This window comes from Zonotrichia leucophrys, chromosome 2, assembly GCF_028769735.1.
Source record: "Zonotrichia leucophrys gambelii isolate GWCS_2022_RI chromosome 2, RI_Zleu_2.0, whole genome shotgun sequence".
NCBI lineage: Eukaryota > Metazoa > Chordata > Aves > Passeriformes > Passerellidae > Zonotrichia > Zonotrichia leucophrys.
In genome coordinates this window covers 66682213-66826391 of record NC_088171.1, presented here as the reverse complement: position 1 = coordinate 66826391, position 144179 = coordinate 66682213, and positions in this window count along the sequence as shown.

Below are 144179 nucleotides of genomic sequence, written 5' to 3'. Positions count from 1 at the left end.
GAATTCTTTCTGGTATAAAGCGCCAACATTAATATGAGATTTTTCTAAACAGGTGCTTCCTCTTCCTCCAGAAGAGGTTGTAAACCACACTGTTGACTTTTGAGACCAGCACCTACTAGCATGTTTCGGATATGTACTTTTATTATGGGGAGTTATTAAAATGTAGGATTATAAATTGCTATGCTAGACATTATTATCTATATTAAATGATATCTTTGTACTTTAGAAAGAAAATTTATGCACAATTGCCGCTGCTCTCTCTTGAGCAAACCCTCAGCTACAGCAAATAACTCTGTTTTACTACAGAATTATGTATTTCAGTGGATGGTTAAAGTTCATTCATTGTAACGTGCTTATGATATAAATATACAGAATAACTGAAATGGAGGGAAGAGCATTCTGGGTTGCTTGGGTTCTTTTTCTTTATTTATGCTCACACTATATTTTTTAGTATATTTAGTTGCAGAAACAGTAACCTAGTTTTAAAATAAACTTTGCCTGGCACTAGGAGCAAAGGGCAGAAGAATTTTACAAGCCATTTACATTTCTTTTCCAAAAATGACTCAATAGTTTTCATTCTTAGGAAGAAATTGGTTTTTTCCCCTAAATAAGCCATCACATTCAAAGTTGATTTGTTCCAAGGAAAGGAGCTGAAATTAGTTACTGACATGCAATAACTCATTTTTTATTTTACCAACAGTAATTAAATTGCCTGGAACTGTTGTCATTTAACAGCTTATTAATTGACTAATGTGCATTACTTGCACGCAGGCTATAGGTAAAATCCAAGGATTAGGAAAGGAAAAAAGAAGGAGAAAAAAAACCTCACTGCTTTTTGTGGCCATCATAGATGAATGATTAATTTATTTCTTAACAGAGTGTCATTTTTGCAAACACTAATAGGTTAGATTTTAAAGATGCAGTTTTGTCAGCGATAGTCCTAAAGAAGGAAATGGTAGTCAACTAGTAATTCTTTGGAGAGGAGAAAAATGAATAACCTTTATGAAGGTTGTATAACACTTTCTTATAAGTGTTATACATATTTTATATATATATACATATATACATTATACATATGTTATACATATACATGAAATATATATATTTCATATATAAAAAGTGTTATACACCTTTGCATGCATCAGGGAGCCTCAGCCTAATAGAACTACACACAAAAGTGGTTTTAGGCAAGTTCAGCAGCTTTGATTGTGCCCAGTCAAATATGATACATTCCAGTGCTACATTAGTGGCCTATGTGGGGGAAAAAAAATCAATGAGGTCAACATCTAGGTCCCAGCTGAGAATAATCCATTTCATAAAAATAAACTGAAAAGTTCTCAGTCATCCCAGTAAACTCTAATTTATAGTTGGAGCCTCCTAACAGAGTCAATGACTGTGTGAATAGACAGGGAAACATAGGTCAAGTTTTTAAAGGAAGAAATGTGAGATGGGCTTTTCTGAATTACCCAACCATCAAGAGACTTATAACAATAGTGTCCTTCTAGGAAACTGGAAATAATCAATTAGAAGATTTGGGAAGAGAAGTGAATTAGTTATGTGAGCTGCCTAAATGAGAGAGCAGCATGGAAATTCAGTCCAATGAAGTAGCAGTTGAGACGCTGATGAAAAAAGCCCCAAAAATATGGAAGTCATTGTATAGGGCTACTCAGAGGATGAAGGGGAATGGAATAGCTCCAGGACACAAGGCTGAAGAGACAATCCATATTGCTCAGTTTATACACCATGGCTGGGGGTTGTTTGCCCAAATGCAGGAATCAATAGTGCCCATATCTCCATCTGCTTGGCTTTGCAGGTCTGTGATAAAAATCAGGCAATTCTTAGTACTGTTTTTCCTCTTTCAAGGCACAGCAGGTGACCTGTAAGCACTCTGCCAGTGCTTCCTTTTCTGCATAGAGTAGGAAGGGAGTCTGTACCAGCAGGTGGGATGTAGGGACTTCCACTCTGGATCTGTGAAGTGGGAGAAGATTAATCCCATGTGTAAGTACTTGCCTTTCATATCTGGGGACTTGGCCACGTGCTTGGTTCTTAATTGTCACTGAACCTGCACCAGACCCAAAATATGGTGGTGCTTTTGGGGTCACCATCATTCCTGCTGTTCAAAAGCAGGCCAGGAGTAAAGTGAAGGCTTTGCATTTCTGTGATCATGGTGCAGAGAGAAGGAAAAAACACTGAGCGTGCAGTCAGACCCCCTGGAATTCGTTAGGCTGTCTTTCAAAGTGTAACTTCATGTAAGTCCATAACGTGCTTGTTTTTATTTCAATAAAACAGTAATTTTGACAATAACTAAGTATGTCTGGCAGAATAGATGGGAAGGCTATGAAACTATTAATAACATTTGGACACCTCCTGCACTGTTTTAATGCATCACAAGTTAGCACAGTATTGATTCAGTATCAAAGTTCTGAGAAACAAGCCTCTTACCAATATCTAGGATCCGATGTTGTAATTGAACTAGAAAATGTTAGATTTCCAGCATTACTGCTGAGAATTCTTCCCAATAAATGTGTGTTTTCCACTGGGGCTGAAATCACTGCAAGTGTTAGTTTTAATTTTTTTCCTTTTTGTATTTTTTCTCATCATACAGGTTCCCTTTCTCCCCCCTGTGTGTAAAATAAACATAATGGGGCCAACTCTTGCATTTTACTACCTTGACTTGTGGGAACATCCTTTCACATACTTAGGCTAGGTAATTAAATCTTTTGTGGAAGGATTAAACTTTGTAGAAAGGAAAATGGATGGAATTAGAAAATACTATGTAGAGAAAAAGACCCAGTAGGAATCATGGGCAAAAGAAACCTTTGTCACTGTGTGAAGAAAGAGGAGGAAAGAAAAAGAGAGCTATTGTTATGACACTGAAGCACAAGGAAGAATCAAGACTTATTACTTAAAGGAGAAATGAAATAGTGTGAAGGAGGGAAGCGAGAAGAATGTCTGTCTGTAATGTCTGTAATGAGTGGGTGCTGCTATATCAGAAATGGATGGTACACCAGTTTCCATTATATGTGCCTCCTTATTTCAGCATGTCCCTCAGATTTGCATATTGCTTTTATCCAGCATCTTACATCTACCTTCAGAGTTTGTCAGTAAAACTGAAGAAATGCAGAATACACCTTTTCTATTTCCAAAGCTCATTTTGATTTTTCTTCTTAGGTCTAGGATCACATTGGTCTAGTTTCTTTCAGGATCATAAACGTAAGACAAAATGTTGAATTTTTGTTTACTATCCTTGTCCTTGTTAGATGGCAGTGGTTGTTAATTTATGCAGTGTACCTGCACCTACAGAAGAGTGTCATTCTTTCTTTCCTGGTAAGTGGCCTCAAGTACAACATCCTGCAAGGTAAAAAGCCTACTTTTGTTGGACAGCAGAAGATAAAGCTATGTAGAAGGGGTAAGAGGAAGGAAATAGAGAGTTTGGAATGTCACTGCCACTGCAGTAACACCTCTTGTTAAGTTACATCAGTTAATTTATCCAAAGGATCTCAAAACTACATTTTTTTCTTCTAGTCTGTGAATTACCAATGCTGAGCATGGAATAGAGGCATTTGCCTCCCTGGTGGCTTTTCAAAGTGCCTGGATTTTCCTTATCAGAAGCTATGCTGCTTTTGTTGAGAGTATGTTCTGTGTGAAAAGATATGCTGAGTGCAGAAAATCTTTTTTCTGGTAGCAAGCCAACAGTTTTTCTTATCCCTATGTGGTTCATGACATAGTTAATGCCAAGTGGCTGAAAAGCCACAACTATAAATAACTTGCTGGTTACATGTATTTTGTTCTTCGATCATTTTTCCATAGCTAATTATGTATAACAAAAATAACATGTCAAGTGTGGATGGCCTAGAAGTTATTTATCCTTTTTCTTATTCATCCTAAATGGCTTCTTACCAAGAATAAAATATACCAGCAAACCACAAGTGGCAAAATCTGAACCTGTAAGTACCTGTGCTCTACTTTAGAATACAAGTTTAGCATTTAAAATGGAAGTGACACTGGCTTCACATCATTGCACACATCAAGATTTCAAAATCTGAAGAATTTTTGAACCTCCTATGATTTCTAAACAAGTACAGTCCAAAAAACATTTAATCTTTCTGACTGATTGGGCTATAGAAGAAAAAAGCAATGTCAGTGGTTCAAGTCTGGTAAAATTTTGTTCTGGACCAAATGTATCAAAAAGATACAGAAATTATGAATTGTCTGGATCAAAAGTAGTTCCCAAGGCCATCTGGCATATCATCAGGCTCTGTGGTTCTCCATAATGCTGTAGAGTTAATCTACTGTCTCATTAGAGTAGCTGACAAATCTCATTGAAAAGTACTACAAATCTGTATATCTCTCAGCTCTAGGAGCACAAGGGCAAGTACAGACAAATCTTTCAAGAAGACACCTTAGAAAGGATGCCAACCTCCTGACAAAAATATTAAAATAAGATTTATGTTTTGGTGGTTATGGTTAATGTCACAGAAATTTATGCTAAAGCTAACTTCTCATGCTGGTGTATGCACTTTTGCACTGTCACACCAGTCAGCTTGAGTGTCTGTGCATTCCATTCCAGACTGAAACAGGTTTTAGATAAATGGAGAAACATAACCTGGAATTTTCTAGTCACAGATCAGAATGTCTTGCTCTTTCAACTGCAGAAAATCTATTCTAAAATACTTTTGCAATTTTACATTAAATTTGGCCAAACAGCAGTAATTACTTGACTTTACCTACGTTTGCTTCTCGTTTCCCATCTCTTTGTGAGACGTAATGCCAGTCCAGTTGCAGTATCCTGGTAGAAGTACCTGTGAATGAGAATTTATGCTTGTAGCTGTTGTTCCTGTGGTGACATAGTTCTATGTGTCCAAATCATCATTATTATCCCATAATGCCAGACATTTGTCTGCATGTGCCATTGTTGCTGGGACAGGGTTCCTGTCATTTCAGGAATGGTCTGATGTGTCGTTGTTTCAATTCAAAATGAGGGGCTGTAGATTATTTAGCGCACAAGTTTTAGTTGCCAGCGTGTGAAACTCACATGTTCACAAACCAACAAAGGGAAGAAAAGAGAGCACATAACATGGGATTCAGAAATAATTCATGATGATTTAGTTTAATTTGAGTTACTATAACCCTAAAGCTTCATTAAAACCTAAAATGAGTGCTATTTCCTCCTGAGAGCAGAAAACGATCTGCTAACTTTTGCCAAGATGAGAGCTATTATGGTGTACAGCATGAATGCATATAAATGACAAAGTTTATATTTGCTGTTTTTCCTAATGTTAACTTTGACTGGCATGTCAAATTAAAAGCAAGAGGGAAAGAAAAGGAAAAACTTGGATCAGATTAAGAAACATGTAAAGAAGTGTAATTTCTAGCTACAAAACACAAGACCTTCACACTTCAAACAACCCAAACAGGTTTTCTTTTAATGATTAGGTTTCACTTTTTTCCCCTTTTTACTAAGGATTCATAGAGAACTACAGTAGTATTTGGAAGCAATTCAGTAAGCTGGGTATCTCCCTTTTTCACAATTCTAGTAACACTGGGGATGTTTTAGTTTCCTACTGTTATTGTTTGGTGCAAGGAATACAGGAAAATTAAAAGTAGGTTGAGAATTCTTGATTGAAACCAATGTAAAACATCAAAGAAAATTTTATATCAGAGGACATGGCACTGAAACTGTCATGAACACTCTTGTAATGGCACTTGCAGTCTTTTGCAGGTAAACAAATAGGAAGTTGCTTTCCATTAAGGAAGACAGATGCTGCAGAGAGTCTGCATCTCCCCCGAGCAGCTGCTTTATCTAAGATCCAAATAGGTCATTTAAGCCCTGATCCCAGAATGAGAGGTATTGGGTCAAAATGTGTCTATCCAGGGACTAAGTCATGACCTGATAAAAGTAAAAACTGGGATTTTTATATATACTTAAAGCATGTCTTCAGACCATGAATGTTTCAGAAGACTATTTTTCCTGCCTCGCTCTTTATATTTGATACAAAGGGCTTCAACTTTCGCTCATTTTAACTCAGCTGATTTTTGCTCCCATAGTTCAGTTCTTTTTTTCATTCAGATAGTTTAATTTACCCACTCTTTTATACACAGAGCTACTGTGTTTATGGATAGCAAAATGTTTTTCTATATGTCAAATGAGCTTTTAAAAAGTATTATACTCTGCAGGCATGCAGGGGATGATGTTTAAACATAGCTTTCTCTTGCCTAGGCTTCCAGACGATTGAATTTTGAATCTCCTATGCGGTCAAAAAATTGATTATGGACCATTTTGGATAGGGTTTGGAACATAACTCTATCGCTATCTATTGATGTGCATTACCAGAAGCATCATAAAGCAACTGGATCCAGGATGTCTTTTTAAGGAGATTATTGGATAGGGAATGGCCTAAAATTTCCGGCTTCCTGTTGAATATTTTGAGCAGGGAAGGATATTGCAGCACAAGTCTTCTGGAATATTACCTTCACCCTCTTACAGAAGCTGAACCCCTCACCGACATGCAGTGGTCTTGGGATCTTTTGGTGGTTGCTGTGACCCCAAGAAATGTTAAAAGTCTCTTTTCCCAGCCAGAGCGCTTGAAGAATGAGTCGAAGCTCTTCAGTTCTCAAGGTTGTTTATTGTATCTTATCTATAAAAAATTTTCTCCTGCCCTGCTGAGGTCCATCCAGCAGGTCAGTTCCAGGCACACTGCCTGCCCCTGGGGCGGTGTTATGTCTTTGTACTAAAAACTGCGTTTACAATTACTTTCCAATACCTATCACCCATGTTAGACAGTGAGCTTCTACTCTAAACCAATCTAAAAGTGCCACCATCACAGCAGAAGATGGAGGACAAGAAGAAGAAGGAGAAAGGCTGGACATGCCCAGATCCCTCCATCTTGCCTCCTGAACCCCATTCTAGAAACCCCAAAATCTGCTTTTCTACCCCGTGATAACTTCGCTATTATTTTCCTTAAACTGTTGTGACTTGCTAATATTATATAAGGTTGATAATTTGCTCCATGGGTCATAATCAAACCCACAGGTGTTTTGGGCTCCGTGTCAGGGCTTCTGAGCCCCCTGGCAGGAATCTTGGCCATCCTGGACAGCCAGAGGGATGTCCTGGGTTCCCACACAGTAGGAAAAGCAACAACTGCCCAAGAAGCAAGGGGCAGTCAGGGATGGATGGCAGGGACAGGCTGAAGGATCACCTCCCTGTGCTGGCAGGAAGCTGGGACAGCTGATGTGTGTAGTAAGGAGAGTGGAGAGACTGCCCATCCCACTGCTCTGTATTCCCCAATTCCTCATGCCTTCTCTGCCACTGAGACTTGCACCAAAACGTTTGGCTACAGTGGCCAACCCACAGTTAATGGCATCCCAGATGCCAGCAGGAATGAAAATATGCTTTCTCCACACAATGAGCTTTTCAAGATGTCTCAGAGTTGTTCAGTTGTGGAATTAAGAAAAGCCTAGATCAAAGTGGTAATTTTCTCTGTTTTCCTTCTCCTGCATTGTCCCTTGTATTTTAACCCTTTTCTTACTGAAGAAAATGTGATTTTATAGTCCTTACAGCTTTGGTCTTTCCCTTTTTGTACTTAAAAGAATCAACTTCTAATGTTCTCTGTGTGTCTAAAACATTTCCCAAGTCTGTTAATTTCCTTAGTGTTTTATTTACAGTTACAAAGTCATCAGTCTCAATTCTATCACTATTTTTGGCTTTCTCACTTTTCCTTTGTAGGTTCAAGTTCACTCTTTTATTGCTGAAAAATCCTAGTATTTTTATTCCTGTTCTAAATCTCACTGCTTCCAAATCCCTAGGGTTCCAAGCCAATATGTTTGGTAATGACTTCATATAAAGGAAAAGGAAACAAAGCCAATTTGTGTTTTCCATTGTTGTGATAAATGCATATCTGAACTTCAGCTGGTCCTGGCTTCAAAAAATGAAGTAACCAACTTTGCTGGGTGACGCTATAGTCTGAAGAACAAACATAGTTTCCTTTGCTTATTTTTTTGTGTTCAGGTGTCTTATCCTCCACTAATCCATTTGAAAGCAAAAGTAAGAGATGCAGCCATAAAATTGAAACAGAGGATTACTGTAATCATGAAATTAGAATAAGGTCCAGGCATTTGAACATAAGATTAATGTCATTTTATAGCAGGCACTGCATAAAATCCCACAAAGAAAAGCCATGCCCCTAAAGAGAGCACAGAGGTACAGATGACTAAATAGGCCTTGAAAATAACCATCACAAATTCAGGTTCTGAGGAAATCAACATTTTCTCTGGAAGACACCAAATATTATCAGGGTTTTCTGTCAAGGGATATTTTGTTCACATGGATTGTGGGGTAAACCCTCAGTAAAAGCTTCCAATATCCCTGAATTTTTGTGGGATATTTTTTTCTTTCCAGCTGTCTCTTGAAGTGACTGTATGCTTCATAAGAGGTGATTGCAAAGCCTTTCCCAGCTTCCCCTTTCTTCTTATCTTATCTTGGAGTTTAAAAAATGAGATCGAGTTTTGTTTTATTAAGAGTTCTTGTATATTCATACCCATGCTAAGGCAAACTGAAAAGAACACACATGTGTTACCATGAAACTGAAAAAACCCTCAAGCAAAACAGCTAAACTTCAGCACCACCACCACCCTTGCAGCACCTGCTCATGGCCAAGTTTTCTGTACTAGAATTCTCCCAACCCACTGTGAGTAAAACTCCTTATCTGGACGCATTGGTTTTGGGGCAGAGCTCCCAGTGACCCCTTTAAAATCAGGACAAATTAAGTGGTGAGTGTGTGCTGCTGTAGCCCCATGAGCAGTGGGAAATCTGGCTGACACAGAGCAGGGTTCTGTATCTCTGCCTTGCCATGCAGCCACGCAAAAGTGACATTAATACAGATGTGCTTAAGTAATAGTATAATACAAGTGTCCTCAGAGGATGAATTGTTCTGAGAACCAGTGCACTGATCCTAAATTGTGCACTAAATTGGAGGCTTAAAAATGAGGAAGCTAGTAAAAAAGATGTTAAGGTGAAAAGTGAGGAAATTAAAGTGTTGCAGCTCAGCATGGGGGCTACTTAAACGTCCCATAAAATGAGTAATAAATTACTACCCCTAGGAGGAAAAAAAAAAAAAAAGGAGCTACACAAAGAGTAGGAGTGCAAATTAACAGGTATAGGAAAAGGAAAAATTCTGGAAAATCGAAGCGTGTCTCTGTATCGGAAGATCTCAGCTTATGAAGAGGATTATAATTAATGGCAGGTAAATATGAGACAGAAATGTGGGGATACTAAAAGGCATTTTGCAAAGCAAACAGCCGAAAGCTTATAAGCAAATAACAAAGAATTTGTTTAAATCTACAAAGAGCAGGAAGCCTTCTAAAGCAGACAGAGCCAGAGTCAGCTAAAGGACAAAGCACTGGGAGAGGGGGCAGAGGAGGAAGCAGCTGTGTGGTAGCTCTCCTGGCTGCTTCTCCTGGCCATGCTCTTTCCTGACCTGGTGTCCCCTGCTCTGAATAGCTCCTTTTCTTGCCACAGGCCTTCTCAAGTGGTTTAGAATGTCTGTCTTTCCTATTTTTCTTTGGTCTATGGACTTCGCTCTATCACTGGGCCCAGTCTATGTCTTGTGTTTCCAACTGTGCCCTGGAGAAAGGGATATTTCCCCAGGATTATTTAAGTCTAGAAGCATTTTGAAAATGGGATGCCTGTAAAATCCCAGACCCAAAAGATCCTTAGGGAATTTAATCTCTATAAATGTTTTGTCACAATTTTCTTTTACCTCTTTTGTGGCTTATATCGCAATGATTGAAATGTGGGGCCATATGGTATAACATAAGATATTAAAATGATAAAGAATACACAAAGCATCCTTGCAACAGCTTTGTGCATCTGTTTCAGCATCTTGGCTAAATTCCAACATGGGTTATTAGATTCCTAAATTCCCTACTCTTTAATTGTCTCTGTGATGATGTTGAATTGTTTCTATTCTAGTGTCCTGTGCATCTGTGCCTCAGTTTCCCAGCTGTACTGGCCTCTGATTAAAGAGCTGATTTAGGATTAACCCTTGAGCCCAACTGCTAAATCTTGCTGTGCCAAAACAGTCCTTGAGAACAAATTAATGTTTTCAGCTACTCTTCTGGGTTGCTAGCATTCTGCTGGTGTCTTTGGAGGGCTGAAGTGGGTATTTCTCTCACGTTTTTGAAGTGTCCTGAACAGGGCACTTGAAGGGTAAGACGCTTTGACAGAGCCCCATGTCTTAAGTAATGTGCTGCTAGTACCTCATTCTTCACTAAGCACACTTTTATATGGTGAGCATCCACCAGATTCTAGTAATGGGAATAATCTGTGAAATGTAGAGGGGAAACAATTTTAAAATAATGTAATTTTATAGCATGCAGCCTAATATTGTTCTAAGTTGTTCTCTGAATATTTTGGGAGTGTTTTCTTTTTAATAAGTAGAATGCTGTCTTTAAGTACTTTCTTTGCCTTAAGCTCTTAAGATATTATTCAGGCACTGAGAGTAATGGAAAATCACTAGTTAACAAAGAAACCTGATTTTTAGATGATGTAACCACTTTATTTTGTAGGGTTTTATTCTATATTACACTATATTTAACAATAGACATAGATCTGGGAATGAATGAAGGGAAGTAGTTGGTTAGTAAAAATGATGATAGATTTCCTTGTGTAGTCATGAAAATGACATAAAGAACCTTTTCCTTTGTACAGGAGAAAAAATAAGCTGTGGTTTTGAAATGTAGCTTAAGGGAATGGCTGGTAAAAAAAGTGCTGAAAAAAGTTAGGAACATGTGCCAACAGTAACTGCCTGTGTTTGTTTTGGTTTTGGTTAAAAAGTCAGTTTAAATTGGAAAAGTGTAATTGAGGATTTTGATAGTGAATGAAACTGAACCTTCAGAATTTCCACAGGTTTTGAGAAAAGTGGATTTTTTTTATTATAAAGCATGTGTTTTAATGGTTTGAAATAATATTTCTAATAATGCCTATGTATATTTATGTGTGTGTCTGCATACATGGTATCCAAAGAAGGTGAGAGTAGGGGAAAAGAACTTCCAATAACTTGGTAGTCATATAAAAACAAACATTAATCAGAGTAGGTCAAAACTTCATAGCAGGAAATGTAGAGAGCCAAATCATATTCCCTGTGCACCATTCAAATCCGTAACTGCACTGTGCTGTGGGGAGTCCTGGGGGCAAAGGATCTTCCCACCCAGATGTTCCACAGCTGCAGCAGGGCAGGCAGAGTAGGCTGCTTCACTGAGGAAAGCACGGTCATCTGGGGAAAGCGTTTGACTGAGATCTGTAAAACTGTGGAAGGAAAACACTCAGGTTGGTTAACCAGCCTTCAAACCAAGGTGACCTGGAAATTTCCAGGCTTTTTATTTTTATTATTATTTTATTATAGTAATGTTTTTTGCTCTCTTGTGGGGAAAAGAAATCAGAGCTGTAAGAGGCTAGTCAGGAGATAAGGTCACTAAGCAGGATTTCAGCTCCTTCATTTTTCAGAGTTGGTAATATTATCCCAAATACTTTTACTTTTTTTTCCTAAAGAGACATGACTTACTATAGAACTGGAGGCCAGACATCACATTTTTATTTGTATCTGACCCATCCCTGAATCAGGAGTGCTTGGCATTAGGTCACTGTTCCATCAGACAATCATATCAGAGAAAACATTTAGTTGTGGATGCACTATGCACTTTTAATGGAAATGTTTACCTAATGCACACGATGTTGTGCTTCTGAATAGTTATGTCTTTTCTCTTATCTTCTGTGTTACTTCTAATGTAGACCAGGCACCAAACGTCCACGTTGGAAACATATCTTTTTAGTTTATACAAAGCACATTGGTGTAACAAAGCTTAAAATAACTGCTGTTAAAGGGGAAAAAAAATTACGGGGTGCATTTTATTTCCTTGGCTTCTATTTCTCATGCATTGATGATTATGACTGTTAAAAATCCACAGCAGTATTTCTTCTGTTTATTGAATTTATGGGCTTGAAATCCCCCATAGAGCTGATGAGCTCTGAGCTCTAGGAAACCTTGATGGAAGGGAGAAAAATAATAGTGAAAATATGAGTGACAGAGAAAATAGGTGACAAAAGAGTGTCATAGAGAAGAAAACAAATTCTATCAGAATTATGTTTCTGATGGGCATTGGACCTCGTATTTCATCTCTTGTGCTGCTTTTTTGACATGTCTGTGTTGCCCACATAGATGCAAATTTGTTATCTCCTACGCCCTGTGGATCACAGGGTGCTCAGCCTTGTGGAAGCATCTCAGCCAGCAATACTTGGGTCTGCTCCAACAGAAATTGTCAAATCAACTCTCTGTTCACAGCCTGAGTACATCCCACGCTCAGTGATGCCAGACTCTGGGAAAACAGTGTCTTGTCTCGGGCAGCCTGCAAGTCGGTGATGAATCAGTGAGGTTTCAGAAACCTTCAGCTATCTAAATTAGAATTTGACTCCACAAAATAGAAACCACCCTGCAGGTCATCATCCAATGGCTGTTATCCATCCTCAGTCCTGTTGGGCCAAAGATCCTCAGTGCCTTGAAAACTCACGCTGCTTCCACTCGAGTCAAGAGGGTTGGCTGTGAAATAAATTAAACACTTCAAATAATTTTTCATGCTTCTTATCACCTGCTACTTTGTTCACTAGCTCTTTCACACCATAGCAGCCAGTGAACTTTTCCAAATTATGACCTTCTTTCCTCTTTTCTGCCCCCTTCCCCTGTTATGCTTTTCATGATATGCTATGGCTAAGAACAGCCAGACCTATGTGAGGAAGAATGTGAATGAAACCCTGCAGAAGGAGATCCAGGTGATTGTGCACCTTGTTAGAAACAACCATCACTTTTGACGCTTTTTGCTGACATATTACATGATCCATATGGAACACACTGAAAATTGAAAGTTTATGATATTTACCTGCTCTTTCCAAGCTCACAATCTATGGGCACTCTTTAACTACAAAGTAGTAACTACAAACTACAAACTACAAGTATGAGGATCCTTGTGGGAAGCCAGAGTCAAATGGTCAAATATTCATAAATAAGCGGTTTTCTCAATGCTGCTAATGCTTTTGTGCTGATCTCAAAACCATTTTTCAGCCTTATACTGAGAAAAAAAAAAGAAGTTCTGATAATTTATGTTACCCAGATGTTTTAAAATTCAGCAGCTTTCACTACCCATAAATTTAATAGCATTAAACACCTGCTGGCTCAGAGAAGCAGTTCTTGCCAAAAAGAAAAGCAGGAGCAGAGAGATACACTACTAATGTGCTCTCTTTCTTACTGTTAGAGCTAAGGCTCTGAGCTGAAGCCCAGCACAGCATTACCCCATGCAGAGAAAGTTTTTCTGCCTCTGTGCTTCAGAGTAGAGGACTCATAACAATTCTAGCCTGCCAAATAATTAAAAAAATAGGGGAAAAGAAAAGTAAGTTTGGAAAGTTTTGTAAGGAGACTTGTGTTAGGCACTGGTTGAAACTCAAAAAAAGGCTGATTATTGAAAACTGTGGAGAAAACTATAATGAAACATTAAAGCCTGGGGGCTCTTGGGACTGGGAAAGGAGCACCGGTCTGTGACAGTCAATGGCACTTCCATCAGTCTGGGACCCACACCTGGAATGTCAGAGGAATGTGATGGGTCAGACTGCAACAAACTGGCATCGTGGTGGTGGATAAGCTTCAAAGGACAGGTTTTAAAATCTGTGGAGAAATTCATGAAGGGAAGGCTGAAAAGAAAAGGGTTGAACAATTGAATGAGGTGGGAAGTCATTTAAGAGTACAGTTTTGGAAGGAATGCCAATGCACTAAAAGCAGAGGAAAACAATGAGGAGAGAGAGCTTTAACAGGCTTGGCTGAATGTAGCACATAGAAGTTGTCAGTAATGTTCTTGCAAATATAATCTTTAGCATAGTATCACCAGGTTAACAAGCCTTGTATTTCTTTATTAACAAGCATTTGAATGGATTTTTTAGTTTTAGAATAGTTGCTGAAAGAGAAGAGCATAAACAATGATTCAGAGAGAAGTGAGTGTTACCAGATTGCTGTGGGTGAATTGCTAATAAAGTGGAGGAGAAGGACTCTGCTCTCCCTGATGGACTTTGGATGCTGGCAGCAGGGAAGTGGAGCATATCTTTGGAAAAAAAATTTCTAGGTGTTCCTCTAGTATTTTGGAAGAATTGCCTAGGAATCAGGCCATGTTTGCAAGATGGCATTAGTAAATAAATGGAATGGAAATGTCCAAAGTTGGAGCTCTGACAGAACAAGGAACTGTGTCCTGTTTGACTTCCATGAGACTGTACCAGTGAAAAACCTATGTGTTTCAGGCACTGTGAGCAGCTTGGAGTGTGGACTATGAGCACCACCTTCTCTCAGTGGAGAGCAGAGTACAGAGCCAAGTGACTGCTTGGCTCACACCTCAGTCCTTGCAGGAGGACTGAACTGAAGCAGCGCTGCTTTTAGGAGCAGCTGATTGACAAATCAGTGAGAACCACACACTTCAAAACAAGTAATTTGTGTGAATTAATTTTTCCAGTGTAGCTTATGATGGACGAGCACATGTGCTTGTATGTGGTATCATAGTTTGATTTTTGAGAAGGAATAGACTTGAGGCTTTTGTTCAAGAAATATCTCCAGGTGGAAGCTACAATAATAATGTTTCACAAATAGGAGGCCGTTTATGTTTCACTTTTGGAGCAAACCAATAATGTACCTCTGACTCCAAAGGGAAATATATTGTTAATGGAAAAATTGTCTTCATCCTCTCTTTCTATTTAAGGCAGTCTTTGCTGCCAGTTTATCATGAACACACAAAGGTCTAATGCAGTACGGATTAGACTGAATAAAACTGAGAGAGCAGCAACAACTCCAGATGTTCATTAGTGGAGTGGCTATTGTAAAAAGCCACAGAGGAACTTCATCTATTCTGTTCCCTCAAAGATTTCCAGCCATTAAATAATTTTCAAGGGACTCATATCAGAAGATTCTGTTGTGTTTTATAAAACCTTTCCTTTTGAACACTGCATGCTTAGTTCACCACTGGCATCAGATAAAGAGTTCCATTGCACGTGCCCCTACTCATGTTAGAGCTGAATTCAGCCCTCCCTACTTGTGCATACCTACTGCAAAGGGCACTCAGGTGCAATGACAGATGGGGTCTTAAAACTTTATTGCCCTGTGTCTAGAAGCATAAGCAATAGTCAGTTTTGCATTGCTCTAACATTTTTTTAAAGTAAATTGGATTTTTTGATTGTATTTCATTCTTGCCTTTTTAATAAAGTGTAGCAGGCATACTTACAGAGTTAGATTTTCAACTTATATAAAGAAAGATATTTTTTTACTCCAATCAAGATGCTTAATTCTGCTATTGCAGTGAGCTGCCTCCTACCGTTCACTGTTGTGCCCTATGCAATAGAGAAATGCCTTATCTACTAAGAGGGAAACCCAGTGTTGAGCTTGTTCTGAATTTCAGAATAGCTTTAGATATAGCTAAATAAGAGCTGAACACTTTTATTTAGTTTGTTTCCATTTTGTTTTTTTTTATTTGTGTGTGAATGGTGGGATGTTTAGAATGTTTTTACCACCTTAAAAAGAGGAATGGTCCTCTGAGTCACCTAAAGACCCCTACTTGTTCCCTTTTTCCAGGTCTGTTGCACTTTTTCTTTTCCTGCACCACTATCTGTTTTTTGCTTTAAAGTACTAACCTTGCCCTTATTTTTTGCATAATTTCTTACGTTTCATTTGTACAAAGAAAAGGTCTTTTTTTTTTACTGTAAGAAATTTAGACACAGTTTCTTACTGAGAACAAAGATGTGCTCTGTTGTCTTGATCATCAGAGCATTTAACTTTAAGGATACAAATAATAACGTTAACCTTAGTACCAAGCATATGAAGGTAGATTAGCTACTATGAAAGTTCACTCACTTTGGTTGTCATTTCCTTTCCATTTTCAAAATTGCCATTTTCTATTTAAAGTCAGTGAAGCTGTTAGTTGTAAAGCCATGACACAAAAAATTTTCTTACTAGTTGAATATACAGTCCTGAAATAATGTATCTTCTAGAAATGGAAAGAATTTGTGTTTTATTCTCATTCCTTTAAAGCAATAGCTTCTCAAAGCAGCCTTAAATATATATATATATATGTGTATATATATATACACACATATACATTTGGTAGAGAGAGAAATCCCTAGAAAAAAATACAGCATTTTCATAACTTTCCATGTCCAAATGAAATAATGCTCCTTATTGTTAGAACTGTTCCTAAATACTCTTTTCTAAAACAAAGACCAGTCAGGTAGTGAGAGAACAGAATGCTATTTTCAGCTTTTATGCCTTCATGAATCTATTGCCTCTTATTGGCTTAAAATTGAACTAAATGCCACAAAACCATCCCCTGCCTTTCCTTTTTAATCTGAAGACCCACAGTTTCTTGCCAGACCAGTTTTTAGGAACTATGCATGATGTTTTCTAATGTTTGATTCAGAAGGGCTTTTAAAACAGTCTAAAACTTGATCTTCTGTTACAAAACCCCCAACTGTTACTTTTTTTGTTCATTGTGTTAAAAATACATGGTACAGAGGGCACAACATTTCCTCAGTCTTTGTTGTCACAGGTGATGACAACAAATGATGATTTGGCCGTTTGAGGCCAAATTCAGTCCTTGATTACAATGAGAGATGGGAGAATGTGCCCTTAGGAAGAATAGTATTCTGGATCTCTCAAAAGTTTTTGATTAGGCTTCTCTTTCTTTGGGTGTATTAAAACCCAAAACTTTTTAGCTAAGATAGGAAGCCAGATAAAATACATTGAGCCGTATCCTTACATGATTTCACTCAAAGCAGTTGTACAGAAGCATATTTGTGTGGAAGACTGAGATGTACAAGTGCCATTCCTGAGAAGTTCCTGATCTGTCAGGGCAGATCAATTCCATACTTCCCACAGTGTAATGAATTAGAGTCCTCACAACAAAATATATACCTATGAATGTACAGACATGAAGCTCAATCAATAACTGCATTATTGTAAATAACTTCCTAATTAGGTATATACATTTAGGCCCACATGTAGGTGGGAACTTCATGGAGCTGATCCCTGGTTTCAAGACTTGTGGCTCCATAACATAATTTAATGCCAGGTAGAATTCTCAAACTAGTTGTTATTTTTATACTTTCACTTCCCTTGCTTTGCAACCTGAAAACCACAGATTATTTGCACTTAACCCAATGCTAAGCCCATTTAGTTCAAGGCCCATCGTTAATCTTTTGGGCAGCACCAGCTCCAAGTGGAATCCAAAGTCTCAGGTTAACTGTTTTCTCTGTACAGTTCCTGGCAAAAGGAGGGCTCATACAAAGGGCAGAATAATTGCAAAATGAGGGGGAAGTGCAGCTAACCAGGACAAAATTCTCAATGGAGAAGTAGCTTTAACTCCTATTACTTCTCAGAGCTGAGCTTTCAGCGTTGTCTCCACGGGACCCAGGGACTGGCACTCTTTCCTTAGGGCAGGGGCCTAAGGAAAAGAGTTTCTTTTAAAGGGCTGAGCCAGGTTAACTTTCATAAAGCATTCCCAGCAGGTGGAATGTGCCTTTTGTAAATTAGCCTTGTGATTAATGTTCTCATCCAGGTGCAAAGGCTCTTTAATCTGCTATTCTCAAAGGAGGTCTGAAAGCACATCTCCCATGTGGATACCTTAAATCCCAGGCTGTGAGGTAAAACCAGCTTGACCATTCAGGTGGAGGAGTGGCACACTGCAACTGGACAAAAATCAGGGGTCTGGCTCATGGGTAATATGCTATGAGACACGTGCTCATTTATCTTGCATCTTTGTTTGCCAGAATGTAGATGTGTGTCCTTGATATCTGCTCTCAGAGCTGCTTACATGTATTACATTAAACTATAACCAAATAAACAGTAAAAATCATTTTGAGAGTGACATATACCTTGTTTCAGTGACTCCACAGGAGAAAATCTGGTAGGTCTTTTCAGAGTTTGGGAATGCTGATAATCATGACTGACTTTAGAGGCAACTGTGGGCATGTTACACTTTCAGAACCAGAAAACTGTGTTTCATGTTGCCATAGTAAAGGTACAATACTGGCATATTTGCAAAAATACTTGATCCAAGGAGCTGATGTGTCCTTCCTGGTGGAAGGCAGGGTCTCTAAATAAAAGGATTTGGAATTAACAAGAGAAAGTTGGAGTATTTCCAGGCTTGGTACCCCTCAGTAAAGGTTCTTGCCTTTTGAGCTAAAGCCAAAACTCTAATGACAGAAATCTGGAGAAATCACATGCACTTTTGTCCAGTCCACAGGATTTGTGAAGCTGACTAAATGATTATTTAAAAAAGATTATTTTTCCCTTTTTTTGATCATCTTGTTTGTCTGGTTGATTTATCCTCCTGTCCTCCTTACACTGTCTACACTTTAATCTGTTTCTGGTTTATGGGAACTATAAAAAGTCTTTTACACTGAGAGATTTACTTTATTTGAATGCAAATTAAAACTATTATCTTTCAGTTACAGGCCAAAGATTGCAAAATAATGCTTGTTTATATCTTGAAAAACTAATCTACCCTCCTGTAATGCCATGTAAATTGTTCAGTTAAAGTAGAAATGTACAGTTAATTTTTGCCAATCATTTATATGTTTATATGCTAATTTGCTGAAGTAGATAACAAGATGTAGAGGAGTTAGATTAGAATGATATGAAACTACAATATGCTTTGCTGCTGCTGACTCTCTATAAATACAGTCTTAGGCTCAACCTCCTCATGGAGATTCCACTGAAACCAAAGAAACCATGAAAGTCTATGTCTGGTTCATATTTTTAAAGTTACTGGTTATGAAAATGTGAAATGAAATTCTCAGAAGGTCTACCAAGAGAGGGAGAAGAGGAAGAACACATTACCTTTAGACAAATATGATAATACAAATAATATTTTGAGGTTAGATAAAGAAATAAATGCATTTTCCCACAGACTGACCCTGCCCTCTCTGTCTATGAAAAACTTTGGGTAGCACAATCAGGTCCTTTTGTATGGCAGAGAATGAAATGACCCAGCAGCTGAGTGTGCAGTGTGCTCGTGTAAGGGGACTGTTTGCTCATTCACACATTCAGAAATTAATGGAGGCTCAAGGCCATGCCAGTAACTCTGGCTTGATTTAATTCTTAAAGGCTGGTCAGGCCAATCAGCGCTGGAAGAAAAGACATCCTTAAAGGTCAGACACCTCCAAATCACATCCCTTTTCTGTTTTACCAGTATTGTTATTAGCTGACATGGAACATTTTTGAAGCTGTGAGAGCAGCTCTCTTTAGGCAGTGAAAGCCACTTTTGATTGCCAGCATTCCGGTTGTGGCTTTGGTGCTGTCTGCTTGCCAAGAGAGCAGTTAGGTCAGCTGAGGGAGAAAGAATTGTCACACTGATAACTGATAACACAGCCAATATTCACTGCCTTCTGCCTAAGAGATTTTGCTTCAGCTGCAATTCTTCATTTCTATTAAAGTGTGACGTTTCATAATCCTGAAATCCTTCCAGAAACCAGAGTAAAAACCACTACTGCTTTCTTTTCAAAAACTCTCAGTGGGTTGTCACAATATGAAGCCTGGTATCTTCAGTTAGCACAGAATGTGCCAGTTTCTGCAACATAAAAATCAGTTCACGGTTTTGTCTGCATTTGGTAAATATATTTGTGTGATATTATCTTGTTGCTGAAGAACACAAATCACAGTCTTTGGAACTAAAGAGAAATTATTATTAAGTTTTATTATTAATTCATATTATTGTCTTATTATTAATTCATATTATTAAGTCTTATTATTAAGTCTCTGGTTTTCTTTTCTCCTGGTCCCAAGCAGTTTTCCTTAAGTCAATAAAAAATACTTTACATGAAAGTATGTGTGATTTTCCTCTGTAGGAAAAAAGCAATGAAAATATACATAATGCTGTTGTAGTTTCTCAATGCCAATTGCAAGACAGGGAAATCTCTTTCAGGTAATTATTTTTTTCTAGTTGGAAGTTTTTTGTTAAAAAAAAAAAGTTTTCATAACCAAAATTTACAAGAAAAAAAAAGTCAGTCTCCCTGAGAGTTTTAGAAAATTCTAACAAGAAATTCAAACCTCCATTTGGAAATAGTGTAGACTTGAAGTGTTTCTTAACTAAATTATTTGAACTTTAAAATACCTGTATTTATGTTCAGTATAAATGTTGATTCTGGATTTATAAAAAATATTAAAGCTTGGAAGGAATCTTCTGCATGTGAACTGATTGACTCTCTGGAAAAAAGATCTAGGATGTATCCACTAAAATTTCTCTTAAAAAATTGTCGTTTGTAGACTGTTTCTGCTGGAGCTTTTCTTGATCATTGCTTTATATAAACTGACTTGATTCCTAAATAACTTGACTAGGTAAGAAGGAGACCAGGGAATACAGATACAATCTTTAAATACTATTTCTACTAGTGTTATAAGAAGTGACTTGGTTAATTTTGACTGATATACTTTTATGCTCTGTTTTGAAATATTTTAAATTGAAGCTTGAACTGTGAAATAACAGGGCCAGAGGAATTTCCCTTTTGGTTTTTACTGCTTCCAAAATTAAATCATGTGGGTAAAGATCTTAAACCCTGGCGCCAATATGTGGCTTTACTAATAGTGTCTATGTGATCATGTCATTCCTGAAAAAGCCATGTTTCCAATAAAAAGGAAATGTCAACCTTTAGTATGTTTTATTAAATCTCTTTTCGTCTTCTCTTCAAGTTCAGCTTAAGCTGGCCACTTCCTTTGTCTGGTTTATTTTTATTAGAAATGGGCAGATTCATTAACTCTGCAACTTGGTGGTCAGGCAGTGACTGGATATGTCCAATAATGGGTAATAGCTGTATTTTTCATTGGGAGACCAATGTTTGCTTTGGAGATCGCCTGGGGAACAGATGTAATCTGAGACGGCACCATGTTTACCTCTTGTTGCACTGATAAGCTGAGCATGTTTGAAACCAGTGAGAAAGAAAAACAAGCATTTGAGGAGAAGGAACCTGCAAGCACTCATTGCACCCCAGCCGGTGTCCCTGGGCTCCAGTCCAAAGCTGCAGCAGCAGGGCTACACACGTGCATGTGAAATGCAAGCACACACATGCACATGTACATTTGTATGTCATGGCACAGTCACGTCCTGAGCCTGCCTCTCCAGCTGATCCCATCAGTCACTTTTGTGCTGGGAGGGTGACCAAGCACTGGCACAGGTTGCCCAGAGAGGCTCCATGCTTGGAGGTACTCAAAAGCAATTTGGACGTGGTCCTGAGGAACCAACTCCAGAAGGCTCTGCTTGAGCAGGTGGCTTGGACTGTGTGACCTCCAGAGGTCCCTTGCAACCTCAGCCAGTCTGTGATTCTGTGATTTTATGTGTATCTGAGCTATTTGATCAACTGCTTGTCAACTGATGCAAGTCAGCACCAAAGCTACTGTTCAATGTCGTTCTGGTCATCTGAAAATTTTCTTGATTTACAAAGTTTCATGCAATGGGTTTAATTTTTTCTTTTCTTTTTGCTTCTGTTAGTGCCATATTTTTTGTCTTTCCAACAGTTTCCACTTTCTATATGGATATTACAGGTAATCAAGGCCATTTTAAGAAGTAGTTGTGTAATTAACTCAGAAAACAATCTGAGGAACATAACAGAAGTATTCAAGTATTACACACAGTAATAATATTAATATTAAAATAATAAGATTTTTGTCTCCTCATGGTGTTTTCAGCATTATTTTCCTTGTCAAAATATCTTAATTTCACATTGCAGTTTGCATGTATGCAATAAGGTAAACGAGGAAGTGGAACAACCAATGTTTCATATTGCCCATTTTCCAAAGCTGTCTCGTTACTCTTTGTTTCTTTTGCCAAGCACTTTTCCCATGGCAGCAGAATAAAACATTTATCCAAGATTTACACAGTTGTCAACATGTGTACTCCAGTTCAGTCTGACTTGGTAGAAATTGCCGTGGATGTGGACTTCGGGAGGCATTGCCCACTTCTGTGGGTTACTCTCTGGCTCCCAATGATTATTCGGTGGCCAGTGTACTTCTTTGGCATGGTTCTATCAGGCACTGGTCTTATTTAACATGTCATGGGTGGACTGGGAAGGAGTGACTTGTCACTGGGGCTGTTCAAAGTCTACAGGGTTGGTTTGTGTAATGGCTTGTGAAATGAAATGTGCTTTCGGTAATTGGTAAAAAGACACATTTTCCAGGAGGTAAACTCTTCTCAACAATTACCCGTTTCTACTTCTGCAAGGTAGAGTGGGGAAAGGGGAAAGGCCAGGTCTAAGGACAGACTGAATGATCCTCAGTTACAGACAGGTAAAGAAAACTCTGTGAAGGACCAGCCTGTCACTGATCCCCCTGTGGCACTCTGTGTGTGTTTTCAGATTGTCCCCAGGAACAGAGATCCCCAGCTGGGCAGGAGATAGCTGAGAGCTTTCCTGAGCAAACAGAAGCTTTTACTGAATAAACACCATGTCACTTGTCACAGTAGTTGTCAGATTTTGAGGCTGCTCTGCAATAAATTGAGTATGTACTGCATTCAGGTGGAGAGCAGGTCACAAACCTGAGCTTTTAAAGTGCAAGTGGGATCTGGATTTGCTATAGGAATTGTGCTCTGCTGGATGCTGGATTGGCTTTCTTGTGGCAAAATCTCTGCTTCTAAGGAACTGGATACCCCTGTACTGTTTTCCAGTGGCAAGCCCCCTCCTTTCTTGACAGTTTTTTACAGCTAAAAATAATGCTGCAATTGGGTGGAAAAGGGATATTGTGACTCAAGCTGCTTCTTAGGAACTTTTTCAGAGCTGATACTTATAGATTGGCCAATTTCCCAGACACAACATGAGGATTCAGGCTGGACCACCAGATGGAGGAGAGAGGTGGGAGAGGAAAGATATTTCTATAGTGGGGACATTATTTTCACTATAGGAAACAAAGATATGATCTAGTTACAAACACAGTGTGTTTGTATGGCTATTCCTACCCTGCCTGCCTAAAGTGGGAGAAACACTTCTCTGCTTAAAAGGCAAGGAAATAGAGTTCCTCCTGTCATTTTCAGTGACAGAGCTGGTGTCAAGTGCCATGGTTCTCACTAGCTGGGTCTATTCTATTCTGTGCAGGCTCTGGGGATGTGCTCCTGAGTGATCCATTTTCTAGCCAGTAATATTGCATTGCTGTCTGCAATATCCTGGTCTTTTGGCTGGAAGTCAGGAGCTGGCAGGTAGGGCTCCTACCTGACTTGCCAGCTGGTGACTCCATTATTGCCTGCAGCTTTGTAAGAGGGGAGAGGTTCTGGACTGTCAATGAACAGAGAGAGTTGTTTAAAAGAAGAAAGGGAGATGGTCAAAAGCAAGGGCCTGGCAGAGGCATTGGTGTTACCAGTCATGCTGTTTTCAGGAAGACTTTTCCCATTTTGGCACAGCTAGCTTTACTCATGGAATCTGTCACATAAAGGGGTGCCTCACCATCATGACAGCGAACCAGCACACTCCATATTGTCATGGCAAATGATGGGAAAGGATGGAGAGCTTTGGGAGTGTGTCACTAGCAGTGAACAAGCAACTCCTAGACAATATGATGAATTACACATATGCTTGTCTTGTCATCATCCTCTGATGCTGGAATTGCCTGGGAAAAGTTTTACAGGAAGGATATGGTGGATTGCTTTCATGTGTCACAGTACTTACCCTTTCACACCTCCAATCTGTGGGACTGCAGACTGTTGAGTAATGGGATTCCTCTTCCCATTTTTTATAGTAAAAGATGAAGGTTTAAGGCAATGTTCAGATAAAGGTTTTATTCTAAAGTCACCTGAATCCCTCTGTCTACTCTGTTGCTCTTGGGAGCACACTGTACGCTCTTGAGACTTGCTGGTATCTAGATGCTGTTTAATAATTTTGTAGCTTTTCTTTTCTAAGGACACTCTTTAGACAAGGAATGAATCACTTCATTTTGAATGAAGTGATTCATGTTGAATGTTGAATCACTTCATGTCATTGAAAATGAAATCATTGCCATATTTAGGTTTGGAAACAACAGATGAAATAATTTCAGAAAAAAAAAAGACTGAGATGAAGCAGAGCTCGTGATGATTGTAATAATTATGGTTTTAGAGTAAATGCACAGTACATCACACTATTAAAAAGCAAATGTGCTTTTTTACAGCTAAATTTTTGTCAGTTTCAAATTAAAACCAAGGTCAGATTTCTGGCCTGACTTACACCCCATGTGATTTCATTAAATGTGGAATGATTCCATGGCATGTAACTTGGCACTGAACTTAGTTTTCAGTGTGTGGTTTTATAGTTTAGGTGCAAAATACTGCTCTGGCTCGCTTGTATCTAAAGGTTATTGCACCTTGGACCGTACTTCTTTTCTTTGTTTCAAAATTTAGCAGATCAGCAGAACTATTAATTTTCTCAATTCCCCTCTGCTCTCTCCCCTTATTGAAAACAGGTTTATTAAAAATTACTGATTGTTCACCCAGAATGTGGGCTAAGGTCAGTTGAAAATTTCAGAATATTAAATCAGACAAATGAATAATATTTGAAAATTGGCTCTTTGACCATATTTGACCAGCCTTCTTTTTCTAATGTGCAGATCAGTAATCAGAATGAAATAGCTACCATTTGTGCAATGACAATAGGAGGCAAGAGAAAGGAAATTGTTTTTTTGTTTTGTTGTTCTTTCTCTGTGCAAAACACAGTGACAAAATACTCTAAGTAAAACTGATAAATTTTCTGGCTCTGCAGGTATCCTATAATTAGGAAATGCAATTTCTTAGTGAATTTCTTGGTGTCTAACAAAACACACTAAGGAATGAATTCTTACACATGAGAATGTTTAGTTCAAAAGCACCATCACTGCACTTCATACACACATTGAATCAAGTACTGCTAGATCTGCAGTATATCTCAGTGTAACAGGTTATTTTGTGCTATTATAGTATTTGTTATTAAGATTGTTCTTGCCTCTGAGGTTTGAAGTCAGGAGAACCTTCAAGGCTCCTACTGTGTTACGAACTATTCTCTATTTTGCCCTCCTCTTGTATTTCTCTAAAAGGTTGCTGATACATTACTAGAATAGATGCTCATCTTGTACATCTCTTGTGGTACATGAATGCTTAGCAGTCAGTTTTGAGATGCACAGTTAAAGTAATAAAGCAGTTGCCTGTTTTCAATTAGTTTTTAAATATCAGGTGACCTCAACCAGCTTTCTGGCCTAACAATCTGCCAAATATAATTTTAAGCTTAACTAAACAATTAAGAAGTTTTTACAGGGCTGTATGAAGAACTGGCCCCTTTGGATTCCAAAATTCTCTCTGAGGAAAAAGGATGAACAGGTGAGCACAGCAGTGCAGATTGTGACCTGACTGTTGTGTTGTACTCTTCAAATCAGTATATAAACATGGAAGAAATATCTGCAAAAAATGGTCAATCACTTGCCCATGAAATTATTTCAATGCTGCTTTCTGGAACTTGGTCCCTCTACAGCTGAAGTCTTTGGGAATGTTTTTTAGTTTTCGCAGGGAGACAATCAGGATGATGAAATAAAGCTTTAGGATAAGCAGCCTTCTTTAACCTCTAAGAAGGTCTAGAAGTGCTAGTTTCACTTTTAAGTTGTTATGCAGAAAGAAAGAAAATCTGAAGGCCTGAGAAGGTCCTAAAATAGATGACCTCATTGGCATCACCTCAAATTGTCTACTTATCCTGCAGATGGCAGAAAATTCCCTTTCTTATGGGATTTCCATTACTTTGGACTTCTAGTTACATTGGAAGTGTTAAGCGCTTGCCTCTTCTGAGCCTGCCATTCTGTTTTCCAGCTGCAACTAGGGAAGAGATGGGCTACCTAAAAGGAAGCAATGTGAGCCCTGCTTTTCAAGTTTGATATTTAGTTAATTCTGGTTCTACTAAGGTAAAATTTTTGTTTGAAGCTTTTTCTATAGTTGTGCTTCTCATAAAACCACTGTTCCTCTTTGTCTCTGTAAGCCTTCACACCTCTAAACCTGCAGCTAACAGGGACGGAATGGGCCAACACCTGATAATAACTATGAAAGAGTGTGATAACATTAATTTCCTTAAAAAGCCAGGATTCACTCATAAAACTTTTTAATACCTATAATTTATATATATGTATATATGTATGTGTGTGTGTGTGTGTGTGTGTGTATATATATATGTTATTTTATATATATTTTTTATTTTAGCTGAACTAGTTTATGTATATGCTGTCACAAAAGAATGAATGAAGTTGACCCAGCTTTGAGCAGGAGGTTGGATTTGGTCTCCTCTGACCTGACCTGAACTGACCTATGATCCTATGGTCTAACAGCTTATTTCTGTCCCTATATCCTGCTGCCCTACTTTTCTCCCCATGCAGAGGGATGTGAACTGGCAAATAACAGGATATTTGACTGGGATGCCTCTCTGAGCCGTGAAAAAGTCTCTCTATCTCATGCACTTGGAAGTTATTCTCACTGTAATAATAATGCTTCCTTGTCACTTAATTGTATCTGCCTTTCCACTAGAGCTACATGCTGTGGATGACACCTGTCCCCCAGGTGCCCTCAGCTCATTGTTTATATGACTTGTACTATGAAAATTGCATTTCTGATTATGTTAATGACAAAAAGCCTGGCCTTTGAGATATGATGTGTAATACACTGAGGGAACAGCTAAGCATAAAAAGTGCAAAATTAAGTCGCTTGCAATTTTTATTTTTCTTTTTTTTCATTTGGCTGAGTTCATGCTGAAGTCCGTGTGTTTGTTTTAGCCCTTATGGGACATAGTTCAGCACATTATTTGTACAAAGTTACTTCAGTGTCTGATTGTTATTAATTACCACCCTGAGTTCTTTGAAAGTCAAGCTGGACTCCAAACGAAGTTTGCTTTCCAAAGTAATTAGGAGTTAATGTTGCAAAGTGTGTTGCTTATTGTATTGTACTCTTGTGATAGCATATTTACAAAATTGTTCATTTGCTTCAGAACCCTCTAATCTTTCTCTGAAATGTAGAAATGATTTTGAAATATATTAGAAAAGACAGACCTTCAACTCTATGCATGTTTGACTAGGTGCAGAGAATTCATGCATTCATTTTATTCTGTTACTTTATGGGTTTAAGACCCCTCACTGAAGGTGGGATGCAAGTTTGAACAGAACTTATTTTGTATTAGGTAGTTTAGACCATAGAGTCACTGTCTTTGCATCCACAGCATGGATTCCTTTCAGACCACCTTACAGAGATGCTCTTTGGTTTACCACTGATCTGAGAGTTTGGTATCAGTGTCTCAAAATGTAACTTGAAATGTTTTTTAGCCAGCATCTTTCAATCTTATTTCTATGTATAAGGAACACTGATGAGTTGAAAACAAAAGAAAGTGATGTTTTATTGGCTAAAAAATAAGAAAGGGAATAACTGCCTAATAATGGATTTTCATGATCTAAATTTTTCTGAAAATTTATGATTTTTCCAGAGGTTGGTTTGTTTTTTGGTTTTTTAAATTAAATAAACCTAAAAATTGTACCCATGGTTAAGGACTGCATGCCAGCATGGGGAGTTTTCATGGGAAGGATGAGGGTCACGATGTAGAGTGTGTTTTTATCAAGATACCATGTTTTCCAAAAATATTCTGTTGTTGTATTTTTGTATACACTCAGACAGACAGCCATCGTACGTTCTCTTTGCACATTTACAGTTTAATTGTACATTTTTCTTCTCACTAGAAAATACAGGAATATCTGGCCTACTCTTTTTCATGTTTTTATAAATTCTGATAGAAATGGTGGCTGGCAAAGAAAGTTCAATGTTTGTAACATGCCTTTCTTGATGCATTGCTTATTTACATGCCTGGCTACAACTTTGCAGTTGAGTACTGGGTCAAAGGTTGAAGAAAAAAATGCAGTGACCTTCTGGCCCTTCCTTACCTATTTCCTGTAGGAGAGAGACATTTCAGCCAGCCATGAGTCTCTTCAGAAATTTCATTGTGATGCAGTGGCTGATATTCAACTATCATGGTCTTTAGATGAGAGAATTTTGAGGTGGCAAGTCTGCTTAGAATGTTTCAGAAGACATTTATGATTCTCTGAAGATCTCACTTTAAATGAGTGCTCTTTATCAACTCTCACAGCTCTTGGTTTCCCAAAGTGTAAGGCAACCTGTGCACATTGTTGAAAAAAATGAAGTGCAGAGGGCACTTTATTTAGAGGGCAGAAAGCACAGACCTTTGCAGAAATCCAAGCTATCACAGAGTGATCCACTTTGGTAAGAACATACTCGTAGTGACTGTGAGCACACCGCACACACCCTTGAATATAATTTGTTTCATGCAGCAGTCGATAAAGGTGCTGCCAAATATTCAGGGAGCAGAATGTGATTTTTTTTGTTGTTTTCTTTCACCCTGACATCTTTTTGCAGCTACCCGAATCCAGCAGCTCTCTGCAGGTGCTTTTCCAGACTGGCTTCCCTGTTCCCTCTGCTGATAACGTGGTGGCTCTTGAGGTGAGGCCGAGTGGCGATAGAGGCGACGGAAAGAGGGCCCTGACAGGCATTTAACACGTAATCTATTCCTCACACCATGGGGCTCCGAGCTCTGCACACCAGGAGAGCTTATTCCTGGTGTCCCTGTTGTGTTATTTACCTCTGCTCTGAGCAGTTAAGTCCACCACAGCTATTTAGTAAATTATCAGTTTTCTTATTGGCCCTAAATTGCACCTAATTAAAAATCTGACCTCCACAAAATAGTCGTCTTCCTAAAGACACAGAACATAAACAGGAAAAATCAGCTAATTGCTGCAAAAACTGCTTTTGTGGCAATGTAATTGGACCTCAGTGAAATGAATGAACCCACTGGGGATTCCCTAATGAATGTTTAACTGCAAACAGTAGTTGGGCACTTAAGCAGCAAGGCTGATGGTCCCTAATGAAATCAAATGAAATCAAATGAAATCAAATAAAAGAATCTGGTACTTTACTAACCAGATTTCTTGGCATCGAGACATAAAAATAATTCTGGGTAAATAAATGTAAAGAGAAGTTATTTATAAAGCAATGAAAACTTACCAGTCTTGCTTGGATTTTCTTTCTTTTTCAATTTAAAAAACCTACCACAGAATACTCTATATAATGTCTCTAAGCTTTCTAAAGAGCTTTTATTTATTTTTCTCTTTTCCTAAAAGCAGCACTAAAACATTTTGTGTTTCCTGTTAATCACATTCTGTGACTTTATTTGGCAATGTTTTCCAGAGGCTGGCTGTGGAAATGCATGATGTTGGTAATTGATTAAGATCTTTTTCATTTTTCCAAACCTTAACAAGGAGACAAATTCTGATGACCTCAGTAATGTGAGCTGTGCTTTGCCTCCAAATATCTCTTTAACATGATATGTAAGAATCTGGCCTTAGTGTTTCACGTGACATAGGACCTCAAGACTGCATTAATGCATGAAGCAAGCTTAAAGAATCCAGGCTGTTGCACCACTACATAGCTTTGTGTATTATTATTGTTGTTATTATTATTAGTAGTAGTAGTAGCATATTTTAATATGAGTTGCAGAAAGATGGGACCTTGTAAATCAGTGAGAGTGTGGGTTACATCATTTAACAACTTGCAAAAAAGATCTTGAGTGTTTGGGTTTTTTTAAATACAATTAAAAATGCTTCATGATATTCCACTGTGGAGTTGCAGCGTTGATGACATGAAAACCTGGTGAGCTGCATTTTCTTTTGTGTCTCACACGTTTTAAATCTTTGCTGAAATTTGCTGAGGTTATATGTTATTTTGCAAGTATTGCAATTTATCCAAGTAAGAACTGGAGAAAATTCAATCTAATAATGTACTGCCAGATTTATTTAAATGGAGAAAAAGTGCTACTTATCAATGTGTCTAGTATTCAAATACATATAGTTTGTTTACATATTATAAATAAAAAGTCTGTTGCAATATGTTTTCAGAATTATGAGTTAGAATATCTGCTGGCTGTTTCTTGATGTGTGTGATAAATGCACATTCAACCTTCTTATTAACAACAGGTAGCATTGCAATTACTTGTTGTTGCCAGGGAAAATATTTTTCACAAATAATTAACACAAAGAGAGTGAAGTTTGCAGTATGATTTAGCTTCTAAACTGCACAAGTAGAGCAGAGTATTCCTCCATTCTGAAGAATTTTGTGTAACTTGATGGGCTTATGAAAAAAAGTGAATTATAAAACCATTAATATATATATATATATATTTATATATACATGGCAGAGGGGCAGGGGGTTTGAATAACAGCTTTGCATACTGAATGATGAGTTGTGGTATAGACAGGAACCAGCAGTAAATCTTATTATGGCATCAGTTGCAAAGTAGCTGTTCTCAGAAGAATCACAGAATATTCTGAGTTGGAAGGGACCCACAAGGATCATCAAGTCCAACTCTTAAGGGAACAGCCCAAATGGAGTCCAAACCCACACGCTTGGCATTATTTGCCTTGTTTCAGATACTGTAATGAAGAGAAAAAGGGATTGAGAATTGGTAGCATCAATTAAGACAAAATCACCTCCTGGTTGTTTCCCAGTCTGGTTAGCATGGCTAACAAACAGTCCCATCTAAGCTCTATTCCACTTGCACTGGTGAACCCAGACACAAAAAAATCAATCCCTTAATAATCTCTGAGTGAAGAAATAGTTACCAACCTGACTTGTAAAAGCGGCAAGTGCTCTCACTTTCAGAAAGCAGTCAAGAAGATGTTTTAAAATAAATCAAAGATCACCAGCTGTTATCCATTCAGGGTTTATTGAAATATAAAAATGAGTGTTAAATGCTGGCTAAAGTAGGAGTTTTCTTAAAAAATTGGGACAAGAAACCTTAGGGATACATATTTCATGATGCGCTAAATCACAGCTATGAAAGAAATCCCTCATTCTTCAAGGAGAATCTCTCTTTTGAAGACTGTAAAAGCTGAGATGTGCTTTGCTGGAGTCAGCACTGAGGAAAATTCATAGTTCTTGCACAGGAAATGCACCCACTGCATTGGCCAATTTGCCATGTAAATACTTTTGAGTGTTTGGAAGGTATGGTGAGGAGAAAGAGCATGTCTGTATCTACATCTGAGAGCCTTGTTCAGTACACTGGTGCTGAGTTCAAAGGACCTCCTACATGGACTTCACACATTGGCACAACTGTTTGGGCCATTACAGTCGTATGCAGAATGACAGTATTTGAACTGAGTACAGAAGAATAAACATTCAACATGGAAGAACACCTCTCAAGTGGCAGCTCTCTGCAACCACTGCAAGGAAAAATGGCATTATCTTTCTATATCTGGTTTTCAGTTGCCAGATCACAGTTAGAAAAGGCACAGTTTGGCAGTATTATCATTATTTGTAGTGTCACATAGCATTGCACATTTACCCAAATAGCTTCTTGCAAATTTTTTGTCTTAAGAGACTTTAAAATTTGTGAAATATTTTGGAGAACAATTCACAAGTTTGCAATTTTATTCCAATACTTGTATCTTGAGGACACAGATACTGGAGGAATACCTAACTCATTACTTTTAGTTATGTTTTGAGGCTTCATGAATAGATGGGTACTTTTTACATTGAAAATTTCAGCTCCCTTTTGGTAAGCATAGATTTGTAGAATTAAAGTACTGTTATTAAAGAAAAGTTGGTGGGTATTAACTGACAAAAAATTTAATTTCCTTTGAGAATAGACAGCAAGACCAAATGGTGATAAAAATATTAGGGGTGTAATGGGATAAGAGACTATCAGTGCCATTTTGAATACACACATTCAGATGTTGTCACTATATCAATGTCCATTTCAGGATGGAAGCCCAGTAGGTGATTGTGCAGAGTCACCAGAACTTCCCCATCAGGGCTGTGTTTATTTCTCATCTATGAATCAGGATCTTCAAAGGTAAATCTGCAGATTTTTGATATTCAAATGTAAAAATGTATAATATAAATATTAAAAACTTTCCAAGAACATTTCTCTAAACATAAAACTTTAAATGATTACTGAAGGTTTATTAGCCAGATTAAGAAATTTATTAAATGAGAATCATGAAGACTCACAAGTTCGTATGGATAATATAAAATTAATTCTTTTATTCAGGGCTCAAGACAAAAAACTTGGGCATATCTCCCAAGTGTGCTACACTGCTTCCAGTTACCTCTCTGTACCTTGCCATTTGCACAACTTTCCAGTTCACTTCCTTCAGTGAATAGCAAGACATTCTTCATGCACAAATTAAAATTTTGAGGTTTTTATTTTATTGTAATTTTGTGTGTCAATAGTTGTAATTTTACTCCTTTAATCCAGTGTCAGAGGATGAATCTGTCCATAATTACAACCTGTGGCAGAACCAATGGCCACTGAGGGCACCACGCTGAGTGTTTCACAGAGCTGCCACCTTCCCTGCCATAGCCAAGGCCCTTGGCTGTCCCAAGGCAGTGCCAGCAGGACCCTGTCTCCTCAAGAATATTATAGTGCTTATAAACAAAGCAGAAGGCATTTTCATTTTGCAAAGTAAGTTTAATTTTATTGAGATTGTCGGCTGATATTTTTGTATTTACTAATTGTTAGAGTGTGAAATTTCCTAATTTTCTACCTACAGAAGCAGTGAGAAAAGGTGAACTTTAGTCTTCTGTGTAAATTAATGAATCAGATATGAATGTGCATCAAACAAAAAAATCACCTTTTTTGTGAATACAAATGCCAATGCTTCTTACCTAGAGTGGAAAAACAAATTTACTACTTCAGTTATTAATCTTTTATTCCTTCTTATCTCCCCTTTCTCCAGTTTTCAAATAATGACATTAAGAATCACAGAATATTCTGAGTTGGAAGGGACCCACAACAATCATCAATTTGATGACCAGTAAGTATTTTTTCCATGTATTTATTTTAAAGAAAAGGATTTGCATTAGTTACTTGCAAATCGGCAAATTCAAGAATGCAGAGAAGCACATCAGGCACAGAAGTTTTCCTGCCAGAATTAATAACTCCTTTTTTGTCTTTGAATTCTGAAATTTTAGACTCACATGTCATTCTGTGCCAAATGATTTCTTTGTGTTATCATAGATACTTTGTGTGTTTCACTTTTTCACTCTGTTTTTAGGAAAAAGGATTTATTTTTTTGAAAATCGGCTGATACAGGTAAGAGCTATCTCTCTAAAATTTTATCTGCTTAAGAAAACACCTGTTTATAAAATTGATCTATGACTAATCTGCCCCTGTGTCTGCCCCTAGGAAAGTCCGCAATAAAGTTACTGCTTATGCCAGTGGAAGCAGTATCAGTCTTTATATGGAAGGTATTTTACATAAAAAAAATAGGAAACAAAAATGCTTTCCTACTACTGGAAAATAAGAGGAACACACTGTTAACAGTAGTCTTTCTCCTTCTTTTAGCTTGTACAAAGATGGTTCTCATTTTTTAACCCTCATTTCTTCTGCATTTGCAACAAAGCCAAAATATTTCCTCGTCTCCCACTACAGTTAAGGAAAAAGGACTGATTTTTTTTTTCTTTAAAGATCCTTAATAGGTATAAAGGTATAACAGGTATAAAGACATATGATAGAAAAAATATTTTGAAAATCACTTCACAGCAGTAGGCATAATTTAATAGTCTTCTAATAATAATTTTATATTTATAGACATGTAGTTGTCTACAAAGATATATTTGTCTGGACAGTGTACCATCAACTGGTCTGACACCTGGTGTGTGGGTATCCTTTACCTGGACTGTGACCCTCTGCTCTGGTGCTTGCAGATACCCATGTGTGACCTGTTCTCTAGGAAAGCTGGGCGGTAGGCTCCTGTGTATCCATGGCATGAAAGGTCTCTCTGGAAAATAAAGGCTTAGAGGGGCAGGAATCTCAACCTGCTATTCTCTGAGGGGGTTGGAATAGGAATGCCTGTGTGTGGTAATGGCAACACCACTGTGTTTGACATGGGCTTTGGAGTAAGCCCTGAGTTGAACTGGTGGCACTCAACCTTGGGGGCTGAAGCATGGCTCTGCTGCTCAAACATTTGCTGCTCTCAGCCCTGATCATGAGCAGAAGGGAAAAGTAATTTTCCCCAATAATGCGTTACACGTTCCATTGACTGAAATGATGCATTTCTCAGGCAGGTCTTTATTACAATTCCAGCTGTGAATCACTGCTCTAGATTTCCTCTAGCACAACTGAGATCAGAGTCCCTTCCACTCAATGTGTCACTATCAGAATGCTGAAAATCAATCAATGATTACAATTTGTGATTATTTGTGTATCTACAGGAGTAGCATGTATTGATTCCCAATCTCTACATTGCCCTTTCTGCTGACAGCCATATAATGAAGAAAAACAATAAGAAAAAAAAAAGAGATCAAATAAAACAACTCCTGTATAGTCTATGTTATTACAACTGAAATAAAGCAGTTGCAAGCATGTTCAACTCCAGCCTTATCAGTTTTATACTAATTCTTTATAGAACCAGAAAATTCAAAAAAACATAAAATATAAAATAATAATGCATTTATGCATCACCTAGAAATTAAAAACAAAAAAGTGAATTTCTTGGTCTGACACCATTGTAAGTGCAATGAGAGTGAATTATTCAAGAAAGAATGAAAACTACCTGCAATGTGAGGAGATTACATGAGGGAGCTGAAAAGCATGCACCCACAAACAACAAAGGAAAAAAATTCTTTTTTTCTTCTTCTTCTTCATTTTAGGCTTCTGGGATTAATAAGCAAAGGAGAACTTGAGTGCTAAATTTTTTTATGTTAAAAGGCTCATTTACAAAAAGACAAAGTAAATGGAAGAAAAATAATTTATGCAGTGAACTGCTAATCCAGCTGTTTTGCTTCTGGGCTTAATTGGATTTACCTAGAATTGATATTTGGTGTCAGCATGTGTTATATCTTCAGCACAAGCAATAGTTACCATACATAAAGAATCCTATCCAAGGCAAAATATTCATTTATTTGGCTCATACTTATTGCAATCACTGTTTTATTCACGTATGTTACTACTTAGTATTCCTGCTTGATGCCATTTCATATATGTGATCCAGTGTTAGTTATTCTATCTTAATATCTGAAGCAGTTCAGCAGCGTAGAAGACTCGCAGCTGAAGAAAATTGGCTAGGAAATGGTTATTCATATCTTGTCCTGCCTTGCAGGCAGCTGTGCTGGCTATAAAAGTGTGCATTGTACCTAATGGCAGGTGGGTGACATCTGAATTCTTGAGTAAGACGTATCCTGTCGGGTACAGTACCTTCAGCAGCAAGAACCTTACTGGTTCATTCTGGCAATGTGGAGTTACCCTCAGCGACTGAACGAGATTTGTCAGCCAAGAAACTTCGCTCACATTTAAATGCAAACCTGAATCTGTGCAGCGAAGCAGGGAGATTGGAGTCTTTCTGCAGGACAGGGGAAATAGGCTGTATTTCATTAAAAGCATGCATCTCAGACTCTTCAGAATGTCCAAATTATCTTTCATCTGCATTAGATGAAAAATATGGCATTTTTCTCTGTGGTGAGATGATAGCAATTCATGATTCACTCTATACAGGGATTCAACAGATATTTGGATGATCTCTCCCAACCTGCAAGGTTTTGGTGATCTGTTCACTTTGCCTCATTTGTGGTGATTGGTTTCCTCAGTAGCAGTTTGTCCTGACTCCTCTTGTGACAGAAAATATTGAAAAAGCCAAATGATTAATGTGACAAGTGACAAATAGACATGAATTGTGCATGTTCTTTTTCATGAATGGATATCCCTATTTTCTGGTGAGTGCAATGGGGCCTGTTGCCCCTTCCCCAGGCCTCACTCCCAATATTATTTAAACAAATTATCAGTGGTGATGCTCCATCTCAGGGCCATGAGTGATTCTGCACCTACATGGCAGTATATGGTGGGCAAATGATCCATCCTGCTCTGCAAAAGGGATTGGTTTTTAACAGTGAAGAATAATGGAACAGGTGACCACATCTAAGTATTCACCATCAGTCTGGGCTGCATTTGAGCAGCTGTGCTTATGAACGGAGCCCTAAACCTGAACTGCTGCTACACCTCAGCAAAGGAGACCACTGCCTCACTTCCCATCTGCTTCTAGTGCTTGCAACCCATCCTGTCCACCTGTTTGCTGTTTTTGCTGCATGAGCTAGATGGGAGAGCAATTGAAGACTGTCTCATTTGTTGTGGCCCTCAGTCCAATGGCCACTAAGCCCCAGGGCTTGTGGTTCTCCCTCAAAGCACATGCAGAGCCTGACAACTCTACCTTCTGTCCTCGTGCCATGGCCATAGCCTGGCATGCTGGCATTGCCTCTGCACCGGGGTGCAGTGAGAAAGAAGCTCCTTCAGTGATGTGCAACAAACTGGGGCCCTTCCAAGCCTCCTGATAAAACACCAACTGCAACACGGGCAGCGTTATCTGAGGCAGCGTCATTCAGATGGGTTTGATTTAAATGCAAACTAGATCACTCCGAAAGCAGTAAGTTGTTATTATCACACCTTTTATTTGTCGTGGGCTGGCAAATATTTTCACACCTCATATGACCTTGCTGAGCTGGAAAATAGGAAAATCCAGAAAGACCATCTTAGAATTTCTGTCGACAAGAGCCAAACAAGTAGAGCTGCCACACCTTTTTAAGCACCTTAGGCAGATTTGGCTGTCTCACCAGCTGTGCAATGAAGGAAGAATTTAGCAGCTTAGTGTGGCTATGGCTGCTGCTAATGGACATTTGACTACTGCCTCCTTTCTGAAGCACAGCGATAGGGTATGTGTTTGGGAGCTGGAAGTGAAACAGGGTGGGATGAACGTCTTAAAACAATCTCTGCCTCTGGGAGTTCTCTAGGAGTGTCTCATCTTTGATACCTGCTAGGTGTTTCTCTAGGAGGTAAAATAACTTCATTTAGAATCTTATTTTGCTTATAATACAATTAATTGTTAATTGTTAATGATTCCAACATTTTCCTATTGAATGACCTGCAGAGGATAGAGGTTTAGTAACTTGGTCCACTGATACTTATGCTCAAGAGGTGATTAATCCATCACAGTTTGCTAGACAAGTTCCACCCTCCAAAGTCAATACATTGTGTAAAAATGGTAAACACTTGAAAAAGCCACTGTGGGGAGTCAAACTGGAAGAGGCAACCTTTTGCCTGCAGATAGTTAAACCATGGTTAGGATAATAAGGATTTGCTGGCACTGAGCAATTCGGATATAGTAAGACAATGTGAAAGTAAGTATTTCGCTAGGTATTTTGTCAGGGAATGTAGGGCAGATATTATTTTTCATTCCACTAATGTTCTTTTTTATATGGCTGACCCCCATACGGATGAGAGCTGAACTGTCCCTGTCTTTCTGAGCAGGCATGAATGAGGGTTATTCCCACCATACCTTTCCAGACATGGGAAATATCTCAGCTGGTGGGAATGGGTGGCAAGGGAAGACTGTGGCAAGCAAGAGACAATTTCCAGATTTTAGGAGGAATTCCTTCACAAGAGGCATGGTTAGACATTGGAATTGGCTGCCCAGGGAGGTGGTGGAGTCACTGTCCCTGGAGGTGTTTAAGGAGAGGCCAGATGTGGCATTTTGTGCCATGATCTATTTGGCATGGGGGTGTTTGGGCTTGACGATCTCAGAGGTTGGGCTTGATGATCTCAGAGGTCTTTGCAACCTAATTGATTCTATGATTCTGTGATTCTGTAAAACAGGCCTGAGCAGCACTGCCTCAAAGAAGCATCTTTCAGAATTCCTGTGTACTACTTTTTCTCCATCTTTACATCACAGCCTCTGGATACAAGATAGCTCTGGTGGTACAGATTTTCATCAACCCTAGAATTACTGCTGTTCATGCTTATGCCTACCTTAATAATTAATGTCACTTAATCACAATTTAAGCAAGCAAAATGACTCCTGCATTTCATTTGTACCTAGTCCTCTGGTGAGTATGATAAAGAGTACTCAGATCTTTGCAGTACTGAATGAGGACCATTTTTTCCTGAAGATCTGAGTGGCTTCCAAACTGGAATTTTTGATATGGTTATTATTTGTTACAGCTGAAAAATAGTCCTAATACTTCTATTTCTTCAAAGTTATCATCTTTCTGTCTGCTTTTCTTACCCATGGGTGCAGCTGCTGCCATATCATTAGCAGAAGTGCTAAGGAAAAAGGAGTGATGTGTGTGTTTTTAAAGTGCCAAACACCTTAATTTTTAGGTATAATAGAGATAATGTGAGAAAATTATAATTATAAAAATTATAATTAGCTGCTTATTAATTTGGCCATTTTGAGAATGCAGGCAATATTATGCTTGGGGATATGTACATGGGGAACAATAGGAAAGAGTTCTGCTTGTATGCCTTGAAATTTGGGAAACAAGTTTAAATAAAAACTGGACAACACAATGTGCTGATATTAATACATGCCCCAAACAAATCACAGGAAAATCTTGCAGTAGATAACTAAAATTGCTGCTTATACATTCAAGAAATAGTTGTGGTAGAAACTACTGCCAACTTTGTGTTAGAGCCAAAGCTATAATTTATATTATTGTTTGTCGATTAAAAAACTGTGTCATTTACTGGATTAACCACGTTGTGAGGTAACCTGTCTGTGGTTTTCCTTGACATCTCCACAGAAAGCAGTGTCGATTGGAACTCCATAGATGGCAGCATTTCACAAAGAACTCGAACTCCTTCTTTCTTCCTTTCCTTATTTTCGTTCCTTTCCTTTCTCCCCTTTTTTTTTCTTTTCCTTCTCTTCTCTCTTCTCTTCTCTTCTCTTCTCTTCTCTTCTCTTCTCTTCTCTTCTCTTCTCTTCTCTTCTCTTCTCTTCTCTTCTCTTCTCTTCTCTTCTCTTCTCTTCTCTTCTCTTCTCTTCTCTTCTCTTCTCTTCTCTTCTCTTCTCTTCTCTTCTCTTCTCTTCTCTTCTCTTCTCTTCTCTTCTCTTCTCTTCTCTTCTCTTCTCTTCTCTTCTCCCTCTCCCTCTCCCTCTCCCTCTCCCTCTCCCTCTCCCTCTTCCCTGGCCATTTCCCTGATCCACCCAGGACTAAGAATTCCTGTGGTTTTACAGGAGCTATATAAATACTTTTAGAATTTTGGAAACCTCTGAACTATATCAGAATAGTTTGAAAATATTTTAGTATGGAAAAGATATCAAATGGATATTTATAGCATTTAAACCATTGCCTCAGATTGGTGTGAATGGGGTTCTGAGAGCACACTGTTTGCAGTACCCACTTTTGAATTATTTTGTCAGATCCTACTGTGATGGGACTAAGACTCAGAGAGCAATTCTGAATGTTTGTGTGTTGAGGTTTTGGTTTTGAGGTTTTTTTTTTTGAGGACTGAGCAAGTGCCAGGGTAGAAAGCATCTCAAAATAAAGTAGAAAAATATCAAAAGGGCAAAGTCTCCCCTAAAGTATGAGAGTGAATGATTCCAAGTTCTGTAATATTCCTGCTTTATTAATATGTCATATAAAACCTGCACTGCTTCAAGACAAAACTCTTGAAATTTGTTTTGCATATCAGAAAGAACTTTCTTTCTGCAAAGATTTATTTTGAGGGATTTTGAAGTTTTCTCCCAAATTAGCTTTTAGACTGATGTAAATCTCCTTATCCTCCGTGGTTTTTGCATCTCTGTGAACCTGAAAAAAGAGCAATGAACCTAATTTTGAGTTACACATGCACAAAGAAGATGATATATAAGAAGCAATAATGTTGTTGAGCCATAAATGAATACTGGAATTACAAATTGAACCATTTTATCGCATAATTAGGTCTCTGAGAGGACAACATATTTTGATCAAATGGGAAAAATAACTGAGAAGTAAACTTAAGAAATGTAGAAAATACAATATATGCAGCTGGTGTAAAATATATAATTCCTCGGTGACACAAGCATTTGACAAATACAACTATTCAGTTATTTTTACAGAGGATTCAGGCTTAGGTGAACAATTCTGGCCATTTGCCCACAATCCAGTTGGGTTTAGAGTCTGGATGATTGTATTCATACTAATCCCTGCAGCTTCTACTGAACTCTTCAAACTGTCGGAATTAAGTCTAAGCGTGTTAGATAAATGTGTCCATCTTTCCATTTGGTATGGGTAATATTTTGCATCCTCCATTGGCCAGAAATGTGAGAAATCTGGGTGGAGTACTAAATATATGTGAAGAGGTTCCTTCTGAAGTACCTGGATATTGCTGAGCTTGTTTAATCTGAAAAAGCAGAGTTTAGATGGGAAGACTTTTTTGATTACCAAGAACTCTGGCATGTTCCATGTGATTCTTCCTTAACAAATTGTTATCACTGTTTTTATGAGTGTTGATGTAACTGTCTCCTTCCATCTTCATAAATAGCAAATTATTGTAACTATTTTGCAGAATTCTCAGATCCCTGAGAATCTGTGTGGTCAGGACACTTATTGGGAAGGTGGCAGACCACAGGTAAAACTTCTCATTGGCTAGTTTAGACATTTAAAATAGGTGTTTCATATGCTAAGGTGTGTGAGAATTTGGTGACTAATCACCAATTTATTAGACTTTTTGATGTGTGTGTGTCTTGTCTAACAACCTATTGTGGACTCACAAAACCTTTGTAACACAGGCACTGGATTTGACTGAATGATTCCTTACCAGCTCTGTGTGGAACACGTGGGTTCAAACCCTGGTTCTGCCACAGATTTCTCATGTAACCTCGGGCAAGAAAATTTATCTGCCTAAAAATTAGGTACCTAATCTCAGCTAGTCATCTAGGCTCCCACTATAGTCAACCTGAGAGATAGGCACCTCCAGAAGGCAGCTGTAAGCCCTGGTTCAGACCCCTATCTTTGAAGAAGATGAATCACCCCCTGCAGGTGCCTGTATCTGCACCCATTGATACTGAGGGAGCCTGGGTGTCTGGCCTAAACAAGTTGCTTAAGTATTAAGTAGCTAAATAAAAATAAAAAGCATTTCACTGTGGGTATCCCTGTGCCTCATCTGCCTGTGTGCACTGAGAGGAATTCAGCCTGTTTGTGAGGGATGATAAAACAGACACATACGGGCATGAGGGCTGTGGGTGGTTTGCAAAACTTGGTTTGTAGACATCACAAGCCTTACGGTCTCAACATGCAGGAACCAAGAGGATGACTTTGTCTTCAGATATCAAAGTATATTCCATGTCTGCAAGGGGAGGCACTCTCACTTTCTGTTAGCCGTATGAATAGAGATGTAGAGGAAGGAAACAGGCACTCATTTAATCTAAAAGTGTTCTTTTCAGCTGTGAATGTTTTTAAGGAAATCTGTAATCTACACAGATTTTGTATCTTTTACCTAGATATCAAGTGACACTAAATGTGAACATAGCCATTTGTGTTCAACTAGCTTTCTGCTAATGAACCAATCCTGAATCATTTGATCATCCTTATGCAAGAATAATAAGAATTTAAACAGAAAGGAAGGTCTGTGTTGGTCTGTGAAGTTTTTAATTCATCCTCCAGTTTTATATTTATTGCTAGCTATCTCAGGAATGTTTGCTCCTCTTCTATTAGTCAGCCCTTTTAGAGTCTTGTCATTTGTAAGGGAGTTGTTTCCAGTTGTAAAAGCAAGACCATGAGCTATACAGCCTTGTGCTACAGTCTGGTACCATCATCTGAGGCTATCCTATATAAAGGTCAGAAAGACAATGTTAACCACAAGGCCAAAGATGACTGCAGGAAGAGGCACAAGCTTTTATTCTTCTCTTTGTCCAAATGCACGAGATAGATAGAGTATTTTGGATAGAATCAAAATGGAACAATGGAAGGAATGTTTTTCTCTTTTCATTTTTCCTTGGGGCTGCTGTGTTTCCATCCTGCTGTGTTTAAATCTCTCTTACAAAGTACAGAGGGGTAGGGAAGTGGGTACTTACATGTGCATTGGAAAATGCAAGCAATATTGACATAGAAAAACATATTAATAAATCAAATTTGGAGTAGATATGTTTGAAAATGCCTTTTTAAAAAATAAATGCTATATCACTTTAATCTGCAATATGATTTAAGAACAAAGTATATGGAAACAGAGAACTTTTATGTATTCATGCATTTCATTAATCTCTGAAATGGACAGTTGAAAAGGAAAGACACACAGGGCTACATGCTGAAATATATATTTCTTTTCAAAAAGAAAGATGTAGCTGAATCTCATATACTTTGAAATCAGGCCTAGGGTGTCTAATAAAAACTTATGGCTTCTCGACTTTTAGGCAGGGAACTTTGATCACATACTTGACAATGAAGATGGTTCTGTGGAGGTAAAGAGCAACTTGCTGATTTAAGCATATTCATTTTTCTCACACTATTAAGTGAAAGCTTATGATCATAAAGAGTGAATTTCTAGGTGTCCTTGTGTCTATTCTGCTCTTCTTTTTCATCTGCAGTAAAACAATATGAAAAAAAAGAGAAAATACTAAGAAAAGGCAGTATATGGACTGAACTAAAGAAAAACAATTTTTTTTCTTTCCCTAGAAAACAAGGCTGCTGTTTTAGATGACTTTTTTGGTTTTGACAAAATTGTCAAAAGAGATTTAACTCCTCTCTTTCCAGATCATAAGATTTCTGTAAAAGCAAGATGCCAAGCAATGGATTTCCTCTGTCTATTATTGAAGACAGATTGGCTTTAGCAAACTCAGTGTTATTTTGAGATAAGAAAATTGCACAGAAATAAACAACTTGACATTTTACTTCCTCTTTACACTCTGCCAGAGGTGGAAACCACATGAGTGTAGGCATACTGACTCGGAAATATGAAACATGACAAATCTTTGTTTTGCTTTGTTTTCAAACTCTAAGCTGAAGAAATTGCAAGCTTCTCTGTGAATTACATTAAGGTTTCCCTGGGTAACCTGTGATTCTTCAGAACCTTTTTTTTGTGTTTTTGAAAACTGTTAAGCCAAGCTAGTAATTGTTTATTAGTCCTCAGTGTACAGTTCAAGCCAAATAATTGCAAACATACCAATTCTTATATCATCTTAAAACTACTGATACTGAAGGGAAGCTGTTTCCTCTTAGAGGAAAAGGCTTATTTTCTTATTAAATGGGACTGTGGATCATATGAAGTGTGGCCCCGCTGCAGTCAGTGGAAGGCTTGCCCCTGAGTTAGTGGAATGCAGTTCCATCCTGCTGGTGTTACATCCCTTTATGTGCAGTGCCAGGGCACCGTGGTGCTTGCTGGAAGAGAACATCAGAGCTACATGCACTGACTGTCCCAGTCCTAAAGTGCTCCCTTTTGAAGTTAGATTGTGAAGGATGAGAAGGAGGAAATTATGATGGAAAGATTAAAAACCCCTCACTATTGAAGCACATGTTTTTTATGATTTAGCAATTGTGTACCCTCCATTAGCTGATTTTTGCCAAGTTAAATCAAGCTATTCCATTGGCATGATTTTCTACCATGGAGAAACACTTCTGGAAACTAATGAGTAGATTAGATGTTAATTTGTCATGTGATGTTTATCTGGAAAAATAGGTGTAAATTTTATTTTGAGAAAGTTTCTAACCTTTTTTAATTTGTAATTGCTTGATGTGCTGCTCAGTTATTGTCTGAAGGATTTTGTATGCTTGTGTTACCAAGTACTCTGCTTATTTCCAAGAGGAGGTAAATAGTCTCTGAAGGGGCTATGAGAGAGTACGAATGAGCTGGACTGAAGACCTGAAAATGCAGTAGATAAGCCAGGTCTATAGCAGAAAATACATATGTCATACTGTCTGCCATGAGATTGTTTTAGTGACAGAGCTGACCGCTAGTAAATAAGTCAGACTTGGGTTTTACTGCCACTGTGGGTAAAACTCAGGGACTTGTACTAAAAGGTCCAAAGCCTGAGCTTTGGAATCACTTTTAAATTGACATAACCTATGTTCTTTATCTAATTCATTACACCAAGCCCCTGTGAATTTCATTTAGCATTCCCCATTTCTGATATTAGTCCTTTTGTATTTTTTCCACATATGAAAAACTGAGATAAGGCAAATTAATTCCCAGCCAGAGGATGGATTAGTTATTATTCAGATTGCATTTCCAAATATTATATATAATACCATAGAAAACGATGGATAAATATAATTTAAGATTCTGAAAACCATCTCCAAGATATGGAGAACTATTCTTTTTAAAAACAGGCCTGTTGATACTCTGGGGAGACACACTGTACTAACAAGACGTATAGGAAAAAACTCAACTGAAGTATTTTGTGTAAGGTAAAATTTAACTTTATGAGTGACTTAAGACAATAATTCCAAGGCTAGAAAAATCAGTGTCTTCAATGAAGAGGGAGGAATTAGTGCTTGTAGAGGATGTTACCAGCCATAATATTGGTGGAAAGAATGTGGCTTGTGAAATCCCAGACACATTGATGGAAAAAAGCTTTCAGGTAAACCGGTCATTTTGAAACATATGAAAATGAAATTGTTTTGGCTATTGTAATTTTAAAATATATTTCCTATTTTTACAATCATTATTATCCATATTACAATGAATCTTCACTTCTGTGCCAGCCGATCATTATTTTGTAAAGGCAAGAGGAAAGAACATTCCTTGTATTAAAAGCCTGCCTAGAAATGCCAAACAATGTGCTTTTCTGATTGCACACTTTAAGTTTCATTTAGGAAACTTTGACAAAGCTTTTCCTTATGGTAGAATATTTTTAATTGTAACATTTGACCTGAATTAATTTAAGTCACAAGGTAAATTAAGCCATGATCTTGTTATAAATTATAATTCACTTCTGCAGTTTGTGGTGTCTTGGAGATTTCCCTACTCTTCCTGTGGTTCAGAGATGATTCTTCTTGTCTTAATCCAGTCATTATGTTATGACTGTCACAACTCTCTGAATGCCATAAGGAATACATGGCCTGGCCAAGAAGCCAGGTCAATAGGAGAAAATACATATGTCATATGTTTATTTCTGACTGCCATGAGATAGTTTTAGTGACAGAGCTGACCACCAAGCAATTCTGACTGAATTATTGAAGTACATGAAACATTTAGGTAGGATAAAGTCCAAATTTTTGCTCTAAGTTAAAGAGAATTTTTAAAAGGAATGGTACTCTTCTTTCCAAATAGTTGTCTTGATTAATAGTCTTTGGTTTGTATTTCTTAATTTTGGACAGATTGACCTCCTAAAATTAGAAGAGTGATGCAGAAATGGCAGTTTCTTCATGCTGGAAATGCTGTATTCTGTACATTTCTCCTAAGGTAACATATTTAGTCCTCTGCATACTGTTTTACATATGCAAGCAGTCCTCAGTGATCCCTGTGACAGTGGTCTGGGTGATAAATACTCTGTCCACAATCCAACCTGGCCTACTGGTCACTGAGTGATAATGTTCAATTTTGACATTCACCCATGTGAATTCCTGGAGTGGACTGGAAGCTGCATATATCTGGGAAGAGTGGTCTTTTATAGTCTTTTCTTGTTGATATCAAACTTTGTTATTTTGTTTCACGCTGCCAATAGACAGGGGGCCGGGCTACAACTCTCAGCTGTCCCAAGTGAACACTGTCCTCACTGAAGTGTACCTTTTCTAGATGCCCTTCACTTTTCCCTTCATCTGCTACAGGGGATGGTAATACTTTCTCATTGTGCCAAAGGTACATCCAGAGTCCTGGTGTTTGACATCATTTTCTGTGGATCACAGTGCAATAACAACAACAACAACATAACAATCTGGTTTTTGTAATCAGGGCATCTCATGCAGGTGTTGTGCTGTGTAAAGGAAATGATGACTGTGTTAGTAAACCCAGACCTCTGAGCAGGCACAAGCTGTCTGCTGTAATATGCACAGCAGACACAGGACCCAGCTCCACATTCTGATTAAGAAATGAATTTTGACATTTACTGTAATGCAAACAGAGTGTTTCTTCCTGGTTCTGTGGGAAGGGTGGAAAATGTCTTCTAGTGGTAATGGACCAAGACACAATGAATTATCTATAGTAAGCAATCACTGCTCGGTCTAGTTGGTATCTCCTGCATCCTAATCATGTGCTCAAGAGAGAAAAAGAGAGACAAGCTCACATGATAATCATTTATTGTGTCTGATGGTAAAAACAAGCGGAAAGTAAAGGCAATATTGTTCTTTATTTCTTTCAGAATTATATTTTACTTATATTGCTTTAAATTTTTAATGTATGATGTTCTTCCCTGTTTCCCTTATTTTCTGTCCTCATTTACTAGTTCAGGAGAAGAAAATTGACTCTTTTAAAAGCTTTGTGAAGCTAACCAATTTTTGTTTGGTAAAAATACATAGTGCAACTTATATTATTCTGGAAGTCTGGTTTTTCCCATGCATTCCAATAGTGATCCCCATTTCCTCTGCTCTAATCAACACCATCAGCACAAGAAAAAAAAAAAATCTGCTTCCTATTTGATTTTAAAGTCCCCTACATTTTTATATATCTAAGACACTTTGAAAAAGTTTTTAAATGCCTAGCCATCAAAAAACCCATGGGTTCAGTGGATGATCCTTTCCACAGAAATAGCTCTATTGCCTTCAGTTTTACTCTGAGACAGGAATAACTGTGATGGGGGGAAGACTGTTCCACAAGAAAGAGTGGGATTGGATCCAAGAGTAAAGTTTGCTGATTTGGTGCAGCATGTCAGGATTAAGGCTGCCCTGTCTGTTTCAGACAGGTTTTAGAGTATCTTTCCAGCTTCTCCTAATTAGCATTTATTTTCGTGAGACTGAATCTCTAGACCTGGCATCCTGAATCTGAGTCCTTTTTATCTGGGGAGGTTGTCCTCTAAAGTCCCTGACCCCAAGTGCCTGATTAAAGCGTGACTGGCAGCTCTCATGAATTGTGGCTTTTCTGAGTACCCTAAATTAGGGTGATATTCCACTAGAAATACACACATAAATAAGGATTACTTATGTGAGTAGCGTGAACTCGTCCTTCCTTATTCTTTTGTCATGAATTGATCTTATTCAATTGCTTAGTGTACTGTGGTAGAACTGAAATAGAATAGAGTGTCATATTGCAGAACCATAGCGAGTTATTATGGTCACGGTCTCTCCTCTGACTATTTGCAAATTTGCATTTTACTAACAGGAGAAACATGTGCTAGATTAAAACAAGGAGGGTCTCTTTCTTTTCTTTCTTTCTTTCTTTTTTTTCTTTCTTTCTTCAAAAATTATGCTTTCAAGTTTTTTGTGAAGTAACTCTTATTTTCAGGGAAATATGTTTTCTAGATGGATTGCCACCTGCAGAGTATACTATATATCTTTGTTAAATCATTTTCTGTCTCTGCAGAAATAGCAGTTTAGTCTTGCAGTATTTTTTAAACAAAATGACTGAGCATTTAGCACAATTATGCTCAGCACTATAATCTTTTTTTTTCTTCTTTTGTCGAGCCATCCTTTAACAGGGAATAAAAAATGAGACACACTGTAAGCTATTTTGCATAAATGAATAATTATGATTGCCACATATTGCCAATTGTAATTAGAGATAATAATGCTAGGGTTTTGGAGCTTTTATTCATGCATTGCTTTTCCAAGCAAAACAGAACTTTTGTAACATTCATCCAGTTAAGTGAACAGATTGGGTTTTCTACACACACACATATGCACAAGAAAAGTGTGTGCTTTTCTTCTGCATTTTTTTTAAAATGATAGCTTTAATTAGTTGAAGGTAAATAAGTAAATAAATGGCACACTATAAATAGTAGGCTCTTAGCAAAATTAGAGGCACATTAAAGATAACACACTTTTGGGACTTGCAGATCAGTTAGCAAGTCGTCTGAGCATTAGAGGGAAATTGGCAGCTGCTTACGGTTAGAACCAAAAATGCTGTAGATAATGTGTGCATGTGCAGATCATTTAAGGGCTCAGTTTCCCTTATTTACATTCCATCACCGCTGGGATTTGAGAAAGGGTTGTTGGGTCTTTTCTTGTTGGGGGTTTTTGGGTTTTTTACCTTTTTTTTTTTTGTGCGTGTGTGTGTGTGTATGGAGAGGTGTTTGATTCCTGAAAACTGCTGAGTTTAGAAACAGTGTTAGGCATACCTGCTCTCAGAGCAAGTTGCTCACTGCTGCTGTGGTGAAAGCTTCGCTTTAAGCAGCTCTCGGATACTGTGCATCCACATTGACATGAGAACTTGGCATGGTGCTAGACTAAAAACAATGCTGTTTAATCAGGTGTGGAGTGCTGGCTTATTACTTTTGCCAGTAGCTTTGTTTTACTTGGACTGCATAGCCTTGTAAGAATTCAAAGCCATTGCAATATTGCTGAAGAAGCTTTCTGAGATGTGTAACTAACCATAATGCTGTATCTCCAGGGTACTGAATGAATGCGGCAAACAAACTGTACTTTGCAACTGTCTCATTTTCCAGGGAAAAATGGACCAACTTCGGGAACTGTTGTTCAGCTCCCAGTCTCAGTGGGAGTTCTGTCTGAGCACAGACAGACTACAGCCTAAACAATGAGCATTAAATTTGGGCCCTTCATCTCAGGATCTCACAATTCTTTTGGAAATGTTAGCAAATTAAGGTTCACATCCCCCCACCCTGTAAAATAACCCTGTTCCTTTTTCTCAGATGGGTAAAGAGCATCATGAATCAGGGACAACAACAAGGCTACAGATCAGAAATCTGACTCTAGAGTAGGCTGCTTTATAGTCATTGTTCATTATTTTCCATAGCCCTGTTGATCCCCATCTCTCATTATGCTTCTCAAGAGTTTTCACAACTGGAGTTGAGGGCATTTGGACGTGATTTTCCACATGGATTATTTGATGCATTTTCCTCATTCTGCATATCCTGACTTGACTTTGTCACTTAAACCCTATTTGGAAGGGTGCTGTAGCCATTTCAGGTTACAAATCCTGCTGTTTTGCCTACCACAGAATGATTAAAATGCTAACATAATCTCTGTTCCTTGCCCTGAAGAAGCTTTCATGTGGCAGCACATCTCACAATTAGGCCACACCTAGCTGAAATCTCCCAAAGGAGTGCTCTAGAAACTATTATCCTCTTTAGGGATTGTTAACCTGGCATAGATAAAAATAGGAAGAAAAGGAGACCCAATACTCTCTTAAAATATATTTTAAAGGGAATTTGAAAATTATTTGACTATTGGTTATTTCTTTCTTGGACAAGAGATGTACCAAAATGCTCTCCAAGTAATTTGTGCTTATCAAATAGGGTAATTTTCTTCTCTCAGAGCAGAATCTATGTGATATATTTGTATCTTAGGCAGAATTTTAGCAGAGTTTTACTAATAGAACTTTACAGACTTACCTTCTCACATTCAAGATCTCTCAGCAATGTTGTAACAGACACAGTTTTTGAAAAGAGTAGTATTGGAATAATGCTTTCTGTATTTAACTTACTTTAACATAGTGCATTTACTGCTTCAATGAATTCCTAGTTGCTCTTTCTCTTTTCCTCTTATCTGCTGTTCTCTATTCCCTACTTCCTTATCCTCTTCTTCTTCTTCTTCCCTGGGTACACACTTCCTGAAACTTTGTTCTCTTTCTTTTCTCTTAGGTGAATATTCTGTATAATTTCTTTCTTTTGCTTACTCCTTATAAGCAGATTCACAAATGGTCACCCTCTTTCACTTGGTCTTTTCTCTACAATGACCTTCTCAAGGTTGTAAGTTTGCTGATTTTCTCAGAGTAACAGTTCAAAGTCATGTGGTTATTTTCTATTTGAAAAGCTGTTTGCTGTTGTCTGGGCTTTTATCATGCGGTGGCTCAGTATTTTCTTCTCTCTTTCTCTAGACGTTTACAGTTCTGTGCTCTTACAGGTAATGCTGCAGATATGAATTTTCTATTATTTTAATTAAACCCTGGCACCCCTTCTATTTGCACTGCTTGGACAAGTATGCTGGCTTTTAAGGATTTTTAGTTTATGTTTCACTGTTTTTAGGTCAATTTTCAAACTATTCCTATGATTTATTTTATTCTGCCCTTTACTTTTAGGAGAAATTCAACAGAAAATTTCAGGGCCACTCCATTGCCTACATTTCAAAGCCTCCTTTGAAATTCTCCTTGCCTTCCTACATTTCTCCAAATGTCACAAACTTCAGTATATTGTCCACTGCTTACCTTTCTTATCAATATTTTTTCCATGTTTCTTTTTACTCCCTGGATATCCGTTTGTTAAGCATTAATAACTTTCTTTATATTGCAGTTGTAATCTGTGGCAGCTCTAATCATCATATTAATCTTTGTAGAATGCTGATTGCCATAGAGATATCAGTCTAGGACTGGGTCTCTTAAGAATTGTGGAAACACAAGTAAAAAGTTACTGCCACTTCAGTCTTTTGTCCTGTGTTACACTTATCATCATCTGGAATCAAACATCTGCAGATGCACCTATCCTGCAACCTCATTACAGAGTTTGCTCAACAACTTGTTTCCTCTCACGTGTCACGAGACAAAATTCTGCAAAGTTGTCCAAATAAACTTCAGTCTTAACTAGTCAAAAACCACATTTTTTTCTTTGTTTTGCTTTGGTTTTTTTTTTTTTTGTTTGGTTTTTTTTTTTTTTTTTTTTTTGTTTTTTGTTTTTTTTCCTGTGTATTATTACACACGAAGATCCATGGCTAGTGATTCCTTAGGAGCCTGAGGACTATATGGTGCAAGGAGCACAGGGATCACTGGTTCTTCTTGTTCATTTTAGGCCACTCTGTGCTGCCACCTTCATGTATATTCAAGCTGGGCATACAAGCTCAGGTAAATTAATTGCCCTCAGTATACACTCAAGGCCAAAGACATGAAAGTACAGGCAAAAAGGAGGAGAATGGGTCTAATGGGTGGGGGTTTGCTAGTGCAAATTATTTTAGGGAATCTTTTTGAGATGAAAACTGAGTAAGGAATCACACCAGATTCCAATGATGATGAGAGAAGGCCCAGTTTAATCTTTCAGTTTGTTGGATAAATGGAGGAGAGAGGGTAAAGTAATTTCACAGTATCACAGAATATGCTGAGTTGGAATTTTTCTGCTGACAACCACCTCGGAGCCATGCACTGACCTGATGGATCTGCCTATTCTTATCAATATTATTCCTTGTTACCAGAAGAATTGAGGAAATGACTACCTGTGCTCCCGATCCCTTCTCCCAATCATCCCAGGGCCCTGCAGATTCTTTTGATTGCCCTCGGACTTCTCTTTTTTATTTTGTCACTGCCAGTTTGAACAACCTGTAGTGGGTAGTGATCACAGAACCTTACCAGACTGGAGAATTTTCCAGTAGCGTCCCTTATCTCCCCTGGGAGAGAGCACACTTCCCTGTGAGTTGTGTCTGGTCTGCACATTGGGCGCTCTGTTCCCCTTAGGAGGGAATGTCCTATTTAAATTCTCCTTCTTTTCCTCTTAACAGTGGAGGTTGTGATGAAGGGTAGAGGAGGTGCTGTTTTAAGACACCCCACTATCCCTGTAGGACCTTTGCCCACCCCATCAGTTGTCTGGCCTTCTGATTCTGGAACCTCATACCTGTTACAGAAAGTACCATTCCTACTATGCAAATTCTGAGAAGGAAGAGGAACCTTCCTCCTGGCACATATCATAACCTGCTTCCAGCCTTCATCTTCATGGGACCCTTCAGTAACAGTCCTTTAATTCCCCTGCAGGGTTCTGAGGCCACCTGCTTCTATGCAGCAATGGAGGCCCCACACTCCCAAGTGTCTTGAGGCTGCAACATCTCTGAAAGTAACTGGTCAATGTCTCGCTCGTTTGCTTGAGTTCTGGGTAGCCTGAACACTGCTTCCCGTAGCTCCTTCACCTGGCCATGCGGCTCCTCAACCACAGCACAGTTTCTGCAAAAGAACTGCTTGTGAACCCAGCCTTGCTAAGAGGCCTCAGGCACTCTGGGCAAACTCTGGCCTGGAGAGCTGCACCTCCCATCAGGTCTGTGTGTGTGTCTGTCTGGAGGCCTCTGACACAGCTGGGGCAGTGACCTTCACAGCTACACAATCCCCTACACAATCCCCTACACAGCTACAGGGGATTGAACTTTACGGTGTGCCAGCACCATAACTGAGGAAGCTTAAACCAGTACGCTAAATCTTGGGCTAAAAGGATCTCTTTGCTCTTCCTTACCACTTTCCTCACCCAAACAAAACAGGCTCATTTCAGTTAAATGATATCTTTCAGAAACAAACAAAAAAAACCCAAAAAACCCCAAAACAAAACCAAAAAAACAACCAAAAAATCCAACCACAAAACCCAAAAAAAACAAAAAAAAAAAAAACAAAAAAACAAACAAAAACCAAAAAAACCCCCCAAAAAACAAACAAACAAACAAGAACAGAAAGACCTGAGATTATCTTGGTTAGAGCGTGGTGCTGACAACCCCAAGGTTGTGGGTTGAGTCCCCCTATGGAGAATTCACTTAAGAGCTGGTCTTGATGATCCTTGTGAGTCCCTTCTAACTCTGAATATTCTGTGATGCTGTGAAATGATGAATCACAGAATCACAGGCTGCTTGGCGTTGGAAGGGATCTCTGAAGGTCATCTCGTCCAACCCCTCTGCTTAAACAAGGTCCCTTAGAACAAGCTCCAGGACCATTTCTAGACAGCTTTTGAATGTTTTCAGGGGTGGAGAACCCTCCACCTGTCTGGGCAAACTGTGCCAGTGCTCAGTCATCATCACTTTTTCCTCAGTGAAGAAGTGTTTCCTGATGGTCAGAGAGAACCTCCTGTGTTTCAGTTTATACTTTTGTCTTTTGTCTTTGTTACTGGGCACTACTGGGAAGAACCTGGGTCCTTCTTCACAAAACCTCCCTTCAAGTATTTACATAAGTTTGTAAGACCCCCCTGAGGGGTCTGTCCTCTGAGAGGACAGTCCTGTCTGTCTTAGCCTTTCCAGCCCTTCCTCATGGGAGACATGCTCCAGTCCCTTCATTATCTTAGTGGCCCTTCGCTGAACTATCTCTTGTGCTCCACATTTCTGTTGTCTTGCAGCTGTTGTGAAACACTTAGCCTTACCCTTTTAAAAAATGCATTTTCAGATGAAAACATCCAACCACTTAATCACAAATGTGTGAATAGCTTTTATTAATCCAAATAATTTTCCAAAGGACAAAATATTAAACTTTTTTCTTTAGATCAACTTGCATCAATGGATTTCTTGTGTGTTTTTTTTATAGACTACATATTTCACAGGTCAGCCTTTCTGTGCTATATTGGCACAATCCCTAGATAAATTCAATAAATTAATACAATCACTTCTGGTTTACAGAAGTGCAACTCTACTGAGATTTTGAAATTTATTATAATATTGTGCAAATAGATTGTGTCTCTCCTTTTCACGAACTGAATCTAAGCATTCATACTAATTTGTTTTCCTTGGTGTTGTTAATGAATTTGAGGCTGTTAGTATTTATAACATTAGCAATTATTCTTAATGATTATCATTGTTCAGGGAATTTTTCAAAGTATGAAAAATGCAAGTAAGCACCCAAGTGAGAGAAAAAAAACTTTTGCCTAATAGTGTTAGCGGATCCTTTATTTAAAATATATAATCCATCCTCATTTTCTGGCTGTCTTGACAAACATATGAGTAAGAGATAGTGTTTGACTGGGAGCTCATGTTTGCCTTGTCTTTTTAAATTAAATTTTAAAATCTCTCCAAAAAATAATGATTCAGTAGCCCCCTTCTTTCTTATTTTTTGGTTAGCTGTATTTTTTTGCCTGCAATAACAAAGCCATGGAAAAAGACAGCAATCCCCTCTCTCATGTGATATAATTCCACACTCTGAGTGTGAATACTGGCAGATCAGCAGAATGAGCCATCTGCAAGCTATAAGCTGTGTCTTTGCATGAGTAGATTTAGGATAAAAAAAAAATTGTCTGACCTGGAAGCCAAACATTACTTGGCATCTTTACCAGAGATCCCTGCAAGGCCAGCCACTGCTTGTGCTGAATTTGTGTCCTCTCTAAAACATACATCCTCCCTCTTGCCATCATATTTTATAGTAACGTACATAAGTGCACACACAGAAATGCACACGCAGAGGGCTGCACCATGGCCACCTCAGAGATGCTGTACTGCAGTTTAATGAATATCAGACTTCATCGTCAGTCTCTGTTGGATTGCCATGCTGGTGAATAATGAATATCATGCTGCAAGGTTAATCCCGAGTGGCCAGTTTCCTGGTTTTAACAGGCTGGGTGTTGGTCTGAAATGCTTGTAAATGTCTACAGTTCATGCATTGTGCTGTGTAGGAACAGGCACCTCTAAATCCTCACCTTACTCAGGGCAGTAACTCTTGCTGAAGTCAAAGGAATTAGTCAAGAATGTAGCACAAGATGGATTTGTTCCTGCAGTCTTCCCTCTCCACCTCTCATCCCAGTTATTATCTCCCAAGCTGCTGAAGTCCACCTCAAACAGAAGGGTTATGCCTTCTGCCAGTTTTTCCTTTTCATGTGTTGCTGTCACCCTTCTAAGCTTGTCCTGCTGGCTCTGACATCCTGGTCCTCTGAATTATAGCTTGTGCCTTCAACTGATGAAGTCATTGGCAAAATTCCCACTGACTTAATTCAGAGAATGATCTAGCTGAAAAGTACTGACTCCTGAGAGCTCCTGAGCCCTTGTGGCATAAATGTGAGCTGCAGAGCCACAGGATTTGTAAAGATTTGTCCCTAGATTATAGAACATTTGGGACAGGAATTTTCAAATTGTTTGCAAAGTTTCAAGTAGAAATTTCAAGTTGTTTGCAAAGTGCTATTTTCACCTAATGCATTCTAGAAATTATTAAGTGACAGTAACCCTGGTCAAATGACACAAAATCTCAAATACATGGTAGGAACAAGGAGCAGGAAGCCATTTGCTTTTATTGCCCTTGTGGAGATGCATGTGGGAAGGAACTAGAGCTACACCTTCAAAAAGAAATCCTTTTTTCCCCTCTAGTTTGTCTTTTTGGCCTTCTTCTCTATTCACACCATTGGGAGAACTAGAATCTGATCAAACCTTCCCAGCTGTTCTAGCTAAAAGTTATTGCCAGCATAGGGTAGGTTTTCTGATCTCCTGTGCCTGCTTCAAAAAAGACCTGCTTTGAATTGCATTAAAATTTTCCCTCCCATTGAATTCAATGTCAGCAAAACCAGATTAAAACAAAAAGAAATGAAAAACAATTCCTTTCTCTGTCATTAAAAGACATAGAGGTTTATTTAACATGAAATAATGTATTGCATTATCCTTCTTCTGCAATTACAGAGATTAGTGCTGCTTAACTGCTCTTTTAATATAAACTATAATAACTTGGAGACATTCTCAGGTCTTGGGAGTGTAGGTGGTGACAACCTTGCACTACAAAGAGAAAAAGCAAGTGGCTGTCATGCTATCAAGGTGTGATATAGGCATGACAGGCGCTGAGAGGGAAATATTTGGTATTTAAATGTATGAACATATTGGCTGTGGAGAACAGACCTACCAAAGGAGCTTTCAGCATGCCGAAGCAGGAGGTAACACTGACTCTGTGATGGGGAAAGGGTAGCTCTTTGCAGGCTGCTACTGCTCTGCTTGGCACCTGCTTGTGTGAGCCTGGGAAACACTGGCAGTGTTTTGGAGGGCAAAGTTGGCCTTCTTCATGCTTTTCACCTCCATACATCATAGTGACTTAGGGCACTTCCCCTTAAACTGTGTGCACTGCTGGCCACCTATAGAATGGGGCCTTTGTTCTGCCCACACTGATATTTATGCAACATCCATCTTTGTGCTTCATGACATTTAAATGACAGAGTGCTGGGCTGTGGCTCACTGTAATAACGTGGTCTCTGTTCTACCTGCCATCTAGAGACTGAGGCCATGTTTTGAGCAAACTGGCCAATTATTCTATTTAGGGAGCCGCAGCAGAAATGCTACAACAGAAGCAGGAATGACTTTGTAAAGCATGTGTTGGTACAAATACAGCTCTAATGTTGAGCAAGCTGACAGCTTCATATGAGCACCTTGCTTCCACTCTGTGGAGTACCTTGCTCAGTTTTTCCCTTCCATGAGAAGTTAAGGATGCAGAACAACATTTAATGCCAGCAATAACCACATCCTGCCTTACAGCAGAGGGAACAGTAGGCATGTTCTCAGAAACAGGAGCTAGAAATTGGATATCCAAGTAGGTACTTAACTATAATGTCTACTGTGCTAATTTCCTAAAGAGCTTAATGCCAGTCCTGGAGTTTGAGGTCAGGCATGACAGCAGAAGAGGCAGCCACGTTAAGGGTCAAGGGCCCCAGGAGGCAGAAACTTCTGCCCATTCCCTGACTCATTTAGGTCAGACAGAGCTTACCAAGAGTTGAGAAAGCTCATTAAGATGAGGAATAAAAGGAGAGATGTTGGCTCTAGAGCAAGGAGAGCTGCAGCATGGGGAAATGGCCCCTGCAGCTTATGTTTTGTGAGAGATGGTTTCTTTTTCTTTTCTTCTTCCTTTTTTTTTTTTCCTCCTGAATTAATAAAGTCAGCCTGAGGGAAAAGCCTGAAAAAGATTTTGGCAGGATGTTAGTCCTTCCTGGGTTAGGGAAACAAGCCAATAGCCTTACAGGCAGCTGACTCTTTAATCACATATTTAGTATCTGGGAGAAAAATATTCTGAGGTAGCTAAGTGACCTCTAGAACCAAAGCCTATTTCAAATGTTACTCAGAGATTTAGGAGCCAGGGCACCATGAAGCCCATCTATCATCTTAGCCCTTCTAAAGGCTCAGAATTTTATCATTCCCTAAAATCTGAATTTTTTATTCTGTTGTTTTGTTTTGTTTTGTTTGTTTGTTTGTTAAAGTTTTTTTTGTTCTGGTGGGTTTTTTTGTTTGTTCGCGGGTTTTCTTAGTTTTTTTTTATTATTATTATTTTTAATTTATGGCCCTGTGGCATTTTGTAACTGAGACTTTGGATTCTGTATGACATTGTCATGTTTGAGAATATTAACTTTGATTTTCTGTTCCCAAAGTTCCAGCTGAGATCAGTTGGTTTCATGTGCATTCAGACCCTTGAACAACCTTTCAAAGCATGGAACCATGGATATAAGTAGTTGAATATTGACTTCTCTCTCCAAGCATAGGTCAAAGTATGAACACAATGAATGGAAACAAAATGTGGTATTTCTCTATCCAGTGAATTGTCTTGAAGCGCAAAACCAGACTGGGTCCACAGAAAACACCATGTTCCCTTCTCCTTTATTGCACCATTGCTGAGAAAATCTTTCTCAGATTGACAGGGATTACCCAATCATCCATATATCTCTGAAAAGGCTTCAGAGGGCTTCAGAACATGGGCTATGTGTTCACCAGAAAAAGAGGAAAAGTTGGGAACCAAATGGTGGGTGGGAATATATGGAACCAAGTGCTGTAGTTCCTAACTGGATGCCCCTACTACCTGCAATCACTTTGCTTTTGCAAAGCATGCTCTCACAAGAAAATGGGAAGTTATCCAGCTTAGCCCAGAAGGATGTTTGTATCCCACAAGAGAAAGTTGGCTCAGACTACGCCTAGGAAGTTTGTTCTCCCTCTAGCTCTGGAAGCAGGGGCTGTTTTGAGGTTGTGGGGTTGTGGCTGCAATTGACTGTTTAATTTGATGAAAACATGGCCATATTTTGACTTTTCTCTTTGTTCAGATGGATTTAAGAGTCTGAAAAACTCAAAAAGTTAATAGTGCTCATATATGCAGATGGAACTTGAAATGTTGATGCTAATGTAGGCATATGTACCACTTCAAAACATGTAAAGGGCCCTGTGGTCAGAAACCAGCTAGGTTATAGAAAATGTAAAAGGAAACTCTTTGTAGTCTTATTAAATCCAGAGTCCAGCAGTTTAAGTTCTGAACTAAAGGAGAAATACAATCACTCATTTGTTGCTTTTGGTTCCTAATTTAAAAACTTTCCCAATTACCAGAAAGTGCTGTAAATTAAAAATCACTTTTTTTTAATTAATAAAAACACTGGGAAAATGGAAAATTATGTGAAATCTCTTACTAGAGACCTTGTTGGAGAGTTTCCTTTCAGCAAAAGTAATAAAGCAATCTGCTAGAGGAATTCTCTGATGAGACAAAAGGAAACTGAAATGACAGAGCATGTAGTAGCACCATAGAAATTTGGAGCACATATTTTAAAAAGGGAAGTTTTCTGGATTTCATTTATGCCTTGGAAGCCAGGGATCCATTTAATCACAGGAGCAGAAAATCTAATGCACTGGTAGCGGTCTATTTTTCAGATTTCTCTATTTTCCGTATGCATCTGAAACTGTTGGAAAGCAGAAAACAGAAAATTGCTTTTCAAAAATCATGTCTTTGGTGACTGGTACCCCTGAGAAAATTAGGCAAGTTCTGACCACAGCTCCAAGCTGCTAATGCATGTGTGGAAAGAAGAGGGGAGGAGGAAGAAGACAGTCAGCTACTGATTCAAACAGAGCACAGAATTCTAGCACAATGAAGCATGAACAGGAGTGGTGGCAGAGAAGAAAGCTGACTGCACCGCATGAGCTGAGATGGGGCAATATCAGGTTATCACATCCTAGTTAAGCCAGGAGCAGTTGCTGCCAGCAAAACCAAACCTAGTTTGCTCCTTGGCTGAAAACTTAAATATCAACACCCTTTAATTATGCATAAAAAGATAAACAAAGCTAGCAGCTTTAAAGTACTGTTATTAATTGCACCAAATGTTAGTGAAAGGTTGAATTATTCATAATTATAGTTCTCAGGGGTTTCTTGATTAGAGGGAAATAAGGAGAATTTGTTGTGAGTATCTCATTCCACACAGCTTTCTCAGTTTGCCTAATCCAAGAAACAGGGATATATTTTACATGTCAGATCTGCAAAAAATGCATATATCTGCTAGTTCCTTAGCAACCTTCTGGGATATGCCTTCATCTACTCCCATAAACCCCGCATATCAGAAATTGTCTCCAGTGGGTTTCCAGGGATCAGTAGATTTTGCCACAATAATAATACCATTCATGTGCAGTTAGAGTAAATAATTTTATTTACTTACAGGATCATTGCTGTGTTTTGGGGTTTATTGAAATGTTTCTCTAGGAAAATAATATGTAAACACTTCATTGAAAGCCCTCTGTATGAATGAAGAAGGCTGTAAGTTGTACTATCTGTATACGATTATTTTTATAACTGAAAATTAATACTGCTCCTTCAGAAGCCAAGTTGTTCTTGTCATAGCCCTAGCTCTCTTTTCTCTCTGCATTTTAGCTAGAGGTAGTAGCCAAAATCATTATAAACTTCTGGAAAGGAAGATTTTAAAAGAACAATATGTCTCTATAGTTTGTGCAATTTCCTCTTCAAAAAGTTATCAGCATAGCATACATGCCTTAAATTTATCATTCTGGTATAATTCATGGGTGATCTAAACCTTATCAAACAACCTCATATCATACTTTGGTAACTTGTATATGGTAACAGACTGAGGGACAGTTCAGCTGTGTAATTTTTAGTCATGTGAGTAGTGAGATCTAGCTGAAGACAGTGTTCTCTGGATTCAAATTTAAAATGTTCACTGCAATCAGGAGTGTGTGGGTGGGTCTCCTCCAGCAGCTTATTCAGTGCATGTCAAAGCCTTCACTGAGTGCAGCTGAAGAGCTTCTGTTTAGCTGCTCATTCTTCTGCCTTTTGTCGGTGGTTCTTTGACATGAAGGCATGCAGGTATTGTTACTCAATGTATCCAACACTCTTCCCGCAAAGAGGAGCTTCAAGACTGCACCTCCTTACTTCTGGTGAAATTGATGGAATTTAGCTAAGTCCCTGGGGGAGGTTTTACAAGGATAGTAGCCACAGGACAAGGGACAATGACTTTAAACTGACAGGGGGTAAGCTTAGACTAGGAAGAAATTCTTTACTTTGAGGGTGATGAGGCACTTGGACAGGTTGGCCATAGGAGCAGTGGATGTCCCATCCCTGCAAGTGTTCAAGGCCAGGGGCCCTGGGCAACCTGATCTCATTCAGGATATTTTTGCACAAAGTCTCTGCCAACCCAAACCATTCTATGATTCTATTTGTGGCATGTGAAAATGTAATCTAGTAATGGTAATAAATAGCTGGAAAAATCCTGTGTTTTTAAAAAAGTCACTGAAGGTTTTGCTGTTTTCTTCACAGAGTCAAATTCACACTATTTTTTTTTTATTTAGGATGAGAGGCTCATATTTATTTACAGCTTCCTCTTACAAGCAAATGGCAGGTCATAGTAATTTAAGTCATATTTGAGCATGTTAAGGCCTAAAAAGACTGAGCAAAAATCACATAGGTCAGATATAGAAATAACTGTTTAAATAAATATGGAGGCTATCTGTAGAGATAGATATAATTTATCTAGGATACATTATCTATGACATATATTCCAGTTACAGAACGCATATATAGTCACATAGGTTTGCACATCCGTTTAAATAACTTTTACATGGAAATACATGAGAGTTATTTTTGGTGTGATGAATGCTCTAGCTGTCCTTTCACACATTTATGTAATAAGGGTGAAATTGTATTCACACTTGCCTTATCCAAATTAATAACATGTTTGACAGCATGTGAATATGATCTTTAAGTAGCTTTTAAATAAAATAAAAATTGCAGTTTACCATTCATGTGTCAGTTTCCATCCAAAACAAAGAAGGATTTAGTCCAGGGTTGTCTACTTTCTCCACCCATTAGATGGCATTTCTGTGGCTACGATCACAAGACCTGTGCTTGAGAGATGAGAAATCTCCTGATGTGGTTTGTAAGAAAGAGATAACAAATTTCCAGCAGAGTTACCATTTCCTCCAATGATGATGCTGGGCTGGGCATGAAGCTGAGTCCCCAAGGCAACCTAATTATTGCAGCTTCTGATAGCTTAGTTTAACCAGATCTGTAATCCTGTTGATCCTATTCCCCACCTGAGCAGTTGTTTAGTCACCTTGCTTTAGCAGCTGGTTCAGAGGATGAGTCTTTTTAAAATAAATGAAGTCCCAAATAACTGCTATAGATAGCTTGGGCAGAGAAGGATAAATAGGAGGCATGTAAGAGTTTTCATGTGATTTGATATTGAGTTTGACTGTGCTCATGGTGGGGGCCAGTGTCTGTTGTGTCATCATTTTCCCTTACACTGCCTCTGAGGGCTTGTCAGCCAGGTAAGAGAATCTGTGCCAGCTGCCGTGCCAGCTGGCCTCATGTTGACTTCTTTGGCAGGTCCGTGCTGTGCAATGATGTGGTGCAGAGGTGTTGGGATTAAACTTGCCCTGAGCTGTTCCGTCCATGCTGTGTGTTGCAGCATCATGCGGAGATGTTGGCTTGAGTCCCATCAAGGGCGTATTGCAATAGTATTGTTCCACCAGCTCTGAGAACTCTTCCCTACATTTCCTGTGGTAGGTTTGGTCATTGTTACTCACACATTTCTCTTTTTTGATCATTTCAGCACACTATTCCATTTTAGTTGTGACACAGTCAGACAAAGACAAACTCAAGCCAGCAAACAGTTACTGAGACAATGACTGTCAAAACCTGAGCTCCACACCAGTACTCAGAAAAGCATAAAAGTTACTGTGTGGTTGGCAAACCTAATGCGATTAAGTTTGTTGTGTGGATTAGAGTTTCTCCTGACTGCATCTTTTCTCATTTTGTAATGTTGCATCCAGACCAGAAAAGCATCTTAATATGGAATTACCCTTTCTAGCAAGTCGCTGGAGCTCATTGCCTCCAAGGATCATGTGGTTTCAGGATAGATACGCTCAGAAGTGGGTTTCAGCTAACTGGAGACATCCCATGTGCTCTCTGGAAAGTCAACCACAATCTTGTGCTGCTGTGTCGAGGGAATTGATAAAGGATTGATTGACCAGCTTTGCCCTAAATAGGGATAACCATTTTCTTCCTAAACTTCCACCCAGTGCTTTGGCAAGCAGAAAGCCTGTAGCAGTGCCAAATGTGTAATTACTTCACTAACAGTGATGACATGTATGCCTGTGCTGCATGATCCTATTTTGTTGCTTCTTCTGTTGGCCATGAACAACTCCGATAATAGGAACCTCATCCCTGCATCTGTCTCTCGGCAAGGGGAGCTTTAACCTAAGATTTGAGTAGGTTTTGAAGATGAAGAAAAAAGTTCATCAAAATAACAAAAAGCAAAAGTACATGAAGAGGTACTGACTTGGTAAAAAAAAGAACAGCATATGCTGTCTCAAGGGCATTAAAAGCCACATTACTGTACTGGGCTTTGCACATATATGAGAACCATTGCAAGGTGGAGACCACCTTTACTGCAAAAAACTGCCACAGTGTCTTAGGACATTCTCAAATTATATGGATTGTGCCACGTGGTGTAGTACTCATCAGTCCATGAGGGTCTGGCTTCTGCCACTACCATTCTCTAGTCTGTTCTTTTCTACTCTTCACCAAAGGAACGTTCAGTAAATAGCTAAAATATATAACATTTAGCAACAGATTATTCTTTCTTGGTGTGTCATAGAGAAATAATCATGCATGCAATATGTAATTTTATTTTAAGCAGCTTTCATCTATTTCTTTTGCGACCTCAATTTATAAATGTGCATGGAATTAATTCATCATCTCCAGACAGGCTCCTCAGATGAGGACTTCTACCTTTTTTAATATGTTTGAGTATAATGTTACTGCAATTAACAGAACTCTTTCATAATCCAGTTCAGCTCACTGCTTTATTCTAATTTCTTGACAGGTTTTCTTCACTGCTTGTGACTGTGTGTATACATATATACAGACACACACAAATGCATAATGTATCAAGGTAGCAAAATTATTCATTGTCATGCAGAAAAGGGATCAGTGTCCTGTAGGTGCCATGTGCAAGTTACTTTAAATTCACTCTCTCTTTATCTCCAATGTTTTCTCACCTGCTTTGTTCAGTAGAATACACATTTTTAAATGACCAAGCAGGAAATATATGTCCTTTTTACTAAAACTTTTTTCCCTTCTGTGCAGCAGCAGCTGCCTGCCATGTTATTGTTTTTTGTCGCTAGCAGGCTTTTTGGGTGTTTGCCAAGGATTTCATGTGGGGAGCAGGACGATTTGCATCTGAATGGTGAATGGCAGGGCTGGGCGTGGGTACACTCAGCCACACCAGGTGAGGTAGAAAAGCTGCTTCCAGCTCACCTGGAGTAATTAATTCAATAAAAAGTTAATTACAAGGAAAGGGAAAAACAAACTTCCATGTAACAGATGGTAAATTTTTAGTGTGATGAAAACGAAAAAGATTTTCTTTTTAAACACCAGTATGGTGTGCCCTAAGTGGTATACAAAATTCTCTTGGTATATACTCAAGTAATTGCAGATGTTATTTCTGTATACTGGCTCTGCTGTGCTTTTTGATATGTGTTTCCTTCTGTTTCAGATATGTGTGAGCTCTTCTTCATAAAAGTTTTCATCAACACATAGTATTCCTGGCAGAGTATGTTTGTGGCTTGGTTGCTGGAGGAGTTGCCAGACTTCCATATCAATCAGTCACTCATCTTCTAGAAACTTTTGAACCTGGGAGTTGGGACATCACCCAAATTGCAGAGAGGAACAGATGCCTTATAAAAACTGAGACTGGGTTGCAAAGAAATCTTTGTCCACTCCTTTTTACAGAAAGAGCCGTGATGTAAAGTTTAGCCCTTCCCCAAAGCATTTGGCTGACCCAGCATCTGAGGAACTGCCCAGTCGAGTATGTACTGGGCAGTTGACACAGAGGGCAATCCACATGCACCCTCTGCTTAGCTGACAAAATTGAGTGAAAACACGGAAGGAAAGAAAGAAAAATATGCCGAGATGGACACAAAACCATTCCTTACTAGAAATGGGCACACAAGTTGATGGTAGGGGTCATAAAACTTAAGGAGGCAGAGCTGGACTTTCAGTTGAAATAACCTTGAGAAATTGTGTTTAATTAATGTCAGTGCTTGCAGAAAAAACTTTTTTGACAAAGAGAAACTTAGTGTACAGAACAGAATTTAATTGTGCTAGAACATTGTTGAAAAGACTGAACACAAAGCTCCTTGCTGTTTTGCAAGCTAGCAACATGTTTATAATGATTACTGGCTCAAACTTTCAGAAATGAGAGATACATGTGAATGCATATGAATTTTGGAAGAATCCTGATTTTTAAAAAAATACTGAGCCACCACATGAGAAAGCTGTGGCATTGACCTCAGTTCCTTCTAAGGTAGTCCTTCAGCATCAACTGCTACAACTGATCCTTGTATTTAAAGTGTTTAAAAATGAGAATCTTGTGCAGGCTTAATTTTTTTTTGAAAACTTACCTAGTCCTTCCCAGTGCATTTTGCATTTCTTCCCTTGCACTGACTCCAATAGGAGGTTAGCTTCTTTTCAAAAAGCCTGATGGCATCAGACAAAAATATGTCATCGAGCAGGCAGAAGGAGAAAACCATTGCTGTTCTCAATGATGGGTCTGATCCTACACCAGTTTAATGCTTTCCATCGAGCCAATCCATACAGAGCATTTATCAAAATTGAAGGTTTCCAACTGGAAGAGATCTATTAAAAATACTGCCAAAATTTTCCATCATTTTCAGTACTAGATCCCCAAAAGTAGGCTTAGGAAATCCTGGTCCTGTTGCTGTCAGTAGGCACACTCAGTGTTCTCTATTGCACAAGGGATAAAAGGAAGGGAGGCTATGATTTATTCTACAAGATAGCGATTTCCCCACATGCTCCCACCCCATCTGCAGGTAATTAAAAGTTGCTTGAGTAGTTAATCACACTGATAGTGTAGACAGATTTCAACCACAGACCTGGGTGGCACTGCTGGCAGTGCTGATGCACAGCCCAGGTGTATTTAGCTCCCTCCTGGGGATCCTTCTTGCCCTTGCCTTGCTGTGGCTCCAGGCACCTCTGACAGCATGGGGACTCTGCACCAGCTATCAGATTAGATGCTGTGCTGTCTAAGAAATAGCAAATATAGGGACATGCCAGAGCAAAAACACACACTGTGGTTTTGTTGCAAAATACATGTTAAATGATTTTGACATGAATGTTTTACTGGTACATACAATGAGAAGACTGGTGACACTGTGTTTGGTCTCTCTGATGCAGATCTGTTCTCCACAGCAGATGGCCAACAAGGAAACCTCACAGTGACGAGGAAGCCTCATCAAGTGAGGCTTGATGTGTGCTCTTACTGTTTGCTGCTATCACACCCTAAATTCATTGAATGTTGTTTGGTTTTTCAACTGGAACAAATAAATCTGTCAGTATGTTAACTTAAGCTTGTTCTGCATGCAGCTGTTAACATTCCTTAAGCCTTCGTGTTTGATATTGTATTTGGAAGCTCACTTCATTATTATAGGTGGGGCTGTTGGGCTCCTTGTTGCTCAGGCTGTTCTGGACCTGAACCAAGGTTTTGTAATGAAGGAGACAGTTGTCTCAGGGACCCTTGCTTGATTGTTTGTCTGATAGACCTACAAGATGTAGGTGCACAGGGCAGGGATTGCATGTGAAAGAGATTACTTTCATAGTAATGACACTTAGGAATTGCCCACATCAGTAGGATTTCTTTTCTGCCCTTTCCACCAGGTTCTCACAGTTGTTTCCAGGGAAAATTTCTGATTGTAGTATCTTACCTCTTTTGTCTACCCAAGATGGGAGGTTAGAACAAGGTCAAGAGAAATACATCACGCTTAGAGATGTAAATGATAGCAGTCTGCACTTGAAAAGATCTATAAAACCAGTGTCATCTCAGATTGAGTACCCACAATGTGGTTTCACATAAAATCTCAACCTTTCTGTATCCCACTTCCTGATTTCTAAAACACAGATAATGATTTGTTACCTTAGGAGGATATTGCTAAAAAAGGAAAAAGGCAAACCAAGCACTGATACCCATAGAGCACACAAGAATGGTGGAGGCACAGAAAAGATTGTGAAAAAATTATTTTAAGATCCTAATAGAGTTCCAGCTGCAGAGCTGGGGACCTCACACTGAGAAGAAGGAAAAAGTGTTATTGCAAAGTCACTCATTAAATGTGCCCCATCCAGTCTGCTCTGGAGAAGGTGAAATTCACTTGATAATAATAGACTTTAATTACTCACATGCTGTTGTAATACACATAGTGTGGCTGAATTAGATATGTAGATAAAATCTGAACTTCCAAACTTTTGGATGCCTGATTTTGCAACCCAAGTAATACTATTCTGGCACAGGAAAATGGAGGGAGATAGGGTTGTTTGTGACAAACTGTAGATTCTTATGATTACATGTATGATTTCTAGCCCCTCTTTGTTCCTCCTGCAATAGCCATAAGCTTCTAAGTGGACGAAAAAGAGAGAAAAAAGGCCTTTTGGTTGCCTGAAATACTGTATAAGGTAATGAAATTATACCAAGATCTTGTATTTTTAATATGATTGAAAAAAATTTTAGAAACACCTCCAGGAAGTATTGAACATTAGGCATTTGATGTGAGATATATTAATTTTCTTATGAAAATTATTTGGGTTACAGGATTACCATGAGGCATTGATCAGAAGCCTGTCTCTTTTCAACAGGCTGCCATGCAGGTATTTAGCAGAGGAAAATCCCTGCTCCAAAGGACCTTCCAACTAAATTATACCTATTCTGAGTTGGTAAAAAGGCTCAAATGGCTGACACAGGCCTGTGCTGTGAAGTTAATGACATTATTAACTCAGGGCATATAGCTATACAGCGCAGTAATGTACAGCCCTTTTGGGCTATCTTGAACTCTAGAACATTCACATTCCGCCAATATCTTCAGCTTCCTTTATCCAGCTCAGCTGTGTTGGCAAAACTGAGCAGGAGGCAACAGAGATGGGAAAGGGAAAGTCGCAGAGCCAGGATGGAGAAGCCTAGTGAACCAGGCTTGCTGCTTCTATATCAGCCTATGGGATGTGGGATTGATTGAAAAGAGTGAAGAAAATACAGTTACTACTGGGATGCTCATATCGGTGTCCTGGACATCCCGTGCATCCTGACTGTCTTCACTGGTGGTGGCAGCTGCAGCCATGTGAGTTTCCAGGGACTGGGAGAACAGGCAAAATAGGCAGGGACTGTGCTGGCTACAGCAGCCTGCTACCTTAGGCAGTGACAGGGTTTGCTGCTGCAGCTGGGCAGGGAGGAAGCAGCCCAAGCAGGGACCTGGTTGCTCATACTTGTGGTGAGCTCCTCAGCCACTTTCTCTCCAAGTGGCGCTGCAGAGCTGTGCCTTGTGCCACAGCTGAGATAGCAGCATCTCTAGTCCAACTCGTTCCACCTGTACAGCTCAAAGATCTGCCCACAAAAACATGCCTTTTGGCCCTTTTTGCTCAAAAAGAACAGTTCTTGGTTGAGTTTTTCCTACAGTGTGGATTTTGTAAACTGAAGTTGCCTCCCACAGCCCTGACTGAGGTTTATGGCCCTTTGTTTCTGTTTTGTTTTTACTAAGCTGCTTTACTCTGCAATCTTATCAGTGTTCATGAAACTTTAACTGTAATGCATTTGTTTCTGCTTAAATGCTTTTTTACAAAATGGTATTTTGTTTCTGCTGCTTGAAATTATATTTAACAGTATCCAAGCTAAATTTATGCATGCACATTTAAAGAAGGAGCCTAGATATAATGCATTTTTAACCATGTGAAATATATTAGTAATGGTACTTACAGAAAGAAAAGAAAAATTATTTTGGCTTGCATTAGTTCCATCTTTGCAGTATGCAGATAAGTACCATACCTTTGACAGTGTAACTATATTAGGTTTGCCTCAAAGCTAGCAGTCAGCAAGCCTTGTGCACAACAGCCATAACAGGTGTCTGGTGTAAGGGGTGCCGTGGTAGCAGGAGCTCCACACTCTTTTCAGTGTGTTGTCTCCCATAGCTCATAATGGACCACATAAAAGTAGGAAAGACAGAGCATGGTAAGTATCACCCTGACTGAACACTTGAGGAGTGAGGTATTCTTACAATTAGCCGAAATCACAAGGGAAGAGAGGAATATTAAAATAAAGACATGACCTTGCCCTGTTCCACCTTCCTCCGGAAGGGGGAACATCCAAGGAAAGAAGAAATGTTTAAGGAAAGCAGAAGTGTCCTCAATAGTTCTTTTATTTTTTTCCCTTAACTTGTGTTTTCTGTGTTAGAATGGAAGCAGCTAAAGGCAGAAATCCATCTAAAGGTGGCTGAAAAAAAGGTTAAGAAAACAAAGACTTACACTGTCATAACTGTAATGAGAAAGGATGTGGTAACATCTCAAACAGAAGACTATTATTAAGTGAGAACCAACCAGCAATCAGATGTGGGGCTGGCAGACTTCTTTACTTAGCTAAAAATAAGCAAGCTGTTGTTTTTAGTTTTTCCAACTGCGTTCAAACAGTTTGGTAGCACAGATCAGAACATGAGGCATTGTTCTGGCAGAATGGATGATGCTCTGCACGGCACTTGACTGCTGGTGTTCAGGATACCTGGCTTCCAGGCTGGTTGTCAGCCTGGGAAGGATCCAGCCAAGCAGGGACCTTTCCAGCTGCTGCATCCTTGTATCTCACCAGCATGTGCAGCCCTTCCAGCGCTCAGCTGCTTTGGCTGTTCAGGAGAGACTGGGGAAAGCTGGAGTGACAGCAGAGGGTTTTGGGGGCTGTGGGGGAGGTTGGGGGCTGTTGTCTGCTTCTTTGGAGGCCTCAAGCACATTGCCCTAGGCCTGGCCAAAGTCTGAGCTCTCTGCCCATACAGCCTCCAGCCTCCAAAGGTGCTTTACATTTTCCTGTCTCCGGTGACTGACAGATCACACTTCGTTCATGGATAGAAATGCCTCAGCCTTCCTGGCAAAGCCTTCCTACTTAACCCCACTGGAAAGTCAGGAATTATACATTTTGCAGGTGAAAACCCCTCAGGGGCCAGCCCAGCAGCTGTCTGTGAAACAGGTACAGGACGTGATGCTGTGAGCAGGGTCAGCAGCTGAAAGCAGTTCTTCCCCAGCCAAAGGCCTGGGAAATTGTCTTTGTCCCAAGGGTCCTCAAGAATATTTCTGTGGAACAATATGTGCTTGGAAGGAGGGAGGCAAGTCCCCTTGTCCTCCAGTGCCTACCATCGTTGCCATCAGCCTGCTGACTTGGACTTCCAGGATTAGGCTGTGCAAGCTTGCATTCCATCAGGCAGCAGGAGGAAATGGAGCAAGCTCTCCTGCATCCTGGATGAGTGTTTTAAGGACTGTGTGAGTGCAAAAAGCCTCCACAAGGGCAACTACACGCCACAAAAAGAAAACTTGGATCCTGCACTCAGAAAGAGTGAAGTGTGAGCTATGTGTGGCTCCGCAGGAAAAGCCACATGCTGGGAGAAGGAAGCCAGAGAAGAGGGGGCACTGCTGTGGAGAGCCAGAGAAAGAGGAAACGTTTAAATCCCACCTCTCAGCCCCTTTTGCTGGACAGTCTCTTGAGTGCAGACGTCTCCCATTCCATGGGCTCTTGTTTTCAGTGCCATTCTGGGGCACCTGGAGTAAGGGAAAAGGTGGAAGGATGGCTTGCACTGTCTAATTGCAGGCATTGCAGGTAGGTCCGAATGGCACAATGACACCTGCTAAATACCTGAACCTACCTAAGGAAACTCTCCTGAGCACTGCCAAGCACCTCCTAGGCAGCACAGTGACTCATGAAAACTGGACTTGTTCCTGGGTTCAGCCTTTTACACATTAATAGCAGATAGAACACACCTTTGTGCATCTTGGTTCTTTTTCTTTGCTCTATTTTTTTTGCTTAAAGCTATTTCAGTTCACAGTTTATACAACATGGGTAACTATGTCTGTTGCTGTCCCAGGACAGGTCTTAGTAAAATAAGTACAATAAGGGTTGTGAGGCACATGAGTTCTGTGAAAAGAGGAGACAGAATGCAGAGATATTACTGACAGAAGCACACATTTCTGGCTCTTTCTCTGAGAAGATACTACTTCCACTTCTTATCACACAATATAGTTCACCAAGCAGACACTTTCCCCATGAGAAAATTTAAAGCTATAAAAATAGCTGTCAAAAGTATAAGGTCCAGGTTGAGGCAAAACACTTGCCAGTGTCAGACAGGAGCAACTTTGCATGACTACATAGATTGAGCTGGGATCCAGACCTTACTATGGGAGAGCATTTTTAAAATCCACTGAGTCCATTTCATCACTGTTTCAAAGAGAAGAAGCTGGATTCCAGCACATTTTATCTATAAAAGATCATATGTAGTCAGCAGTGTGATTTTTTTTATTGCTTTACATCATCTCTGGGGAAAGTATTTACCTCAAGTACTATTTTGCCAGATGATGAGTAGTACTTGTACTTCTTTTCATTGTGTCCAAGCCATAACTTTGCCTCATTTGCATCTACTGACTAAATGGTTTAATTAATTTTGCGTTGTGCTTACTGACTAGTTTTAATTAGCAGTTAAATCAGTTCAGTTAACGAAAAAATGTAGGTGTTTACATGAATGCAAATCATGATGGGCTCTCAGGGCTTGATTCGAAAAATGGTTCCACAAGATTGGTGATGAATTCCTGCAGGCTTTATACAGGAACTTCACACTCCTCCTCCAACAACAACAAAGAGTAGGGCTTTATGATTCATTAACTGGCCCAGGCTTTCTTTTTCTCTTTCCTTCCCTGCTGATGTGGAGAATGAGGAATCAAGGCAGATCAGCTAGGGTTCCAATGCATCATTCTTAGGGCATGCACTCAATACTCGTGCAAGAAAGGACAAGAGTGTCTTTGGGTTAGCCTATGCAACTGTGTCTCCCTCCAGTGTCCAATTCCAGCCATTATGGCTGCTGGCACTATTTTTAGCCACTTATTTTTCTCCTGGCTGAGTGTTTGCTTCCATCTAGCCAGAGTGGGAGTTGTGAAAAATGGATTGTATGACAAGCAGCTTCTGTATTCTGCTGTCAGCTAGACTCTGATAACACATGCATGCTATAAGGTCTTATTCCATTATCATCGGTCTTTTATCTGCTCAAAGGAATTTCTCTTGGAGAAGCTCTCCTTCTGGAGATGTTGGAACAAGCACCAATGGGTACTTTATTGACTAATTTTGAATTAGAGATGGAGAACAATTCAGGATCAGTATGATGGTATTCCACACCAAACACATATAATTTGAAAGAAAATCTCCTGATCGTTGGTATAAGAGCCATGATTTTCCTGTACATAAATATCTGTTTGCCCTATCTCCTGTCTGTCATTGTGTTGAGCACTTCCCCATAGAGTGTAATAAAGTCTGTTCTACATCAAGTCTTAAAGGCAACATACACAATAGAGGAGGATAAATTTGTCCCGAGACTACAGTTACCTTACTCAGCTTTCCCAATAACCTTACCCAAAAGGGAAGATCAGAGACAAGAAGATAATTAGTGAGATCATCAAGAAATGACTTCATAAATCCAGGCCTTTCATTTGGAGGAAACTGGCAACCTGCCCCCTAGAAGAAGGTGTTATTTCACTAGAAACTGTAGATCAAAGTGATCAGGGATAATTATTTGAGGATTTAAGTAGGTACTCAGTTTAGGAAACAAAAAAGAAAACCAAAAAACCCAACCCCTCAGTCCTTGGAGCCTGAAGAAAAATTAACTGGAATTCACACTGTCTGTAGTTTTGTTCTAAAATTAAATTTAATTTCATAAATGTAATTTCATAAGCTATTCATAAGATGTCTTGTTGAGGGACCCTGTGCCAAACTCATGTGACACAACTCTCTTCCCAAGCCTCAAAAGAATAACTCTTTCTTGGTTTTCCCTGTGCTTTACCTATCCCATGGAAATAGAGCCAAGTCCCATCCTCATTCATAGGCACTCTGCCTGTAAATCCCAAAACAAAATTAAACTCCTTTTGTTAGCAATTCCAGTCTCCAGTGCTGCCTGCCTGACACTGTTTAGTGGTGCTTACACTCACCATGAAGAGAAAATGAGGTCATAGAAAAGAAACCCGTTTTCTCTGCAATTTTGAGAGAATGTGTCCTGCTCATCCCATAAATTTGACAATACAGTTGTGTTTGGGATGCAAGTGAGTACTCCACAAGCCAGTGGACTCTCTTTCTTGTATGTCCTCCCATGACAACTTCTTCCTTTAATGCCATCCTGTGTGTTCCCCCACATCAGGCATTTACATTAATCAGCAAGGGTTGGGAGGCAGCAGCGCCTACTTGGTGCAGAGCACACTGCTCTTGGTGCAGAGCACACTGCTCTCTCAGCCCCCTTCACAATGGTCTTGAAATGTCAGGAGTGTTGAGCCATTAAAAAAAGCAAATTCATCTTTCAGCCAAAAATTACAGACCAGTACCTGGCGGACCTAATTCTGGTCTTTGTTGGCTTCAGTAGTGTGAGAGAAGAAATATCATGTGCTGACTCTTGGCCTTTTACTGATTATCTATTTTTTTATCAAATTATTGATTCAAAAGTGATGTGGATATATGAGAGAAATGTTGTTTCTTTATCTCCCCAGAATATAAATGGATGCTTTTTAGAGCTGCTACTTTTTAAATTTGTGATGTCATACAGAGATTTGTGAAGACTCTTGTTCCATATAGTTGCATCTCCAATCAGAAATGCATCACCTGGTACTTGGATTCTTTTGGTGTTACAAAGCAAACTTGTTGTCTAGAATAGATCACATGAGGGCACTGCATAGCATCATTTACAACAGTGCAGGAAGTTGAAAAGAAAGGCTCAATCAACTTCCAAAGCTAGCAGAGCTTAATAGGCCAGCCTTTCATTAAGTGAATTCCTAAATGTTGAGCAAATTCTTTCAGATGTAGGCAGCTAATGGTTCAGGATGCATGTGATGCACAAGTCATTACACAGACACTGATAAAAATCCTTGAAGCTACTTTTTTTTCTCAGAAAGTTCACATGAGTAGAAGGGAAGAAAAAAAAAAAGAGACTTCTCTTCAGTGGTTTCTTTCATGTCACAAGAAGGAGGGTCATGTGTTTTAGTTTAACTGATACATTCCAATAAAATGATTTTCAAAGGGACAGGACAAATAGTCACCATGTTACACATGCTGACTGCTGCACATCAGATGGAGCTACTTTTCCCGTATACAATGTACTTGTTATTTTGCAAGCTGGTTATAATTAATTTAAAGTATCTTTTTGTTTAATTTTATCTATTAAACTAATAAAATGACCCAGTGAAGCCTTTATGGCTGCTAAAATTGTGATGAATTATTTTAGTCTCCACTTTCATTAAAAAATCAAAAGTGCATGTCATTCTCACACACAGTTCCTATTAAACTAAAAAAAAAAAAAAAATCACAAAAACAACTCTTTTAATCTAGGCCACGTCATTTTTTTTGTAAATCTAGATGCCAGGATATGACCTAGAAGAGACTTGTAACTCATGTATTTTATGGATGACACTTAAACTTGCTTACATAGTTACTTGCAAATGACTCCCTATAACGCCTAGCCTTTTGTTCCTGACAGAAAAATATGCTCCTCCATTAAACCAGAGTACTTTAGACTTGACATTTGCATAAGCTGAAAAAGTTTTCTTCTCTTACAGAGTCTGTTAAAATTAGGTTTTCCTTGCTGTCTAGTCACTAGAGATTTTCATTAGCGTCCTGACACTTTGCCTCTCAAGTTAATGCATTTATCATCTTCCTCTTCTCTTGAAAGGTGATATGATGTCTTCGCCCCTCAACAGTGAAACAAAAAGACAAACAAAGCATTCAACTGGCCTTTGTATAGCAGGGAATTGGAGAGGAGGAGGGAAGAAGGATGCAAAAATAACCACCCCAAAACAACAGCAACAAAAAAGAGTTTGCTATTCTGCTGCTTAATTACCAGATAGAGCAGAGAAGCTTAATAGTCCAGCAATGGGTGGAAGGAGCTTCACAGCATCACAGGAAACAGTGTGCAATTAGTCAGGGTCAGGATGCCCAAGATCAGATTTGCTTAAGGCTAAAGAGAGACAGAGCAAGGCTATGGCAGTGTCACAATCTGCAGCCCGGTTGTCTCCCTGAGGCAGGATGCCTTTTGCTTCAGTTTCTAATTAAACAACCAGGCAACCAAGCGTGTCCACTCCTGGCTTACTTGTGTATAGCTTGTTTTGCATTCAAAGACCTGGAGTGCTTGGGAGGGTATTTACTAAAGCAGAGGATTAAACTACAAATATAATTATTGGAAGTGGTGAATGCAACAAATATATGTAAATGCAATGAGAAATCTCAAGTTGATCTCCTAAAAAAAAAAAAAACAAATCCAACATTTTAGTTTCACTTTAGAATGATTCTAAGTTCCTCAGGGGCATGTTAATGCAGACTTTCCCCTCTGTTGCAGTATAAGCCCAAGGGTCTCTGGCTGTGGTCAGTAAGAGGAGCCTGGGGAGCAAGGATGTCAGCGGGGCAAACACAGAGTGATGCTGCTTCTGGCAAGGCCTTCCATGCCTGAAAACCTGATCTTCCTGAGCTGGGTGTTGTGTTTATGTCTTTGAGATGTCCCAATGGACCTTTTCTTCATGAGTATGTCTAAGGATGTTTTGAACTCATTTATACGTTTGACATCCCAAGCAACCCATTGATAAAACTTTATTTCCCTAGAGCAAGGACTTTCATTTGTTCTAAACCTTATTCCTGTTGCTACCTGTTGTGATCCCTAGGTTGTGGAAAATAATATGCACAATATATACACACATACATACATACATACATAACTTGAAAGAAAAATAATCTATGATAATTTCCTTAATGAAATTCATGGTTTTATCACCTTTAACATTTTAGGTGTCTCTTTCACATGTCCCAGATTATTCAGTCTCTACTCATAAGGAACCAACCTCATATTTCTGCATATCTGTACTACTTTTGTCCCTGCTGTTCCAGCTCTTCCACATACCTCCTGAGATGTTGGTTATCCAGAAGCAGATGCAGTATTGGACACAGCACAGTTATATACAGTGGCATATGTTTTTCCCATATGCGTTATTTGGGACTTAAAAACAAAGCATTCCATCTGCCATTTTTCTACCCAGGCACCCAATGCCATGGTATCCTTCTGCAGCTGTTCACAGTCAGTTTGATGACCACAGATCACTTTGTATCAACCCCAATCTTAGTCACCTCATTGTTGACCCTGTCTTCCAAATCATCCATGAGTAGGTTGAACAACAGATGTTGCAGAATAGGTTCAGTGGAATCCCAGTGCGTCCCACTCCTGCTTGCCCTACATAATGTGTCCATACTACTGAAATCCAATGCCTTTTGTCTATCAATAAGGCAAAATTAAATAATTCACTATAGAATATGTGAATTCCTCATCATTGCTATAATTTTCAAGTTGCTAGTCTTTGAATGAGTCTGCTGTTAAGCTATTTAGCAATATTTCTTGTGGCCAGTTTCTTCCATGCCAAAATGCAGTGTGCTATTTTTTATTCATGCAGAAAAAGAATCAGAATCAGAAGACTTTGGGCTTCAGATTAATTCAAGACAAATTCCACCTACATGTCACAACATGCAAAACTGAATAAAAATTAGTTGATTTGGAGCAGGAGGTGATAAAAGTATTGGAAAGAAACTAATTGAAAATAATTAAAGGAAATAACAGCATTCAGGAGTATCCTATGACTTCAGTAGAAAAATACTATGTTATCTGGATATTTCCTGGAGACCAGTTTGTGGCACAGATACTCAAGTGTATTGCCCTTCCATTAGATCTACAGATAGTTAATAGGTGGAAAAGCAAACCTGGATTTCCTGAATACAAGCAGAGGAGACAAAATCTGTTTAGGTCATAGCCACTACTCTGTCTAAGCCTTTGGGCTGGTTTGTGCTTCTGTTCACCCCTGATCCATTGCTCTGCTGCTTAGAATGTATTTGGTTATCTGGTAATATTTTCCTCTGTACAAGAACAGTGATCATCTCCCTAATTGGCAGCATAATAATTTAATTTATATTTGTACTAAAAGACCACAGTCTCAAAGTATAATCTAAAAGATGGCTATGTGACAGATTATCCCTGACAGGATTTAGGAAAATGTCACGTATCAGACATACAGGCCAACAGTATGTAACGGGACTGCTGCCTCTGGCAGCTTAGTTCTAGCAGATTTCTAATCACATGTATTTCAGGATGATAAGAGGCTTGCACAAATTATTTATAGCTTTTGAGGGCTCCTCTAGACTTGAATGAAAGGCACAGTTACTTGTATTCTTTATTTGAGGAAGTTTTTGTACCAGCAATCCTAAAACTGGCTGTGTTGCCCTTTTAATCTCTGGAGATTACAAGGCAGATGTAACAGAACTGTTTCCAAAGCAAGATTCTCACAGATTTAACAGATTAGGTGACACTGTGTCTTTACTCTTCTCCCCCTCCACCCCCTGCCCTGTTAACACACTGGTTTGTGACCACATTTAACCAACCAGCTCATTTGTTCTCCTCATGTTTATTATTCTTGCTTTCATATCATATTGGCAGAAAATACGGTTCTTGGGATACACTGGAGTTTTGACTGCCTTCCCTTCAAGATATTGTTAGGAAAAACAGATATATGAGAAAAACTCCCCTTCTTAAAACTGATGCTTCATGCTACTGTTTCTTCTAATTTTCTTTGCTTTGTCTTTTGGCTCAAACACTGACTAGACACCTGAAAAAAGGGTGTGGTGAAGAAATCCCTTTCTACCTCACCTCCTAAAGACAATGGTACAACTCAACAGCTCCTTGCCCTGCCAACATTATGAATGCTTCAAAAACCCTGCCAGGAGAGTGCTAACTTATCTTTCTTTTCTTCTTTTTTTTTTTTTTTTTTTTTTTTTTTTTTTTGGGGTTTTTTTGTTTTTTAATTTTAATGCAGCTTCTAGACAAGCTTGGCGTTGCAGAAGTGTTTGTAAGCTCTTAGGTCTTGGCCTGTGAGCAATCTCTTTGCCCAAACTTGCTAGTGAGCTGAATGGGTTAGCTCTCAAAGAAAAAGATACAAGCCCTTGCTGGAGCTCAGTGTGATTATTTGTTGGAAAACCTTTAGCCTGGATTCTTTCCATTTTGTGGCTTTCTGATCTGTTGTAGATATGCTTGATCTTGTCCATGTAGAAACAGAGGTCAAGCTCTTCTGCTCTGCTTGCTGGCACGTGTTGCTGAAGTTAGAGAAAGCCATATCTGCAATTTGCTCAGAACACAGGATCCACCAGCTAAAACTACTGGTTGACCATGGTCATTATCACATTTCTGACAGTAACTGCTAGCAGATGCTTCAGAAACTGAGAATGAAAACAAGATAATGCATCTGACCAAACAGGAAGTAGCACCCAATAGGAAGAAAAATTATTTTCTAGCTTTTCTTTTGATCAATGCATGCCTTGAAACAGAAAATGCATTTGTCTTGTGCATAAGAATAGTTCACATCTATGATTTTTGTTGAGAATCTTGGTATGTTTTCTTGGAAGATAAAAATTGTCAGATAATCAGAAAGACAAATAATTCAGATATGGAGCACAATACATGCCAAATTCTTTAAAATTACTGGTAATTATTCAGTGGGAAAAAATATGTATTTTGAATTAAAAAAGAATACAATTTTGTTTTTAATGGGAAAAAATCAGAGATGCTTTTCATTTTGTCACGGTAGATTGTGATCAGGAGTTGAGTTCCATCATATGTTGCCACGTGCTGTTTTGCGGACACATCCGTAATTTCCAGGCGAGCATGTGATTTCTTCTATTGACCTGCATGTCACAGTGCATGAATGACTGCTCTGTTTGCCATGAGCCTTCAGATCAGGCTTGGATGCATTGCCTAATTGACTGTCTGCTTGTGCCCTTCTCTTTGGGCCTGCTGTACTTGTAGTCTCTCTCCCCCACCAGTCCAAACCCTTTCCTCAGATCTTTGTTTAGGAGGGAATGAATACGAAGCTGCTCTTTGTCTCATTAACCAAACTGTCTGAGTTTCTTGGCTGGCTTCTTGCTATGTGACAGTTTTGATTAGACCATAGGCATTTGGGGACTATAAATACACTCAGTCCTCTGTGGGGCAAATGGGCGACATTTTTGGCTGCAGTTTAATTGGTGGGCCCAAGGAACCATAGGCATTTGGGGACTATAAATACACTCAGTCCTCTGTGGGGCAAATGGGCGACATTTTTGGCTGCAGTTTAATTGGTGGGTCCAAGGAACTGGGACTGGCGTTTTGCTTAATTGAACTGACTTTGAAAATGCGTGACCCTTGTTCTAGTCACAGAATAGTTTTCACATGCTCGAAAGTACAGGCTTCAGCATCTTCATCACTCATTTTTCTCAGTCTCAATAGGGCAGGACCACTTGGAAGGGTACAGGATATAATTAATCCTTCATGTTCAGACCTCTTTTGCTGAATCTGCTTCTTTGGTATTTTTCTTAAGATGTTACAGCCTGTCTGGCTGCTACAGTTTATCCACCTTGTCCTTTACACAGGCCTGTAAAGAGCAGGCATGTGGTAACAAATTTCAACCCTGTTGCAGACCTGGGTTTGATTGGAGGAAATGACCTGGGACAGAGAGGTTCTTCATCTTTTGTTGGCATAAAGTCATGATTTCAGTGGCCAAACATGTCTTTAGGGAAGGAAAAAATAACAGAGAATGTGATAGCATTCTTTAGACCTTTTTACTTAACTGGTAAAATTAAACACCCTTTTACTCATGCCTTTGCACATAAATAAAATTTTTGTGGAAGGGTAATATATTTGATTTGGTCAACATTTTTCCTAAAATATTGCACTTGTCTATGCTGTTTTAAATATAAATTATATATCAAATTTATATATATATATATATATATATATATATATATATATATGTTACTCATGTTCTTAGGCTTTGTGGCTACAAAAATATTGCTATCCATATATAATGGAACACCAGGATACATCTTCCGATAAATCAGTGGCAGTAGCCCCATGCAACTGAAGTAGTAGGCCTGCTCTGTTGGTGAAGAGGAGACTTGATCAGGTGTTCAGGGAGATTTGATCTATGTGGGAATCTCCATTTACATGACAAATGTAGGCACCTGCAATGCCTACATCCCTAAGAGTCTCTCCACCTGAGAGCACAAGGGAGATGAGATAATCTTTCCTGGGAAGAAAGGCCCTAAACACAAAGTTATTCTGTAGTTCAAGTTGTTTTTAGGCACAATTGAGAAACTCATAATGGATATTAGAGCCCAGTTTTGGCATTTTTTCCTTTAAAAATTATGTATCTGAAATTGTTGTCATTACTCTGCCTGTTCTGTGTAGAGGGGATGCTGTATCAACAGGAAGAACACAGTAAGCCATTGCAATAAGACTTAGCAGGCAGAAACATGTTTTAGTGAGTGCAATTCACCCACACAGACAAGATGCCTCCCTTCTCTAAAAAGTACCTAGCCAATATCTCAGATAACAACAATAAAAAACTACTTAAAAATAAAAGGAAAAAAGAGGAAACTATATTAGCAGAAAATTAGGCTTTTTAAAATTTGTTTCCCTTTTACTCAAGAACTTAAAAATGAGGAAACTCTTCCAGAACACCAAAATTTGGAGCAGACTTGATTCTCCTCTTACCCTTTTCACACTGAGAGGATGTATGTACAACTTTTTTGGGAGAAGATTCATGTTCTTTGCCACTACAATATTGTAAACATTGTAAAATGAAAACAATTAAAGGGCAAGGCTTGCTCATGCTAAACTCATGAATCCTTTGACATTTGTGACAAGATTTCCACCGATGCTGAATTTCTCAGGATTTTGCCCTGAGTTTTTACTCAAACAGAATCATCATCGAAATTCAAGATTTGCCAGAGGATAAACTGAGCATGAATCAGATGTTGTTCCTGGTCTAGGAAGGTTGCTACCCCAAGTGCATAGTTCTCTGTAGCTCTCCTGTGACTATTTTGCACATATGGATGAAATATAACTTAGAATATACACATCTGCTCATTTCTTTCTTACCTATGAACCCTGTGGGTCAAGCGTTAAGCACCATACAAACTATAGCTATAAATAGAATGGAAAGTGTCCTTAAGAGAAATGCTCTTTTTTCCCTCCCTTATTCCCAGCTGAGTGATTCTAGGATTTGTGGTTTGTTTTTTGTTGTTGCTTTGTTTTTTTCCCTGAATAGCTGATGGCTTTCTTGATTGGAGTGGAAGGGAACAGCCATTTCACTCCTTCGACCTTGTTCTGTGCTGCGTTCCACTCAATGTGCTCATGCTGAGTTCACTGAAATGGTATGGACATTTCAGCACCCAGCCTCCATTTACAGGGAGACTTCTCCATGAATCAGCTCCAACATAACATGATGTTGGTAGGACAGAGAGTTCAGATCACAAGCACTCATCTCTTTTCCTGTGATATCCCCCACCCCCACCCCTCAGCTTTCTCTGTTCATAAAAGCAGGCTTTATGAATTTGCCTTTAAAAATATGGTCTGCTTTTCCAATGCACCAGTTCTACTTTCTGATTCATATAGAAAATGTGCTGTGACAGTGCAATATGTATTCAAGGTTATTCTTACTGGTAGTAAAAAGCAGATTATCTCTGAAAACATATGGAGTCCTGCACATATGCACATCTCCTGCCAAACCAAAGGAAGCAACTGGAAAAAAATGCAAGCAAACCTCAAGAAGAATGGATGCAAGTTGTTTCTAAACCATGAACAAAAAAGAATATTGTTAGTCTAAAACAAAAAAAAAGTTGGAAGGAAAGACACAACAAAAGATATCTTATCACAGTGTGTGTCATCTTATAGGTGGTGATACCTATTCCTTGTCTTAAAAATGTAAGAACCAGACACAGTTAAGGGATAAGGGATTTTACCTCAGTATTTTAATAAGGGTCCTTATTGGTGCACGAATTTTCCACAGCACATTGTGGTGTATTCCAAGGTAAATACCAAGGTAAAACCTCTTATTCTTTGGCTGTGTCTGGCTCTCGATCTTTTAAGACCAGGAAAAGTCATTAGTGGTATCTGCTCTGAATTACAACTCCATCACATGCTGAGAGATTCCAGAATGTGTGGAAGGAATTGGTGTGGAGGAACCCATGTCATACCCAGCAACTAAATGATGAATGGGGAAAAGAGTCAAAGAGCTAAACTTAGTTCAAGGAATACACACACAAGTTAAAACTCCAGCCTAGTAAGGTAGACTCCAGAGTACGGTAGGAAACCAACCACAGATCTTTTTTTTTTTTTTTACCATGTAACATAACTGGTTTTACTGACCCCAAGGTGGGGGAAGATGTCTTATGTGGAGTGGCATTCTACAGACACCCCATGGCCCTTTCTAGAATTTTTATGGGATGAATGTAATTTCAGTTCTTTTTGCTTTATAGATAGAATATGAGATGACAAACCATTTCAGATGAGTGGAGAAGAGCTGTCAGTCACACTGAAAATTCAGTGGTCCTGAGAATCAGAAGAGAGAAGATAAAAATGGTGGTGCTAAGAGTCTGGGGGAACCCTCACAAAAGGAAGGAGTAATTTGGTGAACTATCTCTTCCCTTTCAGCAAAAATATCAGAGAACTCTCTTGGATAGAGAGTACAAGGCACATGATCATGCTGCAACTGGGTTGCTACCTAATGAATATAAAAAACCACCTGAATGCAAGAGGTACTGCATGAAGTGAGAGTCTTTGAGTCTCTGCTGATGCTTTTAACACCTTTACAACTTGCAGATGAGTATGACACCAGCAATGCTTTTACTTTCTTTGTTATCCTTACTGTTTTAAGTGAGAACTAGCAGGCTGGAGTGTGTCCTCTCCAATGGTCTCTGAGTCAGGATAACTCCTTTTGTGTCTGAACACCCTCTGCAAGAGGACAAGAGTTTCCAGGAAAGACACCAGAGCCCCAGAGTGCTGGGGCCATAGCTTTCATGTCTGTGGAGGTTTTGTAACAAAGCTTGAGGGAACCCTTGCTAAACTCTCAAGACAGTGGCCCCAAGGCCAAGCTGCCCTACTGAGCCTTTCTTGAAACAAGGCCAACGTTACTCTTCTATCCACGGGGACATGAGGACATATCCATTAAAGTGTGTGTGGTGCTCTGCTTCTGACACATGGGGAACAACAGAGAAGTTAATAAATAAACACAATTAAACAAATCAGGTCTCTCATGAATGCATTGTCTTCTGTCTTTTCTCAAATTCTTTACATTCCATAACCATATTGGAAAATGTGAGGCAAATGCACAATAAATGCTGTGAGCTGCTTTTTGGGCCATGCTGTTTCCATTTCTATGGCTATTTGAAAAGTGCATGAATGCAAAGCACTTTTAAACACTCTAAAAATTAATACAGAAGAAACAATAGAAACACATTTATTCTTGTTTTATTCAATGTCAATGTTGCTGAGTTTTGCCTGACCAGATGTTGCAGAGTTTCAAATCAGTTCAACCATAGCTGTTAACAAAATGTCCTTCTTTCACCAAAATGAAAAAAATTATACACATTTATTTTAGAAGATCGCTTAGAGTTTTTAATACAAATGAAACAAAGATGCAATTTATCCTTTACTAGTGCTAGTACTAGTGATTTCTGAGAGTGATCACAAGGCTTTGGGTGTGTGCTGTTTGTACAATTATTTCACAATTCCGAATGCACAATTTTAACTCAGTGATACCGGTCCTGCAATTTCAGGGTATGTTTTTTCCTTGGTGGTTTTTGTTTGTTTATTTATTTGTGTGGGGTTTTTTTGGTTTTTTTTGGCCTTTTTTTTTCTTTAAAGGACACGTTCAAGATAAGAAACTATTTTTAAGATAAGGGCTGGAAAAGCTTAAGCCTTTCCTCTCTGTGTGGTAGTTTCCCTTCTCTTTCTTTTCCTGGACAGAACTGACAAGCAGGCATTGTCCCTCCAGTGAGCTCTGCAGTATTACTTTGACCCTAACCCATCAATCTGCCTCAATTGGATAATGATCTGTAATCACTTTCTTTCAGGGGAGTCTATAAATTTGCCAAGGCCCCATTCTTCTCTGAAGGCCTCCTTATGTTCACTCCCGTTTGTGCAAATGCTCTCTCTTTTACAGCACTAAATAGCCATGCACATGGCCCTTTCTGTTCAGAGGCACCAGGCTGCTCACTGTTGATTTTCCATGGCTCTGCTCTCTAAAAGGAGGCAAAGCTCTGCATGCCAGGAATCGGCAGGGTGCAGGACGAAGCCACACCACTTCAAAAGCAGCTGCTTTTCTCATTAAGACTGACCCATCATTAGGCTGCTTTGTGCTGGCCCTTGTAATCGATGAGAGGACTGTGTAGTGTGAAAAAGCTAATAAAGATGAGCATGAGGTGGTAGAGAAGGGGGTGGGAGAGTAAAGACACTAACCCCTGTTAACAGAGAAGCTCTCCTTCCCCAAAGCTTAGCCACATGAGTGAGGGCAAAGCTCAGGATGGCTGGCAGGGTGCAGAATCCTCTCAGTCACTTCTTTGATTGTCTTGCACTTAATACCCTGAGCATCCTTGTTCTGTCCTCTTTATTGGACCTAAGAATTAGAACAAGCATGAAAGAAAGCTCATATTCTCCTTCCTCAGCCTCCTTCCTTCTTCTGATTAAAGAAGATCAAAGGCTGAAGAACATCTAACTGAACTTGAGTGCAACACAAGAGAAAGCCCACATATGTGCACAGAGCACTGGAGGGTTTTTTCCCCATATTGTCATGAGATTTTCTGAGCTTCTGAGAACAAAATGGAAAAGGTCAGAGAAGATGAAAGATACTAAATCTGTTAATATGTCTTGGGGAAGCAGCAAGTGTATTCTTACTCTGTGACATGTTGGATACACTCTGCAGAGAGCAGAGGGAACAAGTAAATAAGTAATCTCCAAAAAATGTGCAGTGTGGAGGTAGCATTGGTCATGGGAGAAGGCAAAGATGATAACTCTCTGCCTGTACTGCAAAGACAACAACACATCTCTAGAAGTGCTGTGCATATGGACATCACACCAGAAATGAGCAGCAGGAATCTGCAGCCATGACAATGTGCCTGAGTGAAATGAAAAGATCTTCTGTTTGGGGGAGGAGGAACAGTGCCTGTAACACTGTGTACACTAGTGAGAAAACATATGTAGAGTGAGGCTGCAAAAGTGTAGTGTCGTATGATGTACAAATGTGGGAGAGCTCAGTGAGGGACAGTTTCTCCCTTCAGAACACGTGGCCTGCAGACCCCAGACCACTTTTCTGAGCAGTGTTTTGCCTTCACACAGGCTCTGTTTAGCTTGGTCTGCCTCATGGACAGGAAACACAGCCCACACCTCACCTCCTCTCCACTGCGTGCCTCCTTCCCCACTTCTCCCAAGGGCAAAGAAAGCACAGAAAAAGCAAAGTATGTTACTCATCCCCACTGTCTGAGTGTGCATTTGTGGATGGCTTTTAGGTGAGAAATGGTACATGGAGTTGACTAGCTGCATTCTCCCTCATACCTGTTGCTCAAGTGAGCCTTTGATGAAGGGCTCAGAAGTTTTCAATAATAATTTTATGTTTCCTTTTCTTGGATACATGCAAAATTACATGAGCAAGATCTTAAGCTTGTAAATTAATATTTTTATATTATGAGAGTTCTGTCCATGGTCTCATCTTCCTTCTGACTACAGAAAGTGTCAGAAAGGCTCAGGCTTAAAGTGAGTTGTTAAAGTTGCTCATGTGCCTAATTAGCACATTGTTGATATTAGTGAATTCTGCTTCTATTTTCTGTTTATGGGCATCATTCTTGTTGAGAGAGTTGAAGCCTCTCTCTTCCACTAAACACCTTCATCCCAGACATCATGAACTGTTTGGTCCTTCACTCCAGCTGAATGCTACAAATATAGTCTGTGCCAATGCCAGAATTTTGGAACTGATGGGAATAGACTGTGTCCAAGTGGAGAAATATCAACCAAGTTGAGAAATGTATGGGATTTGTGGTTTTTGTTTGCTGAGGCTTTTTTTTTGTGTCTTTCATTCTTTGAAAGAAGCAAATTCTAAGAGGATTGCATAACAGAAGTACCCACTTCAAAACAAAAGCTGCTTGGCGCAGTATCTTCTGCTAACATTCTGCCTCAGCTGCGCCATTCAATGCATTGCACAAGGGATTTTGTGTTGCTGTCAAAGAGAAGCTGCACAGATTTACTTGATTTGAAACAGGGATGCCTGGCAAGTTGTTATGGGCAATCTGGATGAATATGTGTTGGCATTTGCCTTATTTTCATTCTCTTCAAGATTCCAAATGATAACCATCTTGAAGGTAATTTGTTTTCATTGCATTAAAAATTCCGTTGGAAAGTTGCTTTTTATTGTAACTTGTTAAATGCTTAATTGATATCACATAATAAAAAGAATCAAAAAACCCCTCTGGTCCCTCTCAGGAGCTCAAGTTAGCTGCAGTGGAGCCAGCTCTGTTGCCATTTCCAAGTTGTTCTGTAGTGATCTAGCAATTCATCAGTGTCAATGACACATGGGAACTCTCATGTTTGTAAAAGCCTGCAAGGGATCCATGTCCTACATTTCAACAAAAATCACAAAATCACATTTCAAGGTGGTCAAGGTTAGGGAAACATCAGGCACATAATTGCTAGCCCCTTTCTGAAGTGGATGGTAAAACATGGAGAAACAGGCAGAAGCAAGAGGTCAGCAGCTGCAACAGAAAGGTGAATGCTCTTTTGAAGGACCTAGAAAATTGGAAGTGAAACATAATTGTCAGGATGCCAGAAACATTTGGCTTCTGCAGGAGGAGGAGTGGTATGAGAACCTAAACAGGCAAATATGTTGGTACATGCATGTCACAGAAATCACAGCAGAGCAGTCACGGAGGGACCAATGAAGATCTTCTGTGGTTCATTCCTTTATCCTCACTGGCCTGCGTCATGACAGAGACTCCTCTTCACTCTCTCTCTCCATGATCCCACCTTATTGTTTATCTTCTGAGAATCTGCAACACGGCCACATGTGTGTGAGTTTGAGTCTGCCTCACACCTCACCATCTATATGTAAGGAGAGACAAAGTCTTGCCTGTGAAGGACTGCATCATAAAGTGTGAGATTCTTGGCTGCCATGTATTATGTTTTATGGATAATTTCCTTGGTAGACAAGGCAGCATGTGAGCAAGCACACAAATCCAATGTGTTCAGTATTCTCATTTAGATTTACTGAGATTATGATATGACGTGGTAAGTGGTTTGATATTTATGTATGCCAAAGCCTCTAAGATGTTTTCTACAATTCTTCTTGTTTTTCATTTCACAGGAGATAGTCTGCATTGTCTCAGGCTGATCAGGCAGTTTTGGGTAAAATGTCCAGATTTACATTGCTATGTTACTTTCTAACTTACTGCTAAAATTGGATAGGTTTTCCAGGGGGAAGGTTAAAGGAACCTGGTTCAAGGATGAGAAGTTTTGACAATTTAGAAAAGATCTAGGACTGCACTTGACAACTAGGAGTTATTTTACATATTGCCTGTCCTTAATACTTACAAACACAGCAGAGATATCATTTGGATCACAGCTACATGTTGTCTTCTTTCAGGACACAACACATAGAATGTACCCGATAACAATACTTCTGTATTCAAAGTAAAGATAGCAATGAGGAAATTCTTCCTTCTGATCCATCAATATGATCTATTCACTGAGATTGCACTGATTCCTTAACTGAAATTTTTGTTGGCAATTTGCTGATTAGCTCACTGGAACATTGAATCTTTATGATTTATCTATTGCTTCCATCATGTCGCAAAAATGAAAATATTGAGAGTGTTCTAAACACTCAAGTGCTAAGATATATTTTAAATGTCCCTCAATTGAGTAAGTAGAATAGTTTCTAGTGTATTATCTCTAAATCAATGTCACAGAGTTAAAACAGCAAACAGTTGGATTGTGAAAAATTATGTTCAGAATTACTTCATAGGAAATGGCCTTCATAAGAAACGGTGTAATCTTAGCATCCACTGATATTACCTGCAATCTTCCTGAAATTCTGAAGTCCTTTTACTTATGGCAAACCTGTTTTCTGCCTGCAGCAGTTTGTGTTTCTGCGTTTTGCCTGTTCTTCAAGTGGGTACATGTGTCATGTACTACTCTTGCTCAGGATTTCTACTTGTGATGGTTGCTGAAGACAAATCTCTCCCTGAAGATGTCAGTTCATGGTACTGGATGGGAGCTCTCATAAATGTAATAATGTAGTGTTGCCTAGCCAGAAACTCCTGTAATAATGCAATTTTCTCCTTTTGTTTGTGGAATATAACACTATAATAATGTCATCTGCTTTCCATTAGTTGATTTTTAAAATACTTATAATTTTGATTTGGTTCCTATACTAATACAAGTGCTTAGGCTTATTCTAACACATATATTAATACCAAAATCTTAGAAACTCATGAGTGGCACACTTACTTGAATCTGGCATCATTGGTTACAGAGGGTCGAACATGTCCAAAGTCTAGGCATGATGTCTTGTACTCATGTTTCAGAATAAATTACTGAAGATGTATTTTTTTTCCTTACAAAGTTGTCTTCTCCTGGTCTGAAAATCTCAGTTAATAAAATGCTGTGTTCTGAAATCTACCTAATTCCCACCAGGAGCAGCATGATGCTGTTTTCTTTTTAGCTGACTAATTATTATTATTGTAGACATGTTATTTACTCCAAAGTGGTTTGGGGATAATTGATTAGGTTGCACCATGTCATGAAAGAACAGATGGCAGGCTAGTCAGTTCATCCACAGCCTATAAGAATGCTGTGAAAATTAAAATTGAGGGGGAAAAAAAAAAGAAAAAACAAGAAGAAAAGAAAAAAGAAGGTGACTAGAAGGGAATGAACTAAGCTGTGCTTGCAACACAAAAAACTTCTTGTTGTGGGTGGTCCTTTGGGAAGGTAATCGGAGATCTGCAATATGTCCACTACAATCAACAAAAGGGTACAATACTTCTCTGCAGGGAATTGGGTAGGGAAGAATTTGTTTAAATAAAATTGCAGGGTTGTAAGAATGTTAAACTAATTCTCTAATGTTCTGTGCATTGTCTGGGGAATTTTGGCTTTGCATCATTTGCTGTAGTGAAGTACTGAAAAAATATTCTATTAGAAGTGTTTTGGAATGTGTTAACATGTATTTTAGCTTTGGAAACCCTGACTGTGTTTAATGACAACTAAAAATGCCTTTAGAAAACTAGACTCTCTTGTGTTTTCTCCCTGAAACCTTTCCCAAATTCTTAGTAGAATTCTTTATCTTTATGTTGCAAAGGGAGTTCAGTTTGCTGTTATTCTGGTTGGTCAACATCTGCATTTTAGTGTGTGTGTGTCCATGTTAATTATTGGTGATAAAATACCATGGATAAAACTGTAGGTGGGTTACTTGCATATAGAGGAACGTAAAGTCTTGAACTAATCTCCCTTTGGGATTTGTATTTATGTGTGTGAAAATGGGGGAAACTGTAAGAAAATGGCAGGGAGAGAAATATTCCCTGTCCTTCCCAGAGTGCACCAAAAATACCAACTATACCTCCAAAATCCAAAGATCCCAGAAGAAGAGGTCCAGAAGAAAGTAAGTAATTTCCATTAATGCCTTACTCTTTCTAGGCCAGGTTCTCCTTTATGTATTAGGTGGTATTTTACTTTGCAAAGTATCATTTAGTATCAGCAAACTGAAAAGGCAAGACCTCAGCCTCACTCTCCCTGTGAGGTGGAAAACAGGGAGTGTCTCACTCCCAGTAAACTGTCTCCCAGTAAACTGTGGTAAGATCACTCCCAGCAGGACTCCTCTCTCCCAGTTTAGCCCATTTTCTTTCCCTCAGCCTCCTATCAGTCTGGAAAAGATCAGCGGTGCTGCTCCCAGAGAGCAGCAGGGAGGAAGACTTACCTCACTATCCCCTTTCTCTTGTTTCTAAGTACTATCCTCTTTCTCTTGTCTCTAAGTAATCCTGTGTGAAGAAAGGAGAAAATTGCATTATTACAAGCGTTTCTTGCTGGGCAGCACTACAAGGTTAGATTTATGAGAGCCCCCATCCCATATCATGAGCTCAGTTTTTTAGGTGCTGGACAAATAAATTTCTTGCTCCTAAAATCTTAAAAGTCCCAAAAGAGAAGGAGGTCATAGGGATTTGTCATTAAACACAGACAAGGACATAATTAAACCTTCTCAATCTCAGCATTTCAGCTTGTATTCAGAATTATCAGAAATATCAGAATTTCGCAGTGTATTATCTCTCAGCCCAATGACCTCTCTCAAATGTATAATTGTGCTTTCAGTTAAGTAACTCCAGAAGAAGCAACTTCTATTTTACTTCCATAAGGTAATCTTGTAGCTGTGCACTGGCAAAGTTCTGCTTCTTATTTTTTTATGCATGTTGGGCTTTTCACACATCTGGAACTGCTGTTATCCCAGTGAATGGCTTTTTTGCTGTCTGCATGGCTTTCCCAGTACTGAGCAGCTCCAAAAAGATCTGTCCTCATCACCTTCACATGCCTTTTCTGTTTAAAGAAAGAAAATAACCAGAGTTTGATCACTGCATAAGTATTTGGGGGCTTATCTTTATCCAAAATTGTCAGTGAGGATTAGTTCTCATTGGATTGTGAGTCAAGGATTAATTACACTGACCACAGATGGGCACGGTGCAAAGAATGTCGGTAAAGTCCCCACACAGCTCCCAGAAAGTACTTTAATTATGGCCTGCATAAATTTCTATTCCAGTTTTCGGACTCCCTTAAGCAGAGACTACCAACTGTCCTAAATTGCTTGGTGGTTTGCTGAGGTGGAAATGTATCCTCTGTGGACTAAACTCATTACTGGGAGGTTTATTAGCAAGAAGGTAGTCTAAGTCCATTAATAAATGAGGAGTGAGGCAAAATCAATTATGATTTTAATATGACTGAACCACTAAGCTGCTTTTTTTGAATCTATCGTTTAAAGGGAAATAAAAGAGTATGGGCAATTAAGAAGGAAAGAAGATCATGGCTGGTGTGGTTATTGATAAATGCAGGTGAGTAAATACCTGGGAAAATTAAATGCACAGATCAGCAGTATTTACTTCACCTAAAGGAAATTTGTGAACTTTGTACTGAATCACTAAGAGGTAATTTTCAAAGCCAGACTGCTGTTCCCTGCAATAAAATAGAGTATGTTTATATTGTAAAGTGCAGAGGGAGTGAGCATGGGGAAAGAGAAATATGGTCATTTAGCATCTAGCAAGTGTGATTTACCTGTCCAGTAAAATGATGGAGCTATTAAGACAGAAAATCTGAAAACTGGTAGCAAAAAATACTACATAAGTAGAAAGTATCTATTTCAAACTGTGTCACAGCAGCTTGTGTACTGTGGGTATTCTCAGCTGAGACCAAAGGAAGAGGACAGAGGCCACATTTCTGAATGTTAAGAAAACATTAGGATATGTGCTTCACAACATTGCCTTTGGAAAACAATGCCAAGTGGTGGTGATAGGAACACTGTTACTTGGGCTGAAAGTGGTTAAAGATTTCTAAAGGAGAAGTAGGAATGGATGACAACAGGGTTTTGACATGGGCAGTTTGAGTTTTTGTGGGAATTGTCATATTGCCTACTTTTCTACAGCATCTTTTTAACAGTTTGGAAGATTCAATAAATAATATGCGAAGCACATATTCCCAGTACCAAGCAGAAAACTACAATGAAATCTGTTTTATCTGTGCTGTGGTTGGATTCCTGGGCTGTTTTGGATAACACACTTGATTAAAGTGAGGTTTTTGATCCATTGTTCACAGATACCAAGGAGAAGGCTCCAATTATATTCACTCAATAGGGGTCAGTCTTGGAAAATTTTGCAAGACTTGAAGAATAGTCATGTAGGGAAATTTTTTGTTTTGTTGATTTCAGGAAAACCATTTTCAATAAATCTTTAAAAGGTGACCTGTCTTTAATTTTCGTCACTTCTTGTTGCTTTATTAGAAGGTCTTATTCAACTTTAAGGTAAGATTTTTCCTTTTAGGTCTTTGAAATTATGGAATTTGGGCTGCTGACATTTGTGATGGGTTTATAAGGAAATATGAACAGCTATAATTAATGGAATGACATGCTATATTAATTTTCTCTACCAAAATATTAGAAGAACATTTTCTTTGTCCTGATTCAATGGTCTAGTTACACTGACTGAAATGTTTATGCTCTTACTGCAGTCTTTTGCTAAATATTTTATTTAAAAGATTACTTCCTGGAACAATTTCTACTCAAAAAAGCCTGGTAACATGTAAACTTTATAAAAGTATATGTAACATTTATGGCTAAACAGAATCTATGAAATAATTCTGTCACTGGTTTAGCAATAAGGGTCAAATTCTTCTGGCTTGAGTTTTGTAATCTCAGTATTTTCACATGACAGGACTTTTTACAACAATCAGCTGATTGCTCTTCATGACCATATACTTAGTTCTCTATGGAGAAATCAAAACATCTGTGAATTTCATGCTGAATTTGCCATCAACCAATTGGATTCTGGAAAACATAAAACTGAATTGATTTCTATGATAAGAAGCTTCTCTGAATACCAAGTTAAAGCCTGTGGGGATCTGTCCCTGAACGTGTTGAAATAAACTAACAATAAATCAAAAGCCATGCAAAGCAAAACTGGAAAATTTTATTAAGCTTTAAAAAAAAATGTATTGGTGTCAACAGTCATGGAGAGGATGACTGAAGAGGGACATTTTAATTAAACAGGTCTGAATAGGCCAAACCTCTTGAAAGCCTGGGAGTTTGAAATGTGGTTTACAGCATTCGCATCTTTTTGAGATTTCAATGCAAACTTGCCTTCCAGCAAAAAGATCCTCACGCACAGTTACGCTGAACAATTGTCACCCTAGGAAAACAGTGGAATGTAGTGAAGTCACATCTCCTTCTCTGATCAAAGTTCATGAATCAGGTGCCTCAACATAGCACCCAGAGTACAACTATGAAAATATGGAATGACCTCTGATTTTGGTCTCTATCTGTTTAAATTATGTTTGCCAGTTTTAGATAGGCTTTGATGTAGCATCTACTTTTTTCACATGTACAGTTTTCTTTGATGGAATCTCTCCCCAGCCATTAAAACTTACATATTTTGACTTATTTCTTAATCACCCTTAGTTAATTTTAATCACCCTTAGAAATGACACATGACATTAACTTGACCACTCCCATCACTGTGTACTATCAGCAGGACAATAAAACAGAATTACAGAATCACAGAATAGTTTGGACTGGAAGGCACCTTTAAAGGTTATCCAGTCCAACCTCCCTGCAATAAGCAGGGCATCTTCAACTAGACCAGGTTGTTCAGAGCCCTTGAATATTTCCAGACATGGGCCATCCACAACTTCTCTGACCAACATGTTTCAGTGTTTTACCACTCCCACTGTAAAAAAAATTTCCTTATATCTAATCTAAACCAACTCTCCTTTAGTTTTAAACCATTGTTTTCGTTCTATTGCAACATATCCTACTAAAAGGTTTGTTGTCATCTTTTTTACAGGTCCCCTTTAGGTACCAGAAAGTTGCTCTGAGGTCTCCCTGGAGCCTTCTCCACGCTGAACAGTCCCAAATCTCTCACCCTGTCTTCACAGGAGAAGTGCTCCAGCCCTCTGATTGCCTTTGTGGCCTCCTCTGGACTCATTCCAACAGGTGCATGGACTCAGGACTCCAGGTGGGTTCCATGATGATGAGATAACTGCTTGCTTTCCAGCCTGAAGTTGCTGTCCCTCTGGTGGAGGCATTTCCAGCCCCAGCATCATTTCCCAGTCTAATATTTTCACACCAGCCCACTGCTGTGTATCAGTTCAAAGTGATTTCTGGTGGTGTGGACTGGTACACTGGACTGGTACTGGGCTCCTGTTTCTCATGCTCTTTAAAGGAGTTTCCATGTAGCTTCCACAGAGATGTGACATTGCTGCAGGAAAAGGGTTAAGGGGTTGGAATCTTGTTAAAGTAGGACTGCACAAGCTTCTCCACAACTAAACATGCTCTTGTTTGCTTTTTAGATGAAGGGTAGAAACTTGACTAACTATATCATTAAGCAAGCAAAGCAAACCCCATTTTTACCTGAAAGCTTGGTTCTTGCTTTTTGATTTTTGTGGGGGTTTTTCCTGCTCTTTTTTTTTTTTTTTTTTTTTTGGTTCTGAAATGAAGTACATTTGAAAACTTGCTTGTGCTCTTTGTTTCTCAACTCTCAACTACAGTGTTGGCTTTACAGGCAAATGATGATACCACTTCTTACAAAGTAGTGCAGGAGCTGATGGTGGTGAAAGAAATGGAAGTAGAAGCTAGAAGGGACAATAAAAGATGTTGTGAGGTCAAGCTTGAATAATCTTCCTGCTGCCTCCTCAGAAATCCCACGTACATTAGCAGATGAGCAGGGAGACCTTTCCATGTTAACCACAAGTCAAGAGCAATCTGAGCACACTGTGTAGGCTTTCTGTATAGAGTATAAGGATGAGGGACTTGTGACCTAACACCAGCCAGCCATGAGACATGAAGAATGAATCTTCATTTGAGTTAGAACCTGTACGAGCTGGGGAAGAAGGATCTTAATTTTAAAGGTTGTAGCTGTCAACAACAGAAAGATTAATTGATTGATTTTTTAATTTTAATTTTTGAAAGAATTTTTTTTTATTTAAGGAAGTGAGTGTTGGATCTTAAAAAACATATACATAAACTTGAAAGTATTAAGTGAAGCTGTTTATAATTTTCATATGTATATTTTTGGATCATATATATTTTTGGATCATGTATATTTTTTTTAATGGAAATTTTTGGATCACCATTAGGATTTTTTACCAGTGTTTCTCCTGCATTCTTGTCATGGTTTATTCGCCCCCAACAAACAAGTCCCACTCAGTCACACATTTACTTCCACACCAGTGGGATCAGAGAGATAATTGGAAGGGCAGAAACAGGAAAGCTTTTGCATTAACATACAGACAGGAAAAGCAAAAGCTGTGGACACAGACAAAGCAAAGCAAGGAATTAATTCACTGCTTCCCATGGGCAGGCAGGTGTTCAGCCATCTCCAGGAGAGCAGGGCCCCGCCACAAATAAGAGGTACTTGGAAGACAAAAGTCCTCACTACAAACATCCCTCCTTCTTCCTTCTTCCCCTCAGCTTTATATACTGAGCATGATGCCATGTGGTCTGGAATATCCCTTTGGTCACCTGGGGTCACCTGCCTTGGCTGTGTCTTCTCCCAGCCTCCTATGAACTCCCAAACCCCTTGCCAGCATAGCAGTGCAAAAAGCAGAAAGGCTTTGGCTCTGTGCAAGCCTTGCTCAGCAATAACCAAAACATCTCTGTATTACCAGCCCTGTGTTCAGCACAAATCCAGAACATACTCCCATGTTGCCCAGAGTGAAGAAAATTACCTGTACCCTAGCCAACATCAGCACAACTCTGTACCAATTTGCCCTGAAATTGGTATGCAGTCTAGGGCAATTTCCTAAAGGGACAGGGAACATGCTCCTACAGGATGGAATATATTAGAGCTTCCTGATAAAGGGTTTACCTATTTACTATTTGGTCAATCCTTAGCCCTTCATTTAAATTTTACCTCTTTCTCTTTCAGTAGATGAGTTTTGGGAGAGAGATATGACACAAGAAGCATTCAGCTGGATTGCTACTATACTGTCCAAAAGTACCTTTATATATATTGATTTATACACCACATAACATGCATATATGAATACATATATGTACATGTATATGCATCTGTACATACATCAGCCACCTCCATATTTTTTATGAAAGATCAAAGCATATGTTTGGTTAAAAGAAATGAAAATCCTAAAACATAGTAACACCAGGAACTACAGGGAGTCTTGTTGCATGAAAAAGGAGAAGCATCATGTGCAGTGTTTTAGCCAGTTGCCTTTGCAAAGGCACATGCCCAGCTCAGGTGCGTAATGAATATGTCAGAAATCTGATTTTTGCATTTATTTTGGAGATAGTTGCATGTGCAGTCACTTCAATGTTCAGCTTTCTGCTTTGACTCTACAAATGAGATGACAGAGATTTCACTCCTTGTGCTGTCTAGACATCTTCTGAAATTTGGTCTTAAATTTGGTATATATCTTTCATGAATTAAGGGTCTTTGACAACCCATTGACTTCTGTATTTATTTTTAATAGAGTGATTGTCTCTTCTCTTGTTTGGCTACACACACACACACACACACACAGGCTCCCCCTTTCCCCCACCCTCTGTTCAACTAAATGTATTCTAGACACTCTGTAGAAGTAAAATATAAATTAGTATTATTCAGATTGACAGGTTATTTTAGACAATATTGTCCTATAATTCAAGCTGTGCAGATGCTACCTAGAATGTCAGAATAGCCTCTGCAATCAAAAACCTGATGATTCATGATCTCGGTGTCTTTTAGAGACACTTTGTAACACAGGGCCAGACTGGGAGTTTAAGTTTAGAAGGAGCATTGTTAATCTCAGGATAATTCTTTATTTATATCCTTTCTTTTATGGAGGTTTTCTACTAGGGTGATTAAAGCATCAAAACCTGCTCTGAGGCCACCTCTATTTCAGGGCTCTAAAGGAACTCAGCACTGAATGAAAATCATTCCAGGAAAAATTAGAGAGAAGGTCCGCATAAATTCTTCCTGTATCCAGGGCATTAGCATCACCCAAGTGTCTCTTGCTTACAGTACGTTGTGACAAAGTAAAAGCTATTTCAGCTGTTATTCTGTGATGGCTGTTATTTATGGAACATAAAAGGATACTGAAATACAAAAGGGTTTGAAAAGACCAGGGTAAGATCAGATAAAAAAAAATGAGAAAGAAACAGGCATCTTGGGATGGTAACAACCCTGCCATGTACTGACAGGAAGGTTGTATATTTTTAGAATATACTGAAAGGAATGGTGCTTTTACTTAGGTTTTTATGGTTTACCATGAGATGCAATTTTCTGGCCTTATATGCAGTTGTAACAAAAGTCAGAGAGATTTTATGATAGCTGCCAGAGTTCATAAATGATGGCATACACTAAAATATTTATAGAACTGTAAAATCTTGATTTCTCTCTGGTTTAGCAGATGGGGTCCTAAAACTGGTTCCCAGATTGTCACATTTCTTTACCCTTTGATGACAATGAAGCCTGTTATCACTTTTTTCCCCCCTCTGGAAAGCAAATTCACTAGTGTAATCAAGTTCATACTTCTATCCAATTATACACACCAGGATCTCATGAATTAAGATGTGTCAGCCATATAAGATTTGTAATTATTCAAGGCAAAGGGCCTATTGTTAAACACCAGGATGTGAGGAGCCTTGCCATGTCTCTGACCAATGACCATTGACTCATGTCAGTATAATTGCTGGTGAAAATCTGCTTCCTGGCAATTAGGCTGCATCCACATAACACAGAGAAATGCTACTTACACAACAGAAGTGGTGAACTTAGGTGCCTGTTTGGTGCAAAGCAGCAATACAGCACAGCTATTTGCTTCTCTTCAGGATGCTTTTGTCCTCAGAGAAAATGTCTGTAGCACTGCCAAACTCAGCTGTACTTCAGAATGAATACTGATGGTTGGGGTAGCAGAAGCAGAATAAATAATCTCTGTAGCCGAACTTTTCCGTTGCTGATCAGGATTAACTCTGCATTAGAAGATTATTCACTAAAATTGAAGATGCTGAAAACATGAAGTAATGTCCCTTCTTTATTGTATTTTCATGCAATAGTTTCTACGCTTTTGCAGATAATCAGTGAATGAACATGCAGTACCTGCATATATACACATTTTGTTGCAATAATTGTCTGAATATTTACAAGATAGAAAAGCAGAACTGGATCTGGGGTCCCATCTTTCTCGAAAAACTGGAAACATTTTCACTGCTGAACTTAGGGCATCAGGCAAAATATAAATTAGCAAAACAGGCGACCAAGAAGGGAGGATCAAGAGAAGTAAAAATGGTGTGATAAATATGTTTTTAAAGCCCAAGGCCATCTCAATCCAGTGTCATTTCTCTGTATTTAAATAAATGCAAACATCTGAGCACCAAAATAATTATGAATCTAAATGCATTTCTGTTTTGGCATGCTATTAGTATTATCTACTGGCATTATGCCTCTAGAAGAGGAAGAGATGACAACCAGGCTCCCATACCTGAATGCCATGGATGATTGTAGCATGTCTGAATACCAAAGTTCAGAGTCTGGTCTTCTAAAAGATCCCAGCAAAAAGCACAGTTTCATCAACAAAGCAAACCCATTTGAAATGGCTGAGAATGTGGACAAGGTGATAGGTGGGATATTCTGGGAATTTGAATGATTTGTTTGTTTTGTTTGGTTTTATTTTGTTTTGTTTTTTAACACAAAAAGCTTTTTCTTTTAGCTTACAGATCCTAGCTTCCTGATTCCCCACTATTTGGGTTTTCTTTTCCTTTCTCTGTTTCCATCAGGAGAACAGAAGAACAAATAAATGATAAATTAAAAGAAAGTAGGTTAAACACAGGAGTTAGAGAAATGTCTCTTATTCAGATTCTGTAGGCAGAGCTTTAATGAAAACTTCAGTGATTAGTATTTTCATTTTTGTAGGAAATGTTTGTTTCCTCAATAAAGTGATTCTTATTTCCAAAAATGCAGTATTTTTTCTCCCTCTCCTTTTCTCCTCCTCTCCTCCTCTCTTTTTATGTGTCTCCTGGCACCTTTTTGTCTGAGTATATCCCAAGATTTTTTAAAATAGGTAGAATAACAACAATGAATAGCGATGTCTCCTTTTATTTAATGGCATTTATGAGAATTATCTTATTGATTGAGCATTTATAAGGTTTGGTCTATTTGTGTGGCTATGAGAATTACTTTAACCAGATGGCCTTATTTAGACATTATTTTGACTTAACTTCTGCATGTTACCTCACTAGCTTGATTTGAAGTCAGACATTAAGTATGAAGCATAAGATATTGAGAAAAGAGCTGGAAATTCATTGACAGCTGCACAGTCAATGGAAAACTTTCTTTGATATGCTGGTCAGTTTGGTTTGGTGGGAAAACCTGAGGATCTTAATTTAATTTCCATTTTTCTATTGTGTTTTGGAGGTAGAAGTTGAATGTTAGATGAAAGGCATAATTAGATCTGTTGCACAGAATGTGTGCAGTTGTGTCTTTCCTACAAAGGAGATGTATGACCACATGAGAACCAAAAATGCCTAACCATTGGCTCTAAATTTGCTTGTCAGAGCTTTCAGACATCTGCCAAATGGCCCTGATGGTTTTGTTTTCTTGGTTTTATTTCTTATTAGAAAACAGAGTGTGAACTCTGGATTAGAGCTGTGGTGCTGTATGTATGGAATATCTCTTTATCCAGTGGTGGATAGGGGGACATTCTCAATATCAACAGTAGGCGAATTGCAGGAAAAGTAGGAAATGCATTTTTCTTTGAGAAAAGGTGAGTTGAGATTGCAGCTAATCAGCCAGGTTTATTTGATGTGGTAAGAGTGAAGACCCATACAACTAGTTTCCATTTCTTCAACTGTGCTTAATTAATTTTTAGGCATGGACTCTGAGGTCATGAACATGTGTATCTGGCGTACCTTTTTTATCAATTATGTTCAATTTGGGCATATGAACCTGTGAACCCCAAGCTGAATAGAGTTTCTCTACCTTTAGCAGGCTCTCAAAAATAAAAACAACCCAATCAAAACCAAGCTCTTTTTTGTGTGCTTGGCTGCATCTCTAGTAAACAACAAGGTAGCTTCTGCAGAACTCTTCATTTTTTGCCCCCAAATGCATCCTTTCTGCATCCTAGCTGCTTGTCTGAAGTTGGTTGAAATGAATTTCTAGCCAAAACAAGCTGTTTGGTTTCTCTGATGAGAAAGCCAGCACAGCCAGATAATGACTTGTCCCATCCTGAAATGCATCCTATATAATTTGCTTAGATCATTTGATGGGAATTCAAGTAATTTATGTCAAGAATATTTTTAGGTGTGAGATCTGTTGGAAAGTCTAAGGTTTAACTTGAAATACTACATGATCTTTTTATCATTCTGGATACCCTGATTGCTGTGCAATTTACTGTGTGGTATTGCTCAGTTGAGACATTAGAATAAAGGGTTCTACACATTTGAGCTACTCTGGCACTGTTGTAATCGTAAAAATAGATTGTGATTTTTGCCTTGCTTTGTTTGGCCTTTAGTGATTTTCTTCACAGTAAGAATGATCAATCATTAAGTATATATATATATATATATATATATATATATAGTATATATATATATACTATATAAATATACAATATACTGTATACAATATATTGTATATAAATATACAATAGTTTATATATTATATAAATTATATAATAATTGTATATAATAATACTGTATAATGTAGAAAATGAAGTATATAAGAATAAAATAGCGCATAATATACACTATTCTGTGTATATATTTGTGGAAAATTTGTTACCAAGCATAATACTTGCTATCAAAGCTTTTATTTAACATAGTTTTGGTCAAAATCTTATGATTTTTGTATAATTTTAAATTTTGATCTGAACATTACTACCTTCAGCCATGCACACACTCAAAAATTATGAAGTTTCTAGATCTTTCACAATAACAGAGCTATATACATGGAAAAAATACTGGAACCTAAGAAAATCTGCAAAAATATCTGTCATACATGTATAGGTTAAACCAGAAAAAATACTTTTAAGGTATTCAGACTAATGCTGTGGTACTGATTGGGAATTCAATCTGCTAAGTCACAGGTGGTACATATAGCTATATTTTTCGAACTTAGGTTGAGATGCCTCAGAAGAAAATTTTGTTTCACATGAATTTTTATTCATTTCTGCTAGTGCTTTGAGATGTGAATTCAGCCACTGCAGCACAGTGTGACAAAAAAGTTTTTCAGCTTTAGCAGTACAACTGGAACAGATAATATGATGAAATGTACTAGACTGTGTGTGTTTGGGTGGTTGTGTGTTCAAAAAGTACAGGTGCAGAACATGGGGAATTTTGAGAGAAAAGTAGTATTAAGAAATGTCATTGTATATCTTAATAGGAATTGTTAGGATTATGTAACTGTCAAGCAAGAAAAGCACTCTGTCAGTCTCCCAAAAAATCCTGAAACATTAGTAAAATTGCTTTACATAGTTTATTGTGGTCCACACAGTATGGAAAATTAAACAAAGTGCTCTGGCTGGAAGCTAATGAGAAAATAGAATTGACTAGAGGGCATTTCATCCCATTGGTGTAGCTTTAGGGTTGATGCTAGAGCTACTGTGTGCTAGATTTTCCATGTTCTTTTCATAATACATTTGTAGGTGGTGAGATACTAAACATGATAGTGAGCTTGTCTTTAGTAAAAATTTGAGAGGAAAAAACATACAAAACCCTGCAAAGTCGGTCATAGGCTTCACAGTTATGGTCAAAAAGTGACTTCTGTTTTGGTGGGTAAAACCTTGGTCCCAGTGAACATTTTAAGATTGATCTCAACTGAGATTGAATGCACAGGGAATGCATGCGGCCTGTGGCTTCAGAAGTATCCACAACCCCACATAGGAGGGGAAAAAAATTGCCCACATATGCTCACCATATAACTGATTAAAAAACATCTCTGGACACTTTTATTTTTAACATGACTAGAGGTGAAGTAATTGCATTTCAACCAGCAATGAGGTGAAGCCCTCATGCTCAGTCTAACAGGAAAGAAGTTTCCTAGACAGAAGCATCTGATTATTCCAACCATTTTTATATAGTTCAGCAAATCTGTTCTTTTGCTGGAAGTACAGTCCTTTCTTTGCCAATATTTCCCATCCGTCCCTGGGAAGAGTGCATGACTGGTAAATCAACACAATTATTATTCTATTCCATAGAACACACAGTGGTTTACATTTATATGCCAACATTTTCTTCCTTGTTGCCCCAGCAAGAGCTGGGAAATGATTTATAAGGATGCAGAAATGCTGGCACAGATGTTGTACAGCCTCAGCATGTTTGCAGTGCACAGCATGGCAGACTGTTCTGGAAGAGCTGATGCACAGGTAGGGCAGCAGGCAGCCTGTGTGCCAGCGGTGCCCTCCCAGCTACTGTGCGGGGCAAACCCTGGCCCTGCTGCTGGCAAACGCGTTTGGCATCCATCTTCCTAACAGGTCATTTCTGCATGCTGCACTTTGGGGAGGAGGATTGTTTGGTTCTTGTAATTAGATGCTTCTGTTGAATTTCTAATGGACCTGTGGGCCACAAAAACCTTTCTGTTTTGGAACAGTTGGCAGCTCCATTTCATGTGTTTGCTTTTTTTTCCGTCTCTTCTCTGCCCACCACCCCCATAGAGAAGGCTTGGAGGCTGAGAGGATACACAGAATAAAAATGTACTTTGCTATGGAAACTGTCTTCCTCCTTCTTCAGGAAGCTTGGTATGATTGATAAGTTTTGTTTTTGCTTGTAAGTATTATCAGAGCAAATGAAGACCATCAAATCATTAAAATCCACATTTCAAATGTTAGCATTCAGGAAAAATAAGACATTGGAAAGCCAGATTGTGAACACTGTATTTCCTCTAAAAAAGTCAACTTAAGTAGCTTAAAGACATTTCATATTTCATGATGTAATGAAGTGTGGGAGTCCACCTAGTCTAACTACTGCAGTACTGATCCAAATACCTCCTTTTTCTAAGCACTGGTATTCATAAGCCTTGAAGTTCTGAGGCTGAGAAGGGCTAGGAGCTGGGGACAAATATGAATCCTGCTAGTTTTCTACACTGCTCAGCTTGGGGCCACCTGCAAATCTACTGAGGGGGCACTTGATCTCTTCATCTACATCATTAATGAAGATATGAAATAACACTGGTCCAGTATGGACCCCGAGAAACACCATTGTCATAGAAGTCCTTTGGGACACTAAGCCATTGATGTCTACCCTCTGGACATGACCATCCAGCCACTTTCTTCACCTTCTAACAGTCCACTCATCAAACCCATCTCTCTCCAGTTCAGAGGGAAGGATGTCATGGGGAACCATGTCACAGGCTTTAGAGAAGTCCACATAAATGATATCTGTAGCCCTTCCCTTTTCTTCTGATGTAGTCACCCCACAATAAAAGGTCAAAAGGTTGATAAGACCCTTGGTGAAGCCATACTGGCTGTCCTGAATCACTTCCTTGTCCTCCATGTGCCTTAACATAGCTTCTTAGGAGGATTTGTTCCATGATCTTCCCAGGTACAGAGGTGAGGCTGACAGGTCAGCAGTTCCCAGTGTCTTCCTTTCTACCCTTATTGAAAATGGGTACAATGCTTTGCCTTTTCCAGTCATCTGGGACTTCACCTGAAAATACTAGAATAGTCTGCCCAGGGAGGTAGTGGAGTCACCATCCCTGGATGTGTTTAAAAAAAGATTGGACATGGCACTTGGTGCCATGGTTTAGTTGAAATGTTAGGGCAGGGGTTGGACTCAATGATCTTGAAGGTCTCTTCCAACTTAGTAATTCTGTGATTCTGTGGTTCTGTGATTGCCATGACTTTTTCAATAACTCTGTGATTCTGTGATTCTGTAATTGCTACAACTTTTCAAACATCATGGAGAGTGGCTTGGGAACTACGTCAGCCAGCTCCCTGGGATGCATCTCATCAGGTCCCATAGACTTATGTATATTAGGATGTGAGGTGGTCATGAACCTGATCTTCACTTGCAGTGGGAAGCACATTGCTCCTCCAGTCCCCATCCAGCTGTCTCTCCATTTGAGAGGTGTGGGAAGAGAGGCTGACAGTAAAGACTGAGGAAGAAAGCTGATGAGTACCTCAGGCTTCTCCTCATCCATTGCTATGAGATTTTCAGCCCTGTTTATGAGGTGGGGTACACATTCTTTGACCCTCCTTTTCTGGTTCACATATCTGTAAAAGCCTTTCTTATTATTCTTTGCACCCCTTGCCAGGTTCAATTCCAGTTTTGCCTTGGTCTTCCTCACCCCATCTCTGCACAACTGTATTTCATCTCTACACTCTTCCCAGGTCACTTGTCCTAGCTTAAACCATCTATGCATTTACTTCTTTCCCTGTAATTTGACCAGCAGGTTCCCACTCAACCATGCTGGTCTCTTGCCTTCTTTGCCTGGTTTCTTGCCCCTGGGGATTGCCAGCTTTTGCAAGCTATGAAAGACTTCCTAAAAGATCTTCCAGCTCTGTTCTCTTCCTTGTCCCTAAAGGCAGTCTTGCAGGGGATTCAGCTGACTACCTTCCAGAAGAGCTGAAAATCTTCTATTCTAAAGTTCAGGGGTCTAACTTTACTCTTTACCTGACACATATTCCTCAGGAGTGCAAATTCCACAGTGCATGATGTGTTGGTGACCAAAATATTTGGGTAACACTCTCAGGCACATAATGTGATTCTTGTGGGGGTCCTGTGCAGGGTCAGGACCTGGACTTCAATGATCCTTCTGAGTCCTTTCATCATATCCTGTGATTCTCATCTCTGATTCTATTAACATCTAGCCTATCTCCCCTGCCATGGTCAGGGATACCTTCCACCAAATCAGGTTGCACAAACCCAGCAGACCATCCAGCCTGGCCTTCAACACTTCCAAGAATAGGGCATCCACAACTTCTCTTGTGGGCAACCTCTTCCAGTGTCTAACTACTGAGATTATTGCTACTAAGTTGTTAGGGAAAAAAAAATTATGTAGCATATAAATAAAGGCAAAATGTTACATTCCTCTCATCAGGAGAACAAATAGATACATAAAACTGAAGCACAAAAGCAAAGTAATTTTTGAGGAACACTGGTATAAACTTGAGGAGATTAGTCTTCTATGAGTTCCAAAAAACAAGGGCCTAGATTTTGGGGGCATTATTGCTAGAGATGTTGCTGCTTTAATGCAATGCATCCATTTTAGGTTTGGTAGAGTAGGCTACAAGACTTAAGAATTCAGGGTTTAAGGAATTGGGTAGAGGAGCAGTGATGATGATGATGATGAAAACAAAGGGAGAGAATTATACCTTAGGCATCGAAATGATGCTCTACCCTGCCCAGAGACAAACTCCCGCAATGGCTTTGTGGTTATAACTTAGGGAAGAACTTTACCCCACATGAGGATGAAATTGGATAATGCAACAAGGATGGGCTCATATTTGGGGCAAACGCCCTTCTCTCTTGACTATGTGCAATCCCACCACAGGTGGTACATTGTATGCACTAATATTAGGACTAATATCTTTTTTCTAATGGCTGGGTATAGTGAGCAAAACAGGCTTTAGTGACTCCCCATAGTAGTAAATAACCTCCTGTGGGTCCTCTAAAATACCCCAACTCCTTCATTCAGCACTGAGAGAGATCTCCAAACACTTAGTTCATAAACAACCCAAGCATTTTAACGCACTTTCCTCCTTCTCCCAGGGGATGTTCTTGGCTTGTGTTCTCTCCCTTTATTACAGCTTTAATCTTACGATGTGAACTGGGACTTGTTTACATTTTTATTTTTAAAGGGTTTTTTGTGAACGTGTATGTGTAAATGCATGCACTAAAGATCTAAATTGACAGATGCCTTTTTGTAGGACTGAAATGACATATCTAAGTTTTACTGCTCTCTTCCCTGTATTTGCATTTTTAATTACTTGCATCATATTTTATTAGTGTGTTACCTGATGAAGAATTCCAACTAATTATTTTCACCTGGAATTATATGTAGGTATATGAAAAATTATTCTCGGCCATTTGTGGAGACCAGCTGTGTGTTAAGAATATCTGGTCCCCATCTGAAAGATTAAAGAAAAAAAAGTAATCAAGAGCAAACAGCTGACTGTAAAAGCTAGTCCCTTTTCTTCTCAAGCCCTAAAGATATTATTATTGGCAGATATCCTTTATTACTCACCCTATATACTACACATTAACTTGGAAGTTTGTTCTAACTGAACATCATTCAGTCAGATGACTTTTTCTTCAATCATTTCAGCCCTAATTTGTAGTAAAGATAATGTTGTTCTACCCATACGCAAAGACTGGTTTATTTCCATTCCAGCATTGCTCACAGAGGCATAACTTCCCTCTGACCAGTTTCTATTTTTTTCCACTCTAATTTTCTTTTTCTAGGTGGAATTAGGAGAGGGGGGAAAATGATTAGGAATGTAGGCATTTTTTAAAGAACTACCTGTAAAGGAAAAGGAAAGAAGAAAAGAGAATATGAAATATGGCCTGAGCCTGCAACACAGCTGAACATACACTCACACACGTGCACATGCCCACTCTCTCTCCGTGGATATTTCTGGTTTGATTCTTTGTCTGTACTGACAACAGATGGTGTTTTAATAAAGTCCAGTAGGAATATTACTGTGAGTAAACAATCCAACACATGCCAATTTCATAATTGCTGGGTACTGATACAGCCTCTTACCTGATGAATCCAAATTGGGAGGAAACCAACTGTGCACACACCTACTGGCAGCAGCCAAATCCACAGCTGTGGTATGCTCCAGCATTGAGCTTCACCACGGAAGGTAAATTGCAGCTCCAATCATCTTTCTTGGCACCGGGCTTGGGGAACAGCTGCCATCTGGCTTGTCATCAAAGTATGGTCACCGAGTTTCTGGGAGATGAAATAGCTTGCTTTTTTTACCTTGACATGCACAAAGATTGCAATCTTCATCTTTACAGGTATCTCTTAAAATAACATTCTTGGCTTCCTAAGTCAAAGATTTACCAAGTGGGATTTTCTTCTTTAAGTGATTCCCACGCCTATAGGGACTTGAAGTCTAAACCTGTTATATGCTAATTAAAGATTCACACCCACATGACTTGTCAAAGAGATAAATCTTACTCATTTGTTTTCATCATTAACAGGGAAAAAAAATGTTAGTAATACCATGCCCTACATTAGCAGGTTTATGTGGAAACGTTTGTTTTTAATAGAAGTGGAGATGCAGTTAGAAACATTATTCCCACCACTGTTGATATAACCCAGTATGGAAATTGCAGCTTGGCAGAAAAGAAGGAGGTGAAAGGCAAAAGAGGGAATTCAAATATTCAGGACCAGCATTCCAGCTTGAAGTAACTGTGCAGACAGCCCTCAGCAAGCGACTGCTTATTAAGTATATTACATGAACATTATTTATATATTCAGTCCTTTAAAGATACTCTTCAAGTAATGGCAGATTAGATCACAGAAGAAGGAAGTGAGTCTTCTTATCTCTGGCAGTATTTAAGTGCTTCATTTCTGTTAGTTTCTAGCAGGCTCCAACGCTGCACAGCTACACATCAGAATAAAGAAACTATATCCATCAGTAATTTTTAGTATTGAGAATTCAGTCATCAAATTCCATGCAAGAGACAAATGTTTTGAAATTTTATTTCAGCTTATATGGGTATACTGATTGAAATCCCAGATAAATCTTAAATAAATTAAAACAGCTATTTAAAATATCCAGTAAATGTAATTTCAGGTAATTGTCTGACTTTATCAGATTGCTTCTTGTTGATGAGAGCTAAGCATGCTTTTTTACATTACTGCCTTGATATATTGTATCATTGTCTTTCAAGATATTTTTGCATCAGTGAATCTGTTTTCAGATGGATAATTAATATCACTGGAAAATTTTCAGCTGTGATACTATTCACAGCCATTTCAGGGATCGAGGTTTTTGTGCCGTGAAGATTACCAGGCTCTTAGCATGAGAGCAGAACCCCTTTGCTCTGGATTTAGAAATTCTATTGAATTCAGAACTTGCAATTATGGTTCAATTTTTCCTCAGTAAAGGTTTTGCGCAAGAATTTGAGTAAGAGAGGCAGAGAAGGCTGCTCCTCCTACTTAATGCCTGCTTTGGGGTTACAAGGTTCTGCTCCTGTCTGGGAGTTGGCAGTCACGGTTTCCTGCCTAACCACAGGAAGATCAGTGAACATGGATACACTAATAAGGAGTCATGCTGCTGCATCTGAGCTTTTTCTCACCAGGCAACAGAAGGTCTTCAGGGATACAACTTCTGTGGCACACAAGGCTTAAAAAGTGTTCATAGATATTTTTCACCTACTGAAAGACATTTGTGCTGGATACCTTTATGATTAGTCCAGCTGTCAGTGCTGGGCAGGGTTAGTTTTGCATATGCTTCCTATTTCATGGTGTTCTCTCTACAGATAGGCTAAACAACACTTTTTGCCTTTTTAATTCCCTACTGACATTATATTTCTAAAAGAAAAAAAAAAAGAAAAGGCAGGTGAATAGGAGTGGATCCATGCTAGAGGAATAGCTATTTCATACATGCTAAATTAATGTACAAGGAAGCGTTTTGGCAAGAGCTACAGTGCTGTTCAGTACCTCCAGAAGAACTGAACAAAATCTCTATGGGAAAAAGGCTTGGTGAAGCTCCAAGACACATGTTCATTGTAGCTGCCTGATACAGCAGTCTGCCTGCACAGTGCTGCTGATGGACAGAAAATGAAGCTGTCGTATGGAAATGCTTAGCAACTTTCTTCTGGAAAAAAACTGTTCCCAAAAGATGTTTATGTAGAAGATGAAAAATTGTTCCCTGTGGGTTTCTCTAGCTTTGAGATTGGCAGACCTGGAGATGTTGGAAAGTGCTGACCTGACACAGTTTGGCCACACCCATGCCTGGGTGGCATTTCAACACCCAGTAGCATTCTGCTGGATTGGAATCTCATCAGCCCATGAAATTTCAGGTTTTCTGTGGAAGGACAACACTGCAATGCATCCAAAAAATATTGGGGGCTGTGAGATGTGGTGGTTTCAGCTGTGAAGCTAAATTGAATGCCTGTTACAGAACTACTCATCCTGTCCCTTTACTCTTTCTGTTCCTAAAAGTTGGGATCAGAAGAATTAGGAATTACATATCAGGCCATGTCACCTCCAGAAAATATTTCAGTCAGGGTTATATGTTGCAGTGCCCCATTTTTTGAAAGCCCTGAGACAGGGAGTGAACATGTGAAGGCAGTACATGCTATACAGTGACAAACACTGATTCACAAAAATTGTATTTTCTTTTAATTGAGAGCAGAGGTTGTGAAATCACTTTCTACTCCAGGACCTGGGGCTCTAAACATTGACTTATAGTAGAACAACTTAATTTGGCCATGAGCCAAAGCAGTAACAATGACAGAATCTGAAAATGGATGGGAGAAGCAGTCATAAATCTAGCACTTAAGTAAAGATTGATCCAGCATAGTGATGAGAGGTGTTTATGTCATCCATCAGCCAACCTGACCTGCAATCCATTCAATCCTGTACAAGAGCTGTTGTCCATGCCTTTTCAATATCTGATAGGTGTTTTAGGTTTATATAGAGGATGCAATATTCAAAGTAAGTTTGCTGGGATATTCTGAAAGAACTGCTTGTTGTGTAGGTAGTTCTGTGTTCCTATCTCCTCCTACCTTCATAGAAATTTGTACCAGATTCCTAGAATCAGTAGTTGCTGGAAGAGGGTTAAAATTTTTAACATCAGAAAGACAGCCTTAGTTTTCCATAAATCAATGCAATGCTGTCAAATCTGATGACCTTTTTTGTTGGAATGCCATTTACAAGTATGACTAAATTATTCTCCAAAGCTGAATTGATATCTAAAGTAGATATATATTCCTCTAAAAGAAATAAAAGATATATTGCCTTACCCTTCAATGCTCTAACCAACACTCAGGCTTCAGAGGGAATGGAGGGCGCCATTTTCACTGCTCTTTAGAATAAATCTCTTGAAAAAACTTTACAACCTCAGTAATTTTTTTGGAGGGGGATAAAAGTATCCTGTTTCTTTTGGTATAGGTGCATTTTCACAGAATCACAATATCATCAAGCCTCCAGCACATTTCTAGCCTACTCAACTCTTCCTGCACAGCTCCAGAAGTAATGTCATCAATATTTAACAAAAAAAAAAAAATTGTCTCAAATGTCTTTATTTCTGGCTCAACTGTAATATTTAGATCTTATTCCCAAGACACAAGCAGAGTTACACAGCCACAAACACTGAGATAAGCTTTGCTTTTCTGGGACTGGTCCCCATTCAGTCTCACCTCCTCCATGCATGTAAAGATAGTGTACATTTCACAGTTAAACAGGGAAGTATTAAAAAAAAATAAATTCAATTTCCAGCCCAACAAAAGACATGCTTAGTTTTAAGTACATCAATATTGCTTAAAGGCAACTGGACTGTTTGGATGGACAAACTGAAATATGTGCTTAGAAGCAAAATCCTCCACAAAACCAGTAAACAACTTAATGACATGCAAGACCAGTCCTCTTTACAAACAACAGAAAAAAAAATCTCTAAACAAAACAAGACCAAAAAACCCCACAAAACAAAAAACAATCCCCCCAACAAAACAGCCTTAGACCAAGACTTTTTTTTTTCCCAGCCAGCTCAACACCCAGCATGGAGGTGAGATTTTTTTCCAAATAGCTCAGCTCCCATTTATGCTCTTAAATACAGGCCAGATTTTTATAAATGCTTACAATCTAGTGTTTAGAGCTCTTTGGACATCTGGCCACTTATTTCTATGCCAGAGCTAAAGCCTTCTAGAAATCTGGTCCCAATTGTGTATGCTTGGCACTTTTGAAAATCTCACCCCATGGAAACTACTTTTATAATGGCATTTCTTTTCCCCAAAAGAAAAAGCCATGAGATGTAATTATTTTATGTACAATGTCCACACTTCAAGTACAATTGCTGTCACTTTTTCTTGTGCCTGTTAAAAGTCCCAGACAAAATAATATTTTCTGCTGTTCCTCCAAGCTTTTGGGACCTATATGCACGCAGAAAGATTAAATAAAGTTTTATTCTATTATTACATGATATTCCTCCAAGATGTAAACCAAAGGAGGAGTCAGAAGCAGAAAGAGGCAAGGAAAAGCTACACAAAATGAATGGATATCATAGCAAGACCTGAGTTTCTTATGCTGTGTGTAATGAAGAGTCAAGTGTCCTAGGAGTAATCATAGAAAGAAAAAAAAAATTATCTGAGATGGTCCTAAGACTAATCAAGCTATGGAATCTTCTTCTCCCTTACAAATGTATCTGGCCCTTTAATATTCATATTTGCCACTCAGAGTCTATGTTTATAATTGCTATCCTGCTCTGAGCAAAGACTGACGAAGATGCCATGACAGAAGCATCTTCACTGCTCTCTGCAGTACTGCCTGTCCCACTGGGGCTGCTGCTGTCTCTGCACAAGCAGAATCCAAGTGCCTAACTATTAGATATAACAGCACCATTTAACAGCCACTTGCACAAAGGGTGAATAAGCAGCATCTAAACAGCCTCATTTTTACAGAATCCACAGTGCAGATTCTAGCAGGGAGCTTGCTAGAAGGTTATAAGGTCTCATTTTCCATCTGAAGAGACACCTAATGAAAATTAAGTAGGATCCTAATCCATCAACTGCTGTGTCTTTCTCTACCTCATTCCTTACCAATAATCATGGAAATATAAATACTGGAGGTGGAGAATGCCTATTAGATCATGCAAGTCATCTCCTTTCCAAGGCACAGCCATTCTGTCCAGTGACCCTCCTGGACAACTCCCAAAGCTTTTTCAGCCATCACAGATGGCAGTGATTTCATTGAACCCTGTCAGAGACCATGTCTACAACAGAAATATTTCCTTCTCCTCTGGAGTCAGACAGATGATGCTCTGACAACATTCTTCATACAGGATTGCCATCTCCCCATCCAGTGGTGGAGTACTAGAGCACACAGCTGTGATGCCAGCTTCTACCAGTCCCAAATCCCAGAGGAGCAGTGCTGGCAGCCAACAGCTGGTTCCTGGAAATTCCTGCCTGCAAGCTTTGATCTCTCCAGCAGCTGTTGTAGAAATGCAGGTGGGACACAGTGCACCATGATTGCCCCTGAAATTGAGCTGGAACATGGCCACCACACCCATCTGTGCACATTAATGTGTAAGGATAAAATAGGTAGATGTCACCCTCTTAACCTCCTTTCCATCCACTCTCTCCACTTATGCCATGAATAAGAGAATTTTACTTGTACCTTGTAAATCCTGGATTTTAAACTGTGGGCCACTGTCCAGCATGAGGAACTCACCTTTTCCTGAATTTCAGGACTCACTTCTTTGAGGAAGTACTTAGCCAGGATCCAAAGTAGTAGTTTGGTAATTAAAATGCACCCTAGGGTGCATATATGCAACTAAATCAAAGGGAACGATTAAAAAACAAATAACAATTACATTGCCTAACTATTTAGTGTAGGAGAGCCTATCCAGGAACCTCTGTTTACACCACAAAGCTTATTTATAGCCTTGAAGTGATGTTACCACATGCATGCAGGGTTGCCCTTATCGTAGTTGGACAGAGCAGGGCAGGGCTTTGTAGGGCTTTGCAGCCTTGCCATTCCTACAGCTGAACCTCAGATGTGATGGGCCTGGGGAGGTAGGAGTGCACCCAGCAGCACTGTCATTACCCCAGTGCACAGTCACTGTCAGTCAGAGACACGGTGTGAAGCCTGAGGGGGAAGGGGTGTGGTGCAGTCAAAAAGGAAAGTCTGCCTTTTAGAAAACAGCAGATGATTAGCGGGTTGGAGTTTTTGCACAAGACTGGGAAACCTGAGCCATGCACCCAGTTTGAAAGTGTTTGAACTTAGTTCCCAGGAGGAATATTTCTGCCAGCTCATCTTCCCATCATGAGGAATGAGACAGTCATCTACATTCAAGAGACTGTTTTATACTTTTAAGTACCAGAAACCATACCTTGGCTTAAAGTAAGAGTTTTCAAAAACCTGCTTGACTCAATGCTGTGGGTTGGCAGCTTTGTATGGCAGTGGAGAGGGTGTTGTTCTTGTGTTCCATCAATCCCATTTGGTAGGAGTTCATTTTGATAACCCCTCTGCTACTCAGTGTTGGGACTGTTGAGACACACTTCCTCTGTCTTTTTTGTATGTAGACCTTGGCTTTGTGAATTCTGCTCACTGAAATGAATACATTCCAAGTCCCTTTTAAACTCCAGTTCTTAGATTTGCTCTCTGTCTCTCTCTCTCTGTGCTCTACCACCCAGCTCTTTTTCTGTTTTCTACCAAGATAACACATTTTGTATTAGCAAAAAAAAAAAATCCCAGTAATGACTTCCTCAAAAGCAAGCTTTTTGGCTTATTTTTCCTTTTGATGTGCTTGGTCCACTTTTCTCAAAGTCAGTAATTTCCAATGTAAAATAAAAACAAAGAAGTTCCAGTGATGGAACATACAATACTTGGGAGACTCTTAAATGGAGTAGGAGAATAAATTGATTATTTAGCTGCATAAAATTTGATAGGTTTGGTTGAGCTGGGTTTATTTGCTATTTCTTTTTAAATAAGCTTTTCTATAATAGCAACATGACTGACGTGTTGCTAAGAAATTGTGCCAGAAGATCTATACCATCCTTCTTGGACATTTCCATTGTTTCATCCATATTCATATATAACCCAAAGGGGCTTCCCTGTTCCTGCAACACTGCTGCATGCTATTTATTGGATTACTCCATAATGAGAATTAATGAACAGGGGGGCATTTCTACCATAACCAGTATGTACAGAAACTAAGGTGGTTAGAATAAAAAGCTAATCAGCAATTTCTCTGTGATCAAGGTGACCCATGTAAAGTGATTTTGAAAAATTTTTGTGAAATTGGCTTGATCTTAAAATGAAATAGCTGTTTAGTGTCAGAGCAATTGTTTAAGATCACTATGGTGAAACTAGTGATAGTGCAGGGTTGGGATGGCCAGCATTTCACTGACTGAAGCACTTAGCCAAAATATATAAAAATTCTTGCTAGAACTCTCACCTGGAGCTGACTTGAGAAAGAGATAATTTACTCCCATTGTCCATCCAGTTTCACTGGGAGCTATTACTGGCAGATGACGAGGACAGGACTGACTTGCTTTCTTTTATAGGCTTCACCAGTTCCTGCGGCTGTCTCACATGGAAGGACTGCTAATAAGAAGGTACAGAGATCTGAGGGTTGTCACTGCCAAATGAGTAGAGAAAGCTCTATCTTTAAAAGTCAACATCTCTGCTAAGTGTGATGTCTTAATGAGTGATTACTGGGTTTATTTCCTTGGAAGTATTCTGAAAACATTTTTAAGATCTGAGTAAACTTTATGGTGCTTTTTCAGAGACTAGTTTGCATTCTAAGAGGAGCTGCCACTAGGACAAGCTGCCTCAAGATGTTTTGTTGCTGAGGATGAGGGGCATAGGGTAGGATTGGTGTGAAAAATCTGCTAGCAAAAGCAGTGGTTGTTGGCTCTGAACATGGAGGGACTGCAGGAGGAGACCTTCAAATTTGCATTGTGGCACCCATCAGGTGGATGGGTCTTCCAGAAACAGCATTTGTCCCAAACAGAGCAGCACTCCAAGAGGGAGCACTCCAGTCCTGCCCTCAGATAGACACTAGTCAGAGCTTTACAGAAGGACAGAAAACTTAGGCAAAATTCACGACTGGATATCATTTGTTTGCCATTGCAAACAAATAGAAAACCAAAACACACCAAATATGCTACTTGTGCCTGCCTATGCAGCAAACACCTTATTGCATTTTCATTTACAAAATCATTTGGCTTCGTCAGCTGTGGGAAGCCTGGCTTCCTTCACTGCATTTCTTCTCAGAGGAACCAGCCCCTGAATACTGCAGTGACACAGTAGACATTCAGCAGGGCATTGGTCCCATCACATTAGGCTCCGTCACATCACATCAGTTGATGTGACTGACAGAACCTGACGTCTCATGTCACAGCAGGGCACTTCACCCAGCACCGCGAGTTACAAAGACGCACTTTCTAGCAAAGTAAAATAAAGATGAATTGAAATGATGTTGGGTGAGGGAACGTTCTCCAGGTCTTCCTGGTCAGTGCAATCTAAAAGCAAGTTGTAATCCAGTTTTTTATTGGCGCAAGATGGGTGAGATTTATGAGATACAGAGAGGCTCTAATTAGCTTCTTCAGAAAGGCTGATTTTATTGAAATGCAAAAAGGAGATTAAGAGGCAGTAGCTCCCTCAATAAATACCTTGTAAATATGTGTGTATTTAAGCTCAGCAGGCATTAAGCTAGCTATTATATGTTGTATGTGGTTATAACCCTGTACACAGGTAGACAACTGGATGAAATGTTTATGGGCACAAGGAAAATGGCTACAACACTGCATTGCATTTTACATTTTGAGGTCTCTGGACAGCTCACACTCCTGCATGTGAAAAAGCTTCTAATACCATATCCAGTTATACTGGCAGGTGAAATGGCTGCCTGGTCCCCAGACTGGGTAACTTTTTTAAGCTAGTGGTGTCTTGTTTTCCTGTTAATCTGCAAGATCCTCAGAACTGCCTTCAATTTCTATTTGTGTTAGAGACAGAAATACTTTCTTAATCTCACTGTTGGTCCATTTTTTAAAAAATTGTTTTTGTCTTCTGACCCTTTAAAAGAGTGAAGTTTCTTTTCTTCTTGTTCAGTGTGCATTGGAGGAAACGTGTACCAGCTCTACTGCACGGAAACACCCCTAACAGATCAAACCCTGAAAATCATTTTATATACATATATATATAAAATATATATAAATAGATATGTATTATATAGTGAATATGTATTACCTACTGATATTGCAATAATAAATATATTTTACAAGAATGCATACATACGTACATACCAGCAATTCATATACATTAGCACTTCATGTTCATCAGAGGTTTTGCAGTGTGATTATTTTTAGAGTCTCAGCACTGCAATAATTTTCTATGTGCAGATTGCATCCTGTATTCTGCCTAGTGACCCCTTACTCTCTTTTAGCCTACATTTACCTGTTTTCTGACACCCTTTCTCCGTGTTTCATGTTCATGGACCCTTTTCTCACAGTCCCTTCAGACCCATCCCGTCAACCCTCTTCAACCACTCTCAAAGTACTTTCCCCTTGGCATTCCAGAATGTCTCCGGCTTCCCCCATTCATTTATTGCTTACTACTGCAATCCCTGTCTGTGGAAATCAGGAGGGGGCCCCCTTCCCTGAGTCAAGCTGAATTTCCTCACTGCAAGCGATGGAATTGGCAACTATAATCACGAGGGTGGTCAGCCTACCTTTCCCTGGGAAAGCCTTCTAGAGGGGAGAGCCAGCTCCACTGAAATGGGCTTGACATGTGCCCTGCAGGAAATAACAGACAGTGGCTGCTCTTCAGGAAAGGGGGAAAACAACCTGAACTCTGAAACCGCATATTTGACCTCGGCCTTTCAAAACAACAGTCACACCAAGCCTATGTGAGAAAACTGGTAAAAGAAAGCTTCAGGATTGTGAAAAGGCTTTTCCCCACACCTGTTTATGTGTATTTAGAGAAACTCAGCCTGTTGGCCTTGATACCTGGTGGATAGTTGAAATCACTACACATCATGTTTTTAATTTAATCAGAAACACTGCTGTGTGAGTTTTCCTCTTTTACTTTCTATTTTGATAGTATTTAGAGCTAAGTGTTACCCTTCCACCAGTAAATGCTAATTTCCACCACATTAACTGACTAAATATTAATATAGAAATAAACCCAAACTTGCCTAGAAGTGGCAACTTTTAATTAAACACTCATTTATTCTGAGACTAAACTGTGAAGTTTGGTTTGGGATTTGCCACAGAAACACTGGGCTAAAATGTGAGTGAAATATACTGTGTCTGGGAAAAAATATTCAAGGTACTCTGTCTATTACCATTAAACACTGAAACAGTTTTTCGTCTTATCTGAATGCTTTTCTCTGGTGTTACTCTCCTGTGGCTGCTGAAGAAAAGATTTGTCTCTAATACTTTATTGATAGGAAAGTAAATGTGGTTTCTGCAGCCAGACTCACGCTGCTGTACTGAAACCTGCCAGGGAATATTCCTTAGGATTGGACACTTACCCTCTGCATTACTGAATTGTTAGTCTGGGCTCTTCCATTGCTTTGGACATGCTAGCACCACCAGCCAATATCACCCTGAGCAATTCCTAGGGCATGTTTCAGGAGATTTGAAGGGGCACAGATAATTTCCAGTGCCCCGTCTGTGTGCAACTGTCCTGTTTTAGAAAGTATGAGCGCTTCATTCTTATTCCAGGTAATCCAGGACGTTTTGCACTAGCAGTGTCATCACCAGAGCAGTCCCCTGTCTGCCCAAATTGCCGGTGCTGTGCCCATGTCGTACCTGAGCTGACTCCAAAGCTGTGTCCATAATTCAGCGGCTGCTGGCAGCAGTGGGAGCTGCCAGGTGCTAGGGCTGCTGTCATCAGGCCAGGTATGCACGGCTGTATTTAAGAAGCTGAGATTTGTAAAGTGATGATTTATGTGTGCCTGGTTCCATGAAGAAATATACAGAGGAATACAGAAGGCAGGTTTTAGATTCAACAGCAGAAAACAGATACAGAGCAGTGATTTGTGAAACACTATCAAGTTGCATGCTGAGAAGAGAAAATCACCTCTCTTGCTCAATTGCCCCGGTGTGTTAATCTGACAACTCTGGTAGTCAGCACTGACTGCAGTAGGTCTCTGTTTATAGTGAGATGGATAAAACAGCAGCTGTTTTGATTTGTATTATCATGTACACTGGGATTTTCCAAGATAATCTATAAGGGAATGCATAACCGAATTCAATAAAATATGGTGATGGTATCTCCCTTATGATCCTTTGAAAAGCCTTTTAGAATATTATTTGCTGCAGTATATGCATGTTCCATAAAAATATTTATAGTCAAATGTTGCCTGATTTTTTAAAGCTACCCTATTAGCATCTCAGGACAAAACATTGTGAAGTTGAAATTGCACTACACCTTCATGCATATGCATTTTTATTCAGTAATCCATGATGTACACCTACAACGTTTCAAAAAGGAAGGGTATTTTTATGCTAAATAAGCATGAGTATGGGAAATTGTATAATGGTTAAATTTTTTCCTGATATGTTCCCCCGAATTTCATGATGATGATATCATAATTATAAGCTCGGTCCTGTTTTTGGGTTTGCCTTTTTTTTTTTTAATTCAGCATTTTAATGAAAGTTTTTAATTTCCAAAACACGTATTACTTAGATGGAAGTTATAGTCAAATTTTCTGCATTTATTTTTATAAGAATGCTTATAGGTCTGCTATAACTTCTCAGGCATTATTTTCCCCTTTTTTGACATTTACATTATATTTCAGATGAGCCTTTTCAGACATATTAGAAGGTAAAAGATAATTTCAATTTAACTTAATTTCAGAGAATTTGTTATAGTTGTAATCCTTGTATTTAAAGAATAAGGATATATTTTCTGAAAATTTTCTTTTTTATGACTAGTGATTTATGCCTAACCAATAAAACATTGATAGTTAAATATGTAGAAGTTTTTTATAGAAAGTAGCCCTTTTTTATTTTCCTTTAATTATTTCAGTGTCAGAAAATGACACGTTTAACAGTTAATAAGGTTACGAGTCTTATAATTCTTATTCTATGTATTTATCAGATTCACCTGAATCTGATGTATTCTGCTACATGTCAGAGTGTTTTAAAAATTTCCTGGCAATTTTATCATTAGTTATTAGAACTGAATATTCCTTTTTTCTTGCCTGTTGGTGGATCTTTTCTATGTCATGGAATTATTTCAGAAACAATCTTCCTTCAAAACTTCTTTCAGCCTGTGATCATTTGAAAAATGCTTTTTTAATTTTTTTTAAATTTAGATAGACTAACATTAAGTCAACTGATCCTAGAAAATATGAGGAAAAACCCACATATTTCATGATTAGTTGTCCCCATAGATTTTTTTAAAGTATGATTAATATCCACATCAGATTAGCTGACTTAAAAAACCTATTTTTAATCCAAACTAAAAAAGACAAATTTAATATTTCTGATGTTCCTAAAACCTAAAACAAAACAAAGGCTTAAGTTTTCTAATAAAGATCCAACTGAAAAAGGTCTTTAAGTGACAGAGGAAACATTAAAATATATTTAGAGATAGGTTTTTAAAAGTGAGAGTTATGCACAGGAATTTTTAAAACTCTACAAAGCCCTCTTGCTCTTTCTCTCTGAAAATAAATGTGATTAATCTGTCTATCTGAAAAAAAAAATTTAAAAATATTCCTAAATAATTTTGTGCTAGTGGAAAACAGAGAAATACTAGATAGAAAGAAAATATCTAAACTCATTTACTGATTTGCATCACAAAAAAAGAGAGGGAAATTAAGTTTATTCTTGGTATTCTTTTGGGACACTCTCTTCCCCACTACAATTAATTTGGCTAATAATCAGGCTAAACTAATTTTGTCACTGACAATAACAGGTGAAAATCAAAAGCATACTAGAGTATGAGAGAGGATTATGTTACTTCATTGCACATTATAAATACACATCACCCAAATAAAAATGAATGAGACGGTAAAGGATTTTTTCAGTATATGTTTGAATGTGTAACTCATGAATGAATTACGGAGGTCATTCCAAATATGTGCTGACAATATGTGTTGCAGAATAAGAGCATTGATGCTGCCAATATCCAGCTTTCAGCAATCTTGAGTTGGGTGACATTACAACCCCAGAAGTTTACTGAAGAAAAAAAAACAACAAAGGTTTATTTGCTTGTCTTTTCAATTGTGGACCCTGAAGAGTCAAATACTTAAATTTTTCTCTACAGCTGTATGATGAATAAGTGCATGATATTTAAATGAAAGAGGAAATAATCTTTTAACCACTTAATTGTAAGAATGTGTTTTTAGGAAAAACGTACCCAAACACCTGATCTTTATAAAAATGGTAATAAAACTGTAACAGCTAGAAATGATCTGATGTAAATGTTAGAGATTTCCACTTTAGTGTGTTGCATCTTGTAGTTTTCAGTAATTTCATTAAGATAATTTATTTCCTTTCTCCACTTGTAAAGTGTGAACGTTAATTAGTGAACCCCTTGGTTCATTAATTCAGGCGAATTCAGTGGGGTCCAAGGGTATCTCTAGATTTGGTACAGACAAACCTAACCATGTCTCTATATAAAATATCTAGCCCAGATTTATCACCCTGCTGGTCAAAGAGGTGCATGTACACCCGTGCATGTACTCGCCCTGTGTGTGTCTATGTGAGAAGTGTTGATGGATTGCCAGCACCAACACCTCCTGCATGTCCAGGGAAGGAAATCATTGCTGATGGAAAAAATCTCTCTGTAAGGTTCCATTTAACACATCCAGTGACCATAAAGCTGGGACCATGCTGGTGGCACCTTGCTGGCTGGAGTAGTCTCACCCAGACTATGGCATCCCCACAAAGGGCAGCCTGAGCACGCTTCCCCTGACCCCACCTCCCTGCCAACGCTCTCCTGCTCTCCTGCTCTCCTGTTCTGCACACCTCATCCCCTGTACTGAGGGCATTTCTCCCTGGCTACCTGACCACACAGGAGAGAATGTCCCACATTAGGGGAAGGTATGTCTTTTACAGGAAGCAGTTTGACTTTAAAAAAGAGTAAATCTCTTCCCCTGGATGTTGTGAACCAGGACGGAGAACTGATGTCTGCAGAGGTGACACGGCAGGGTAAGACACTCACAAATTATGAGGGCAGATGTCAGTTCCAAGTGACATGTTTTCCATAACCTACTGCCTCTCTTTGTTTATCCATCAAATACAATCTATATAGCAACTGCTCATCTATTTAGTCCTGGGTAGAGCATAGGAATGCAAGTCAGATCTTAAATTTAGTTTGTCATTTGCCTTCTCAAAAGGAGATGTGATTTATGTTTATAATAAAGTATTTGAAATGTCATTTAATAGGAAAACAAATGGCAGTTGGATTCCCATGAGCAAGGAGAGGGGATTGTGAAACTTTGAATTAAGCTTTTCTATCTTATCACACTTTAAGTTACATATTTTTATTCTAATTGTAAAAATTATCTGCCTTGACATATCTTTTCCATTATTTTTGTTAAGGGTATTCATCAGTGGTGTTAATGATGACACAAAATTTTAATATATGCATTAAACATTTAAGTTTTAATATGTTAACATGACACAGGATGTGAATAATAACAATGTTTTATATATGAAGTGAAAACATATTTTATGTTGGAAATAGTTAGAATGCCTGGCAAGTGACTTATATCCATAACAATTTCATTTAAATATTGCTTTTGCACCCCATCTATCTTAGATGCAATTTTATAGTCCTTTTTAAAAATTCATTTCTGCATGACCTCTTTGAGGCTGCAACTTAGTGCCTCTAGCCTACATATTCAATTGCACTTGTACTTGTTCCCATTCAATTACCTTTCAAAGCGGAGAAACCAGCAAGTGCCCAGATCTGAGCAGCATTTACCATTCTGGGACTTTTCAGGAATTACAACTTCTGTGCCGTTACACAGTAATAAGGGTAAAAGGCAAGAGAAAATCCATCAAATTGCTAAAATATGATGGTCTACCAGGTTTGATTTAGATCTTCATAATTTGAGACCTCTTGGAACAGCCAGGTAGTTCCTAATATAAGATTATATTCCTTTGAATATCAGAAGATTATGATGCATATATACAACAGCTTTCCTTTTATTTCCTCCTATCCTACCTTCTGACTTGTGGCTTAAAAATTATTCTCTCAATAGCATCAGGGAAAGGGATATATTTGAAAGGAAATATTTATTGTAAAAGGAAAGGAAATATTTTGGTGTTTTAATGTGACTAAGTGGGAAAGTAATTTGCAAAAATCTCTGCAGAATTTCCATCCTCTACAGGCCTGTTATCATATGACCAAATTGTGCTGATGGAATGAAATCTCTGCTCTCTGACTTTATGCACAGCATAAATTCAGGAGTAGTTTCCATTCATGACAGTGTATAAGCTGAAACAGACCTTGTACCCCAAAAGTTCATACTTTCAGTCTGTTATGGCTGTGATGTGTATTAAAAAAATATATAAATCATAAAGCAGGCATTCTGGAGCTCCAAAAAGGCTTCCCTGTATGGTGCCCATTCTTATGATATGGCTGAGAATTTACAACTCATTTCTAAGCACACTTCTCTCAGACAGCAGCAGACACTGCGGTCCAGCAGCAGGCTGCCTCTACCCCACCACCTCCAGCAGATGCAAGATGCCAAGGAAACAGATCAGGAAAAACACCAGGGAAGGACAGCAGATACTGTAAATCCCACCTGGAAAACTCTCGCTGAAAAAAGGCAGAGAATTTTTTCTCTGCATCGAATTCTAGGTGAATGTGGTAGTGTGATATAATAAGCAACAGAGAGATAATAGGAAAATCACCATTTCAGAAATACAGCTACAAAGCTCATACTGAATATGCAAATATTAACATGCAGATGGTAAATATTTTTATCTTTAGAAATATTAGCTATAATTTGCTTCTCTGTTTATTTGTGTCTGGTATGTAATGTCAAGCATTTAAAATATTTATGGTCATGTTGGTTCTAGTCCAGCTCTTTGATTTGTATCTTTTAAATGAAGTTCTTTGTTAATAACCTAGAGTAAATGTATTTTAAAAGATGTTTTTTTCTTCTACATGCTATATGTATATATGCACACACATTTTTAAGAGCACGAATGGATGGATCAACACTTGTTTTGAAGAAAATGTTTTTTCTCCTTATTCAATTTTTTTATTGCTGTCTTGTTTTAAAAAAGGGTGTGAATAAGTTTACGAGGTCAGAAGAATTGTTCTGCCTCTGCAGACAATTCACCTACAGAGGTTCGGCCACTGATGGAAATTGCAAAATGGAACTACTACTTTTTTCCTGTAGTGAATAATTTATGCTTGGGAATGGTTTCATCACTGAACACTCTTCAAGTCATTAAAATGAACTGAAGAAAATGGGGTGAAGTCATCATCAAGAAGGTCAATTTATGGAAATACTGTTATCTCTTTCACAGTATTATTAATACCTACTGACACCTTCATGTTCGGCAGGGTAAAGCCAATCATTAGCCTATAAGGTATAAGTAAGGTCTCAAGCACATGCTCAAAATGAGAACGTCATTATTGTAAAAGTGATCTGAATGCAGCAGGTATGAGAAGGGAAAGACAGTCAGACAGGAGGAAGAGGCAGCTCTTGATCTTAGAAAGCCATAAACATAAAACCTAATTTTGAGCAGGCTGCTGTATTTTTTGCCATGGATCTGCATGGTGCTGCAGTTACTAAGTGCATATTGGTTATCTGTATGGCAAATCGCTACAATGTCTGAAGAACAGCCACTCTGTAATTTTAGGAAGAATTAAACTTGGCAGAGGGTTAAAGGGAATGGCTATTTGACTCCCTTTGAAATGTGTGTAATTTTAATATTTACAACATTACTTACTAACGTCTAGTTAAAGTACATTGGCACCTGGGAAAAGTTTCCTTCTGCAAGTCCTACTGTTTTCAAATCAAATGACTTGCATGTAGATTACAGACATGTTAATCTTTGCAATCTGACTGTCATGACTTAAGGTTCAGATAAGGCTACTTTTTTAACAGGATTTTTGGCACTGGCAAGCCCAAAGAGCACAAGTTTAAGCTTATTAGCTAAAAATGCTATTCCACTGCTTGAGTTTAAGAGGATATAACACTTTAGTGGCTAGTTTATACACAGTACCTTTAGAAAAACCTCTGAGAACTCTACATTCCCAAAACACAAAAAAATATAGCATTACACCTGTGTATCATAATATTTTAAATAAACATACAATTGATGTAGACACCATGTTTTATGAACTTAATAAGTAGCCTATTAAATTTGCCTTGCACTTTTTGCAAATCTGCTGATCCAAGTGCACTTCTCGAGGAAGAAGCATAATAAATCCCAATCCTGAACACAGTATTCTCTCTTGTAACCAATACAAAGCATGCCTTTTATTTCAAAGAGATATAAACTCTCCCTGCATTTTCTGAGACAAGTAAAAAGAGTTTATCCAGATTTTGTTTGCTTGTTTTAATGAAGCCTTCCACACTGGAATGTAAATCCCAAAGGGACTATCTGCAATTGACATGATCAATATGAATTTCTGAATGCATTAAATCTTTTCTATAAATGTTACTTAAAAAGTTACTTAAAAAAGGAAATCTGGATTTCGAGTAATTTAAGAATATTAATTTCTAGGGGCTTTAGCAGTAGCACCATAGAAATGCAGGAATGAAAATCATCTTTAAAACTAAGCTCTTCCTGCTTTGATTGTCAAATATTCTCAGACCATCTGATTTTTCTCTAATCTGTTCACAGAGGTCTTCAATTATGAAATAAAGAAGATCCATAGGCAGCCTCTTTCAGTCCTTAAAAGCCTTTGCAGATGGAAAGGGTTTTTTTCATGTCTAATCTAATCTAATCTCATCTTCTTCTCCCTTTAGAAAAATTAGGGCTGTGATTTCTTTTCTACATTGGGTGAACATGGAGAGTAACTGATGACCATGCTCGTTATAAAACCTTTTTATATATTTGATAATTACTGAATTGCTCCTCATTCTTCTCAAAACTAAACAAACCCATTTCTTTCAACCTTCTGTCACATTTTTAAAAGATTTATGCTCTTGGCCCACACTCTATTTAGACTCCATCATTTCTTAAAATGCCATGCTCAAAACCTGACCACATATTTTAGCTGAAGTCCTGTTATTGCTGCATAGGTCAGAATAAAGACCTCCGTCTCTAAATTATGGCACCTAGCACACTCCAGAATGACACCGGTCTTTTTACTTGATATAATGTTCAAACATATTAAGATATTTTAACTCATCATTGCTGCTAGGTATTTTTCTGTTCAGTCATTTCACATTTTCTGTTGGGTTTCGTCCTTCCCAAACATAGTATTCCTTAGAATTTCATATTGTTGGTTTTGGAGTATTTCAGCAACATTTCTGGGATCACTGTGAGTACTGATCTTGTCCTCCCATGTGCTTGGAATCTCTCCTAGAAAGATGCCATCTGCCAGTTTTATGCGTACTCCATAATTCATTGTCCAACTCAGTAATGTGACTGTTCAATAGATTAGACCCAAAACAAATTTGTTGTGTGAGTTTTATAGCAAGCTGCTAAAACTGGCAAATTTCGGGTTTATTTTGTTTGGAATCCTCCACTCCATTCATTCATAACAGCCAATTTACCTCAACATACGAAAGTTTGCATCCTTATTCCTTTACAAAGATCAGTGTCTGTAAGTAGCTGTGTCAGAAGCAATGACTTTCATAAATTGCACATAGAAAGAATAGTGCCATTGCTTTTTTTTTTTTTCCCCCAGATTTTTTTCAGTTCCTTACAGGAGAAAAATGCTAACTATGTAAGTTCTTTGTCATGTTCTCTTTGACCAGATTTATGACACACCTTTGCAGTGACTTGGAAATAACTTTTGGGTTTACCACTGAAATTATAGCTCATGATCCATAATTTCCTACAGCATTTCAATATGAACGGGTAAAACTGTCACTAGCAGAGTTTCTATATACTGGACAAAATGTTCTTTTCTTACATACAGCATACAGTAAATTTAAAAAAAATGAGAGTGTAGATGTATGCATGACACTTGTTTTGCACTTGGGATTTGCATTCAGAGAAACACATAAGATTGCTGACTCATAAAGTAGATTAATTTGGAGGACCACTGCTCACTAATTTCCCCCCACTAATTTCCCCACATTGCCACTAGTAAAACTGTACAGGAATAACGCACCTCATTCACTGAGGTGTTTTTTGTAAAACTGACTGGCTGTCTCTCTGTGTGCTCAAATGCCTTTTCATATCTGTCCCCTAATAAATAATGAAATGTAGATGTTGCCCTCAGCTTACCAGTTTTGCTTTAGCATTGCCTGCGTCCTGCCTGTCAACTGGATTTAGCATATTTGCATAATTATGTTTCATTCATTCACTACTGGATTTTTTTAAACAAGAAAGGGAAAACCAAACCAAACAAGGAAGCAGGGAACAGCCTATCTGCATGAGGCATTTAAATGCCTCCTGCTAGGCATGTTTGAACAGATCCCATTTATGCATTTAGTTTGAAATAAAGTAAAACATTTAAGGTAATTGAAATAATTCTGAATTCAGTTTTAAATCCTGCTGGCATTATTGAGTATTCTATGAGAACTGTCATGCAAAGTGAAAAAAAAAAAAAAGAAAAAAGAAAAAAAGGAGGGTAAATAACGTCCTCCCAGTACAATGAGGTAGTCCTACTGCTACTTAAATGTGTAACAAAACTTCTGGACCCTTTTGGAAGAACAGCAAGTAACTTTTGTATAGGCCTGGTTCTTAAAAAATCTCACAGCAGTTTAGTGACTGAGAATTCTTTTTCACTGTAAAGTTCATGGTGACCAAAACTGTGTATAATAAAAGTTTTGCTTCTGCTTATTTGAGGATCAGAGGCTGGGAACAAATCTTGATATTTTCGGCAGGAATAGGATTGTTTCTGTCATTGATAATTGGGTGATTCCAATGTGCAATCAAACAAGGATGTAACTTTGCAGGGATGTATTCTGGAAACACACAAGAAAAAGAGAGTAGCTTTTGCACAGATGTGGAAGAAAGATTACAGAAGGTTAGTCTAGCAATGAGACAAAACCCATTCCCTTTTCAATGGATCCAGAAGGAACAAACAAAAAGGGGAAGAACGAAAATGTGAGAAAAGTAAGTTTTTTTTCTTTTGTTTCCAACACCTTCAGGTCTAATGCTGGTAAGTTTACTCCCAGACCATAGAAAAAATAGCCTTAACAGAAGCAAAGAAAATAGACTTCATCATAGGATCCTGTGTTTCAGAACACCTTCCACCTTTCTGATGGGAATAACTATGCATATATGAAAGCATCTTCTCAATACATTTCTAAAAATCTTGACTTGACTTGAAATTCAACAGCTTCTCTTGGCAATGTATTCTGGTGTTTCATTACTTGTATCACTAGAAATTTTTTTACCTGAAATCCAAACCTAAGTCTTTCTTACTTGAAATAATTTTTTCCTTTATCTTCAGTGGACATGAAAATATGCTTTTCACTTCTTTATAAGTAGCCAGACTCTTACCATCTTTTTCCTGCTTAGTTTCCTTTAACAGTTGCTTTTGACCACCACTGACTGACTACCAGTGTTTTCTGACATCCCATGGGTTCTGAGTTCCTTGCAATTCTCATTGCTTCTTCCTGGCCTCCTTCCATGTGATCTGAATCTTTCCCTACCTGTGAGGCTGGAGTATGTTACTATATCCTGTGGCCTCTAAGTGGAACAGGAAACATATGGCTTCTCACACTTTGATTTAAACCTGAAAAATCAGAGTATTTCTTTAAAAGTGATAATTTCTGTCCTCCTAAGAAGATGATGTTATGCACTGTTTCATTGACATAAAGTATGCTTTTCTTTGACTGCTTTTATATATATATATATATATATATATATATATATATATATATATATATATATATATTATATATAGATATATAGATATATAGATATATAGATATATCGATATATAGATATATAGATATATATATCTATCATTGATTAATTAAAAATTTCAATTACTATTGAAGAAGTGGCCCTGACATTTTCAGCAATGACAAGTTGGTTCAAAATCCAGCTACTCACCACTCTCCATGTTAAATGCAGCAATAAATTAATACTTTTATATGCTCCAAATAAACCAGTAAGCAGAAATGCTGAATGTGAAACTGAGATCAAATCCCTTTGGAGAAATTCATATTTGGTGCTTTAGGATTTCTAGGACTGTCATGTCTCATTTTGAGTTATTTCTAAAACTAAGTATTAAAGCAAATTTATCTTCTGAAACATGATGGGGAAAAGAAATGGTTTTGTAGGATTTCATGGGCATTGTGTCTTTGTTAATCAACACAAAATACATTGCATTTACCAGTAAGAAATTAGAAATTAATTTATGCATATTTCTTTTTTGAATTGCCACTCTTGGAAGCTCATTATATTTATGAAACTGAAGCAGTTCTTTCTAGCTCATACACATCACTACTCATTACCCAGAGCAAGCAAGAATAGGTGCAAAATAGGTTCAAATGAGGTTCATCACATATACTGGAGGTAAAGATTCTCCTGCCATAAATTAGCTAATAATGTATTTGACAATACAGAGAGTTAAATTAATGTCTCATGTCTAACAAACAGCTGTATTTGCACTCCTACAGATAATCTGTGAGCACTCAACCACAACGAATTTATTGAAGGAGGCTGATAGTTCTTCACAGTAAGACTAAGTCAGAGCATATTAATGTAACACACAGTCATACATGTGCCCCCAAAAATGTGGGACACATGTGCCAACCATCCAGCCATGCTGATCTTTGGTACTCTGTCACCTTGCTTACAGTGGATTACTGCTGACAAGTTGTAAATCCAGATTGGCTGGATTCTGCTATGGGATTTGATCCTTTGTGATGCTGTATATTGCTCTGAGTGATACAGACTGCAGACTGCAAGTCAGCACTTCATGGAAAATGTTCAGGAAATTGCAGAAATAGTCCAGGAGCTGCCACCCCCTGAGACAAGGCAGGGAAAGCAAAAAGTTACTCAGAATGATCCCCAACTCTCTGTTCTGATTTTCTCTAGTTGCTGTTGTCATCAGAAAATACAACCAAAGGGATGCAAAAATTGTAATTAATGGCCAAGCTATGTGTGGACATCCTTCTGTGGTTCTAGGCATGAGATTATTGTGGCAAAATTTAAGAAGAGAGCCTTTTTTTTTTTTTTTTTTTTTTTTGTTGTTGTTGTTGTTGTTGTTGTTTTCTCTTTGTACAAACTGGACCCAAGCTCTGCAGGCTCCAGGGTTCTATTGTTCGCTTTATTAGTCTTTCCCAAGAAATGTAGTTTTAACCATTGAGGAGAAAGAAGCAAATAGTTCCGTTTCTCCAGAGAAGCCAACTGCATTATGATTATGAAAAAAACTATGAGGTCTGGAAAGCATTTCTTGTTTAACTCTTCCTTTTTACCTTAGAGAGGTCTACAACTCTCAAGCTCACATTTCTGTAGGCAGGCATGCACCCACACCACACAGCTGACTGTGCACAAAACTCTTGTGCATGGTTGGCAAAATAGCTTATTTCTATTAGCTTGTTTTTTGGAACTCACTTTTTCATGTATGCAGAACAGTTAAGAGTCTCCAGGGCAAGACTGGAGTCCCAGTTGCTTTCATCTGGATGTGGGAAGAGGGATAAAATGCCAGGCTCTTGGGCTTGTGCCCACTTGTCCCAAAAGACTAAAGCTTAAGCTCAGGAATTCAAATATGAAGCAACCAGAATCCTTCACATATGGATGCTTGGTGTGGGAACACTTTTGGAAAGTTCAAGAGCAGGTTAAATAATCCATTTTATGGACTATAGGCATATACATTTTTCAATACAAAAGTAAGGTAGCTGTCTTTTCCAGAGTAGTTGTAAGCTAGTCTTTCTGTTGGTCCTTCATGTTTTCACTGCATTTCATCAACTGGAGGCAATTTACACAGCTTTCCTCATGCCCAGGTAAGGTAAGAAAATGGCCACTAAAGTCATAAAAATCTGCAAATGAATGAACAGACACCAGTAGCAATTGTAGCTGGGAATATTTTATTTACATGTGAATCAGCTACATTGTAAGATGGGAGTGCAGGAAGAGAAGCAAAGAGAACTTATTTGCTATGATTGGCCAAGTTCACAAAAAAAAGATATATTTTCTAAGGGATACCAATGGCAAAGCATAGCAAAAGTATTATGTGGTTTAGATTCAGGGAATTTGGTAATGAAAAGTGTTTTCATAGGTCACTTGTCCAGCTTGTCTGAATAGAATTTTTTTGCAAACTATCTAGTCTTGTGCATCTAAATTGAGTCTGTGGACAAGCCAACTCTTCATGTCTGCACAAAAAAAGTACTTTGAGTTCAAAACTGGGCTTTCTGAAACTCATTAGACTTCATTTGCTGCCTTTAATACTGACTATATGAGACACAAAACAGAGGCAGACAATTGCTAGGAAAGCAATGATCAATATTGCTATTTTGTTTGGCAAATGCAAGTAGGGTGAATTAGAGATGGATTGGACAGTAATATGGGAAATAATGGAATGTCTTTACATAAATCACCAGCAATGCCTGATATTACCTGTGGTGTATGGTCATATACTTCAAAAGGATTAAAGAATATTTAAGAAAGAGGATCATGACAAACGGGCTTCAGGTAATTCAAACATCTAATGAGGAAATAAATTTTCTTCTTTAAAATTAGACTGGGTAATGTAGTGTATATTCATAAGAAAGGAGTTAACGTGTCTCACAGTGCAAGGAGAAGGAAGGCCCTTGTTGAACTGCAAGATAAAAAATGCACCTTGGATTGAAATGTGCCTAGGCAATGAGGCCCAGAAGACATGGAATGTGAAGAGGAAATTTCTCTGAACAGTAATAAAAATATGCAAAACTATTCCACTTTTCTTCTGAAAGGTAGATTAAACCACACAAAGCTGGGTGTGAACATTTAATTCTTCTAGCTTAGAAATCAAGGTGAGAGCTACTTCCATGCCAGAGAGCCAGAGAACAGGTGTTACAGTAGTTGAGCCATAGGCCTAGTCTGATCTTGTCTGGCACTTCATCCTTTTCCAAAAAACACTCTCACTGAGGACAGAGATTTAGTCTTGCATCAGAACATTGTTGCCAGCACCAAGGAATGAAAGGGACCTGGCTAGCATCAGTGTTGGAGAGTGATGAGGCCACTGAATATTCAGCAGTGGCACTGATTAAGGATGTAGACTCACAAGCATCAGGAATCTCCAAAAAAAAATAGCCAGGTTTTTGTTTTTTAGCAAAATCTGTAGAGTCTAATAGCCCTTCAAGCTGAGGCTCTGATTCTGGAAAAAAATGTGCAATGTGGTAGCCTGTGATGGCACAAACATAACGATTTCCAGAGTCCTGGATGCAGCCATTTCCATTTGTTCCTGCATTCACATGCCCACACATAATAGTTTGTTCCTGACTGCTACAGCTCTGAACAAAGCCTAATTTAATATTAAAGCATGATGTCAAAACTGCCCAACTCCTCTGAAGAGGCAACCATTGAAATGCTGCTGTTATTCCAATGTTAATGGAGCATAAGAATTCAAGTACAAACCATTGTTTAGAGTCTGGTTACTTACCAATACATAGTGAGATGTCCTGCCTTAAAACTCAAATCTTTTGTTTAAGTAGAACAGAAAAACTAGGGTAGAAGGAAAAACTGATGCAGAGACCACAATTACATACTGGGGCACTGGCTGAGCCAAAAATACACCTGTCTCAACATTCAGTCCAATCTCCCTGCACTGGGCTGCCTACCAACTATTCATAGCAAGTCAAATTTTAGCCAGAAAAAGACTGTGAAAGGACTTGTGTGTATGTGTGTTAGTGGAATATTACTACAAACAGCATTTACACAAATAAACAATAAAAACATATTTTGAGCGACTGTAGTTGATTTTTTCAGGGTCAGAAAAAATGAAGTCCCTGTGCTGATTGCTAAAAAGGAGGGCATATGCCCCCTAATACCTTTAAATCTTATTTCTTGTGAAAAGGAGCTCTTACTATTTTTGTTTCTAATCTAGGGCAAGTTCTGAAATCCTTATAAAAACCAAGGGCTTAATAATGAAACAAAAAATAACTAGTAGCTTTATTTTTATATCAAAAGGAGATAAGGATTAAAAATACTAACGGTGTCTAACTGAGTATATTCCAGTCTGTTTCCCCACGGAAAAAAAAAAAAAAAAAGAGTTTGTAAAGATTAGGAACAAGACTCTATTGCCTGGCACATGAGGACCTATGACCTTGACCATGGTCATGACATTCTGGCTGAGCTCCAGCTGTCCTCAGAGGGTGCCTGGCTTCAGCCGAACATGCAGAATAGGATTGGTCATTGACACAATTTAACCAGTCACTTCTTATTAGCAATTGTCTTTCATTAGAACCATATTAAACACGAAGAGATGCTTTCATCACTATGTCCTGAATTTACATTCTATCTATATATCTATTTTTCTCCAGGTTATTTTTCCCATTGCTACTACTTCTACACTAAAGGAGAAACTCAAAGTTGCCCCAAATTTTTTAGACTCTATTTCAATTTTTTTTTTTACAAAAATAGGCTTTCAGTTCTGTATAAAAATTTGCTAAGATACTGAATATTGACAGGTAAGACTTTTCTGCATTTTGAAAATTATTGGTCACTCCCATGGAGATGTCACATGGAGTGACATACAGGTCGCGCTAGCTGCCGGCATCATGTAAGAGGTACCTTTCATTTACTCTGAAAAACTGCATTGTATTCAAAATCCCTACAGATCCCTACAAATAAACCCTAGAAACTTTTAAAACATATCACTCAAAGCAGCTCTTTGCTATATACTGATTTTTCTGTAAAATATGCATATTACATAATTCCATTAAGAAATCATATGCACAAAATTGCTTCTAGTATATTAAAAAAACAAAAAAGGTTGGAATCTCTATTTGTGATAACCTCTTGAGATTTTTTGTCTTGATACCATATTGAATTATTTATCATCTTGGAAAACACATTCAGTGTATCCTTCTTGAAGAATACTTTATTTAAATACATGGACACAGAAACACATGCACACATATGTCTTGCTGTTAAATTTCATTCATATGAATGGAAGTGGCACTTTAATAAAAAGCACCAAAAATATGCTCACCTTCACTGCATCCCTTGTATATATATCCCATCATTAAAAGGTGTAAGATGGATCGTAAAATAGATTTGCAAATCTGCTATTTCCCCTCAATATTGTAGCCTCAGAGCTCATTTTCAGTTTCAGAAGATGAGCCAGGCTGAAGACAGATATTTGCTAACGGTCAAGAGTCAATGGCCCATTTGAGAGAAAACCATGAAGGCCATACTTTCCAGACATACTTTCCAGCACATAATATTCTCTAGTCTTTCTACCATCTCTGAACTTGAAGCAAGCTTAACCACCAATATTTGTATAGTTTGCTATAGTTTACCTGCTGTTACTTGCATCCATTATGCTGGGAACTATTTCTGAGTACCTTCTGCTCATCTGTCTTCCAAAAGACATCAGCTATCAATGAGATATTTGCTAGTCTCTTGCCTGTTTGTGTCCTTCATCTACTATGTTCATGCATCAATCCTACAGGGTGTCAGCAGATGAGGCCAGAGATTAATATTTTCATGAATGTCTCCTGCTTCTTACTGCTAACACTTCACTACCCTCCACAGAGCCATTGCAGAGCTTCCATCAATGCTGCACTTGAGGTTGTGACAAACATTATGGGACAGAGACCATACCAAGGAAAATGCAAACCAATTTGCTTCTAATGGGCTCTAGAAAATCCTCTCATTACAGCTGGGCTGACTGCAGTGATGTGATGCCAAGTCCTCTGCCCTGCCAGTTTTTTGTGTACCTGAATACTGTGAAAAACTATCCTCAGAGAAGAATAGAGCGAGTCTGACCCGCTCCAGAAGGAAGGCTTTGATACCACAGACTTTTCCAGGGGTGATTCGAATTACTGTTTACATTCATGATCAGCTCCAGGAAGAAAGTTTGTTCCCTCTTTTGCAAGCACTTCTGTATTTACATGTACGAGAATATTTGAGCCCAAAACTTTGACTTGGCATCATTGATGCAATGCACTATAAATTTCAGATATATTCCCATTTAGACTCCTCTGAAATGCCCAAGGATTTTTCTCCATTTGCCATCAAGATAACTGGCCTGGCCTCTGCAACTTTCTCAAGTACTCCTGGAAGAGAGGAATGGCCAAAACAATCTCCCACTGGGTGGCTTGGAGGGAAAATTTGTGGATACTAGGATAGTAGAAGGTGAAGCAGGTAAAACCTCTGAGGAACAGATTCCAAGCTCTGCTCATTTGACAGCTGTTTTCACTGGAATATCCTCTAACACTGAGTCAGAAGAAATGTTCCTGAAAAGTCCATAATTCCAAATAGTTTTACGCACCATCCTTCATTCATTCTGATGATGGAAGGAAAAAGTCAAGGGCTGTGTTAATTAGTTTCTTTTCTGAAATGGACTATAAATATAGTTAGAAGATGTAGAGCAGAAGAGCAAACTGTGGCCTTCTGTGGTGGTACATTAATTTTGCTCGGTTTAAGATTTCCAGTAGAAACAGAAAAAAATCTGGTTATCCACATTCACTCTGTTTTCCAGGATCAATGGCTTATTTTACTGAAGTTAGTGTTACACAATGGAGGTATTTATGATGCAATAAACTACAAGATGGAAGACACAAAATAGTTAATTATTTGGTCTCCAATGCTCAAATATTCCTCCCGCATCCAGACACACTGCATTAGAGTGATAACATTGAAAGAATCAGAACTGCCTATGTTTCTGGATTTAAAATTTTAAGAAGTTTGGCAACATTCAGCTTTTAAAATTGCAAGCTTTTTGGATTTGGGGGAAGGTTTTTTTGATCCTGGACTAGGTCTAGTATTAGACAAAATTCAAAACCTGATGACTTGAGACTTTACCCTGTGATCCATCCACTGCATCAACAGCCTAACACCTAACCCTGAAGTGGCATTTGGAAAAGGTCCTAATACTCAGTGAAAACATTCAGATCCAAACATCACAATTAAATTTGTAAAAGTATGATATAACTTTAAGCAAGTACACTTTTCTATTCTTTACCATCTCACTGTTCTCTAGCAGCACTTTCTCAAATCCATAGTGTATTTGCTATGAACATGCTTTACATAAAAGCATATTAGGATGATTAAAAAACAACTCTGAAATAACATATGGCTGGCTTTATTGGCTTGCTTCTGTACCTACTTTGTGATACTAGCTAGTTAGCTGCTTTAAAAAACAACACACAAAAAAACCACTTGTTCAAGTAACTGTAGAATATATTAGGATACCCTTTCATATTAAGGATGACTCTTCCTGCTTCCTGCATCCCCACAGAAGGATGACTTTGCCTCCTAGTAAATGCAATTGCGAAACCCCCACTAAGATGACTATGATTTACAGTAAGTCCTAAATGTTGAGTAGAAGCTCTTTGATCCCTTTTGCAAATTTTGGCCGAAGCTTCCAGGCAGTGACATACCTGTTTGTGGGATTCTGATGTTTTTGATGTTCATAGTCTGTGCATTGTGCTTTGAATTATGGAAGCTTAACTAAACCAGTCACAGTCTGCCAGGAACTGCAAATTTCTGCTTAAAATATGTATCTCATGACACATAAATGCTTTCTGCGAAAAACTCTTTGATTCTTTTGCGTTTTCTGACATGTCATCAACAGGTCTGAAAACTTGGCTGAAGTTCAGGGACTGTAATGAAAACTTCATTACAGCACCAACTGTAACACAAGCAAGACAGCATTTGGGACAAATAAGCAAAGGATCCTTAACCTCCATCTCTTCTGCTTATGCACATATGTTGAAGTGCCTCACACTAATTGTGGGAAAACCAAAGATGTTTGGAATAGGAAAGAGTTTACCTGAAACCTGAACAGACTTTAGAGGGGCTCCTTTAAGGAAAGTTACTTGCTCCTGGCAGCATTGTGATCCAATGCTGAGCAGTTAAACCAGCGAGGTGGTCACCCTGGGCTCCCTCTATAGTCAGCAGGCCAGTGGAAGAGAGTGGCTCTTCCCCATGCAAAAGAAGAAGGCAAATTTTGGCATTAGCATCACATTGTTATGTGCCACAATCATATTGGCTCATTGCACAATACTAGCACATTGGCATTAGAATTATATCAATGTATCATCAGCACAGCCTCTTTTTCACTCTGACCCCAGGGGATACCAGGGGTAACTTGACCCTCATGAAATACCCGCATTTGGGGTATAAGAATAACCAAGCGTGGCATGCGTTAAAAACAGGGTCCTGCCAACTGGGTGGCCCTTTTCAATTCGTGTTTTATTGTACAGGTAGGTCTGAGGCAAGTGGCAAGGGTAGCTTAGAGTATATTCTGACCTATTTGCCAATGGAGATTAAATGATCAGGATGAATGGCTGTGTACCTGGCATTTCTATGGATTTCAAGGCTAGATAGTTGGTTCCCAAATCCCTAAAGATGCATTTCTCCAGTGGAAACAACCCGCTCAGGGTCACGGCAGCCCTGCCACGTACAGGGACAGGCTTGGGAGCTGGGCTGCGCTCACTTCTTTCCAGGACAATAGATCTGTTTTCCTTCCTTCCATGCTGCAAAACAGATTCAGCCTGGTTGCATTAAATTCTTACGTTAATGTTCCATTAACTAGCCTCCCTTTCTTTATATTTGCTCTTGTTCATTGTTCTGCTTTGACTTTGTTTCCCTCCCCGCATAATTAAAATGTTTAACACTGTTCCTTCCTGTGGTCGGGACGCATTCGCTTACGTCCGTGTCGCGCCCACCCCTGGCTGAGGCCAAATGGAAGCAATTAAAGCCGGGGTCCGCGTTGTCCGGTGCCCCCCCCCCCCCCTCGCCGCCGCCCAGCCCCTAACGCGGCGGCGCCTCCGACCTTTGCCGGGCCCCGCGGTCAGGCAGAAGGGCTCGGTGGGGGTTTCTGCTGAAATAAAGGGGCGATGTATTTATTTGTTTTGGGTAATGTCCGTGCGTGCGGGCAGGGCTGCGCACCCACAGCCCCACCCCCGCCCCGCTGAGGGGGCCGCTGCCGCCTCCGCCCGGTAGGTGGCGCCTCGACACCGCCCACCTGCGCAGGCCTGGCCTGGCCCGGCCCGGCCTGCTCGGGAGGACGGCATAAAATAAAATATTAAAATAATACAGCGGAGGAGCAAAGCTGCCCACCGCTCCCCCTGCGCGATGTCTTCTGAAAAGCGGAGCGGCAGGATGGGCCTGCAGCCCGCTGCCGGCGTGAGGACACCAACGTCACGGTCCTGCTTGCCCGGCTGTCTGCCCCAATGGGCTTTTGGCTTACGGAAGAGCTATTAAAAAAATGCGAATTAAAACCACTTTAGTCTCGGGCGAGCGGAGCCTGACAGAGCCTGCCCGGCTGCAGCCCCGGTCACTGCTGCAGTCGGTGCCCGGGCATGAAAGGCTAGCGCATCCCCTGGGATCACACGGCGGGTGCAGCGGGGCTGTGGTGGCACAAAAGTGGTTCCATGGAAAGCTGAAGCACTCCCTTTTGGGAATGAGAAGCTGCTGTATCAGGAGAGGGTGCTGGGCTGTGGGTTGGCACCTGAAACAGGGAAGAGTTAGGCAGCAGGTCAGTTAACGCGAGCTCCTTGCACCCTCTCCCCAGAGCTGCCAGCTCAGCTTCCCGACTAGCTGGTCCCATGCCCCGCAGTGCCTGCCCTTCACACCGGCTCTGTCAGCCCCTCCGAGTGGAAATCTGGGCTGCAGCCTCCGCTCGAGGAGCCAGGACCTCGTCTCTCCTACTGTTTTTTGTTCCGTGACTATATAAAGGAGCTACTGCTGTTTTGCCTACCCCGAAGTCAAACCCATTAAATAGCGTAGGACAGCCTTCTATCATGGTGATAAGAAAAGCAAGGGAAGAAAACTATAGATTTTTTAAAAGCTCATTTTCTTCTTTGGGTGTGTTTGTTTTTAATTAAACACAGAAATTCATTAAAATGCACTGATAAAAATCAAGAGTTTTATTTAGGGGTTTCTTTTGTTAGCCCATAACAGTTTATAGTGTATCTGCATGGTGATGTAGTCAGCTGCAAGATGTGCGAGGGATTTAAATACTGAATATCCATGTTTGGGAAGCAGGCAGGAAAGAAGTGAAACAGTCAAGGTGTTTTGGTTTTTTTTAAATTACATTTGACAAGAGATACTATACTCTTCAAAGAACTCACAGCTCAGTGTCAAAAAACCTGTTTTGGTTCACTTCTCCTTGAAAATCCTCTCCTGCAAGCAATGCAAGTAGTTGTCCCAAAATGATAGAATATATCTGGAAAGAGAAAAGTGTTTCTGTTGTGGCATCTATGCTTCCACTTTTGTATATTTTTACTATAAACAGCTAGGATATTGGGAGGAGAGGGTATTGGTATCACATCTTTGTTACTAGAATATTGACATCTCTTGCTTCATTGATTTTTTATTACAGTCCCAAGGTTGGAAATAATGATTGTCAGCGACAGCTTCTTTGCTGCTTGCTTCAGCTTCAAGTGGTAATTTCAAGCATATTTTATTTTAGATTATTTCTCCCCATCTATATAAACTCCCTGCCTTTCTGTCTGCAACAGGAATAAGTAGTTTGTGAAAAGCCACCTCTTGAAAAGTTCAGGGCTGCAACATGCCAGCATAAAAGATAACACCAAACCAAGCTGCCTTTGTCACTACTACCACTGCTGTCTTGGCATCTGTCGACAAAGCGCCGCTCTGATCTGGGGATCCCTGCTGGGGTGAGATATGGCCACGTCTCCAGCAACGGGCCGGGCGACACCAGTGCCAGAACGCTGTGACCATCTGATGCAAGTCGCTCCTAATGAAAGTCCAGCATGGGGCTAAATGAGTTTCCTCCTCTGCTGGGTGAGGGGCTAATGATAAAAGCCCTCCCTGGGCTCGCCACTGCTGTCAGTAGCTTTGTCAGGGCATATGGCAGTTGGCTAACTGCAGCTTGTGCGAGGTTCCCTCTCACCGTGTTACCTCTGCATTTGGCTGCCGGGCTGGGCTGAGGCTCCTCTGCCTGCTGCCCGAGTGGTGTGCGGGTGCGTGGGTGCTTGCCGTGGCTAAAGGACAGGCACTTGTGGGGGGCTATCAGTTTGGCACGCGGTGAATGTTGCTGTTGCTGCTGGAGAAGCACAGCTCACATGAAATCTGTACTGGTTTGCTGTAAAAAAGGTCAGAATTTGCTAGTTAGTGCAGTTATCTGTGCTCCCTCACACACAGACACCTCTGCTGACCCAGTTGTGTGGGCTCAGGCATCCTGTGTTTTCAGTCACGGCATTTGCAGAATTGTGGAAGAAGTAGTAGTAGTAGTAATAAAAATAATAATAATAATATACAGTAATAACAATAAAGAAAAAAGGAAGAAGAAGGCGGCGAAGTAAATAGGACAGTTGTGGCCACAAAGTCCCTAGGCAGCTCACAAAATGTAATTTAAAATAATAAGGGGAAGAAAGTGGATTCTGTCTTCTAGAAACAGACTTTTCATTAGAGAAACCAGTGAGAAATTTGGGGAAGTAGATTTAAAAACGCAAAAGACAAATGCACACACACAAACGCACGCACACACCCACACACACACGCACACAGATCCTGCATGGAAAGTGTGATGAGTTAAAAAAACCAAAGAACCACCACCAAACCACTGTAGGGATAGGAGCTCGCTGGCTCACATTCTTATAGCAGTTTCTTCCACCTCAACTTTTTGTAGTTGATGTTAAATGTGAGACCTGTAATTTATTTTTTTTCAAACACAGCAGCAGCGGCATGTTCTCTGCACCTGTTGGTTTTATGATTTGCTTCTCACAACAATTCCTTTGCTGTTGAGACATGATTTGAATGACAGGCACTGCTGAATCAGCTTGTAAATAGAAATGGAGGTGGGTTCGATGCATTTTCCAAAATAACCTCCCTCTTCATGCCTTGTGTGACTTGCCCTTTGCAAGGCATACTTTATTCCTCTTCATCTTTTGCCATTCAATTTCTCTGTTCTGTTTTAATATTCTTTCAATCTCCCACCATTACTTCCACATCCTTGTGTTGTTCTCTTTGCTCTACACTCCTCTGGATTCACTCCTCAATAAGATATCAGCAGCTTAGATAATAGCAGAGGCATTCATAAGTGAAATGCTTAGTTAAAGCATAATAACCCTGCCCTTGAGATGCATTCATGGCAGGTCAGAACCGAATAAGGCTTTTCTTAGAGACCTTCAGTTACAGGATAGTCACTGCTCCTGGCTGACCACACTAACTCCATGGTGCCTTGGGATTAATAATTCCCCAATACTGAGTTAGACTGGCTTTTTGCCTCTAAGGATACAAAGCAGCTCAATGGAAGGCCATAATCTGAAGCATTATGAGAAACAAAAGAAACCCACAGCTGTATTACTGCAATCACTGTCCATTTTCTGTGAGTTAGAAACTCTACCTAGTAGAGTCCTGAGTCAGGATTTTGGAATGCTTTTGGGATTTGTCAAAGATGTACTTGTTTAAACATGTATGGCACACGCTGTCTGTGGATCTCAAAGCACCTGAGGCCTGTTTATCATTTGGACTCTTAAGACCCCTGGCTGGGTAGCTTATGTCAGAGACTGGAAAACTTTGGCATTGAGGCTGTGGTCTTTAGGAAGTTTATTACTGCTGAGATCCCTTCCAAGATCTGTGCCTAAATGCTTGAGGCACTATTGAAGAAGGGGTTTACGTGCCTTAGCAGATTTGCCCTGTTTCATAAGCTTCTCGCCAGCATTACTGTCAATCTTGAAAGCCAGTGGGAGTTCTGGATAGGTCAGGGAGGTCACACAAAGGTCCATTTAATTGTATCAGATTGAAGCAAACTACAGATGGAAGCCTGCTGCGTTTTTCTGGCACATGTTCCATATGGCTTTTAAAACTAAATCTTTGGATTTAGCCAACACACTCATTAGCAAGTGCTTCATGTGGGCTTCAGGTGATTCTTCTATGGTGGAATTATCCAAATTTATCATTTTTTTAAAGGAATTACTATTACTTAAAATGTTTTGTTGTGAATCATGTGGGAAGCTCCATCAAGTACTAAAAGCATTATGTCCCACTTGTCATATTGCTGTGATAAGTTATTCAAGAAATTAAATTTGCAATTTAACTGAAATAAAAAGGAATTTTATTTGAAAAAATTTTTTCGCTGTTGTTTTGCTGTTGATCGATCCACATGTATCCAGTACAAACTTAAGATATGTTGTGAATGGCTTTCACTATCTATCTCTTGGAAGGTATGAGAGGAACAAATAAGGGGCTATGCATCCTATGAGCAGATGAGCAGGCAGGCCCCAAGTCTCTGCCTGGATGAGGGCAACCCTGACCACTTCTGAAATGTGTGCAAGCCCAGCTGTGTTCTAGGGGTTCCCAGGATGTCTGCTGCAAGCTCCTCTTGCTCCACTCCTGTGTTTGCTGTGCTTATCACACAGCACTGCCTCACCGCAGGCTTCCAGTTGAGGACTTAGGATCTGTCCCCAGCTCCTGCTCAGGAAAGGCTGTTCCTAGGCAGCCTGAGCCATCTGACAAAACACACTGCTTACACAAATTGTGTATTTGAAGGACACTTGCAGAAAGGGGAGGGAAGCTTTTCAAGTGAGTTTGGCCTGCTGGAGGAAGTTTGTATAAAGACTGTAGGGCAATTAACTTCTTGACAACTGTTTTTTCTTGATGGGCCCTACGTAAACAAAGTTACCTGAATACAGAAAAATGAGAGTGATTTTTATAAATTTATTATTTATTAATAAAAATGCTCTAAAAGCTGTTGTGTAGTTTGCCCCATTCATCTAAAATCTCAGGCTTCTTTATGGAAAAGGCTTCCCAAAATACTCTTCACCTTTTCCATTCAAGAATGTTTCAGGGGAAATTTTAAATATAGACCCCACCCAGTCCTCCCCCAACAATTTAAAAATACTAATTTTAAATGTACTTGCAGGAATTTTTTTTTTTCTAGGTCATTTTACCTCAAAGCTTTCAATTTATGAAGCATCAGCTTTTTGTCTTCTCTCCACCTTTTTACTTTTTTACCATTTTCTCAATGCTTCAGGATGTGTGGTGGCCTATTCACACTATTCCACTTTTCCCTTCTGCCTTCCAAAGTCAAGGAAGGTTTGAAAATTGAACACGGACACATAAAAGGAAGGAGGAGGGGCACACACAGGTGAAGATAAGAGTAACAGAAATAAATCCACTACTTATCCTGTTTATTGCAACCATAACAAAGCTTATAAGAATGAAGAGTGGGGAAAATTTTGATTTAATGTATTAATATTGTTCTTTTAAATCGGTAAGTAAACATTTAAGTCAGAAAACGGAAATTTAATCTGATTGCAAAATTTTTAGTCTAAAATATTTGGAAATATATTCTTAAATTAATTTTATTTCAGTAACTGTTTTCAATGAGATGACATTTTAGCTTTGAAAAAATCAATTTGGTTTGACTTACAGCTTGACTTGCATTATTCCAAAGGCTCCAACAAAGGTGTGGAGCCATCATTTGTGGTCTCTGTGAGTGTGGATCTTGGACACTTTAGTAGTGGTCAGGTTTTCAGTATCCACAGGCACTTTTTATTCCTGAGAGGAAGACTAACTTGTCTATAAGATAATGAAGCCTTTTAAACAAAGAGTAAACAAAGAGTAAAAACTTAGTTAGTTTGAAGAAACAAGATGACAGAAATAGAAATACCAGTACTTTATATGGAATAATGCTTGGCAGAAAATTATTTTATCTGGGCAGAAAGAGGAGGGAGCAAAAAGGTAGACTATGGATAAAGTGTGTGAAATTTTATAATTGTCCTGTGCTCTGGTATGTTACCAGCCACAGGAATGGGCTGGAACAAGTTCTTATTCCACTACTTATACGGTTTCCTGTGGCCTCAGTAAATCACTTAACCTTTGTCCCTAAGTTCCCTTATTCAACAACTGGGAACTTTAAAACTTAATTTTCTGCCTCAGAGAAGTGTTGTGATATTTAACTAGTTAGTGTCTGAAAAAGGCTTTGAACCTCACCAATAACATTGGATTTTTTTTTAGTGTGGAATATCACAAATGCAGGGCAAAAATATATAAATAATATAAATATATGAAAAATTCTTTTTTTCCTGCCCTTCAGAAACAAGACCAAACAAGTTGAATGTGAAATCAGTGTTGCTGTAGAGTATAAAGAAGCAATGACTGAACAAATCTGCTTTGGAACACACCCTGGTTATGCACAATTCTACCAAGCAATCTTCAATCTCCCCATTTTGCATTACTGGCATTTATGGTGACTCTACCATGCATTTTTCCTTCCGATTTTAACTCCCCTTTTAACAACACAAGTTTGAGTTTGCCCAGACAAGTAAGAACATTTTCTGTACAGGATATGGAATGAATTAATTGTTTGGTGGTTTTGTTTTTTTACATAAAAGATTTTTCCTTCCCAGTAATATCTTCTGTAGTTTTCTTCCTGTGTGCTGTCAGCCCTACGTTTATCAGGTGTCATTTCTTCTTATTCAATAATTATGCTATTTTCAGTAGTGCTGGATAAATGCTTCAGAAAGCTGTCTACAAATACTCATTTGAGCACTTAAATAAACTCATTTCAATTATGTTCATGCATATTTCATGTACACTTTATCTGATCATTCTAGTGAATGATTTATTGGCAGGAATGTTTGTCCAAATGAAAGATTTTAAGGTCCAGGTAACTCACAAAAAAAAAAAAAAAGGAAAATAAACTTTATTTCTCACAATACAAGTGTGTTTTATAAACCATAGTAAACTCAAGTTTACGTGTTACATAAGCATGAAAAATTAGCCATAGTCCAATAAAATTCATTGTACTTTAATTCATTTGGAGTCAACTAATCCCGAGTAAATGGCAAACTAAGAGTGATCAAGAATGATTTTTAAAACATCAGAATATTCCCAACAGGTAGTCAATAAAAGAAAAACAACGTTCCAGTAGTTGACAATTCACGGCTGCAATTCACGGAATAAATTGGCTGTAATTCATGGAATAAGTCACCTGCAAATTCTCTGGTCTTTTATTCTGTTTGTCTTACTTGGATACTGAATTTGGTACCGTAAAATTCATGCTGTTTATCTGAGCAACACAGGAGAACAACCTATTGAAAATGCACAGTTATCCACAAAGTGTCCTTTGGAGAAAAGTTGATTTACCCATAGGAGTGAACATGTTTGTGAAAACTAGTGTTACCCATAATATATTCCAGCTGAATAACTTGTGGTTTTTTCTCTACATTTAGTTTCAGCATGGCCATGCCCAACGGATGCATGGCTTATTTGTTTAGATAACTTATTATTAAATTGAGAAAGAGAAATGATACCTCTACTGATGAGTGCTATTGCAGGGTGATATTTAAACTGTTAGGAGGGCTAAGAATCAACAAAACATTTCTATTCTTCCTTCCAAAAAGTGCTTATACATGCAGAATAGTTTGGAGAATTCACAAGTACTCTGAATACAAGAATTCTAACATTTACAAATCCCAGAGTATTTTTTGACATTCATGATTTTCAAATTTCAGAGTAAAATTAATAATCTCCAAGGCAAGCAATGAAATTTCTCTTTAAACTAAAAACAAAAAAGTGAGCCCATTGGACAGACAGGCCAAACAGCACCACTGTCTATAATAGTTTGCATTTCCTCATATCATTTTACATTTGTCCTGCTACAAAGTGGTACATTTGAAAAGGTCCAGGAAACATTACCCTTTATAATCTGTCTTCACTGATAGGAAATTAATCTGCCATTAGAATTACTTTCTCTCTCATTCTCTGTCTCATTTTACACTTTAGAAAGTAAATTGTGCTTCTCCAGTGCGTGACAGCTGTGTCATGTGGGAATTTGGCCAAGTCAAGAAGCCCACATCTGCAAAGACTGTACAAGCTGTTGAGCGGTCCCGTTGCCATCGGTGGGATTGCTCCCTATGAAAGTCATGTCATTGCCTTGCAACAAGGGACAGCAAGGGGCAATCGAGAAATGTTCAGAGGCAACCAGCTTGTTGAGGGAAGAAAAGAGACATTTACTTACTTAACCGAGAATTAGACACCTGGTGCTGCCCCAGAATTTGTTTCATAGCCTTAAACCCTCTCCAGCATTCATGGCTTTAGGTCGTCTTTCCTGTGTTGCAAGACAATAGAGTAAAGGTGACAATTACATGTTACTGAAGGACAACTTGATTACTGTAGTCCTTAGGGATGGGTTGATGCAGTAAATCACACCAGGCAGGTTGAAATTATTTCAGTTGGAGGAGTAAAAGGAATAATTTTCTATAGCTTTTGGGAAAAATTAATCAACTCCTCCCCTTTCCTCTCTCATCTTCCCCCCTCCTTCTATGCCAATGCATTGCAAAGGGCTGAGTACACTATAGGCAAGATGGGAGATAATTCCCTGGTGTGTGGATCACAAGGAGACTTCAGTGTCAGAAAATGAGATATGGGAGACCAGTTGCCTGAACAGCCAGGGATCCCTGTTAGACAAGCAGCATATTTCAGTCCGTTACTAACTTGCAAGTTTGACCAGGACCTGCTTTTGTTCCTAAATTTCAGGTTTTGATGACTGCCACTTTTAGTTTCTGACTGATTATATTTTTAATCTTTTTTAAAAGTTAGGAGTGGTTTTATTAATAAACTGTTTATCTGAGAATCATCAGGACTATCTTCTGCAGCAGTTGAAGGTGAAGAAGGAGTGATAGTCACCAGGGATAACCTAATGAGGAAATGCCAAAATTGGAGAGACATGGGTTGCCCAAGGAGGTAATTCCCAGCAGGCAGATAAAACCTCTATTCTGAAAGAAGATTCCCTGCTGACTTGGGGGATGCTGAAGTTAATTTTTCTGTACACCACCTTTCTGATATCTCATGGAGAACCGGTCTTTTGGTTTGTGACAACCTGTCAAATGCTCTGTTTGTGGAATCTGTCTTAAATTCTGAGTAATTTATTTATTTCATTTCCCCACAGAAA